This window comes from Prinia subflava, chromosome 6, assembly GCF_021018805.1.
Source record: "Prinia subflava isolate CZ2003 ecotype Zambia chromosome 6, Cam_Psub_1.2, whole genome shotgun sequence".
NCBI classification, from domain to species: domain Eukaryota; kingdom Metazoa; phylum Chordata; class Aves; order Passeriformes; family Cisticolidae; genus Prinia; species Prinia subflava.
The window spans coordinates 5,382,929-5,507,501 of NC_086252.1; the positions used below are offsets into that span (position 1 = coordinate 5,382,929).

At 54.8% G+C, this 124,573-nt stretch overlaps 5 protein-coding genes across 26 annotated transcripts; 3 read left to right on the forward strand and 2 right to left on the reverse strand.

The window, feature by feature from the left end:
• Window positions 1-501: 501 nt before the first annotated feature.
• On the reverse strand, window positions 502-56,498 carry PCBP3 (poly(rC) binding protein 3). Of its 21 annotated transcripts, none has more exons than XM_063399956.1 (18): window positions 54,969-55,135; window positions 51,827-51,917; window positions 45,730-45,803; window positions 44,479-44,589; window positions 40,117-40,207; window positions 28,176-28,247; window positions 27,874-27,897; window positions 27,055-27,087; window positions 26,411-26,527; window positions 25,774-25,905; window positions 25,383-25,511; window positions 23,077-23,151; window positions 20,602-20,643; window positions 16,552-16,630; window positions 15,474-15,533; window positions 12,279-12,331; window positions 9,445-9,614; window positions 502-889 (listed from the first exon to the last, which is right to left on the reverse strand). In XM_063399956.1, the coding sequence occupies exons 6-18, from the start codon at window positions 28,242-28,244 to the stop codon at window positions 844-846; spliced, it is 1,029 nt and encodes a 342-aa protein (XP_063256026.1). In that variant the 5' UTR covers window positions 28,245-28,247; window positions 40,117-40,207; window positions 44,479-44,589; window positions 45,730-45,803; window positions 51,827-51,917; window positions 54,969-55,135; the 3' UTR covers window positions 502-843. The 21 variants fall into 21 exon arrangements, with proteins under 21 accessions (XP_063256026.1, XP_063256024.1, XP_063256027.1 ...); XM_063399954.1 differs by having other exon boundaries at window positions 28,176-28,319; XM_063399957.1 differs by lacking the exons at window positions 40,117-40,207; window positions 54,969-55,135 and adding an exon at window positions 56,003-56,498 and having other exon boundaries at window positions 28,176-28,319.
• Window positions 56,499-56,655: 157 nt separating this feature from the next.
• SLC19A1 (solute carrier family 19 member 1) lies at window positions 56,656-62,274 on the forward strand. The gene is made up of 6 exons (XM_063399952.1): window positions 56,656-56,800; window positions 59,090-59,388; window positions 60,083-60,830; window positions 61,085-61,277; window positions 61,361-61,502; window positions 61,599-62,274. The coding sequence occupies exons 2-6, from the start codon at window positions 59,176-59,178 to the stop codon at window positions 61,785-61,787; spliced, it is 1,485 nt and encodes a 494-aa protein (XP_063256022.1). The 5' UTR covers window positions 56,656-56,800; window positions 59,090-59,175; the 3' UTR covers window positions 61,788-62,274.
• On the reverse strand, window positions 62,067-98,632 carry COL18A1 (collagen type XVIII alpha 1 chain). Of its 2 annotated transcripts, XM_063399951.1 has the most exons (43): window positions 98,479-98,632; window positions 97,977-98,044; window positions 75,155-75,699; window positions 72,451-72,531; window positions 72,299-72,358; window positions 71,990-72,128; window positions 71,788-71,891; window positions 71,673-71,699; window positions 71,410-71,580; window positions 71,295-71,321; window positions 71,142-71,204; window positions 70,966-71,052; window positions 70,773-70,826; window positions 70,546-70,695; window positions 70,377-70,439; window positions 70,164-70,208; window positions 69,117-69,257; window positions 68,973-69,035; window positions 68,834-68,860; window positions 68,696-68,740; window positions 68,513-68,575; window positions 68,125-68,160; window positions 67,964-68,053; window positions 67,796-67,825; window positions 67,660-67,686; window positions 67,437-67,499; window positions 67,220-67,294; window positions 67,091-67,126; window positions 66,920-66,973; window positions 66,642-66,707; window positions 66,416-66,487; window positions 66,189-66,222; window positions 65,996-66,058; window positions 65,863-65,906; window positions 65,648-65,770; window positions 65,409-65,553; window positions 65,203-65,276; window positions 64,996-65,124; window positions 64,781-64,816; window positions 64,201-64,461; window positions 63,920-64,117; window positions 63,524-63,639; window positions 62,067-63,442 (listed from the first exon to the last, which is right to left on the reverse strand). In XM_063399951.1, exons 1-43 carry the CDS (start codon window positions 98,487-98,489, stop codon window positions 63,229-63,231), a joined length of 4,020 nt encoding a protein of 1,339 aa, XP_063256021.1. In that variant the 5' UTR covers window positions 98,490-98,632; the 3' UTR covers window positions 62,067-63,228. The 2 variants fall into 2 exon arrangements, with proteins under 2 accessions (XP_063256021.1, XP_063256020.1); XM_063399950.1 differs by lacking the exons at window positions 97,977-98,044; window positions 98,479-98,632 and adding an exon at window positions 79,801-81,352.
• Window positions 98,633-103,584: 4,952 nt separating this feature from the next.
• On the forward strand, window positions 103,585-111,415 carry LOC134551871 (uncharacterized). The gene is made up of 6 exons (XM_063399853.1): window positions 103,585-109,513; window positions 109,696-109,844; window positions 110,105-110,252; window positions 110,498-110,685; window positions 110,778-110,915; window positions 111,199-111,415. The coding sequence occupies exons 1-6, from the start codon at window positions 109,409-109,411 to the stop codon at window positions 111,413-111,415; spliced, it is 945 nt and encodes a 314-aa protein (XP_063255923.1). The 5' UTR covers window positions 103,585-109,408.
• A 63-nt stretch (window positions 111,416-111,478) lies between these two features.
• LOC134551804 (maestro heat-like repeat family member 5) lies at window positions 111,479-114,538 on the forward strand. The gene is made up of 6 exons (XM_063399786.1): window positions 111,479-111,612; window positions 112,753-112,929; window positions 113,071-113,226; window positions 113,386-113,487; window positions 113,782-114,023; window positions 114,315-114,538. The coding sequence occupies exons 1-5, from the start codon at window positions 111,493-111,495 to the stop codon at window positions 114,019-114,021; spliced, it is 795 nt and encodes a 264-aa protein (XP_063255856.1). The 5' UTR covers window positions 111,479-111,492; the 3' UTR covers window positions 114,022-114,023; window positions 114,315-114,538.
• Window positions 114,539-124,573: the final 10,035 nt, after the last annotated feature.

A 124,573-nucleotide genomic window follows, 5' to 3' on the forward strand; every position in this document is an offset into this window, starting at 1 on the left:
GTGCTCCAAGGTCCAGCAGGAGTGGCAAGTGGCGGGCTGGTGGGGCGTGTTTGAGAGCTGCCATTGCAGGGGCTGGATGGGGAGCCTGTATCCCATCTGAAGCACTGGCAGCCCCTGGATTGCTAGGCTGCTCCCGCGGCCCGGCAGTGACTCACACTTGCTATAAACACGTCTCTCCATGGATAATGAATCCCGGTTGTCGCCGCCTTTCAGGAATGCTCTGGATTCTCTTTGCAGTGCTCCCCCTGCCCCGTTCCCCCTCCCTCCTGGCAGCCCTGCTCCCATGTGGGATCATTTCCTGATGCTGAGTGGAGCCAGGGCTCTGAGGCCCATTTTCCAAACCACGGTTTGCTTCATGGGCTGAGCTTCCCCATTAACCATTTGGGGGGCACTGAGGCTTTTGTGCTCCGGTGCCCTCAGCACCCCACCCCTCTCCCTGTGGGTGCCCCACCGCCCAAACCACAGCTCCTCAGCCCCATCCCACTCACCACGGAGGGCACCTCAAGCAACAATAGCTTTATTGCAATGACATGGATAAGCCACAAAATACATCGCAGAGTGGCGGAGGCGTGAGGGGCTACGAGGAAGCGCAGAGAGGGGCGGTGGGGAGCGCTGGCTCACAGTGGGTCCTGCTGCACGCTGGCTGCAAGCTGCTGTCCTCCTGAGAGCTGCTGCCCCAGCCCCCGAGCCCACCACTGCCCTGGCTGAGGGAGCAGGGGCTGGGCAACCGTGGGTGAGGGGTTTGGGCAGCGGCCCCAAGGGCGCCACAAAGAAGCGGGAGAAGCTCACGGGAAGCTGGCAGCATCTTCAGAGGGGGCTCAAGCATCAGCCACTGGCACCAGGTCAGGCGGTGAAGGTGTTTCTCCCGTGGAGGTCAGGGTCTGCAGAGCTGGGGGGCAAGCAAGGGAGACAGTCAGGGCTCAGCCAAGGCTCTGGTACTGGTGCCTCCTGGCCTCTCAGGCTATGCAAATGTGAGGCTGCTTCAACACCCCAAGCAATTCTCCAGCATGATGCTGAAATCACCCATATTGCAAAAAGCCAAGCTGGAGGTGCCCTGCCAACACAGAGCTCTGCTGCACCTAAACAAACCTCCTTTTTTTTTCCATGCGAGCTCACACCAAACACATCCAGCATGAGCTGGCCTGCAAGGTGAGCCCGAGTGATTGCCTGGCATGCTGCATTTGCCTCGTGGGCTCACATTCAGGCTGAGAGCGGCTTTTTGGGAGCTTCAGAGAAGCCACCTGAACACACTGAGGCTATTTCTGGGCTGAGGATCTGCCCTTTCTCTGCCCTACAAATGCATGGCTGCAGGGATAGTGACTGTGGAAAGCTGGTTCTGGCAGACCCCATCAGCAAGATTTGGGGGTGATGCGCAAGGGCACTGCTGTGCTAGGGGTGATGGGCAGCTGGAAGAGGAGCACTGGGAAAGGGCACACATCCCCCACAACCTCTGCTTAGCACTGCACTGCACCACCCTGTGCCTCTGGAAATCACATTTCAGCCCAAAATATGTGGAGGGGAGGTCTACCTGCACCAAGAATAAATTTTAGTCCGCAACTGAATATTTGTTTTAAGCATAGAGCTGGTGGTTTCTCTAGGTTTGCATTTTTAACTGGCTTTTTACTGACAGTTCCTCTGCAGTGCCCCTGTAAGAGATTCGCAAGCATGGCTGCATGCTTGGTAGCACAGAGCAGCATCCCTTGGGGAAACCACATCAGCAGCTGCAGCAGCAGCCTCAGGTTACATCACTGCAATGTCCTCCCACCAAAAAGCTCTCCGAACTGCTAATTGACTACTTTTGGGTGAGCACATCATGGCCTGCTCCTGTTTGCACTGGGAAATCCTGTTGGATATCTGTTGTGGTTTGAGCCCAAGCTGTGCACGCAATCCTGAGTTCAGGAGTGATGCTGCCCCGTCCCTCGGTGCTCTGTGTGCCTGGCCATGCTGCCAGCTGGCTGCTGGCCCATCATCACTGTGCCCATGCTTCCAGAGAGCATCTCACACCCCTGCCGTGCCCACATTCCCGTGGGGCATCCTGTGCCACCCAGTCCCATCGGACAAACACGACCTGGAGAAGCTCCTGAGCCAAGTGCTTGACATCCCATTTGATCCAGACACAAATGCTCTCAGACACAGGCTTTATCCAAGGACAAATAGTGACACTGCGTGCAGGGAACCAGGACACAGTGCTCCAAGTGTGCATCAAACATTCCAGTCCTCATGCACATCCCAGCCTATCTTTTCGGGATCAAAGCAGTTCCTTCTGGAAACAGCACGTGTGTCCTAAATCAGCCACAGGCCACGGTGGCCTCACACCCAAAGCCTCCTCCTGCTGCTCCATCCTCATCCCCATCTCCTGGCAGGTTTTGTTCCCCATGTGCAGAGTGGACTTGATCATCATTTCTGGGAAGAGACATCACTGCGGTTAAACTGCCTAAACACAAGTGTGGGAATCCAGAGCCAGTCTGGCTTTGCACTTGGCTGTATTTGGTCTGTGGGATGCTTTCAGAGCAATCTGGAGTCTCATCTTCCTCTTTGCAGGACAAGGGCGCTGGGGCAGAGTGGGAGTGGGGGCCGCACATCTGGAGTGGAGGGAGTTGCACATCTGGTACATTCAGTACTTCCAAAAAGTCACTGCCACGTTACCCTTTGGACAGGGGCCTGGGGCTCGCTGCACAGCAGATCAGGATCTGCAGCTGCATTCCTTTTGAAGGGAAAGCAAAAATATCCCTCTCAGCAGAGTCCCAGCTCTCGTAATATCCAGCATGGGAGCAGGGGTATTGCACAGAGATTGTGACCTTTTTGCAAGTCATTCCAGCAGCTCCTCCTGTCAGCCAGGGCTTAGAGCAGCCAGCTTGGGAATGCCTCCCTGGGGACCACAGGGATGGAGACCCCTGGGACCTCTCCAGCAAAACCTTGTCCTTCTGCCAGACAGAGTGGGCTCTGGCCGGCATAAGGGGGTGGCTTGTGCCACTCATGGCCAAGGAGATGCTGGCCACACATCCTTGCCCATGTGGGCTGGCTCCGTGAAGGTCCCAGCACTGACGGGACCATTCCTGCAGAGGGACACGGGGCCACCCACCCGCTCGCGATATATCCCTGCCCGTCACAGTGTCAGGGACACACACACAAGCCCACTTCCCTTCCAGCAGGGCGAGATGTCCTCTGCACGTATCGCAGCAGCGGCTGCAAGCACCGGACATCCCAGTGCCGCCCACATCCCAGCGCGGCTGTGGATGCATCCATGAAAAGCTGGGCGATGGGGACATCTAGTGACCAGCCGGAGGCGCCGGGGCTGGGTACCCCACCGGGCCGGGGCTGCAGCCAGGCAGGGCTGGGTGCGATCCCTTCTATCGCTGCGGCCAAGGAGAAAATGGGATTAAGCATTCATCCCTGCCACGCCACGCAGAGGTCCTCCAGAAACTCTACCTCTGCCCGCACCGGAGGCACGAAATTACCCATGCTAATGGAGCATAAACTGGGAATTAGCATAATCAAAAGTGACTAGCATGGATACAATAACAAACGCCGGAATAACAGAGAGTATGTTAAAGAGTCTCCCCGCTGAAAGTCACCTTCCCTTAGGGGAAATGGTCTATTTTTTTCAGCCTCATTTTGTACTGGATTTGCAAATACAGTCTAGGGGGGGGGGAAAGTACAAACCAATACTCCAAACAATTTTGGGAGCACTATAAGGATATGCAGGGAGAGTGGGGACTTTCAGCTGAGGCCAAGGAGCTGAGCACAGAACTCAACTAGCCCCTCTGATGGAGACCTTGACACTCCAGGGGCAGGGGGAGGCATTGGACCAATACTTTCCAGTCAAAGTCAAAATATCCCCCTAAATAACTCATCCCTAAAGAGTTTGATTGAGTTGGTTGTTTCCAGAAATGTCAAATCATTCTGGCTGGATAACATTGCATAGTTTTGAGAGAGAAAAGCAATGTATTAAAGCTATTCTGTTGATTAACCGAGATATTCACCTTGTACTGAATAATCACTCCAATATTAGAGATTTTTCCTGGTGGCATGGCTGTGGATGCATCATCACAGTATTTTTAAGTTCATGCAAAATTTAAAACCAAGACCTATCACAAATCAAAGCAAAACACTGAGGCTCCTTCCAAAGCAAATAGCAAATCTCCTTTTGAGTCATCCCAAAGAAATCAAAGCTGAGTTTGATACATTCCTTGTGATTTTGTTGTTATCCTTGGTGTGATCAACATGCTCCCAGGAGATGCTGCAATGGTTTCAACACTTCTCCAAACCTCACTCAAGCCCAGATGATGACGGATGAGCTGATTCCCACATAACACGGCAGTTTCATATTTTCTCTTTTTTTTCTTGTTAGATTTGCAAAATAACCTTGGCCATGTGACCCCCAAAGAAAAGTTGTGAAGTCAAAGAGAATGGCAGAAGGAGGGATGCTTTGGGTTGCCCTGTGCAGGATCAGGAACTGTACTCAATGATCCTTGTGGATCCCTTCCAGCTGAGGACATTCTGTGATTCCATGACTGTGCAGTGCTCCTGTGAGGTGACCCAGGTGACTGCTACTGCTTGGACTGTCCCTTGTTCCCCTGTGGCCACATCCAGCATTACCTGGAGCACTCCCATAAGCATAGATCCTTGAGGCAGCACAAGCCTTGACGTGGTCTTGGACACCTGTCTGATGCCAGAGCAATGTTCATATCCAGCCACTTCTCCCTCACCATCGGTTCCTGGGGTGGCTTTTCCACAGCCTGGCTGGGTGATGGCTGCCTGACAGCAGGCTGGGACTGGGATGGTACCCAGAGGGGTTGTTATCCATGAATTTGCTGGCGTGGCGATGGGTGCAGAGGTATTGCTGCAGTCTGCTCCCCCTCTACAGCAGCCTCTGAGCTTAGCTGCATCTGGCAGACCCAATCTGGCATTTGCTATTTTGGGCAGGACTGTCTCAGTGGAGGTGAGGAACAGCACAGGGAGCACATGCAGAGAGCAGAGGAATTCAGGGCAGCTGTGATCTGCGAGCACTGTGCAAAGCCATTTCCGTGTCCAGGACGCTGTCACACTCCCTGGCCTTCCCCAGGTGTCCGAATCCCACAGCCTGCTTGGCCTGGGATGGATTTCTCAGTCTCGGTCAACGTGATACTGCTGCTGCTGCTGTCTCCATCACTTTGTGAAGAAGCTCTCCTCATGCTCCAGCTTTCCTGCAGCCCCGTGGAGGAGCTGAGAACAGCAGGATGGGCTGGCTTCCTTTAGCACCATCCCTCTTCGAGGGGGCAGCACCCCAGGCTGCCATAAAGGGTGGTGGCAGTGGGATGTGGAGTTTTTGCCGTGGCTCACCTCCCAGGCCATCGGGGTGGTTATTTTCACTGGGTCTCACACACAGATAATTCATTCTTCCAACAGGAAAAACACTTTGTCTAAAGCAGAGTGAGGAACAGAAGATGAGGAATGCCCCTTGCCCACAGCTGACTCACCACCTCGGCAGGTGGTTTGTGCTTTGCTGGCCAGTTGGCCACTTGGAGGATGCCCTGTTTGGTGCCTGCCTCCCTCCATCCTCAGCATCAGCACAAATACACAGGGGAGGTGCCAGCAAAGGCTGCCAGCTCCATCTGAGCCCCTCAGCACTCCCCACAGCACCTGTGCTCCTCTGATGGGCAACCTGGGGATGCTCTTGAGCCTGTGTGGCTGCTGGGCTGCCCAAAAGGCACAGCTGAACCCAAAGTGCCAGGGAGAGCAGGGCAAGGGGTTGGAGACAGGCAGCAAAGCACCTTATGGAGGATCTGAGAGCACCTTCAACCACAGAAGTTTGGAATGCTCTGGACAGCTGAGCATGCCCAGGTTTTAGGTCAGCTGGGCAGAGCAAACCCTGATGCTCAGTGGCACCACCTCCACCTTCTGGGCTCCTGGGCTGTGCTCTCATCCCTACCAGCTAGCTGCTGGAGCCCACAGCCCCCTGCCCATCCTTGGCTCCACTGATGCAGTGGCATCACCTGGGATCCCTGACACAGCCTGTATGAATGCTGAGCAGGCAGTGCTGGAGAAAGGAGGAGAGGCCTAGCATCCTGGCAGGAGAACAGTGGGAAGCTGTCAGTGGTACCTGCTGGTACTGAGGGTCAAAGAGAGGAAAAGGCCAGGAAGTCTTGGAGCTCACCTGGAAAAACAATGTCTTTCCCATGTGGTACAGTGCAAAAATGTACTGTGTGGCTGCTTCAGCTGTCTGGGGACATGGTGTATCATGGTCCCCTCATTTGCAATCCGGGAAAAGGGACAGTCAGGAATTAACACATGGAAAACATACATTTCCCTGTTGGAGAGGCAGGAGAGAAGAGAAAAGCCTGGAAGCAGAAGGCAGGGCTGGGCAGAGAGGGTCTCAGGGAAGGGTGTGGGGCACAGACATGGCAGAAGCGTCCAGACAAGGGGGCAGTGAGAGATGATGGTTGTCACACCATAACTTATAAATTAATTTCAGGGAAAACCAAAGGATTGTGCAAGCCAAATACTCTCCCTTTGCAAAAAAAAAAAAAAAAAAAAAAAAAAAAAAAAAGAGAGAAAAAACCAGAAAGCATAGAATCACTCAGGAAGTGCATTGGTCATGGGGACCTTATCTAAAAAATGAAACAAAAAAATTATGATGATAAATAATGATGATAAATAATAATAATAATAACAATAATAGCAACAACAATAGAAGAGAAATCTTGCATACAACCCCCACCTTCCCTCCAAGCTAAAAAGGTGTGGAAGGATGCAGAGGGAAGGATGGGGAAGGCATTGTCAGGGCGACCCAGGAGAAGAACAGTCGGAGCCCATCGGTACCAGAGCTGCACAGACATTTATTGAACACAAACAATGACAAACACAGCTGGCTCACAGAGCTTCCTGAGCTATTATCCAAAGGTTTATCTTGTGGAGAATTGCCAAAAGAGTGCTTTCAAAGGCCCCTGGGGGTATGAATCCCATACACCTGAGTTCTTCCCACTTCCAGGGGCCATTAGTTAAAAAAAACAAGCATTTGTGTGTAAATGTGTGTGTGTGTGATTCCCTCAGTTTAGCAGGAAAAAGGGCTTGTCTGGACCATGCCATGTTCCAAGAGAGAAGCCTGCGGGTTGAACCCATGCTTGGCTTCTGCTTCCCAAATAACTTTGGGTCGGGTGAAAAGTATATCCTTACTCTGAGGGCAGGGGCGTGAGGTGGCAAAGGTGAGCCGGGACAAGCAAGGGGGAGCACCAGAGGAAGGAGGGTGAGGAAAGTTAAGTCATCTGAAGTACGCATAGCTCTGTGTGGCATCACATATGTCCATAGGCTACAGAAAGTATTGCCAATGTCAACTCAAACGTGTAGGTAGCTAAGCTAGACTGACACTAGAGACCCCGCCAGCTCCTGAAGTCTTGCTAGTGAGAGAAAAAAACCAACGCCCCCCTCCCCCCTCCCTCATCCCCAAAAAACAGATAAAGAATTAACACTGCAACGCTGAAAACAAGGACCATAACCAAAGAGTTTGGGAGCAGCCTCGGGAGCACAGAGTAAAGAGCTCGTAAAGAAATGTTCCAGTGTATGCATATGCGCGCGCATGTTTATATATATATGTATATTTTTGTTAGTAAAGAGTATCTGTGGAGGCAAAGGGAAGACGGTAAATGTCTGTACAGGCAGTACAGGCTGGGTGGAGTGCCGGTGGCTGGAGAGGGTCGGGTGGTGCGGAGTGGAGGATGGTGGGTGGAAATTAGAGTGCGCCCATTCCAGTGACCTCAGACGTCAGCCTAGAATAGACAGGGGCAGAGAGAGGGGTGGGAGGGAGACAAAAAACAAGTGCTTAATCACCGGAGCAGAAAAGAAAACGAAGACCCTGCGGGCAGCGCTCCTCCTCTTGCCCAGACCCCGCACAGACGGAGTGGGTGAGGCATCACTGGGTGGCCTGGGGGTCCTCCGTGGAGGGCAGAGGTGGGGCTGGAGCACACAGCCAGGGTAATGGCTGGCTGCCGTCCCCTCTCCTTGCTGCGGCCAGGTGGCGCCCTTTACTGCCACCGCGTCGTGGCAAGGGTGTCACCCACCAGAGTGGCTGGCAGGGGTCATCCCAGAGCACAACTTCTCTTCCAGCAGCATCCCTCCCACAGGGGACAGGCAGCTGTGCCAGCCCCCCTGGCTGCTTCGTTTAGCTCTGGTTTGGAAACGGTGGGAGAGCCCCATCCTGCTGCCCCACCAGGTGACCTCTGCATAGGGGGCAGCTCAGCCAGCCCTTCCCAGCAACTAAGAGCTGCTTCTTTTTCTTTTCTTTCTCTCTCCTGTCTCAGGGAGTGGGATTGACAAGGATCTGCGGGGAAGCCACTCAGCCATGCCGGCGGGTGGGGGCCTGGCCTCCTCCCTCACCTGAACAGGGGAGAGGTGCCAGGGGCATGGGCAGCAGGGTAGCAGGGTGGGATAGGATGGTGGGGGTCTGCTGCGGGTCGAGGCTCGGGTGGGTTAGGTGCAAGGAGGAGAAAGCACATACAGACCTCACCGGTGCTCCCAGCCCACACCCCAACAAGTGTCAGAGTTGCCACCAGCAGCCCCCCGTCCTCGGGGCCCTGCAAGCAGCCGCCCTCCTGTGTGCATCCGGGGCTGGCGGCGAGTTGGCACAGCATCACTCCTGCCTAGGTGGATGGGCCCGTTTGAGCTGCTCTGCCAGGCGGGTGCAAAGATACCAGGAAGGTCCTGCATGCCCTTAAACTTGCTCCCCCGAGTCCACAGATACAGGCAAACAGGTCTGAGTGAGCACCTTGGATACAGCCCACTGCCCGCATGGAGCAGGTCCCCAGCTCATCTCAGCAGCTATGCCTCCCCTGCACGCTCCCCTCGCAGGCGTTCACCAGTCCCAGCTCCCATTGCACGGGCTGCATCTCCCCCCAGCCAGTGCTGGGAACCCTTGGCCCCTGTGAAGTCCTGCAGTGCCAAGCTTTTCGTGATGAAAAGGAAGCAGTCAGGCCGTTCCCATGTCTTGCGTTTATTGGACTGATTGTTTTCACTGAATTGAGGAAAGCCTTTGGGAGGCCTAGAAGCATGTGGAAGAGGCAGTAAGTGATGCTGGGATCCCAGCAAGCAGGTCCCAAGTGATGCCTCCCTGCCACTGGCTCAGCTCCGTTCCTGTCCCCGTCCCCTGCCTTGTCCACAGGCAAAGACGGCAGCAACTTTGCCCACCCACGAGCAAAATCCTTGAGCGAGGGTGGCAGGAGGGCCGGTGCCCGCGCGACCTGGGGCCAGTCTGCCAGCAGCACGGCAGCTCCCGGCCCCCAGCCAAAATGCCAGCTGGGGGGAGATGTCCTGCTGGAGATGTCCCTGCTCAGAGGTCTCAGCAAGACACCATCCATCCCAGCTGGCCTTGGGAAGCCCCTGCTGGCCCATGGCACTGGGAGCACAAGTTGCTCCCAGCGCATGGTGGGCTGGGCCGTGGTGGGAGGCGTGGAGGTCGGCAGGGGGTCTCACCTGGCGTTGATGAGGTACTGCGCAAGGCTGATGTTTGCAGGGGTTCCTGTGATGGTAATTTGGCGCTCCGATGACCCTTCCGTGGCGTTGGCGATTTTGATCTGCGCTCCCGACATCTGCCGAATTTCATTGATTTTGGTCCCTTGGCGTCCGATTATGCAGCCTATTAGCTAGGAAAGAAAGCACGGAGGGAACATCTGAGAAGTGGCAGCTGTGGCAGTCACCGGTGGGATGCGAGCACACCTGGGACAAGAGTGACCTTAATGCTCACGAAAACAGGACAGGGACAGCCTGGGGTGAATCCTATCAGCACATGAGCACAGTCCTCCAAGGACAAGAGACCTGCCCTGCTCTGCTCCTTGTGGGGAAGAATCTCTGTTATCTGCACATGGTGCCCAGCACTTCAGAGGGCTTCATTCAGTAATAATAATTTTCATGGTTTAATGAATGGTCAATGTTCTGCAAGTACTTATCCCCTTGCCACCCAAAGGTGGTTTGGACACATTACTAGAAGGAAATAAGCCTGCTGCCTTCCCTGGGGGCAGGCCAACCCCAGGAGCCCCCTCATCAGCTGGTGCAGTGACCCCATCCCACATTTCTTCTATCCCACCAGGACACCCTCAGTTCCTCTGCTACTCCCTCCACCTCTTTTGGTGCAAGCCAGTGGCTTGCCAGTGGGCACAGGAGGGCACCATGCAGCTCTGGCACCCACAGAAAAGGTGGACCCTATGTAAAAATGCGTCCTTCATACTCTCGTGAAAAAATCAGAGCCAGCTGGAGGCTTGAATTTCCTCAACTGTTCATCCCTTGAGTTTCCTCAGTGGTCCTCAGTGGCTTGAATTTCTTCAGTGGTCTTTCCTCATTTGTGCATCTCCCTCAAAGCACCTCCAAAGGTTGGTAACACATGTGGGGATATCCAGCTTGACCAATACAGGCACGAAGTGCTCCGTGTGTCCTTTCTGGCCATTTGAGCTCTTTTCCAAGGGCATTTTATATAGATGGGATGTTCATCTTGGCAGCTGCTGCATTTCTGTACAGTACAAGTAGAGATGATTACTCCTCCAAATATTCCCTGATCCTTTGGTGAGACCATGGGGCTGCCATGGTGGTTTATCCCCTATGGACCTGAATATACACCGGAATGGTATCCACTGTCCCAGCGTCTGTGGGGAGATGTTCACCCCGTCCTGGTCTTCACAGCACAGAAATAACTCCAAGATGCTTCAGCAAATGAAAATCTGCTGGAGAGACCTGAGGAGCCAAACTATTTAGGCAGATGCTCAGCTACACCCAGGTTGAACAGGGTTCAAGTTTCTCCTGACAGTCAGTGGAGCAGCAAGATGGGTATCATCAGATTTCCTTCCACTACAGCAAAACTCCAAGCTACACCATTAAAACATGCCTGGTGACTCTTAAAGGAACCCAGACATGTCCTCTGCTTCCTGAGAGGGTGGCAGTGGGTGTTTAAAATCCTTTGAAACAACAGCGGGGAGAGCTAAGGAGGAGTCTTTTCAAGATGCAGATTATGACATCTAATGTCTCCCAGGTCTGGTGAGAGCTGGGTCTCTGGCAAGTGAATGCTCCAAGTGCTCCTGAGTTCCCAGAGGTCTCCTGGCACCCTTTCCTCCCATGTGAGTCCTTTTGCAAGGGGTCTCTTTATATTCCTGAAGATGACTTAATTGCTATGATCCTCCATGCTCAGCAGATGTGGCAGCTGGAACCTCAGGAGCGCCTGCAGAGCTCGCTGCAGCCTCCTGGAGAGAGCTCCCTGCTAGGTGGACACGAGCAGATCTGGCATCAGCTCCCACCGGCTCCCCTGCAGATCCCTCCCGTGGTGATTTGGCCCAGGGTGAAGCACGTCCAAGGGCTTCAGTCAGCAGGTGCTCACAGGCTCTTGCAGTGCCACGTCTCTCAGAGGACAGAGGTCTTGGCAGAGGTGCCCGGCAGCTGCAGCCGGGATAGCTGCCCTTCCCTGGCTCTGCCAGCTGCTGGTGAGCAGCAGGAAGAAGGAGCAACAGCTGCCAGAACCCCATCCAGAGACTCCTGATGAGAATGGGCTGAAGATGCTTGTCAGTGATGGAGATGGGAACAGAGACTGGATGTCATCCTTTCACTTGCCCTCATCCTGATTTGAGCACAGACTGTTTCTTAATCCACAGAAAGCAGTCCAGAAGCAAGTGAGGCTCATGGATCCAGGTGCTGGCTGTGCCGTGCTCTTCATCCCACCTCCTCCCCGCCCAGCATGGCTCCAGCTTCCTCCCAGTCAATATCCCAGTCCAGCATCCACGTTACCACAAAGCTTCCACCTATCAGACCCCACACTACTGCCAGCAGTACTGAGACACACTGTCCTTCAGACACTCATGTGGCACTTTGTGGCATCAGAAATGTCACTTACTTACCTCCTCCACCACCCCACTCAGTCACTACCCTTGAGCTGGAACATCATCTCACACCCGCCACAGCCTGATTAATCAATTAAGAGTTTAATCAGGGCTGGCACAGGACGTCTCTCCCTTTCCCAGTGCTATCAACTGGGCATGTTTCATGACCACTGAGTTCACTTGGAAAGGGAAATGGAGCATTAAGGATTGTACCTAGGGAAGCTACCAATGGGGTAAAGTCCAAAGTCCAACGGGTGCTTTGTGCTGCAGGCTGATCCCCAACAGACTGCACATGGATGAGGGAACATGGGGAAGGGGCATCTCTAAATATAATTAACAAAACCAAACGGCTGCAGCTTACACATAGATACATGTATGTATATATAAACATATATGTGTATACACATGTGCACACACGGACATGCCAAAGAAGCACTTGGATTTACTTACATCATTGGGAATGGTGAGTTCATGAGTACTGGCCGGGGGACTGGCATCCAAACCTGGGCAGATGCAAGAGAACATGGTTAGAGCTGGCAGAGACAACGCGATGGAGCTCCGCTGCTTTCCTGCAACACTGCCAAGGCTGTGTCCTGCTCCGGGCTGGGAGGGGAAGGGGATCACACACTCTGGGACAAGGAGGAGGAAGATGGTTGCTACCTGACTCTGCTGGAGCTGGGTGTCACCTTCCCTGCATCCCACGAGTGCCTCACTTCTCACCCTTCATCCTCCCACTGGGAACGGCTTCAGAGGAAGGTGCAAGGTTCCAGCATCAGCAGAGAGGTGGGTGAAACACCTTCCCACACAGCAGCAGAGTGCATGCTGGCTGGGACACCTACCAGCCCCACAGGAATGCTGTCCATGCACCCTCCAGCCCTCTCTGCATGCAGCTCTCTGAGCTGTTGGGGTGTAACAGCAGCTTGGTGCCCCAAAACCGGTGTCCCTGTGGGATCCGGTGGCACAAGTCCTCTGCAAGGTAAGCCCCACAGACCCTCCAGCTGAATTTTGAGCCAGACTGCTAAGACATGCAACCTAGCTGAACCCAGGACCAGCTGTCCCTCTTATCCCCAAGGGAAAGCAAGATGAACGGTATGGAGATTTAGATCCTGCTTCTCTCCAAAATTACACAGTGAGGAGCGAAGGCAGCGCTTCCTTTCATCCTCTCCTGGATCAGGGAGAGCTCTCTCCTCCATGGTGGGAATGTCTGGAGCCAGCAGGATACTCTGTGAGTGCAGCTCCAGAGGTAAGAGGACACCATGCCGTAGTGCTCCTAGGTCAAAGCCTGGCTCTCCCATTGTTTCCCATATTAAGTCACCTCAGTGCCGAAGCAGGGACATCCCATGTCAAATCTGCAAGAAAGAAGCTGTCTGGTGCCTGACAGGGATTTGCCGTAATTGGAAAAAAAAACCCCTTATCCTTATGATATAAACCACTGATGAAGGCTTGTAAGAGCAGAAGAGACTGCCAGATCTGTATCCATGGAAAGAGGGTGGTTAAGGAGGTGCAGAATGAAGAAGTGCAAGGAGACTGGAAGTGCAGGGCTCCTGCAAAACAAGACAGCAGTAGCACCCAATTCCTCACATATTTCCATGGAGGGCCTCAGACGAAGAGGAGCTCTGGGTATCTCTGATGTGCTCATGCTTGATCTTAGGATGTTAGGAAAGGAGGGTGAGGAGGCCCTGGCACCAGCTGTCCAGAGAAGCTGTGGCTGGTCCCATCCCTGGAAGTGTTCAGGGCCAGGGTAGATGGGATTTAGAGCAACCTGGTCTAGTGGAAGGTGTCCCTGCCCTTGGCAGGGGGGTGGAACAAGATGGGCTGTAAGGGCCCTTCCAACCCAAACCATTCCACGATTATGTGGCACTGTGATTTCATGAATGCAGCTTCCCAGATATATCTCACTGACATCTGCCTGCAGGAGGCTTCCTCACCAGATTTTTCACTTGGGAGCACAAAGAGGAGAGAAAATGCAGGGAATGAGGCTGCAAATCCTCCAACAGGCAGCCCTCTGCTGTCCTTCACCACTGCCAGGGATACTAATGCCAAAACCTGCACAAAACATCTCCTGGTCAGGTATTGCACCACAGGCAATGTTCAATGCTGACTTTGCAGCACACACTTCATCTGGACTGGCCTGTACACTGAGCCTCCTCACAGTCTGGGGCGAAATGGGCTGCACCTATCACAGACATGTCCCCCTGCTCCCTTGGCCATGTGTTACAAGGCTCAGCTTGGCAGCAGCCTGTGTGTGGCAGAAAATGTCTCCTGAAGGCAGAAGAGCACCAGTGAGGGCTATGAGCAGCACTGAGGCATCCAGGGATCTTAGGGAATATAAGCTAAGCTCCTCAGACTCATAGGCAGCATTCTCCATCCCACACTCAGATGACAGGGATGATACTGAAAGCCCTTGGGACACCTGGTGCCATGGTACTGCACCACCTCTTCATTACACAGCCTTTGAGGAATGGCCACATTCTTTCTCCATGATCTAGAGACTGTTTATTTCATCACTCCAGATCCTCCCTCTCTGATATGTACAAGCAGTCCTTGAGGCTGCAATGAGGGTCTCAGGGTAGGATTAATGCCTTGGGTGACTGCAAAGGGGGCATGCAGAAAACATGGCTGCACAGGCCAGTGTCATGATATCTGTATTTCTGCAGTCTTGTGCGGTCTATTTGCTCAGGCTATGCATGCTTTCATAGTTAGGTGCTGTCCCCAAACCTTTGAGGTATGCATGGGATGGCTGTGTGCCCCAGGTCTGGTGCATCCTGCCTGTGAGCCTCCAGGTCTTGGGATAGCTCCTCTATGCAATGGCAGGAAACAAAAGAAAAATCTCTTCCTCATATATGGATGAATGTGGGACATCTGACAGCAAAATTCCTCCAAAGCTGCAGCCACGCTTTGGCTCCTCAGGGCCCTGTCCCACTAAAATTCCAACTCACCCCAAATGGCTCGGAGATGGCTAGAGCTGCATGTCATGGCTGTTCCCACTGGCACTGTTCTGTTGTTTCTTAGCAAAGTTGATGCAAAATTAAATGCAGGAATAAGGGTGATGACTCTGTTATCTTCCCATTGTACAGACAGCCACTGAGGGAGACCTCATCACACCTGGGAAGGGGGACTTCCCATCTCTGCTGTCTGTGCCCAGGGACAGCACCTGAGGGAACAGCACGAAGCTGTGCCAGGGGAGAGCCAGGCTGGAGATCAGGAAAAGGTTCTTCCCCCAGGAGGTGCTGGGCACTGCCCAGGCTCCCCAGGGAATGGGCACGGCCCCGAGGCTTCCAGACCCCAAGGAGCATTTGAACAATGCTCTCAGGGATGCACAGGGTGAGACTGTTGGGGTGTCTGTGCAGGGCCAGGGGTTGGACTTTGATCCTTGTGGGTCCCTTCCAACTCAGGATATTCTGTGGTTCTATGGCACATATACACAAACGTCACAGAGCCAGGCAACAAAGCCCAGGCACTTTTCCTTTCACATGCTGCACCAAGGAGAAGGGTGCTGCCCGACCTCTCCCTACCCACCAAGACAACCTGCCGTCTTCTCCATGAGTACCACAATTTCTCTCGGAGCACAACAACAGAACTGTCCTATTTACGGAATATATTTCAACCAAAGCCTGCTTACTTCCCTCTAGCTTTGTGTTTTACCTGATGATTGGCCCATCAGATTTTGAGCTTCTTCGGAGGAATGTAAGGGCAGCTTTTCTCCTGAAGAGCAAAGAAGAAACAGGTTTAATGCTTTTGCCTTCGAGGAGATAAGCAATGTCACTTCATCTAGGAAGCTCAAAATATGATGAACATACTGTCAAAAAAGTAATTTCCAAGCGGTACTTTAAGTACCTCCATCCCCTGTGCTCTCTCTGCTTCCCAGCTCACCAGGAACATGCCGGCCTTGAGGATAAGGCTCGGGCCATGCCGGGGCCGGCTGTCCTCCCGTCAGCGCAGCCCCCTCGGGCCGCCACTCTTCCCCGTCCTGCCTGGCTCAGCACCGCGCCCCGAGGCAGCACCCCCAGCCGGCCGAGCCGCTCCCGCTGGCAGAGCGTGGGTGTCCCGCTGGAAACCGCGGGTGTCCCGCTGGGAGAGCGCGGATGTCCCGCTGGGAGAGCGCGGATGTCCCGCTGGGAGAGCGCGGATGTCCCATTGGGAGAGCGCGGATGTCCCGCTGGGAGAGCGCGGATGTCCCATTGGGAGAGCGCGGATGTCCCATTGGGAGAGAGCGGATGTCCCATTGGGAAAGCGCGGATGTCCCGCTGGGAAAGCGCGGATGTCCCGTTGGGAGAGCGCGGATGTCCCGTTGGGAGAGCGTGGATGTCCCATTGGGAGAGCGCGGATGTCCCGCGGGAAAGCGCGGATGTCCCGCTGGGAAAGCGCGGATGTCCCGCTGGGAGAGCGCGGATGTCCCGCTGGGAGAGCGCGGATGTCCCGCTGGGAGAGCGTGGATGTCCCACCAGAATCCGGAGCAGCGCGGGGCAGGGGATGCTGCCTCCTCCGTGGAGGGAGGGGGGGACAGTGCTCACGGCTTCTGCTGGAAAAGCCCAGGCTGAGAGCTGGCCCTTGAGCACCGTAACCCCCACAACATCTGTCAAGCCTCTCCTTAACCTCTCCCCGTGGATATTGCCACTTTTTCCTCACCCTGCTCATTTCCATTAAACAACAAGAGTTTAGAAAGAGAGAGAAACTCTACAGGTAAGAGAAGGATATCTTGAAAGGGCGTGTGGGTACGTACCAGGGAAAGCGGGGGTGGTCTGTCCAAGGGGAGTAAAGGGGGTTTGCTGCATAGCCAACTGGTGGAGCTTGGTCAACTGCTGAGGGGTAGGAGGGACATTAGAGCTAAGAAGGTTATTGTCATAGAGTACAACAAGTCACACCGAAAAGCAAGAACAAAATTATAACGGGGCGGGGGGGGAGGGGCAAGGAAAACAAATTGAAAAACAGAGAAAAAAACCAACCAAACAAACAAAAAAATCAAACCAGGAAGCCATGGTGAGACATGGCAAAAACATTAGGAGAAAGGACTTGGCCTGGGTACAGTGCAATAAAGCCCAAATCTTTGGCAGAAATGCTGGGTCAGAGTCTGAAGTACGATACCAGCAAGAAACCCATTCTTAGTGTCAGTTCAGCTTCTCTGCCTCGGCACAAGGCCAGCTGGTGGGCGTCACAGCCAGCACCCAGGGACCCTCTCTGTGCCACCAGAGCTGCATTGTCACTGCTTGTCCCTGCAGCACACATTCTTGTGCTGTGCCTCTGATGGGAAGTGCCTCTGGGACATGGATAAACTGCATTTCTAAATGCCAGCTTGTTAGGAATATGGGGAATTATGGGCTTCAGCCATGACCAGTAGGTATTTCAGATCCTTGTATCCTTTGTTGTGTCAGGGAGGTTTTGCTGCCCAGTCAGGAAGCAGTTTTATAGAGAGGTGTTTGTTTGGAATACATTTTGTGCTCAGTTTTACTGTTCAAAAAAACCAAAAAAACAAAAACCACCTAAACAAACCAAAAAACCAAAAAGACAGGAAAAGAAAAGAAAACAAACCAAACTGGGCTGAAGTCTGGCAGTGAGCAGGAGGGAGGCTCTTTATCACCTCCCACTTTCACAAGGTGTTCAGGGAGTTGTCAGCACAGCATCACCCCCCAAACTCAAACTGCTTGTTTTGCCCACCGTCTCTGGCAATGGGGAGACAGGAGTTATAGTTTCAATATTTTTGGGGGACAATAAGACTCAAACACCTCCTTGCTGCTGCAGCAGGGCTGGGGAGGGAGAGTGGGGAGGTCTGGCTGGCAGTGGTGAGGGGGAAATGCTGGAAAGAGCTGACCTGGGGGACTGCACACACTGAGGGAGACTGGAGGGAGGCAGCAGGAAGGGGTGAAACACCTGCAAATCCCTGGACAGGTATCCCTGGGGTCCCTGTCCTGCCTGAAGAGGCATGAGGACACACAACCTCTGCTGCCTCAAGGGAGAGCCCTCAACACTTCACAAAAAGAGGTGTCTGCACATCTCTGTGCTTATTTTGGCTGTCTTTGGCTTATTTTAGCCAAAGGTGTTATATGATGGGTTCCTGCCACAACACAGCTGTCTCCAGATAACACTGGGCATGCCACTGCTCCTCAGGGAGCAGGGACATCAGGATCCACTGCTTTTCAGCTTCAGAACTATCCTGTTTTCTGGAGCTGCACCCTGTTTCTAGAATTCCTTGTGACACCGGGTCCCATTGGCAGGACTCCAGATGAAACCTCTTTGCCCAGTGGCCTCCAGCCATGCCCTGGGACAGGGGTCCTGCTTCCCAAACGGTGCAGACCAAAATCCTTTCTAATACTGACCTAGTAGACCTTCCAGACATAGTTTAGATAGTGGTATTTATGCAGTCGCTGCAATCAGAGCAATGAATAAGCCTAGGAGAGAAGGTGGCTGCAGCCAGGTGTCACAGAAAAAGCTGCTACATCCATCTCTTCCAGCTCATCTTCCATGGTCAAGGGGAGGGATTGCCCCCCTCTGCTTTGGTGAGACTGTACCTGAGGTACTGCATCCAGCTCTGGGATCTCCAGCACAGGAAGGACATGGATCTGTTGGAGCGAGTCCAGAGGAGGTCACAGAGATGCTCTAAGGGGCTGAAAGGGCTCCAAGAGAGCTGGACAGGGACTTCGGACAAGGGCCTGGAGTGACAGGACAGGGGAGAATGGCTTCACACTGACAGAGGGCAGGGTTAGGCAGGATTCTGGGGAGAAATTCTTCCCTGGGAGGGTGGGGAGGCCCTGGCATAGGGTGCCCAGAAAAGCTGTGGCTGTCCCTGGATCCCTAGAAGTGTCCAAGGCCAGGCTGGACACTGGGGCTTGGAGCAGCCTGGGACAGTGGAAGGTGTCCCTGCCCATGGCACGGGTTTGGCGTGAAATGTGTTTTAAGAGCCCTTCCAACCCAACCCATTCTGTGACTCTATAATCTTGCAGCTTTTGGGAAGCCAGTCAGGTACACACCACGTCCCAAACAGCCAAAAACACCCAGGCAATGCTGAAGCCCCTCATGAGCCAAAGCTTCCTCTATCCTGGGGCATTTCTCCAGGGGACAAAATCAAGGCAGGAGCACGTGTTGGGCATTCAAAATTCTGCCCACTTTGCAAAAGGCAGCCACTAAACACAGACACCTAAAATGTGTTTAAATGCCCTAAAAGCACATTCTACACTGGATTCTGAACATTGTTTAAAATGACTGATCATTGAAAGAACATCCTGAGAGTAAGGATGAGAGAAAGTGAGCAGCCCCTCTACGAACAGCTTTATTCAGGAAATTTGCTGGGAGTGGGGCAGAGTGCAGCCAGCAAATGTATTTTAGTCCTGACAATCAGAGAAATATAGGAACAAGGAAAACACTAAGCTGTTGGCACCACTTGCAAAGAAAAACTGGGATAAAACTGCATTGATCTACACAGGTTATTGTGTTATAGTCTGCTAATGGAGCCAAAGCACAAAATACTTAACTATGAGTATTTCTTATCAACCATCACAGCAGGCTGTTCAGAGTACACACACATTGGTGTCACATGGAAAGCCAAAGCCTGGATTCCTCTAATTCCAGTGAAAATCAAGGATGAAAATCCAGCCTACAGCTCCCAAATGTTCTCACATGGGGCAGGCACTCATGGTATCAAACAGCCTTGCAACCTTCTCAACCACGGAAAAAGTAATTCCATAGTGTAGTACCCAATGCACTCACTGGAAAGGGGAACACTGAGCTGCATCAACCCCTTGCCATGGGTGGGATGGCTGGAGAAGGTTTTCCACCCACTGCCACACATCAGACCCCTGCTTCACAGCACAAGGGGCCCTCTGCAGTGGGACTCGATGGGTATTTTGTTCCCTTGGAAATACATTTAGAAAGTCCCTGCTTCTTCCAAGAGCCATGGCCACCTCAGAAGCTGAGCTTTGCTGCTTTCCTCAAAGAAATCCTTCTAACAGACTGATTTTCTATTTCTCTTGATAATTACAGGTGCACACATTCTGGCTGTTGATCCCTGCATGTCACTCCACAAAAGTGCTCCCTGACCTGCCACAGGCATTGGAGCCCAGGGGATCCCAGCATCAGCAAACCTCAGTCAGAGCAGCTCAGAGCAGCTCCTGTCTCTGCAGCCCAAGGTGAAGTGGGGGCTGTCCCCACACTGCCCTGCCACGGGTTACAGCCACCCACAGCAGTGAGACAGCCACCAAACCCAGGGTGACCACGTCTGGGAGCCCTCAGAGAGGTAAGATCCAGAAGTACACACCTTCCCCATCCCTCTGGGAGACACGGTGGGGGGTGTTTGTCCAATTTTCATGTCACCCAAAGGAGCACTTCCTCAGAATGGCACATTCCTGCCCAGGCTTCAAGCACAAGAGCCCCAAAGCTCTGGCTTCTTCCCACCCCACCAAGGCACTCAGCAGCTAAATATGCCTTTGGCTTACCAACATTTTAAAGACAAGGAGAAAAATAGAAGGGAAATTATTATTTTTTCTTTTTTTTTCTTGTTTTGACCATTTTGAGGCACAAAATGCATAGAGTATGATTTCTCTCAGGATGAAGGGATAGCACTGAATAATGCAAACAATTTAGCATCAGGCCAAGTCCTCAGAAGTAATAAAGTTTAGTGCTAACGGGTTAAAAGGCTACTTGAGGTATTACAGGTACTACATACAGCCAATTACTTTGAAAATACCCTATTAATATTATTGGCTAATATTAATATTATGTGAATTAACAGTAGCATGCAGGTGACAGAAAAGGGTACAAGAAAAATTAGGGTAAAACTCACATCCGGGTGTGGAATAGCGTATTGTCCCTGAATTGTATAGGCCTGTAAAGGAAAACAAAGATGTTAGCAGGGCTGGCAGGACATGGAGAGAGAACTCCATTCCTCTGCTGGGACCCCCTGTGCCACATTAAATTCCCTGGGGCACCAAATCCTTGGGGCAGGAGGGAGATGTTCTACCTCCCTTCCAACCTAGAGCATGCTGAGCTACCTGACTTCAAGGGCTCAGGCTCAGTTTGACTTTTTCAGAAGGAAAGAAACAGCTCTTTATAGGTGCCAGCATTGCATGGAGCAGGAATATCAGGCTTCAGCTGGTCTTTGCCGTACAAAAAACAAGGATCAGTGGCAGGAGGGTTGGAAGTGGGTGATGTTTAGTGCCCCTTCCAACCCAACCCATCCTGTGATTCTCTGACAATGAGAACTACCTGAGTAGCAGGTGCGCAGTGACATCACTGCCCAAGCGTGATCCCAAAATGCAAGCCAGCTCCGTGTGCCTCTCTGTATTTCCAGGTGCACGAGTACCAGTGGATGCTTTACATCCACCCAGTATATTCCAGTGCTCTGCTGGGGCATTGGAAAGGCATCGAGCCAAGGGCTGCCTGCACTGCGATGCCTTTCACCAGCTGTAATTGATAAATCCATGCAAGTATCTGCCAGGCAAATGGGTTTGTGCATTTTTCCCATCCTTTGTAGCAATCCTTTCTCCTTCTGTTTGTAAATAAGGTCAAAATAAGCACCAATATGGCTGAAGAGCCAGACACTAGGGAGCCCAATATTTAGGACTTAACCAGCTAGCAAAATGTATCTCATTGGTTGACACATTGTTCAGATGATTCTGAAGAGATGGAGAACACTTTGAAAAGGGAGAGTAAAGATTGCCAAGAGAAATGAAAGGAAAAAACCTTGGAACCTCCTGTGAATTTGCAGCACTGTTTGCAAAGAGCAAAGTGCTTTGTGTGAAGGAAAGCCCCAGTTATGGAGGAGGAAAAGGGAAAATGGCTGTCCCAGTGCCCACCAGCATCCCAGCACAACAGGGACACAACAGAGGCTGAAGAGTTGCCTGTCCTGGTGGTTTTATTTAGTCATTGGTTTTTGATTAGAAAAGTTGAGCCAGAAAGGTAATTAAGGGTAGGAAGGTATCTTTGACAGATGCAACTCAACTCTGACGTTGCCCATGGAGGGCTGGTCCCTTTGGCAGCTGCCATTGGTTGCTACCTCCCTCAGCCTGCTGAGGTTCATCCCACCCCAAACACTTGTCACCACTGTCACCAGCTGTCCTACGCCCACCGGCCCCGTGCCACCCCTTGGGCGGAGCCAAAGGGCTCCCAGCCTTGGGAAGAGCTCTCACTTCACAGACAGCTGCTTCTTCCCATGATGTTACTTCTGTCCAAGATACCAGCCATTCACAGCAGGAGAATTGCCACCTCCATCTCACTCTCCCTTTTGAAAAGATCAGTTCACCAGGCAGCTGGACTCAAAGCTCTTTTCCAGGACCGCTGCTCAGATGGAGTGACACACTCCTGATCCTGGCAATGACTAATTCAGCCTGTGCTCTGGGCTTTGCTCCTGGTCTTAGTTTGTCCTTCTATTATGGTTGGAGAGAAATGAAATAACCCGTGTGGAGCTGCTCTGGGTGGCATAAGCTGTGGTTTTGTGGTGCTGGCCCTACCTGGCTGCTGGAGCTCTTGGGAAGGTACATCCCCTGCTGGATACAATGCACCACAGCATGGTGGCATCTACAGGCAGGCCTTCGGTCACCAGGTGAGGTGAGGAAATGAGGTGGAGAAAGCAAAGGTGTAAGTTCCCTCTTTAGAAAAACAGCCTCAGTTGCTCTTGTTCTGTTCATTTTGGTTTTCAGAATAACTTCCACCTCACAAAGGAAAAACCACGCCAAAGCTCGCTGCTGGAAATAGCACATGGTGTCTGCAAGGCTGCAACGTCGCCGGGGAGTGACACTGTGCAGGCTCTGCCACAGGGGGAAGCAGCACCCCAAACCGGCCGAGCACCACGGAGGGGACACAGCTCCTCCATGGGGGCTGCCCTGAGCAGAGTAGTAGCTGGGCCAAACCCTTCCTACCTTGGATCAATTACAGCTACACAAAGGTATTTTTGATTGGGCTAGAGGTGACAGAGAATAGGGACAGCCTCTTGTCCAACAACGCTTTTCTAATCCTCTCCTTCTCAACCACTGACAAATACTGAACTTGGGTCTAGTGAAGCAAATTCCAGCCTTTCCTTTGTGTGACACCTTGACACAGAGATGCCACCCAGGCTGGCCCTTCCCTTCTCCTCATTGTCGAGCATCCATCACAGGAGCTAATCCAAGAGCTTTCAGTCCAGCTGCTGTGGCACACAACGGATGGGATGACACCATGCAAGTCAGAAGGCAAGAAACCTGAGTGCACTAACGGGCAGCGGCTGGTGCTGCAGTAAAAGGCTGAGGTTGGCAGTGGAGGCTGCAAGCGGGTCGGCTCTTACCTGACCACCTGCAAAAATGACAGGGGTGGAGGCGGGCTTTGGGCGGTAGGGAATGGTGGCACCTTTTGGTGGGGACTAGGAAAAGGGATAAGGAGAGGGAGAGAGAACATTAGAACAGCTTTCCTGAAACAGCGGTAAAAAGAGCGTTAGAGAGCACCTAACGGAGCACGGCCCCCGGGGCCGCCACGGCAACACCCGCACCAGGCAACACCGCGTTTCTGGACAGGAGCACACGGGGAAAGAGGGGGTTCACAGGCAACAAGGACAACCTGGGGCACGGGAGATCTCCTGCCAAGGCACAGGCCCCAAAACAGCCTCCTGGACCTCCGCTGCCTCCCTCAGCTTTGCTCTGCTCTGCGCAAACCACATCGCCTGCTCTAGGCTCCAGCAATCTTCCTCAGAACGCCCTGAGGAGAGTCTCAAGCAGCAAGATGGGGAGGTACAGCCCATACGAGTGACCTGGCACCATGCTCAAGCTCTTTGGTTGCCCTTGTCTTCCTCACTGCCGTAACAGGGTCACCTTCAGGTCTTGGCGCGGCCCATCACTGTCCAAGCTGGGACATGGGTGCTGTGAGGCAACTGTGGTCAGCTGAGAGGCATCCCTGCACATGACAGGGGGCTGGAATTAGATGGCCTTTAAGGTCCCTTCCAACCCATACCATTCTGTGATTGCATGATTCTGTGGTCTTGCTGCTCTCTGGCTGGTCCCTGGGCAGGTCTGAGCAGAACTGCAGTGACCGAGCCGCTGGTGGCTCACTCAGGTTCGCCCTCCTGGTTTTCTCCTGAACAACTTACAGGCCACAAGAAACATGGAGGTTCCTAGGGATCAGGAGAGATTTGCTTCTACCCAAAATTAACTCAGTGACTGCTATATAAGGACAGGCAATAGAAATTACACTATCTCATGGAAAGTTCTTTTTTTTCCTGTACATTCTTTGGATGACTTTCTTCTAGGCAAGCAGCATTATCTAAATCCTCCTGCTAAGCACCTGTCTGTGGGAAAGCTGATCAAAGCACACTCCATCATCCCAAACCTACTTGTTCTTTTATTGCATTACAAATCTTGGAGGGGACAAGCCAGGATTATCTGTTTAAGACTGAAAGGTGATATGGATCATCTCTGTGAGATATTAAAGTCAGGGCACTTTCCAGATTTCAGACTGCACAAACACTTGGGGGTTTTTCTCTTTCCCATGGCTGAGCTGTACAGAGGAGCAGCACATCTTGCTTTGTGAGAAAGACCTTTTAACACACCTGGCAAGCATCACCTCAGGCTCATCTCTGCTGCAGTCTGTGACCTGGAGTCATCAGGTGCCTAAAATTCCTTTGGTGGCAGAGTGCCACAGCCAGTAGGGATGGGTAATGTGGCTCCTGGCTATCCTTCCTGAGATGTGCAGCTGCCAAGCTGAAGATGCTTCCATTTGGCTTTGCTTCACCTTCACCAACCCTTGCCATCCCCATCTGAAGCTTTTCCAGTGAGAAACATGCTCCTTCCTGCTGTGAAAGGACCATGCAGCTAGGCAGAGGGACCTTACTTCAGTCCCTGCTTTGTCTGTCTCTGAGATGCACCAGCAGTGGACTGTGTCACCATCCTGTGTCCCAGGGACTTTCCCTCCTGGAGCTTCTCCCATCTGAGCTGGCACATGTGGGTGTGGGGCGTGTGGTTGAGGTCATCTCCAACAAGTGGTACAGTAGCATCTCTTCATGGCAGAGATCTTCCAGCTTTGCTTGTCAGCATTTATCCCAGAAAATGGCATCTTGGACATATATCCATGTGCCCTTCAGTCCCTGCTCTCCACCAGCCCTCCTCACTACCATTCCCACTGTGTCACACTGGAACACAGCCTTGTGCTCCCAGTTCCAGCTCCCCCAGTGCAAGGGATGGTCTGGCCTCCTCCTCCTCCTGATTGTGGTCCTTGTGAGGCAGAGATGAGATGCTTGGAGCAGTGGCTGCAGCCCCCACCTCCATCCCAGGACAACCTGGGTGCTGCTGGGACACCAGGCCAGGCTGTCCCAGCTTGCTGGCACAAGCCTCTGCCCTGAAGCCACACTCTGCTCTGACACAAATCACCTCCTTTGGGGCACCCAACCAGACAGGCTTCCAGTGTGGGACTCTAGAAACTATGGACAACGGTGAGGAAAAGACACGGGGTGTGTTTCCAGTGGAGGTACCAGGAAATGAGAGTGGTCCGACAACGCGTGGAGAAGGGGACAAGAGACACACGCTCCACAGCTCCCAGCGCTCTGGTGGGGCCAGCTGGGATTTTTTTCTGTATGTACTTTACCCCCTTTGTTACAGACTGTACCTCCAGCATCACCACACAGATCTGTTTGACACACTGGATAATTGCATCGGGTGTCCCCGAGATTGTCACCGCCCGCTCCGTGGAGTTGGGCAGCATGTCCCCCGCCACCTGGACCTGAGCACCTGTGGACTGGACAGAAAGAGAGAGGAAGGAGAAATCCCACAGCTGAACACCTTCAACCAGAGCCAGCTCCAGCTCTGATGCCACACGCCTCCCGAGGGCCCAGCACGTGGCACCTCATGGGATGCTGCTCCCACATCAGCCAGGCCAGCCCGGGAAGCAACATGATGCAGCACAGGGATCCCCTTTTCCAAGACAGCTCCCCCTTGGCCGTGGATCAGCTCCGAGGAACCACACTGAAGTGCCATTAATGAAATGGAGTCTGCCTTACCTCTCGGATTTCCTTGATCTTGGAGCCCCCCTTGCCGATGAGGGAGCCGCACTGACTTGCTGGCACCACCAGCCGCAGGGTCACTGGAGGTTTGCTGGTAGCAGTGCTGTTGCTCATGGAGTTGGTTATGTCCTTGGGAAGGAAAAGCACAGCACGTCAGCCCTTGGTACCTGACCACAACCACACTCAGTGATCAGCTGCCACATCCACACATTTTGTGGTCAGGTGACTAAAGTGTTCCCTCTTGAACACTTCCAGGGATGGTGACCACCACTGCCCTGGGCAGCCTGTTCCAAGGCTTGACCAACCTTCCAGTGAAGAAATTTTCCCTAATATCCAACCCAAACATGAGGTCTCTTCCTCTGGTCCTGTCACTTGTTACCTGGGAGAAGAGACCAACCCTTAAATGGCTACACTCTCCTGCCAAGCAGTTGTAGAGAGGGAGGAGGTCCCCTCTGAACCTCCTTTTCTCCAGGCTGAGGCCTCCAGCTCCCTTAGCGGCTCCCCATCAGATCTGTGCTCCAGACCCACCCTAGTTAGAGATGTGTGAAAGGTTCTGTGCTAAGGCCGTGTCCCAGTTAGGCAAATCCAACCAAGCACTGCTGTCCCCAGCCATGGGCCGGCTCACATTTCTCACCTCCTCAAATTTGTAGGCGATCATGGCAAAAGCCTTGAAGATGGCATCAGTGGGCCCAGTGATGGTCACAATCCGCTCAGGACAGTTCCCCTCTGAGATGTTGATCCTTGCCCCACTCTGGAAAGACAAGAGGAGTCCCGGAATAGCCACAGCCAAGCAATCACGTGAGGTCCTCTCTCAGCCTGATACCTGTGCCAGCCTCACAGCATTACATCCAATCTTCCAAAATCCCACCCTTCCTCTGCAGTGATTTCAGATCCCAACCCTCAGAAATGGTTTCCAAGGTTTCACTGCAAAGAAACCCATGGGACTGAGGCAAGACCAGCTCATGGGGTCATAGCCTGTGAAGAGTTTTGCTCACTGTTCTGACAACTCCCTGGGAGCTGCAGGCACAAAGACCCTGGACAAACTCAAAGCATCTTACAAGTGACTTAATTTCAATGTTTCATTGAATACTTGATGCCAGAAGATGTGATAGGAGTTTGAGTGTGAAGGGAGAAAACTGGTCCAGAGAGCTCTGGGGACAGCTGGCTTGCTTGTCCTGACCCTGGGAATTACTGCACATATCACACAGAGGAATGTGCACCTCTGGCCACTCTGCACTCCCTTTCTCCTACAAATCATGCACAGAGCAGCCTGCTCACCTCCTCACGCATCTTCTTCACAGTCTCTCCTTTCTGAAACAAGAGGGAAAGCCAAGCCATTACTGAAAATTCAAGACTTCTACCTTTAAAACAATCCTAGCCAAAATGCATGTCCCTAATACAAGGCAATGTGTAGCCAAAATCATGGGAGCTATTCTGCCTGGCCCTGAATACCCACATGATGGTCAGCTGAAGAGCTGAGCATGTAAATCATCATATATATATATATATATATACACACACAACTTCACAACTGTGAATCTTCCCCAGAGTTGGACATGCTGATGGAAAAAGAGGGCACAAGTCTACAAGGACAACGTGTTCATGCTGCAAATCTTTGCTGCCATAAACCTTTCTTCTACAACCACCCCAAAATTCCCTAATCCTGTATAGCCAGGACTTTCCAAACCACTGTGGAAGCACCAGAGCAAGTCAGGAAGCTTTTTTGCACAATGTAAATGGAGTCCTCTGGCCTCAGAGACAGGGGCTATAGAATTACTTAAAATATAATTTAAATGTTTGTATGTGACATTTTTAGTATTTCTTAATTAAGTTATTTGATGAAAACATCAGAGCAACATGACCATAAGCTCCCAGCCATCACCCAGTGAAAAAGCCAGGAACAGTCTGGTGGTTCATGGGTTTTTTAGGCCAATAGTCTTTGACCCCTCTGGGTCTCTCCTAATTTCTGGCTCACAAACGCAGCAACTAGCTCAGGCACCCCACACTTTTCAGGACATCACAGGGAGGAGGTGACTGCTGCATATACCACACCACAGGTGCAGGGAACAGCAACAAAGGTACATTAAAAGGCATTACCTTCCCAATGATGCTCCCAACTTCCTACACGGAGAAAAAGGCAAAAACAGAGGAACTGACATTAGAAAACGTTATGAGAATCCAGCCCAACCCCACAATGAAGTAAAGACCTGGTGGACACTGTCTCCAGCAGAGGGACAGGGTTGAGGGGCAGGAATGAAAGGGAGCAGGAACACCATGCCACCCTCCCCACTGGCAGGACAGCTATTCCTGAGGCTGGGACAGCTGGACAGAGCTGTGTGTGGGGCTGGGCAGGTGGGAGAGGCAGCTGTGAGGACACCCGTGCTGTGGGAGCCCCTTACCTTGCCATGCATCAGCAGCCGGATGGTGAGGGTGACGTTGAGGCCGCCTTCGGAGACCTTGGACTCCATTTCCTACCAGGGGACAGGAGATGTGCTTTAGCTGGGAGAGCAGCCCCAGCACAGGCAGCACCTTGGCTGGATCACCTGGGGACACAGTGGGGAAGGTTTTCTCTCAGAACAGGTCCCTCGGAATAGGACAGACCCCACAGAGCAGCCAAAAAACAACTCTGGACATCAGAGGGCATCAGAGGAGCAGCCTGGCCAAGGGCCGGTGGCTGCAGTGGGGCTTTAAAAGTTCCACAGCACCTATCTAGCAAACCGAAGTTCACCATTTCCAGCATAAAGAAAGCCACAAGGCACTTTTTCAGTGACCAGGAATTGTCTATCTGACCCCAGGAGCACTGAATGGGAAGGACAGAACTGGCATCCTGGTTGCCATACATCCTGACCTGAGAGCTCCCCAGCTGGGCAGACTGTGGACCACGCCACCTCCAGCCATTCATGTCACACATATTTAATGAAACCATGCTGTTTTCCTTATCCATTCTCTCTCTTTCTTCCTCTGCCCTCTTGAGGGGCCAAGAAATAAAAACCACAGAATGACAAAAAATCCTTAATTTTTCATTCCTGATGCCTCTTTAGGAGCATCTCTGCATGAGGACATGGCATGTGAAATGTCCCTGCAGCCCACTGCATGGGGAGAGCAGTCTCATCCCAGAGGGAGGTGCCTGCATCCTTCTACGTGCAATGTTGAGAGATACAGGGTGATTCTCCCTCATCTTATTTAATCCCTCAGTCTGTATCATATGGGAGATTTTTCATCCTGCTCACAAGCATCTGGCCCTTTGCTCAGAGAGAAACTTACGTGAGCAGAAAAAGCAGGACATAAACAAGTACTCAAGTACTGCTTTAATGCAAGTCGGGATGAATAAACAGCAGCAACGCACAGACTGTGGCTGGGAGATGGGTTTGATGCAAAACCTCTTCCCAGAGGTTATTATGAAACCCCAAATGGATAAACCCACGTGGTTTGCAGGGAGATAAAATTCCCTAAAGCTAAAGGACACTGGCTCACTGGGAATGAGGCTGCTTATGACCTACGTGCAAACGCAGGGCTTGAGGCTGCTGCATGTTACAAATGGAAAAAAAAAGGATGGAATCGTCACAAGAAGGATAAGAAATGAACTATGCTGAACACCAGAACAGGTTCACTGGCACAGGTTGCCCAGAGGTTGTAGACTCCCCATTCCTGACAGTGTCCAAGGCCAGGTTGGACTGGGCTTGGAGCAGCCTGGGATAGTGGAAGGTGTCCCTGCCCATGGCAGGTGGTGAAATGAGATGAGCTTTAGGGTCCCTTCCAACCCAAATCATGCTGCTATTCTCTGGTTCTATGTTAAGCCAAAAGGTGCTTTTAATGGTGGGGAGAAGGAGAATATTTCCAAGGAAAAAGATGATGACATTGGAGACTAAAGGAGTGGGAATGGGCTGAGAGATTGTAACAGAACAAGGCAAGATAAGGAATTTTTAAGACTGAGCCCACTGTAAGGTGAACAGTTAAGGAAAAGAGTAACTGGCTGTGTTGGTTAACCCCAGGCTGACTCCTGTGCATGCAAGGCAGTGCCAGAAAAGGTCAATAAACTGATAAGTGGAGGTCAGCATTTCCAGTGCTCACAATGTGCCAGGAGACAAACTCCTGCACTGGAGACATCAAAGAATCATGGAATGCTTTGGGTTGGAAGGGAACTTAAGATATTTACCATTCCATCCCTCTGCCATGGGCAGGGACTCTTTCCACTGTCCAAGGTGGCTCCAAGCCCCAGCGTCCAACCTGGCTTTGGACACTGCCAGGGATCCAGGGGCAGCCACAGCTTCTCTGGGCTCCCTGTGCCAGAATCTCCCCACCCTCACAGGGAGGAATTTCTTCCTAAAATCTCATCTAATCCTCCCTTCTTTCAGTCTAAAACCTTTACTCCTGGTCCTATGGCAGGGAGGGTGTTTGCCATCCCCAGCTCCACATCCCTCACAGAAGGAACCCTGCATCAGGCCGTTATGTAAATGCTTCCAATTGATTGAAAAAGTGGGTCATGTGTTAGCCAAATGCTCCTGGCTTTAAGATTTATCAGCATTATTAAATTAAACACGCTTCATGCTCCAGTGAGCGGGAAAGCTACATTGGCCTTTTCTTAATCATACTAGTGAAAGGTAGGTGTTTTATAGGGGGCTCATGAGCTCAATGGAAGGCAGGGCAACAATGGAGCTGAAGCATTTACTCTGGGTGCAGGCCTCCCCCAGCAGCCCTCATTCTTTATGGACAAAGGGCTGGGAAAAATTATCCCCCAAAACGCCATTTTGAGCATTTCAGAGCATTCCCTGCCGGGAGAGAGAACCATCTCGGCCCCTCCTCTTCACCATTGTGTTGTGCCTTGTTCACCACAGCTTTGAAATGGCTCCTTTGTCCACCCACTTGAAAGCCCTGAGGACACCATTACATCCAGCCCAATGGACAGAGTAGATACAGCGCCCAGCCCCAGCCCAGTGCAAAGCAGGTGCAGCCCCACAGAGGTCAAAGACATGGAATTAGGAGACAGAAATGTCAAGTTTGGCCCCAAAAGGGAAGTTGCACGGCGAGCCAAGCCAGGCTCTGCCAAGCACCATACCTGGGCAACCACAGGTGGAGGACTGGAGCATCCTCCTTCCATGTGTGGGGAACAGCCGAAAGTTTTTGCACCACAGCAGGGGGAGATCTGCCCCAAAGCTGGACAATGCCCTTCCAAAGGATGATCTTATTCCACAATAAATAGGTCTGTTAATTGCAGCTGCCTTTGGAAGAGTGCCTGGAGGAGTCATTGTCAGTTCTCAGAGCAATCTGGTTCTTCCTTGGTTCAAATATTCTAAATTCTGGGAAATTTCCTTAACATATCAGAAATCCCCTATATCTGAAAAAGCACCTCAGGAATTGGTGATCAAGGAAATGAAAGCCCAGAACAGCAGGAAGACTCCTCTTCCCCACATGCAAACATACGCACTCCAATTTTTCTCTTTTCCTATTTTTCAGGGGTCGGAGCAATTGCCTTGGCTGGCGCTCTTGTGTTTATGCTTGCTGATACCTCACAAATACCAACACATCCCTAAAATTCGAGTAATTCCCTTCCAATTAGGGGAAATCTGAACACTGTGTATTGAATTAATTTAATAACACGATCATCTCCCATACAGGAAGAGACGCATGAAGCAGAACAGGAGGAGGGAAATGGAGCTCTGGGCTGGACACTGGTCTCCAGCCCAGCTTCCATACACGAGCTGGAGAAGCGGATGCTGGGATCCAGGGAATCATGCCTCTGATATCCTATCAGGGATGCTATCCCTGATGCCAGGGGGCTCAGCGGAGCTTGAGCAGAGCCCAAATTCCTGCAGGGGCTAGGGGACATTGCTGGCTCTGTGTTAGCTGAAGTCAGCCCTTGTCCTCATTTTCCTCCTGCCACGCATTCCTAGGGCTCACTGGGTGCATGAGCCCCATGTGAGCAAGCCTTTGCTTCCTGGAGTTATTTTTTGGGGGTATGGCAATATTTTGTTCAAGCTATCCTAAAACAAACAAAGAAGACAACTCTGTGCAAAGATGCCCCAGTGGCATAACTCCCCCCCTGCCTGAAAGGTTTGGGTGGAAAGTTCACAGGCACCACCAAGCAAATGAAAAGGAGAAAGTCTCCATCACCCCCCACCCATCACAGGGCCTCCAGAATATCCCACTTTCTTGCAAGCATATCACAGAATCACAAAATGGTTTGGGTTGGAAGGGACCTTAATGCTCATCTCGTTCCATCCCCTGCCATGGGCAGGGGCACCTTCCACTCCCCCAGGTTGCTCCAAGTCCTGTCTAACCTGGCCTTGGACACTTCCAGGGGGAACCACAGCTTATCCTGGTCAGTGCAGGCTGATAAAATCCAATACCTCAGAGCTCTGCTGACCGAGAGCCCTTGATGACCTGTGCAGGTAAAGAGCAGGGTGGGCAGGGCCCCGATCTGTGCAATCCCTACTGTGGTACCTTCCTGAAGGACCACCCCCAAAACCCCACCCTGGAGAATCTCAGTTGCTCAGTGGTAATGGCACCCTGGAAAACATCCACCACACTTCCCAGGCTCTCTGGTGTTCCAGGAGCCTCACCAGCACGGGTGTTAGAGACAGCCACACACCCTCGGCATCGTCCAGCACACTGCCAGGATTTCCAACAGGGGTGGCAGAATTTAATGGCGGGAGTTAACATCTGGGACAGAACGTCCACCACTCAAGACAGCATATTCCCCTGCCTGGGAAGAAATGTTTAAACACCTCTGACCTCTCCATATCATCTCCACAAAACTCAGAGCAGGGTTTTCTGACCCTTGGAAAACAATGGATGTGTTAAAAGCAGAGAAAAGCCAGAGAGGCCAGGAAAGAGGATGTTTTTCTGACATTTTAGGCTTTCTAGCCTGTTTTCTCGTGGAGGGCTGCCTGTCCACCTGTGTAGGCAGGAGCTTTCTCCCCACTCATCTCCCGCTGACTTGATCCTGCCATTAAGACCTAATCCGATGATTTCCAGTCTGGTGTTTTAGTGGCTGGGAAGCTCGGCAATGCAGCCAGCTCGGGATTATGACGACGGCACAGTCTGACCAGGTCAAGATGGGGGTGGAAGGAGGAAAAAACAGGAAGAAATCCAAAGCCAAGCATTCCCTCAGACCACATGGAAATGCATCAGCCACCAGTGAGCTTCGGCTGTCAGGAGATGAAGCTGAGGGAGGGCAGTAGCACCATCTACATGAGAGACACCAAATGCCATTGGGAACAAAGCTGCAATTCCAGCTGCTGCCATTTTCCACAGCTGTAGTCATTTTGGATGACCTTTCTTCCTCTCTACTCTCCAGCTTCAGTGGAAATATTTTGAGTATCTCTAACCAAAAAGATGCCCTGTGCCCTCCTAGTTCATCAGTCACCAGGATGTTCCTGCCCCTCCCCTGCCTTTGATCATTCCAAGCAGCACAGGAGACAAATATCCTGCTCTGGCCCTCACAGAAAGCATCTCTGGAGGCTTCTTTCTCAGTCACCAGCTCCCATTTCCCTGCTAAGAATCATTTATTTTGGAAAAGACCTCTATGATCACCGAGTCCAACTGTTTCCCCAGCACTGTCAAAGTCAACCACTGAACCCTGTCCCCAAGTTCCACATCCACGTGTCTCATTAACAGTTTCAGGGATGGGGACTCAGCACTCCCCTGGACAGCCTGTGCCAGTGCCTGACCACCCTTTCCATGAAGAATTTTTTTTCTAATATCCAATCTAAACCTCCTGTGGCACATCCTGAGGCCATTTCCTCTTGTTCTGAACGTCTGCACTGATACGATTACACAGGACTCCAGCACAGTCACACTGCAGTGGGCTCAGGCACATCCTAGCCAAACACCTGCCCTCTCCTCCAGGAAATTCCCAGGTGATTTCCTGGTATACTCCTTGATCTGGTGAACTCCAGATAAACCCCAACTTACGGGCTCAGGCATCAGTCTCCACCAAACCAAGCTCAGTGCAGGGAGAACAACTTGTTTTGTTGTGGTGGCAGTGCCATTATCGCCTTCTTTTGTGTGAAGATCAGTGGATGAAACTGCAACCCTTCCCTGCCAGCCTCCCCAGGATGATGGTCTGGAATATCATTTCCCCCCCTGCAACTGGACAGCAGGATGAGAGTACCTATCTCTGTGCCCTGATACATACATGTGGGAGGCAAAACCTTGAGGTTTGTGTTAATTCAGGTACCTGAGAGATGTATCTGCAGAGATCTACAGCATGCAAAATTCCCATTCACCCACAGCAGCTGCTGCAGTGTTGCAAGCAGAGGTCAGACACAGACAAGTGAGGGAAATACAACGTAGTAGCAGCAGGATATTGGATGTCCTTAGGAAAGCCAGAAAATCTTGTTTGGGCTGGTTTCAGGGCTTTTTGATTGTGGGACCCTGAGCAAAAACAGTGGCTTGAACCTGTTTAACCACCACCTCAACAAGGTTATTAGAATTGCTAAGAATTATTAGAAGAATAATAGATCCTCATTTAATTGTTTAATTAAAATTTCGGAAGGTTGGGGTGAGCAGGGAGGGAATGGGAACATTGTACTGTAATTCAGCCACTTCCAAGCCACTCTGTTAGTTACTTCTGGAACAACTTGCCAATTAAAACAGTATTTTCAGTGAATGTCACACTGCGTAAGTGCATCAGAAACTTCCCCCTATGAGGGGATGAAAGCCAATGCTCTTTGCAGCTGGGTCCCCCACTACTCAGTGACCAGAAGCACCGTCAGATGCCTGTGAGCCTTTAGCAAGACCCCGATTGCCAAGGAAGTTACATTTCTTGGGATAAGGAACATGAGCTCTTTCCCCTTTGGTCTGCCAGCAGATTAAAGTATAGATAAAAATAACCCATTACAGATTTTCCTGAAATACCGGCTGTCCCTCCACACCCAAGCCATTATTTTGGAGAGGCAGGGAGCATCCACTGGAGCTGCTGCTGGTGCAGCGAGGAGCAGGCATCGGCTGGGTCTGGGCTGATGCCAGGTGCCCCAGCGGGCTGAGGGAGCAGAGCCAGCAGCACTGCACTGTCCCCCAGCCCAGCCCTGCCGCGGGGCTCGGCACTGCAGAGCGGGGCGGGTTCTGCTGCAGGAGCCGAGCCAGGGGAAAGAATCCCAAAGCTCCAGCGTCATCGCCTGGCACTGCAGGGACCAGGAGGGCGACTGCTTCAGTGCCACACTTCAACTCCACATCCCTGGCCGCGCCTGGGGGGCTCAGGGAGCACCACAAGCAGTGCTGCAGAGGCCGGCCGGACCGAGCCTGCTGGAGAGTGGAGTAAGTCTGGGGTGTGCAGGGAGAGGGGTGAAACCACTGAAAAACAGCTGGGAAATGCTCTAAAACCCCTCAAAACATCCATCAGGGACACTCCTGTTAAAATGCCAGGTGCCAACCCAGGTCGGAGAAGCTCTTGGTGAGCAGAGCAAGAAGACAAAATGAGCTTCGCAATGTGAAGAAAATAAGGTGGAATTTTGCAAGGCAAAGTACTGAACTAAATTGTGTGCAATTAAGCGCACAGGAACAGAAGAAATGCTCCTCATCCACCTGAAAGTTGCTGTGCGTGACAAGCTGACTTGCAGGATCAGCAGAAGGAAACCAGGAATGGTGAAATGGCTCTTCTAGGGAGGTCCAGGCAGCAGAGAGCAATCCCAGACCCCTGGGACCAGCACACACAGCCCCACATGGAAGGGCTGGAGGAACCAAGGCTCTGCAGCACAGAGGGGCAGAGGTGTGGGAAGGCCTTGAGTGAGGGGCTTAAGCTGCATTGAAGAAGATCCAGGAAAAGAGCCTCTCCACAGCCACGCCAAGCTGCCAGCTATCCTTTAAATCTTCCAAATATTCATGTATTGGCAAATAAAGCTCATCTCTGTTAAACAATCACACTTACAACCTTGGCACTGAGCCAAATGCACCCAGTTCAGGGTTTTTTCCTCCCAGCCAAAGGCCAAGGAATGGAAGCCAGGAGATGTCACCTTGCAGCAGGAGATGCCCCAGGGATGCTCTGCCAGGGCTGTGCATCAGCCCCAAAGGACCCATATCTTGCCCCAAAGGAGCCTGCACAGTTGGAAACACACCTCAAGTGATGAGACAGTCAAATATCAGCCCCCTAAGTGCCAGATTTGAGATGCCATTTTTCAGGGGAACCCAAAGGACTTCCCAGAAAGGATGCTCATGGCCACAGACCCATGCTGGATGCTCGCAAAGACGGAGGTTTGTGGACCTCCAGAGACAAGCAGCTTGTCTCCAGAATTCTGGAAGTGAGAGGCACAGCACTGCAAAAAGCTCCAGGCACATTCCCAGCATCCTTGCAGCTGAGGGGACAGCTGAGAGGAGAACACCTCCACGGACCTGGGAAAGCAGAAAGCGCCCATCTTCCACGGCATCCGCCAAAACAGATGAGGATGCAACCAGGAGCATCTCTCCACAGTGCCCAGCAGCAGCCATTCCACGACCTCCCTCCTTCCCCTCCTCCTCCAGAGCCTGCCAGCTGCCCTGGCTTTAATCCCATAGGCGGCATCATCTCAATAATTTCCTCCATTTTCAATCTACTTCCCTCCATTTTCAATCCACTGATCTGGGGGCAGTCCACAAATCCCTTCATCCTGAGAGCAAAGCAATCTACTGCTTCCTCTCATCCCATCTCCATTTCTCTACTCCCTGGAAACAGGGATGAGGTTTGGAGCATGTGGGTTGCCCTGGAGGGGCCTGTCCAGGCACTGCTGGACAGAAACATGGGAGGCTGGGGCTACTCTCATTAATGCCAAACAATTTCTCAAAGCACCTGGGGCAGGTCCTAGACCCTCCTAATCCAGGCATGGGGGAACAGGTCTTCCCACTCCCCTCAGTTGCCATGCTGGGGACGTAAGGGACAGATGAGGTGCAGAACAGAAAACACGTGGGGATCAAGCAAAGGTGATGGGGTGAGTCACAACCACCCTGGTCCCATCAATCCCGGTTGGATCCAGTGCACAATCCCAAAACAATGACTTTTACCCTGGCTGTAGATCCTCTTTGGGAATGGGAGACTGATCAGAGACATGGGAAGGGAGACTCTTGTCTCTGCCTGCCCTGGAGAAGCGACCCAGCACCCTGAGGGGATCGCTCAGGATGCAGACTAACCCCGTCCCTCCCTTGCCAAGCCCCCACTGGTGTGAGGCTGGAGGTGTGTGGGGGATCCCACACCGATGGCCACCACAGGGCTGTGCCCCCCCTGACACTGTCCCCAGCCGAAAGGAAGGGGCTGCAGGCTGGTGTGACACAGGGCTGTGTGGTTGCCCCGTCCTCATCCCGCGCGGTGCCAGCTCTCCCCACTCCGGCTGGCGAGGAGGAGGACGGGGCCCTTGGCATCCGGGGGTGGATCGCCAGCGCGCCGCGCTCAGACCCTGACAGCAGGCTCCAAAACTGTCACTCCTGATCTGTTTTCACTTCAGCTAAACCTCAGCCCCGATTACAATCAAGGAGAGCTGCCTCTCCTCTCCCCTTCTCCCTGTGGTAGGTCCTCTGTAACCTCAGGTCTCAACACTGAGCCAAACCCCAGCCGGGGAATGGATGAACTGGGAACTGGGGCTGCCAGAGACAGGGTCATGACTGTCCCTGTCCCCAAACCTGGCCCTGACAGCGAGGGCACAGCCACCGCAGTGGTTGCATCCCTGCAGGGCTGTGGGTCTCTCTCAAAATCTGTGGGGGATCCGCCACCGGTATCACCGATACTACAACCTGCCTCTGCCATGGGTGGCATCCAGCTCCAAAGCTGCATCCATGGAGTGGACGGGGTTTGGTGGCAGCAGGGTGAACCCACTGCCTGCTGCCAGCTCCCTTAGCAACCTCCAAATTAAATAAATAAATTATACCAGATCCGTGTGCGTGTGCATGCGATCGCAGCACCGGGATGGATGTGTTCAACGGGAAGCTGGGAAAAAGCTCAGTGGATGCAGACAGCCCTTGCTGACTGGAGGAGCCTTCCAGTTCCCTTTCCAGCTCAGCTGGCCATAAAGCAGCCGCAGAGAACCATCAGACTCACATCATGGGGGCTGTGAGCCACCCTCATGCTGCAGGACTGGGGGGCTGGAGGGCAGAGGTGCCACCCTGTGGGTTTGGGGACTATCCCCCGCTCTCCAAAGGCACACACAGTCAGGAGCCAGGGCTCCCAGTGCTCTGTCACCACTGGGATCGAGGTCATCCCAGTGTGCCTGGCGTGTCCTCCCCCCACCCCGCCAGCAAGAGACGTGCCGCCGGCAAGGTGCCCTCTCCGCCTGCTCCGCAGCAAACACCCATTTTCCAAGAGGGGGCCTGGAAAGAACAATTGATCCCCTGGGAAAAGCAATCCTGGGACCACCAAAGCAGCATGGCTGGCTAGTACCCGGGGGAGTATCCCTGAAGTTAGCGGGTGAGCAGGTCCACCCCAAAAGGGAGCCGGCCACCACAGAGGGATTTGCTCCATCCACCAGCAATCCCGACAGCATTCCTCTTCCCTCATCCCACGCTACATTCCCACAGCTTCTCCAATGCCATTCTGAAGGCATTCAAATAATGTTGGAGGCACTTATGAAGAGATTTTTCCCTCCGCCTTGACCAGTAGCCTTTTGTCCCCAACTCAAAATGAACATTTTCCTTTGGAGGAATAAACGTCCTCTTAATTCAGCAAGACTAAAAGAACATTTCCTGCAGTTATTTCCCAAGAAGAAAAATTTGCTTTTGTGTCTGAGAATGCTGAAAATATTTATATAAATGAATCTTTAAAAGAAAGGGGGAAGTCTCAGATTAAGAGCTTTGGAAATATTACCGAGCTATTCTGGAATTCTGTATCAAGAGCAAAACCCCAGCTATTAGAAAAGAATGCCTGGTTGGGATTTTTTTGAGTTTTTTTGTTGCTGTTGTTTGGTTTTTTGGGGGGTTTTTCGTCTGTTTGTTTGTCTGCTTTTTTAAATTCAGGGTTAGGTTTCTGTATCAAAATGCAGCCCAGCATCTGCCCTTGCATCTGTCAAAACAAAGGTCAATCATTTTACGGAAACTTAAACAGAATGTCCTTGAGCCACTGTTTCTGTTTTATTTTTAAGCTGAATGTGATTTCCAATTAATAAAATCAGTTTTTTTAAGATGGTTCACATTCAAATTACATTATCCCAGAAACCTCAAATTATGAGAAAAACGTATCTGAGAATATTTTTCCCTTAGAGTACGGAGATGATAATTTGGGGTTGATTTCAACAGCTTTTAAGTCCTCTACAACATTGGCCACTAATATTTCACTTTTCTACTTATAAAGTGATGATGAAACCAAGAAAAATGCAACAGAAACATGATGGTATCAGGAAGAATTTTGACACCATGAGGAAAATGGTATCTGAGGGCAAACAGAAAACAATGCGAGCATCATAATGAAAGGGAATCCTCTCTTCAAATCAAATTTCCCCAGCAAAAGGAAAAAAAAATTAATGGAAATAGGATAGAATTAAAAAAAAGAATATTTATAGCATTAAAAATTAATGGATATGGAATTAAATTAGAAGTATTTTTTAAAAAAATACTGGAGCTAGAATGGAATTCAAAATAAAAATATTAAAAATTTGGAAATCTACTGGAACTAAAAACCAGAAGTACTTAAAACCTAACAAAACAACAGAAGGTAAAAATCAAATTAATCAAGGTTGGGGGTTTTATTATGTTGCCACACTAAGACATGATTAACATCCCTGTTATTTTAATGTCCATTTCTTGGAGGCAATTCCGTTTGTGCCATTCCCACCCAAATGCACACACAAATGACACCGTCCAAGCCTGAGCTGCAAATCACGGAATTTAGGAACAGCTGGATATTCTGGTCAAGGAAGAGATAGATGCTTCCCTACCCAGAGAGACAATCTTTGGCACTGGCTGCCGGGCATAGGTAAATGGAATTTAACTAAAATAAAGCACACACTTCAAGAGTGACGATTTTGCAAAACAAATCTGCAGGAAGATTTGTCCAATTTAACTTGCATAAAATATTATTTTTGCAAATTTTTTTGCAAATTCTGTTTTTTTGCAAAAACAAAACCAAAAAAATATTTGGCAAAATAATTTCCCAACAATATTTTGGGAATTTCTCCCAGGAGAGACCTGAGGAGCAGCCACTAACTTAAGGGAATCCCGTTGCTTGCGTGCCGATCTCTCCCATAATCTAGCCTCACACTGCCATAGACTTAAATTTCCTCCACAAGAGATTCCCTTAAAACTCTTCCTAAGCATTCAAAGCTCTTCCAACCCACACCGGATTGTGGGACCTGGCTCATTCCAGGATTCTTCCCTGACTTACACTCGTGTGAAAAGTTGCCCGCGGCGGGTGGTCTTCCACCAAGACAATCTTTGAAATCCCCTTACCTTTCCCAAAGAGCCGCTTTCGTGCCGCTTTGGCGGGAGCGGGATCCAGACAGATGGCCAGTCTTTTCACGTTTGGAAAGGATGAAAAATGCTACAGGGGGGGAAAAAAATCCCAGTGATTTTTTTTTTTCTTATTCTGCTGTTCGGCGCAGAAGGGCTCCCAACCTCATTGGCCCTGGGAGATCCACCACGTGGCACGGGATGAAGAGCACGTGACCTATTTTCTCCCAGATCCCTGGGTTTGCTGGAAAGAGGGATGCACCCACTGCTGATGTTCTCGTCATTTCATGGGCTTTGATTTATTTATTTATTTTTATTATTTTTTTAAAAGGCCACTGAGCAAATCTGGATGCCCTGAGGCAATGAGGGCGAACCAGCCAACGCTTCCAACATGAAGGAGAAAGGATCTCAGCATGAGATGAGCTCCACTGTGCTGCCCGTGTGCAGGGGGAAATTTGGGCATGTTTTAAAGGGTGCCTGCCTATCCAGTGTGGGGCCAGAGCCTGCGTGAGGGACAGGAGGGCTGTGCTAATCCTCCCATCTCACAGGCAGTGGCACAGTGGGAAGGACCAGGCTGAAGCCCTGCCTGCATGTCTCAGAGTTCAGCTGGCTCTGTGCGGAAAGGGGATATGCTACAACTGCTCCATTACCCACACCAGATGATCTTGCACCCCAATGTTGCTCCTGACCCCTCCTCAGCTGTTCCCATCCTCTGCTGTCCTCCTGGCTGATGCGCCAAACAACTGCTCCAAGAGATGACAATCTCCTCCTCTGGAGGCTGCTGGAACAGCTTTCTGGGAAGCTGGACTAGGAGCAGTGGAGGGAGCATGGCACACTCCAGGCAGGCACCACCAGCCCACGGCCACACCAAGCCCAAAGGGTCTTTCAGTGTCCCCCCACAGACACTCACCCAGCCCAAAATGCAGCACAATTCTGGGGATCCCAAAAAGGTCCCTGAGACCCTGTGGAGCAAAGAAGGCCAAGCCACTGCTGCCAGTATCTGATTTTGACTGGTGCTGGGGGTGTCCCATTGTCCCAGCTCTGAGCCACCACATCTCAGCTGGCCATGGTCCACAGGCCAAGCACCTCCTGTCCTTCCCTCGGCAGCCAGGATAGGCACCAGCCCTTTGGTGTCCAGACATTCAGTGTGGGGAAGGAAAAAGGAATTTCTGGAGCCCCCAGACATCCCCATGTTTTGTCCATCAACGCTCAAGCCCATTGGTCCCATCAGTCAGAAGCTGCATTTTTCTGGCAACCAAAGTCTCCACCTGGCTGTGCCAAGCCTCGGCTGTGCCATCTCTCCATGCCGGGGATACATCTGCTCACCTGAAAGCTCTGGCCAAATCTACTTTGGGCATCTGCCCTTGAATGTCAGTTCTGCAAAGCAGCTGTCCCCAGCCACTCTATCACCCAAGGGCTCAAGCCCTTCTTATCCAGGGGTGGCACCTAAGGCTCCTTGGAGGACAGCTGAGCTTGGTGAAGCAGCCATGGCCACCTCCAGCCCTTCCTGGTATCATCACCATGTCCCAAATGCTGGTTCTTTCTTGCAGATGTTCTGCCTCCACAACTCTGCACAGGGATGGGAAGCATGAGGAGCACAGCCCCTAATTCCAGATTCTTCCCAAGGCCAGACTGTCTCACCACGCTGTTCCCAAAATCACAAGTACAGCCATAAAAGGCCCCAAACAGTGTAGAAAAGTGCCGAGTTTCACCCAAATCTTCTCTGGCTCAGAGGGTCACGCTCCAGCCAGGTCATGGGGCACTCAATTCCAACAAGTACACAATGAGGGAGAAACTTTCCACACTAAAATTTTCAAATGCAAACTATGGACACAGCCCAAAGCACCCAGCTCGCTGCTTACGCCTCCCATGTTTTCTGATGGCCAAGGAGAAGAAACCTGAGCACTCTGGGACTGTGGAAGACATCTCTGCCGACGGCGGGGGGTCGGAGCAAGATGAGCTTTAAGGTCCCTTCTAACCCAAAGCATTCCATGATTCTGTGATTCCACAAACCGCCGCCCCACCTTTCAGCCCCCTCCTCCTTCCCCAGCAAAGCTAAAGCTGGCTTCCCAGTAATCTTCCCAATAATTATATAATAGAGAGGCAGGCGGATAAATCATTTCAGGCTGCTGTGCTGATAGAAAGCAAGCTGGATTAAAAGATCTGAACAAGCAATACTTAGATTAAAATGGTTTGTTATTTTCAGCTGCAGGAAAAAAATCTGTTGCTGAAGTACAGAAGACACGAAGCAAAGGCACATCATCTTCTTTCCCCCCAAAACCCAACCTTTTTACACATTAGCTGAGACAAGTTCTAAGTTTCTAACCTCAAAGCAGGTTTTGCTTCCCAATAGGTAAAAAAATACATTTTACTAGTTCATATGACATTTTAGCTAAAGACTAAGAGCCCTTCAAGTTGCATTTTGCCCACGTGAAGCCATCAGAGCTCTTAAATCAGGAGAATCCACGCACGGCTCGGCAGATAACATCACTGCCTATGAGAAACGCTCCTGGCACAATAGGAACCAACCCCTTTGCCTTGTCCCATGCCTCCCCACACCCCTGAGCTGATGGCAGGCGGATGCCAGGCTTACCGGCAGTGCAGAGGTGGCAGAGGCAGCTGGGAGAAGCCCATCACACAGCTCTCTACAGGAACCTATATGTTGTCCCCCTGGCCCCCAGCAAGGTCAGCGGCCCGGGGTGCTGCGCTCTGACTGATGGCTTTGGAAAGGCGTGAAGGGGAGGCAGGAACAAAAGGGGGAGAGAAGGAGCTGGTGCTGGGGGACGAGCTCTCCGCAGGGCATGGCACTCATCAGCCCATTTTGGATCAATAGGTGAGCTCCGCTCATTCACCTTCAAGTTCAGATTGAGCAGAAGGGTCAAACTGGAAAATGGTTTGACACTGGCAGACATGTCCCCATTGCCAGCCTGCAGCCTCGTGTCACAGCTGTTTGCCTTGCTGGAATGGAGAATTCCCACCCCACAGCATCTCCTAAATCAGCATTCCCACCTGAGCACATTGCTAACCCCGTAGAATCTCCATCCTCAAGCATCAGCAGTGACCACTCATCCCATCACCTGGATGGGAGATGGAACAGCATTTTTTCCAGTGTACAGTCCCAGAATACCCTGAGTTGGAAGGAATCCACAAGGATCACTGAGTCCAATTCCTGACCCTGCAGAGGACAATGCCCAGAATCCCACCTTGTGCGCTTCCAGGGGTCTGTCCCAGCTGTAGTTTTTCTATAAAAACGTCACAGTACCACACACACAGGATCAGCCTTGAGTTCCAAGGCTGGAATCCCACAGCCTTGGGAGAGACAGGCACCAGGCTCCTCTCACTCCTACGGATGTGGGAGAGGGGCTGGGACACAGACCTGAGAGAAGGGATGGGATAGTGGACAGGCAGCATGGGAAGGCAGAAAAATCATGTCAGAGACCTTCCCAGAGTGATATGGGAGCTATGAGATGTTGTGATGTTCACCCAAATTTATCTGCAGGAAAGTGTTTTCACTAAAGCCAGAGAATAAAAACACAGTTGCTGGACAGGTGATGACAGAAACCTCAGACCAGACATAACCAGCACCCACCACATCACCAGAAACCATGGATAAACCTCCTCACAGCTTCTCTGGCAAGTTCTATCCTTGCTGCACCTTACTGAGTCACCTGCAGCTCCTCTGGGAAACCTCCATCCCCCTATCCAAAACACACCCTCGTGTTGCAGGTGCAGGCTCTGCTCTGGTTGGTCTCTCCCAACATTTTCTGTGCAGAAAACAGGGATAAATGACACTTGTAAAAGGAATGGGAGAAAAGAGAAATGGGTTTGTCAGTCACTACAACATTTCTGCTTTATGGAGCTATCTTCCCCCTCGGAGATGTGCATCCTCCTTTCCACTAATGGAAAATGTTGTCCCGCCATCCATTCGTGCCAGTCAATGCCTGGGACAACACGATGGCCTGGGGCCACTCCGGATCTATTTTAGTCACAAAAGCAGAGTGGCTGATGAAAATCATCCTGTCTCCGCACTTCCCAGCTGAGATCTTTTGCTGGTTTTAATGGAATGGCCAGCGTGGCGGAAAGCAGGCAGTGAGGGCGGAGGCAGTGGCATGGGAGACCTGCAGGGATGCAGGAGAGAGGAGGTGAAAACACCTCCCTGCAGGTGTTTCACAGCCTAAGGGACCTGCAAAGAGCCCTCCTCCCAGGACTGGCCCAGAGAAGGGGTGGCTGCCCCATCCCTGGAAGTGTTCTAGGCCAGGTTGGGTGGGGACTGTGGAAGGCGTCCCCGTGGAACAAGATGAGCTTTAAGACTGCTTCCAATCCAAACCATTCCAGGACTGTATGACTCGGGAATGACCTTACCTTACTCTACAGGATGGCTTGGAGCTCCAGAGTGATTCCTGGGAGGGTCTGGCTGCATCAGAAAAGGGCATGCTGAGCACAGGGGGGAGCCCAGCAGTCCACGGCACGAGCCTGCAGACCAGGACACGGCAGAGATTAAGGCATGGCACAGAGGAAAGACCAAAGCTGCTTAATGTGAACTTCAGAGAGAAATGAAACACAAGCTGGGTTGAGGGTCAGGGGACAATGATCAAGAACATCATCTCCAGGTTGTGTTTGGGGTAGGCAATCAGAACTTATATTTTTCTCTACATTGCAAACAGGTTTGGGCAAACTCAGCATCCGCCAACCATGGGAAATCATCCTGTGGAGGAGGGGATCCCTGGGATGCCAGAGAGACTCTGTGGGGGCAGTGCTCCTCTGTGGTCACCTGCCTATGCTGATGCCCAGCTGTGGAGCCAGGGGCCTGTTTCCTGCAGAACTCTAACAGTGGTGGAAAGAATCCAGCACGTTTCAGCGCCATGGGTGCCGGGTGCCAGCTGGATTTTTGCTGCTGCTCCCAATAAGTTAACTGGGGCATGCACTATCCGTCAATACAATCAATGGCGTAGCCTCAGCCACTAACAAACCAAGTGCCAGAGGGCAGGAAAATCTCTCCACTGCCCAAAATATTCCCTGGGCAGCAGGGTGGGTGAGCTCCAGACTCCTTGCTTGGACTTGGTGCTGCTCTTAGTGTGCTAGGGCACCTTGTGTGTTAACAGGGAAAACCTTCCTCTTCTTGGTGACTCAGCAACCTCCGTGCCCATCCCTGGTGAGCTGGGCACTGCCCTGCCGTGGGAGGGAGCCTGTCAGAGGCAGGGAAGCCCTCAGGACCTCCTGAGGTCAGTCTTCAGTCCCGCTGATGCTCACAGCAGCATCAGCACTAAGGTCAGAGAGGGTTGCCCAGGGCTTTATTCCTTTGAGGGCTGAAAACCTCCACGGGTGGAGCATACACAGCCTCTCTCAGCAACCAGCTGTCCTCAGAAATTATGTTTTTTCTCTCAATAGCTCTTTCCATGTCCTCCAAGGCAGTGGCTACATCCCCAGCTGGTGTCACCTGCAAGCAGCACAGGTCCCAGGATGGACTCTGAGGGACTTCCCTGCACTGCACTCAGCCTGCACAAGTCAGATACATTCTAAACCCCAGTAACTGCTGCAATCGCAACATTCAGTCCTACAGGCTCTGCCCAAAGCTAAAACTGGAAAGAATGGAAACCCCAAACTGTGACTCACCGTTGGAGGACCTGCAGGACAGGTTGGGGATCCCGTGGAGCTAATGGTCAGCAGTGAAGAAGGCAGGGAAGGATCTGGAAGACAGCACATCTCAGCACCCTGAGGGAGCCCAGGCAGCCCCCCACACACAAGGAACAGGGAAGCCCAGGGACAAGTCAGAGGAGCCCTTGGTAATTGTTTTTTTCCAATCAGTACCAATTGCTGGTCACTGATTCCAGGATTGATAGTAAGAAGGGAAAATCCTCATCACGGCATCAGTCTCATCAACATACCCACAAAAAGCAAGCTCAGGCAAGCATTTAGGGATGCTGGAAGGACAAGGGATTGCAAGGAAACCCAAATTCTTCTTCCCAGAGCCAGTGTGAGCACAAATCATCAACCCACACCCCACAGATTCACGGGGGATGAGACTTGCACTCATCTTCCAGGTCCTAGGTTTGAGTTTATCCCAAAGCAAGGCTTAGCATCCAGGGAACAGAGCATTAAGGAATTTGTTAGCAGTTTTCTTAATAAAAAACGGGTCCATCTCTCAGCAGCTCTGCTCCTTGTTATGTCCCACCCCTTCCACCACAAAGCTGCAGGTGAGATCCTAGCCATGACCTCGTGCTCCTGTGGCAGGCACCAGTGCACACCCAGGAGGTGTTCTCTGCCATCAGGGTGCAGGTCACCTCCAAGTACAGCCATGCCTGTGTGTCCCACAGGGCTGGTGCTGTGCTGGGACAACCTCAGCTCCAGCACAGGTAAGAGTGAACCTCAAGCAAACCAAAAGCAGCCTCCAGGCAGAAACCTCAGTACTGCAAAGGACATCTTGGCTGCTTTAAGCACCCTCTGACAGCTCCAGTGGGGCTGTCTCCAGAAGATTCTGCTGGGCACAGCATCCAGTACTTGCCGCATCACACCACAGTGGCTCCTTCCTCATCACTGACCAGTTCAAGGCACTCACGAATTGTCTTAAAAGGCATCATGAGATGGACAAGCAACATTTGGGCTGCTGGGGAACTATCACCTTTGCCATCATCTCCCAAATCCTCTCTTCAGCATGCCCAAAGCCCCTGCATCTCATGGCTGCCCCAACAGTACAAACAAAGGAGTCAATAATTTTTTTTTTCCTGGTTGTTCTCTCCAGTGAAGCATGCACTGGTGCCAGGAGAGGCACCAGTAAGCTTCTCCCACCAAAAGCTTTCCAGCTCCTGATGCATGGCAGTGGAGAGCACGGCTCCATCCCTGCATGGCCAGCTTGCCTGCTAGCTCTCATGGACTACGTCCCATCAGGAAATTTGGTCAGGAATGTTCACAAGGATCACTCAGGACGCTGAAGGAGTCATTTCTGAACAGCAGGGTGCCAAGACCTCAGCAAAATCCCACCTATTGTTCCCACATAAAAGCACCTCAGAATGCAACGAATTCCAGTGCACTGATGTGGCCAATCCCAAAAATCAGCCCCTGGAGACTACAGCATATCACTGTCCTTAACTCATCCCAGTGAGGCCACAGGCACCCAGGAGCTGGGCAGCACACACAGCTTGATGGCTTCACCTGTACTGGAGCCCTTGGCCACCTCATTCCAGGGGGCTCAAACTTTAGTCTGCAATGGGAATGGAGGAAACACAAAGACTTGGACAAACCTGGTCCAAAGAGGAGGCATGAACAGGATGCCAAGGGGAAGGAGCTGAGGGTGGCTCCCTGCTCATGCCCAGCCTCTGAGGTGAGCTCGTGTTGCTTCCATGCGGGAGCAGTTCCCATGCCTGGTCCCACAGGGTTTTGAAAACTCCCTGCTTTTGCTCAGGCAGCATAAGATGCCCTATCCTACCATCCCAAATACCACATCCCCTACTCCATACCACTCCCCTTTCCCAAAAATACCAAAGCCTGCTGCGACACCCACCCTGCCTCTCCTGCAAAGTCAGGACTTCAGCTTCCCCTCACTGGTGAGTCCCTGGCTGTTTGTGACCGTCAGGAACCTTCCTTGGGATGTTTGGGACTGTGAGTCCAAGCTCTTCAGAGAGCCTGATGCCTGAGCCTCTGGCTTTGCTGTGACCCTCCGGGGAAAATTCAAGGTCTATTGGAAGACATGCTGTGCAGTGTTGAGGGAGGGATGGGATGGGGATGGGAATGGCTGGGATGGGATGACATGGGATGGTATGGGGATGAGACAGGATAGGATGGAATGAGACCGATGGGATGGGGCAGGATGGAATGGGGATGGGATGGAATGGGATGAGATGGAATGGGGATGGGATGGGGATGTTCTCCCACCAAATCCTGATCTATAGTACACCCCACAGACAGGAATGTCAGTGAGATGGCTCCACCTGCATTGCCCCCCAGGCTGCCAGCCCCCTTTGTGCTGGAGGGAATTCCCTCCACTGGGGATGCAGCAGACCCCGCATTGCTGGGATCCGCTTTGTTCTGCGGTTCTGGGCCCCGCCGCTCCCCACGCAGGGGGAGAAGGATCCTCCCCTGACCTGTGTTCTCATCATCCGCCAGCCCGGGTGTTCCACGCAGACAGAGGCAATGATTTTAATGTCCCAGTGAACAGGCTGTCGGCATGCATCAGCCTCAAAGGGCAGCCTTCCGAGCTGCCTTCTCCTCCCAGGCGCTGCCTGGGCGAGGAAAACCAATTCCAGCTCTGTGCGCGCACAACACACACACACCGTGTCACCAGTGCCTGTGATTTTCCAGCCTTTTAACTAAAAATCCTTGCAAACCCTGCTCGTGAGGAGGGGGAGGCAGCGAGGCCGGGGTGGGGGTCGCAGGGGAGGCGCCGCTGGGCTGGCAGAGGGGCAGCCCCATGGGCAGAGCCGGTGATGTGATGGGACCCGAGCGCTGTGGAGCCATCAGAAGCCCGGGCAGGGATGAGCTGAGAAAAGCCATGAGCAGAGCTGACATCTGCCCCCTGGGCAGGTACCTAATGAGCGGAGACATTGTCCATTTGTGGAGAAGAGGGAAAGTTGAGAGATTTCCGAGCTGACACCTGGCAGCCTCCGTCGGTGTTCCTGACCAAACAGCCGGGCAAGGAGAACAGCAGTGGGGGGCTAGAGCCGGTCACCCCCGGGCGCTGCAGGGGTGGGTGAGCTGCATGGCTGCGGGGCTGACACCTCAGCAGCTCATCCACACTGCCCAAATCTCCCGTTGGTGATTTTCTGCCACCTTAGAAGAGAAACTGGTGCTTTCTGGAAGCTGGAGGGGGGGGATCTGGAAGCTGGGGCAGGGTCCCATGTGGCCCCATACCCCAGGAAAAGGCAGCAGCAGGGCAGGGAGCACGTTCCTGGGTCCAGCCACACACCAGACCTGCTCTAGGCTGGGATCTGGGCACGGGCAAAGGCTCCTTGTGTCCCTTGGTCTCCACATCCCAGGAGCAGGGTGGCACTCAGCAATGCTCCAGCCCCCAGTGTCACCCAGCAGCCTCCCCGCGCTTCCACAAACCTAGTTCTGTCAGATCCCATAAATCCAGCCTACCTAAGCCCACTTGTCACAAGCTCTTTCCTAACTCACCCTACCTCCAGCCTCTTCCCTGCCCACCACCTTCCACTGATGATGAGACAGAAGTGATGGAGCAGGAGAAGGGAGAGCCCTGCATCGCCCCTATCAACTCCCAGTTTCCCTTCAGGAAAACCTGGCTGTAAAAGTACTTGTGAGCCAGCAAACACCCCCACGCTCCCCCAGATCCCACAGGGAGATGCTCTTCTCCCCACCTGCCTGCCTGCTTTCCCAAAGACCAAGTGGATTTACAGGAAAATCGTCTCCCTGCAACTATCCTGGCTGAAAGGGGAGATCCTGGAGCATCCTCAAGGCTTTCTGCCAGCCTAAAAAGCAGCTTAAAAATACTGACATTACTTCACATGGTTGTCACCAGCTCCATCAACAGTCTTAGATCTGAACTCCATTACAAACATGACTTTCACCTGCCTGGCTCCAGGGATTTTTGCTCCTTTCCAACAAATATAGCCAGGAATGCCCAAAATAGGGCTGCAGCCCTTTTCCTGGGATGCCTGGGAGTGCAAACAGCAGCTGGGCTCAGGCTGCTCCTCTGTGGCACCCGCTGACCTGCTGGGCTCAAGCAGATGGAGCAGCCACAAATCCTCCCCGTAAGCCTGGGAAGGGACTAATCTCCCAGAGGACAAATGGGTCGGCAAGCGGGGGAAGCTCAACATCCCACCTTTTCCTCCCTCCTCTGGCAAACCCAGCAGCACCCAGCACATCCAGAGGGATCACAGCACCCCCAAGGGCAGAGGCAGCACCAGGAGTTTGGGTACCTGGTGGAGATCTGGTTTGGGGACAAGCAGAAATTTAGGTCACAGCTAGCTAAGCCTTCCATGCCCTCTGCAGGGAGACATGGCAGCTGGCGTCTCTGTGGGGAAAATCCACAGCTCTAAAAACTTCCAAAATGCTCCCTAGCCACAAAGGATTGAGGCTTCTTCAAGACTGAGAGGTCCTTGGTGAGTGTCAGAAGCTGCAGGAGCAGCCACTGGGATGAGGTGGATTACCCACAGTGGAGTCCCTGGTCCTTCCTCACGGTTGGAGGAGTATTAGGTGCACTGCAGGGGGTTAGTCCAGGTCCAAAGGATGGGATCTGGAGAGCCAAACACGCTCTCTCCAAAACATAGACATCCCCAGAAGGATTGAGAATGATAACGTGCTGATGTCAAAGCCCCACAGCAGATCCTACCATGGACATCACCCCCAGCCACACTCACCCCATGTCCTTCAGAAAGGTGTTTCTGCCCCAAAGACCCCAAACCAGAAGTCAGCCCAAGGACACACAGCCCAGTCCTGCTCCCAGAGACATCCACAAGCAGCTAACCTCTTCAACTCGTTTTCCTTCTGCTCCAGAGGCCATGGAAAGTGAGAAGGTCAGCAAATTTCGTGCCACCCTTCATTCTTCTGGGTTGTGTTTTCTCATCTTCTCCTCCCTTCTTTCTTGCATCCCCTCTTCCTTTGCCTAAGGGCTGGAAAACTCCTCCTGTGTGCTCGCAGGGGACAAATGTCTCACCAGATATTGTCAGCCCTACTCAGAAAACTCTGAGGCAGGAGAGCTGATGAGGACAGGCACAAGAGCACTCAAAAATGCTTGGAAGGAAGAGGCTGTAGCCCAAGGAGAGGATGGAAAAGGTACAGGCTGGGATGTGTGACATCTGGGTTTGGATGGCACCCTGCACCTTGGATGGAGGATCATGGATGGCCAGCAGAGCCCAGGACAAGGTGTGACACTCTCCAGTGTGGCACAGCATCAGTGCCACCTCTCTGGGTGCCACTGCACATCCCAAGGAATGACCTGGGACAGAGGCTGAGCCATCAATGTGTCTCTGGGGACCACAGGCACTCGAGCTATGCAGTCAAAACAGGCAATTTCAAGTCCCTCACTAATCTATCCTCCTGCCCTGGAGGGGAGATTTGGGGAAAACCCCAAAATATCCCTGAGGGAACCCCAGAAAAACGCGTTTTCCAGGTGGGGAAACTGAATCACAAAGGAAACCACCATGGGCAGGCTCACCTACCCCATGGTGCCACACTGTCCCAGGGAAGGGCTTAATTCCCCAGATACCCTGGGCTCACGTCATCATGCCCTGCCTTCATGTTATCAGTCCAATAAAAGCCTTTAAACAGGGAATTGTTTCCATATTTTAAGGAAAGCTTAGAGGCACAGAGCAAGTGAGCATCTCTGGAGGTCTCTGGCCCAGTTCCCGCCCCGAGCAGGGTCACTCCAGAGATGGATTAGGCTGCCTGGCAAGAAATTACTCCACCCTGAAACCTCAAAACTTTTTCCAAGCCCTCCATTTTCTGCCTGCATCAAGGAGATGTTCCCTGGCTGCCCTCACCCACTGCTATCACCAAAAGGCCTCATTTTTATCCTTTTCAGAGCACAACGGGCAGCAGGGATCTCACCACAGATCATCACCTGGATAAAAGGGGACTGCTCCATGGTGGTGTCCACAGTGATGACATTCCCATGCCTGTGGTTGTGACCCCATGCCCACAGCAGCCTGGAATGGCCACCAGCCTGCGTGACCTGTGCCAGGTGGGAACATGTCACCATCACCCCAAGGGTCCCCTGGACAGCCCCAGGCCTGTGGGGGGGTCATTCCCACCTCCTCACCTCTGGACTGGGTTGCAGGTGCAGCACCACATGGAGGCACATCTGGCAATGCTGGGAGGATGGAGCTGCAGCTGGATGATTGGCTCCTTCCCTAAGGAATAAAGGGATGAGAATCAGTTATGGAGCAAAAGTATCCCCCAAACAATGTGTCCCCCACTGCAGGTCCCCGTCCTGGGGCACCCATGAAAGTGTTTGAACCCATGCCAGAGATGTCACCACTACAATTCCCTTAGGACAAGCAAGTCCTAGATGCAGCTTTTCCCAGCCCAGCTGACCAGAGTCCTCTAAGGCATAATCAGAGGCCTCTGGGGCACTTGGATTTTCAGGAAATCATCACCTTGTGCTGGGAAAGAAGGAACAAGAGGGTTTGCTCCTTGGTGGCAGGGATGCATGAGTCATCCTCCAGCCTGATGCCCTTGAAACAGAGCCAAAAAAGCTTTTACCCAAAGTAGCCAGCAATAGGATACCAGAACTGGAGCTTCAGGATTAACCCTTTCCTGGCAGAAGCTGGCTGGCTGCCCTCCCATGCAGATCCTTTCTCCTCCTCTGCTCAGTGCTGGATCTCAGTGCTGGATTTTCCCACTGTGTGCACCAACCAAGTTGCTGGACAAGGTGCCAACACTGCCCTAGCAAGGGCAGAGAGGGGGACATGCCATGAGACCCCAGTGATGGGCTGCTGGCTGCCAGACCAAACGGGGTTGGAAACGCAGGCCCCCCCAAGTGGGGAACAGCATTTCTCTTCCACATATCCTGACACAAAGTTTGCCCAGCAAACAGAACAATGTTTGCAATCCACCAAAGGGAAAACACAACTCAAAAAAATAAGGTGGAAATTTTAAAGTTCTTTATTGTGCTGTTTAGGGGGGAAGGCTCTTGATCCCATACTCTTGAGTCCTTGTTTCATTTAGGAACCCACCAACCATCTGTAGCTCCAATGAGATCCTCATTGTTTCATGTGCCAAGACTTGATGGGCTCTCCCCAAAACAGAGAGAACTAGCCTGCTGGAGAATCCCATCCCTCCTTGACAGAAAACAGCCCCTTGGGGACAGGCAGGGATTTCTGTGTTAAAAGGAGGTTTTCCTCCTGCAGGCAGGCAGAGAGGTGCCATCACCCAGATTTCCTGCCAACCAGATGACACTGGACCTACTCCTGCAGCGTGGAAAGATGGGAGCTTCAAACCATGGCTGTGGCAATGTGCACGAGCATCACTGAGCTGGGACAGGGCAAGAAAACAGAAGATGATGCTCCTTGCCTGAGGCTGGGAGTGAAGGGTCCACCCAGGAGTGGCTACAGCACTGCAGCCTTGCCATACCCCAAAACCTTGCTGGCCTTGCTGAGCCTCAAAACAAACCCAGCCTCTCCTGGGGCAATCAAAAAGAGAAGGGAAAGGTGCTGGGGGTTATACTGGTACCCACTAACCTGGGCTGGAGCCTCCTGCCACAGCCCCATGGATCCAAGCATCACTCAACCCACTCCAGCAGTCTGGCAGCATTTTGGTATCTGCATGGACCTGCCCAGGGCATTTAGAGTGAGCTCAGACAGGGATTTCCCTCTTACATCCTCCCACAGGCCACTACAGAAATGCTCCTTGAAAGCATGGATTAGGTCATGGAGATTTTGAGTGGCATCTTCACCTTCTGCAGGGTTTTCTATCCCCAGTTTGCTTCCTTACAGTCTGCAGCAGGGGCTGCTGAACTTCCCCTCCACCCTGGGATATCCCTGTGCCCCTGCCAGCCCACCCCAGACCCTGGGGTGTCCTGTACAGTGTTCTGTATCCCCTACCAGGACCACCTGCTCCCTTGTATTGCATCCCTCAGGATGCACCAATGCTCTCTGCTCTCCAAAGCATGGGGCAGCAGGCCTGGAAAGCCTGGAACACCTGCCCTGTCCCAAGGCAGTGGGCATTCCCGCAGACCCCCAGCACAGGGGCACCACAGCCCCAAGCTGCCCATGTGCCCTGGCTGCCTGCAGCACTGGGGGGATCCCTGCAGCAGCTCCTGGGTGGCCATGCAGCACCCGCCTGGGGTGGGGATGCTCTGCAGCACAGCGCATGCTGGAGGATGCTGCACTGGCCAGGATGCTGCACAAATGTGCCTCTCCAGGATGGGTCTCACCCAGACCCTCGGAGGACCTGCTGAACGGAGGTGGGCAATAAATGCTGCCCCAAGAGCCAGAGCTGAATAAACTGACCCCTCCCAAGCCCGCTCCACGTGATGAGAGATGGTGGCTCCAGTGGGGAGCACAGGGCACCCACTGCTCCCTTAGGCACATGCTGAAGAACTAGCTCAGTGACTGAGTGGGTGGCACTCCTGCCTGTGGCAGGGGGTTAAAATTAGATGGTCTCTAAGGTCCCTTCCAACCCAAAACGTTCTGTGATTCTATGAGGATTCTGATTTCAGAGGAAGGACAGAAAAGTCCAGCCGGGGGAAATGGGCTCCCAGGAGATATCTATCCAGCTACAGGGGAAGTTTGGAAGCCCTTTTTCTCCCCCCCAGCACTGATGCTGAGGCTGCATTTGAACCACTTGGTGACCACCACACCTGGAGCACAGGCTCATAAGCGACCACCAACCTGACATTCGTGAGACCCCATGGGTGCTGGCACCCAAAAACCAGCAGCCAGGGCTCAGAAACACACTGTGGGACCCCTCGGGATGTTCCCACCCAAAAACATGCAGCATCCCCGCCGTCACCCATCTCCATGCACACTTCTCTCTGCAGTGACGGGGAGAGGGGGGGTCGCAAAGCCCCCCCTGAAGACCCCCACTTATCCCCAGGCGGGGACAGCACTTTGGGATTGCTTCGCAGAGCCCGGGAGCCTCCCAAGGCTGGGAGCCAGCGACAGAAAACTCCCAGCAGCCTCGCAGAGCCGCCCAGGCGGAAAGGTGGCAGCACACGGGGGCACCTCCTGAGCACAGGGGGTACCCGGGGACAGGGGCGGTGGGTGCACGCCCTCCGCTCCCGGAGTGATGCCGCACCGGGAGCCGCCTCGCCCCGACGTCGCCGCCACCGCACCCATCCGCGTCCCCGCAAGGGACCCTCCATCCCCGCTCCAGGAGCCGCGGTGCCGCTGCGGGACCGGGAGCGCTGTCCCGGGCCCCCCACGCACACAACACACTCCCCAGAGACGGCAAAGCCCTACCTGTGTCCGGACGGACGGAGGGACGGACGGACGGACGGCTGGGGCAGGGCGGGGGAGCGGCAGGGCTGACTCAGGGGCGGTGGCAGCCGGAGCCGAGCGGGAGCGCCCGGCACTGCCCACCACCCCCCCGGCTCTGCCCAGCCCCACGACTTCCTGCCCCTGCCCCGTCCCTTCCCGTCCCAGACCCAGTCCCTGCCGCTGTTCCTGTCTCTTAACCTGCTCCTCCCCTGACCCAACTCCTCCTCTAGCCCCTGCTCCTGCCTCAGCCCCTCCACTGCCCTCTCTCTCATACAGCTCTCTACCTGCTCCTCTCCTCCCTTAACTCCTGCTTTCCCCCTGCTCAGTCCCTACTCCTGCCCCCGCCCCTTCACTGCCCTCGCCCTGCTACAGCCCCTGCTCCTGCCCCTAAACCAGCTCTGCCCCTACCCAGTCCCTGCCGCTGCCCTGTGCTGGGGCAGTCCCAGTGACACTGCCCCGGTGACACTGCCCAGGGTGACACTGCCCAGGGTGACACTGCTCAGGGTGACACTGCCCAGGGTGACTCTGCTCCAGGGTGCTGGCATTGCTCGGGTGCCCAGTATCGCACGGACCCACACCCTGCCGAGCTCCTGCACCCAGACCCGGTTGTGTTTAAGGGCAAGTCCTAACCCTGCCCCCATCCTGGCCATCAGGGATGGACAGACAGACCCCACCTCCCCGCGGGAGGGGCAGGGTGGGAACGGGGAGCTGGCGGACACATCTGCTGTAGTCCGGCCACCCTCCCCAGGACCACCTGGGGGGCTCAGTACAGCTGGAAGCCTCTGGGTGAGAATAGCCAGGGCTGCCTGGACTTTTCAGGCTGGCTTGGGTGGGGCGGGTGTGTGTGACAGTCCCCGGACGTCTGGAATCCTGCTGCCGCACTTCCAGGCGGGAACAGATAAATATTTCAGCGGAATGGCCGAGCCCTGTCAGCTTGCATTTGCTTCTGGCAGGGTGAGTGCTGAGAAAGGGGGAGGAAAGGCGTGGAGAGAAGATGCGCTCGGAAGATGCGTCACCTCCCGGGAGATGGGGCACCAGCTCCGGGGCTCCATTCTCGGAGGCTCCACTTCCTCAAGGGATGCTTGTCTCTTCCCTCCGGGAGAAGTGCTCGGCCGTGCTTCAGCCCCTGCTGGTCCTGACGCCGGACTCACCCCACAAGCAGCTCTCGGGGGCTGCCAGGCTGGGCGGGGGGGGTGAGAAGTTTCGGGAGCTCTGCTTGGAGCACAGCGGGGCAACTGTTCGAGACCCTCTGGGATGCGGCACAGCGCAGACTGGAACAAATCCACCCCCAGGCAACAGACTGGGCGCAGAAATAAATCCAAGCAGCCATGGGTATCGTACATCAGCGCAGGGAGCCAAGGCGGAGGCAGCATCCCCCACGGCCCGCAGCCCAGAGGCCACGGCAGATGGTCGAGGAGCCGAGCCTGGCGGAGGGCAGTGGAAAGAGCGGTCCTTCACGCCCTGCCGATGCTTTCGGAGGGGGATTTGTCCCGGTATGGAACACACAGGTGCTGCCGCAGTTCTGTCCCGGGTGGCCAGGCTGTTCCTGTTGTTCCTCCTCCTCCCTTTCCTCCCGCCCGCGGCACTGTGGGGTTTGTAGTCCCCGCGCCGCCCCGCACGTGGGGCTCGACTACATTTCCCGAGGTACCTTCACATCCTCCTCCTCCTGCTCCTCCTCCTGCTGCTGCTCCTGCTGCTGCTGCTGCTGCTGCTGCCGCTGTCCCGGCTCGCCGCGGTCGGGCTCGGGCGGCAGCGGGGAGCCCGGGATCCCCGCCTTGCCCCGGCCAGCTGCGCCCATGCCCGCCGCCCACCAGGTACGGAGTGCGGGATGCGAGTGTCGCCAGGGCGGTGGCGTGCCCGGCGGGCTCCCTGGGATGCCGGCAGCGTTGTTTCCCCCGGGTGCTGGGGATGTGTGCCAGGTCGAGTGTTGTTTCCCCCCGCCCCTGTTTCAGGGTGAGCAGGTGCCGCGTCCCCCCCAACACCCTCCTCTGCCAAGTGCACCGCGCACTGCCCCGCCTTGGTGCTGAGCTGTGGGAGGCAGAGAAGTGCCCGAGGGTATATTTTCAGGAGCTTCCCAGCCCTTGTTTTAGGAAAGGTGCCCCAGGGACTCGCGCTCCCCATTCGGCGTGGCAGCTCCTCACAAAACACATGGTGCCTTGGCAGTGTCACGGTGACACTTGTATGTCATCGACAGGCGGCTGGGGAGAGAGCATCCCCCCGACCTCTGGACCACGGTAGCCGTGGCTCTGCGGGGAGCTGAGCCTGAGCTCGGCCACCCGTGTCACCCGGGCTGACAGTGGTGTGTGTTGTGACAGTGATCCATGTCAAGGTCACAGCCCGATAACCCGGTGATAAACAGGTTCACACGGTGATAACGGACCCATTCTGCTCCCTCTCCCTCTTTCTCTCTTCTTCCTCTCTATCTACATTCTACTCCCTGGCTTGCACTAGGAATGAAGGAGCATTCCCTGGGACTCGTGCCCTCGAGCAGAGCAGCTCCATGGATGTTCTGGACAAGGGGAGTTGGGTGCAACCAGATGGGTTCTGGCCTGGAGTCCCTTTGTGTGTCGGGACACACATGCTGGGAGTTAGGAGCCAGTGCTCCTGGGAACGGAGCAGTGTCTTGGAGCTGCATCCTGGATTTAGTGTGGATGGTTTCCTGTGGGCCAGGGATGCTTGTGTGCGTCCCTCCTGGATGGACATGGCAGGAAATGGGGAGCAGAGGGTGGCAAACATCCCATAGGGGTCGTGGTGCACATGATGGCAAGCAGCTGTTGCAGGTGATATCCACAGCCCAGCTTGGGGACAAGAAGGCGACAGGGCAGAGTCCAGGCACTTGTAGCTGGCAGTGGCCCCAACATGGTGCTGGGGTCAGTGTTTGGTGGGGGATAGCCCTTGCCCCTTGCCCTTCCCACCACAGCAGGGGGGCCAGTGCTCCAGACAGTGCTGGACAGGCTTGCTGGGTGGTGATTGAGCGAGTCCCCAGGGATCTGTTAAGGAGGTGGGGGCTGTTTGTCCAGCTGTGAGCTCTGGCACACGAGGGTTTTGGTGATAGTCAGGTACCAGTGCTGAAATCCCATGGGAATGCTGCTGGAGCAGTGGGTCCTTGCTGGGGCAAATGGGCATTCGGCTTCCTGTAGGTTTAGGCACCACCAGCTTTCCTCTGCCACAACCAGTGTTGGCTTGTGTCCCCATTTGTCCTGTGTTATCCAGCAGTAGGGGGGGATTATCCTCCCATTTCACCATGCAGGATTCAGTGGGACACAGACTAGGACCATGAACTTACCTTTTAAAGACTGTGATTAGTTGTTCTGCAGTTATCAGGGTAATCAGGTTTCTAGACCTTGTTCTGGTGGCGTGTATTGGCATACGTGGAATTTTATGGCATGAAAAGTCACCTTGGTGACTTCTTATGGGCGTGGGGAGTACTGGGAGGACACCCAGTCCAGGCCTTCTCCTGTCTCTGCCCTCATCCCATGACCCTTAATCAGGTCTCCTGGCACTGCCAGCTTTCCTGCAGCCAAACCTCAGGATCTGAGCTTTTAATCCCCCTCTGGACCGTGAACCTCGTGGCACTTTGCATTCTCTCCAGGCTTGGACATTGTGTCCCACCGGGAAGAGCCAAGGGGCAGCCGCTTGCCTGTGGCTCAGCTGAGGTCCTGTTAACCACCCAGCTACTGAGTAACACGGGCGACCCCGTGCCCGCTGTGCACATTAACTCATTTCCACTGCCAGCACATTCCTATGCCATCCCCTCCGGAGCATCCCTGGTGCAGGGTGCCTGCATCCCTCTGCCTCTGCAGCTCAGAGGGAAGTGTTGCTCCAGGAAGCGGCAAAACCCCGCTGAGTCTTAAAGGGGAGGGGAAGGAGGTGATGGGAGCTGAGGATGCCCCACTGTGGATCCAGATGCTCCGTGCATCCAGGCTCCGGATGCACGTGATGTATGAATGCCGCCCGACATGACCCCCCTGCTCCTGCACAGCGAGACGCATGGCTGCTTTTCTTCTTCCCAGAACATCTCCTGGGGAGAAGGTAGTGGTATTTATTTGCCTTGCGATTCTGGAGGAATTTTGAGCCCGTGCCAAATGCTGCTTTTTCCACAGAAACTGCAGCGCCCTGGTTTTCCATGCGTCCAAGAGCGTCTGCAGACAGAGAGGGGCTGTGTGGTACAGCAGAGCCTGTGTAGCTGATGGTTCCCGGGATAATGCCGCTGTCCTGCTGCAGAGCCGTGCCCAAGAATGATGGTGCCAAAAAGCCGGCATCAGAGACGGTACCAGACCAGCGCTGGAAGCTACAAGTTTTCTACCTCTGCTTCTATGGCTTCATGACACAGATCCGGCCCGGGGAAAGCTTCATCACCCCCTATCTGCTGGGGGCCGACAAGAACTTCACAAAGGCAGAGGTGAGCTGTGGGCACCTGGTCCCCCACCCTGGTGTCTCCCTTTGTGGATGGTGGCCACAGTCAGCATCCCGAGGCTGCTCTGAGCATCCCTCCCTGCTTGTGGGGTGCACAGGGGTGTCATGTCCTGGGCATGGTGGTATGTGGTGACTTGTGGTGGTGCTTTCTGGGCAGGGGAGATGGTGTGGTGTGGGGCCCTGTCTCACTTGGCTCTGAGGTCACCCTGTCCCCAAGGCTCAACTTGCCCTGACATAAAACCTTGAGCTCAGGCTGGCAACTGATTTTGGGAGCAGTGTGTGACCCCTGCCCACCTTTGCAGCCTTGGGCTGCTCCCTGCTGTGGTCTGGGAGAAGCCATGCCCCACCCCACTGGGGAGACTTTTCCATGATGGCACGGTGCACTGCCAGGCCACTGGCAACGACGGGGTTAGACGAGGTGGGGCCACAAAGTCACTGTCTCCCAACCAACGGATGCTGGCCCCGATCCCAGGCAGCCGCTGCGCCTGTGGGAACGCTGCATTCCCGGCATGGGAAGGGGCTGGGCTCAGCCAGACCCCTGCTGAGCATGCTGCTGATCGCATTCCTCCCCGAGGAGCTGCTGCCATGGGGGTTCAGCAGCTGGTGCCCACACAGTCTGCAGGTTGGGGGTGTCCCCGGGGATGTGCCCAGCGCTCATCCCCTCCTTGTGCTCATGGCAGGTGACCAACGTGATCACGCCAGTGCTGTCCTACTCCTACATGGCTGTGCTGGTGCCCATCTTCCTGCTGACAGACTACCTGCGCTACAAGCCAGTGCTGGTGCTGCAGAGCCTGAGCCACATCTCCATCTGGCTGCTGCTGGTGCTGGGCACCTCTGTCCTGGCCATGCAGCTGATGGAGTTCTTCTATGGCATCACCATGGCCGCCCGCATCGCCTACTCCTCCTACATCTTCTCCCTGGTTGCCCCGTCCCGCTACCAGCGGATGGCCAGTTATTCCCGCTCTGCTGTGCTCCTGGGGGTCTTCACTAGCTCTGTGTTGGGCCAGCTCTGCGTCACCTTAGGCGGCGTCCCCTTCTCCACCCTCAACTACGTCTCCTTGGGCTTCGTCAGCTTTGGCCTCATCCTCACCCTCTTCCTCGAGCGGCCACGGCGCAGCCTCTTCTTCAACCGGCCCAGGGCAGCCGGTGATGCCACTGTCCCCACCGAGCTGGACAGGATGGCCGGGGGGGACAGCAGTGAGGGGACACGGGGCTGGCGGGACATGGTGCTGTGCCGTATGCTGCGGGAGCTGGGAGCTCTGGCCAGGCAGCCCCAGCTCCGCCTCTGGTCCCTGTGGTGGGTCTTCAACTCGGCTGGGTACTACCTGATGCTGTACTACGCACACATCCTCTGGAATGAGATCTCTCCCACCACAGACAACCGCCGGGTGTACAATGGAGGCGTAGATGCTGCCTCCACACTGCTGGGTAACTCGCTTGGGATGGGGACACTGGGGGTGTGAGGGGACATTCACATCCTGCTGCCTCCTGCGGGAATAGCCGGGGATATCAGAGAGGCAGGGAGTCACTGCTGTCCTGCTGCACCCCTTAGGAGTGGTAGTCCTTACGGAATTTTTGGTGGTTTGGCATTGGGTATGATGTGATGGTCACTGGGCTGGGTCCCAGCCTAGGTAGGGCAGGGGATCCTTGAGGTGCTCACAGCATCCTTCATCCCTCCCCAGGAGCCATCGCCTCCTTCGCTGCTGGCTACGTGAAGATCCGCTGGACGCTGTGGTCAGAGCTGGTGATTGGAGTGGTGACAGCATTCCAGGCGGGATTGCTCCTGCTCATGAACTCCACCACCAACATCTGGCTGTGCTATGCTGCCTACATCCTCTTCCGTGGCTCCCACCAGTTCCTAGTGCCCATTGCCATGTGCGTGCTGCTCCTGGGGACCCGCTCCCACCCTGGCGGCCGGGTTGATGCCAGGGGTTCACCAGAGCTCCTGTTTTTCCCAGTTTCCAGATTGCTACCTCCCTCTCCAAAGAGCTCTGTGCTCTGGTCTTCGGTGTCAACACCTTCTTTGCCACCGTGCTGAAGACCATCATCACCATCATCGTGGCTGACAAGAGGGGCTTGGGCTTATCTGTGCATCCCCAGGTAGGGATGGGGAGACACCTAGGATGGAGGTCCCTGAAGGGTGCGGGATGAAGGGAGGGCTCCAAGTGCTGTTCTCCCCTCTCTCCTCTTTTGCAGTTTTATGTATATTTTGGCTACTTCACACTGCTGGCCGTGGTCTACCTGCTGGCGGCCATCGGAGTGGCTGTCCAGCACAGCCACGTGAGGCAGCCGGTGGAGCTGGCCCTGGCCAAGGAGCTGTGCCAGCCCCCAGCGGAGATTCCAGCGCAGGAGAAAAGCCCGGAGACAGGCACCACGCGAGCCTGAGCGCTGGCACCACTACACTGTGGCCAGCTCTCGGCTCCTGAAGTGAGCATCGTCATCGTCACTATGTGCTTGGTGTCCTGTCCCACTGCTGGTCCTGTTCTGTCGAGGATGTAACCCTTGGGACACGTTTTCTGCCCCGTGAGGACAGGGCTGTGCCCCTTCCCTGTCCCCACACACGGAGCGGGGGCAGGATTGCCATGGTGTCGCTGCTGTGTGCCATGCAGGGGTATGGAAAGGGACCCCATCCCGCTGCATCCCCATCACGGCATGGAGCCAGGCTACAAGAGGATGTTTCTTTATTCAGTGCCTTTAGAAAATGGTTTATAGGACACAACCAATGACAAAAAAATAATATAAAGATCCACAGGCTTTAAATTGCATTAATTACACAAAATACAGTAGACTGTAAGAAATAGAGACTGTGTGACTCGCACAGCTTTTATGGTAATAATTTCCATACAATAACAAAAAAAAAAGCTAATTACAAGTTTCTCTTTTTTGTTGTCTTTTTTTTTTTTTGGTTTTTTTTTTTTAGCACCTTGGATTTGCCCACACCAATTACGACCAGCTTTGCTGCACCTTCACTGTTCGAGCCCAGCAAAGGTGGCATGGGGAGGGGGGATGGCAGTGCCTGCCCTTGGTACCACACACGCTCTACACACACACATACAGAGAAACACGTGCCAAGGGCACAGCTGGCCACGCCTCAGGGCCACCCTGTCACCCCAGTACCTGTGCTGGGCTGGCTGTGGCTGTAACTGGGCTGTGGGGGCACAGCTGGAGGTCCCCAGGGTGCATGGAAGGGATGGGGAAGACTGGACCCCCACCAGAGCTCTGTTGGCTAGAAGGTGGAGATGAGGATGATGGTCCTTAACCTGGGGAGGATGGAGACCATCTGGGAGAGACCCAGCATCACCACAGGGATACTGTCACTGAAGGACAGTCCTTGAGTGGCTGCTGGGGTCTTGGCTGGGGAAGACCCCATGGCTTCAGCAGCAGGGATTTGTGTCCAACCCCAAGCTCCTGGTGAGGACAGCACAGGGCTGGGGGGCTGGTGAGAGAGGCCCCACAGGGTTTTTGTGGGGAACAGCCTACATGGCAGCACTGAAATCTCCCTGCCAAGCATCCTCCTACCCAGCCACCCCAAAAAGAGCATCTGAGCAGGGAGGGGAACAAGCTGAAGTGGTTAAATATTAGGAGTTAGAAGAGGAGGAGGAAGGCCACCAGCCTATGGCTGCCCTGCCCCGGGTGGGACCTGAGCCCCTGCCGACCCAGGGCAGGGGCCATGGCAATACTCTTTGGCTTCAGGTCTGTGGGAGGAAACCCTGCGGGGCGAGAGCGGGCGTGTGGAGGGGGCTGAGGGGCCCAGGGGTGCCGGGGTGCAGGCTGGCCCAACCCTCCCTGGGGACATGGGGGTACCCAGGGGGCGCCAGGGCAGGTGTCACTTTTTGGTGGCGGTCATGAAGCTGTTCTCGATGCAGAGGACAATGAAGGTGTGCTGGCAGCTGCTGGCTTCCTGCTCCAGCAGTTTTCCAGAGGCCAGGGAGGAAGCCTGGCCGGTGACCGCACGTTCCTCTGTCCGCCACGTCTCGCAGTAGCTCTCGGGCAGGCGCCGGCCCTTGGCATCCGAGCCGTGCCAGACACTCTTCTGTGGCCTGGAAGGGTGAAAGGTGGGGGCTGCTGCTGCCCTGCCATGCTCCAGACCCCATTTCCCCATGGCTCAGTCCTGCACTCACCATCCTGCATCCCGCAGGACATCCCGTCCGTCGAAGGAGAGGATGCGGGCGCCGGCTCGCAGCGGGGCTCCGCTACCCGTGAAGAGGGCTTCCCAGTTATTGAAGAGCACTTCATCCTGGTGGGAAGGGTGGGAAAATGGAGGACGAGGGGGTTTAGCCCTGCCTGCACCCCAAGAGCATGCCAGAAGCTCCAAGCCCCAGCAGCCTCTAGGAAGGGGATGCTTCATGAGGGATGGGGGCTTTGCTATGCTCTGCATCCCAGACCTTGGTGGTGCTGGGTTAACAGCTGGACTCGATAGTCTTAAAGAGACCTTTTCCAAGCGTAATGACTCTGTGGTCCTATTCTATGATCCCCTGGAGCATAGAGTGTCAGGAAGGAGACGGGGACACACCTACCCGGAGGTTGACGATGGGGACGGCGGCGCGGTCAGCCCTGCGCACGATGCTGTAGAGATCCTGCAGGCGTGAGGACAGGAAGGCGCGGAAGGTGCCGGCCAGCCCGACCTGCCGGGCTTGCTGGAAGCACTGGAAATCGGCGCCCCGGATGCCGCGCATGCCGCCGCTCAGCGGGGTGTTCAGGGCCACCAGGTGAAGCTGCCAAGAGGGGACATAGGGACTTGAGGGACACGTTTTTGGCCACCACCATCAGCTCTCCTCGGCCAGCATGTGGCACTCACGGCAGGCTGGAAGTCCTGATGCACGTGGGCGGCCACAGGGGCAGGGTCTGGCCGGCGGTGGATGTAGTACCCATTGATGAGCTCCTGCTGGTGGTGCAGCAGGGGCTGCTCGGGCAGGCGGTGCTGGTTGGCCACCACCTCGTCCCCACGCCAGGGACGGGCGGTGGCCGGGGGAACGTGGTTGCGGAGCGGGTGCAGGGGCCCACGGGGCTGGGAGCCGGCATAGTGGAGGGTGGGCGGCTTGTCGTACACCTCGTTGTCCTGGGGAGGGGGACAAGGCATAAGGGGGGGGGCGTGGTGCCCCAGGTGGGGATGGAGATGGAGAATGCTGGGGATGGATGGATGAAGATGGGCATGGAGATGGTTGGGACTGGATGGAGATGGGAACAGGGATGGAGATGGTTAGGCATGGGGATTGATATGGTTGGGGATGAATGGAGAAGGGGATAAAGATGATTGTTGATGGATAGAGATAGTTTTGCATGGAGATGCTTGAGGGTGGATGGGGATAGATGAGGATAGGGATGGTATTGGGAAGGAGGATAGGGATGAGGATGTGCACAGGGAACAGAAGACTCACCAGAGCCGAACTGGGGATCAGGTTGTGCTCCTCCAGCTGCAAGGGCATGGCACATCAGATCCCAGCTGTCCCCCTCTCCTCTTCCTCGCGCACGGGCGGGGGGACCCCAAGCATCACCAAGAGTCCCCATCAAGCCCCCGGGGCGGTGCTGCCCGCGCTCCCCTCGAGCTGGGCAGTGCAGCCCTGGCCGGGTGCCCCTCCGGCCCCCCACTCACCAGCACCCTGCGGAAGCCCCCGCGCAGGCGGACGTAGAGCTCCTGCCGGTTGGTCAGGAAGACGAGGCTGCCCTCGGGCAGCTCATGCGCAGCACTCAGCATCGCCTGGTATGTGGGCACAGCCCGAAGCTGCGGGCACAGCCCAGGGCAGGGTCAGGGATCGGCTGCCTGCACTACAGGCAACCCCTGCCCAGAGCCCCAGCTCACCCCCAAGGACATCTCGCTAGTGCCTGGTGGTCCGGGGGGTCCTGGTGGTCCTGGGGGTCCAGGGATGCTGACGGCTGTGGGGGAAGGAGGGTGAGATGGAGAGACGTGCAGCATGGGGAGGAATGCAGAGCTGCAAGGAGGGATGCGTGGGATACACGCAGGGATGCTGCGGGTGCAGGGAGGGATGCAGTAGAGCAGGTACTCACCTTGTCTGTGGGGACCTGGGAAGGAGGGTGGCCCAGGCGGACCAGGAGGGCCCGGGGGCCCCTGTCGCCCCTCATATCCCATACCAGGGGGACCCTGAGGTCCTGGAGGCCCTGGTGGCCCAACAATACTGTCCCCCTTGGGACCCTAGGCAGTGTGAGAGAACATCTGTTGGAGCAAAGCCCCCAGGGATGCCACCCTCACTATTTCCCCTTCACTCCCTACCCCATGAGGTACTCACCGGCAGCCCGGGGTATCCCTGGGGCCCTGGAGGCCCTGGAAGTCCAGAGACTCCAGGACCATAGAGTGGGATGCTGCCCGGCTCACCCTTCTCACCCTTGGGACCTGCATCCCCCTTGTCACCCTGTGGGATGGCACAGCCTTAAAGTGAGCAGCTCACACACTGGGTACGCCAAACCATGCTGGGTGCCGGCTCCCAGTGTGCAAAGGGCTTACCCGCAGGCTAGTACTGAAGTGACTCGTGTCGTAGGGGAACTGGCCTGTGGAGAGAGGGAGAGGAGGGGAGAGGAGCCGGGATGGGCACGAGCCAGTCCCTGCCTGCCTCTGCCAGCAGGGACCAGTCACCTACCTGGGGGTCCTGGGGGTCCCGTGTCACCTTTCTCTCCCTTTTGTCCTGGGAACTGATGGAAACCTGAGGGCAGCAGCAGAGATGCCATCTCAGAGCTGCAGCTTGAAGGGAGGGAGGGGGCTTCCCCCCAGCTCCGCTTTGCCAAGGTTCACCAAACTGCCCAGAGGGGGCTGGGAGAGGGACACCCCCTTACCAGGGAATGCCGGATGGCTGGAGTCGCTGAAGGTCTGTGGAGATGCAAAGGAAGTGGCTGCAGAGACAGCAGTATCCTCGGGAACCCCCCCTAATGCTGGTGACAGTCCCACATGCCAGCCCCAGCCAGGATGTCACTAGAGCATCGTCACTGCCCTCCAGGCAGGCAGGGAACACTGGGGGCCCAGTCACCTGCACGTCCATAGTGGTGACTGTGGTGATACTCACATTGCCATTGTTGTAGACTATGCTGCCAGGTGGTCCAGGGGGCCCAGGGGGTCCTGGGGGCCCTGGGGGACCCTGTGGGGGTGTGAGAAGATTTGTCAAGGTCCTGCACAGCTGACAGTCCCCACCATGGAGGGGGACAACCAGCCCCTGAGAGAAGGAGACATGCCCTTTGCCTAAGAGACTGGGGTCCTCGGGGAGACCCGTGGGTTGTCACAGCAGTGCTCACCCGCAAGCCCAGCACATCCGCAGGGTCACCCTTCTCGCCCTTCAGCCCGTTCATGCCGGGACGTCCCTGCAGATGAGCAGCACAATGAGCCTCATCCCCATCCCCCTGCCAGCCCCTGGTGTCACATCTGGTGCTCCAGAGTCACCTCTGACACCCCGGCACTGTCCCACCCCTCAGGGACACAGCAGGGTGTGGGGCTCAGAGGGTGCAGGACGTGCAAACAGGGAGGGGGACTCGGTGGAGCTGATGGACACAAACAAACCGGGAGCAGGTCTTACGGGTCTGCCTGGAAAGCCGATCTCTCCCTTCATCCCTGCTCGTCCTGGGGGACCCTGGAAGGGAGAGAAGATGAGGGTGAGGGTTCTCAGTACGGGGGCACCCCCTCTGCCTAGGATCATTCCCATCCCTCCCCGTGGGACACAAGGAGGAGGATGGTGATGGTGACTCACCGATGGTCCCATCGGGCCCCGCAGCCCTGGCTCCCCCTGCAAACAATGGAGAGGGAAAGGGCATCACCACTGGCACCACCTGGCACCTGTCCCATGGGGATGTGCCCCCTATTCCTGCCAGGAACCCACCTTTTCTCCTTTCACCTTGGCAGTGACCACGGTCCCATCAGGGCTGATGATGACACCAGGCTCCCCCTTCTCCCCCTGCAAGAGAAGAGGAGATGGGAGGGGACATGGAGGGATCAGGCTCCCTCCTGTAACAGGGCTGGTGTCACCTGGTGGCCAGGTAGAATAGGGGCCAGGAATGTGACCACCCCATGGGATGCAGGTGGCCTGGAGCAGTTACCTTCAACCCTGGAGCACCCTGGGGTCCAGTTGATCCCTGGTCACCTTTTGGTCCCACCGGACCCTGCAGGAAGGACACAGAGCCCACATCATTCCCAACCCACGAAAGGCAGGCCCCAAACCCTCCCTCCATCACCACCACTCTGTAGCAAAGCACAGCAGGACAGGCGACCACAGCTGTCACCAGGGCCACCCTGTGGTCCCCAGATGTGTCACCAACTCACCGGAAAGCCAGCGTGGCCTGGTCTGCCCTGCAGAGAGAAGCAGAAATGCTCCTAAGAGCAAACACCCTCTTTCCAAAAACAGGGTGCCCTCCTGGCACTGCTGAGGAGTAGGCACAGGTGGCAGGAGGGCACCTACCTCTGGACCAGGAAAAGCCACCAAGGACTTCTGCAAAAAGAGACAAAATGAGGTTTTTCCCCCTGAGTTTGGATCTGAAGGTCAGAGCTGCTGGCGAGATCTCCCTTCTGATGGCTGCTGGAATACCCCTTCCCCTGCCCTGTGCAGAAGCCAGGTGCCATCACTTACATCTTCACTGGAAACAGTGATGACCTGTCCAGGGGGACCCGGTGGGCCAGGGGGGCCTGGCAGCCCCACTCCATCTCGGCCTTGCTCTCCCTGGAAGAACATAAGGCATCAGCCCAGGGCCACCCATGGCTGGTCCCCATCCCCAGCCTGGTGGCACCTACCTTCTCACCGGTGCTACCTTTGTCACCTTTGGGTCCCTGGAAAGAGGAGCAGGAGGGAGTGAGCACCACATGGAGACAGACTCTGGCTCACAAGTGCTGACCCCCTCCCACCTCTGGCTCAAAAAAATCCTTCCAGCAACCCCACCTCTGCCTCCAGCTCCAGACAACAAGCCAGGCTGTGATGATTTTGGGTGGAGGTGCTGGCCACTGAGGTGGCAAGGTGCAGGGGACGGGATCCTAAAGAGTGTGGGCACCCCTGGCACACAGTGAGCCAGGTCCCACCGCAGGGAGGGGGAGTTTTGGCTGCTGGGGGATGGAGCTGCTGCAATAAAGGGTGCCCTGCCTGGAGTGGGGTGGTCTTCTGGAGCTGGGGGGCTGAGGCTCCTACCTGTGGCCCAGGGAAGCCCTCCAGGCCAGGGCGGCCATCAACGCCAGGCATGCCAGCATCTCCCTGCAGGGGGAGGGGGAAAGGGCAGGATGCAGACCCAGGTCAGGGAGCACAGGAGTCCTGCCCACTGCCCTGCACACCCAGGTGCTGGCACAAAGCCATCCCAATCTCCAGGGTTCCTACCTTTGGTCCCGGCAAGCCAGGCTGTCCAGGTCTGCCAACCTCTCCCTGCAAGGAAAGAGGTGTCAGAGGCATCCCTACAGGCTACTGACAGGCATCCTGCATGGATGGAGCCAGGAGCATGTTGGAAGGGTTCCTCACCTTCACCCCTGGCAGTCCTGGCACGCCCTGAAAGCAACAAGGGGGCCATGAGCACTGGACGATGGCAGGGGACACAATGGCAGGGAATACCCCTGGGAGCCCAGGATGGAGAAGGGGGAGAGGGCAGGAATGGCCCTACCTGTGGACCTTCAGGTCCAGGTGGTCCAGGGGTGAATGACAGCCCCGAGCCCTCCATGTCACCCTAAATGCAGGGAGAAGGGGCTGAGCTGTGTCTGTCCCCAGCTCCAGCTCATCCCACCCCATCAGTGCAGTGACCACTCACAAATCCAGCCTCGTAGCCTGGCCCCGGTGGTCCTGGGGGGCCAGGGGGTCCTGGCTGCCCTTGAGGTCCGATGGGCCCGGGAAGGCCTGCTAGGCCCATTTCTCCTGGGGGTCCTGCTGGTCCTGTTTCTCCTTTGCTGCCCTGCAAAGGGGACAAGAAGGGGACAGATGGATGGTGGCAGTGGCTGCTGCCTGGAGCCTGCAGGCAGGAGGCAGAGCATCCCCTCCCAAATCCCCTCTGGGAGAGGACATAAATGCTGATCCTGATGCTTCCCTGTCTAGGGGCTTTGTGGTAGGAGGCATTGCCCAGCTCAGGCACCCTACATCCCACCAGCTCCCCATGTAATGTCACCAGTGGCCACCAGAGGCTCGTCTAAAATCATGAATGGGAATGTTTCTGCACGTGTGGCTGGCTCCAGCGCTGCAGCAGAGCTCAATGCCTAAAGGAATGCTCCCAGGCATTCCTGGGATTGCAATGGGTCTGGAAGCAACAGGATTGGACCTCACACCCGCTGCCACCCTATCTGCTGCAGAAGTGCAGAAAGTTAGAAGTAAGGTTAAGAAACTTAGTTTTGAGGTTTTTGCCCCCAGCTCAGGCTGCAGTGGATGGTCAGACCAAGGGGCAGCATCCCAGCGCTAAGGGGCTCCCAGCAAGCCTTTATTTCCACCCTTGGGGGTGCAGGGTGGAAAGATGCTGGAACAAACAGGCAGGAGAGAATGATGCACAGAAGATGGGGTGTTTTCCAGTTGGGTGTGGGCAGCCCCCAAGCAAGCTCTCCTCTGTCTTGAAACACCCAACTTGGTTTTCCTGCCCACTTCCTGATGTGGCAGTGCCTGGAGCAAAGCCAAGGCAGGGTGGTAGGAGCCCGGTGAGCATCCTTTGTAGGGTCAGCAGCTCTGTGCAGCTTTGAGCTGTGGCACTGATCTGGGAGGAACACGAAGAGCAGTGTCCCCCTCCCCATTCCTGCATAAGATGGCTCCCCCAGGCAAAATTCCTGCCTCCAGTCTGCACTGGAGAACCCAAAAAATTCCACCCCAGGCACAGTACCTTGGGTCCTGGTAGGCCAGGGAGGCCAAAGTCACCCGCATCACCCTGGGAAGGAGGAGGAGGGAGAAGAGGGTGTGAGGAAGCTGCCCAACTCCAGGCAGAAGCAGAATGCTGCTCCCCAGCCCAGGAACTGGGGCCTCCCAGAGATGTGCCAAGGGTGCCAGGTGCCCTGTGGGACAGCTGTGACATGCTCATGGGACAGGGGACACTCACCCGCTCTCCTTTGGGCCCTGGCTGCCCAGCCTCCCCGTCTCTTCCTGGAGGACCCTGAGGACCCTGTAAGATCCCAGGAGTTGGTTCCAGCACAGGAAAGCCCTGCAGGGCTAGTGGGCACTGAGCCCCCCACCTGGGATGGGTCCCCTTGGCCACCCCACAGACCTACCGGTGGCCCTGGGGGCCCAGGGATCCCGTCCCTGCCTGGCAGCCCCGGAGGTCCTGGTAGGTCCGTGTGGTTCATCCCAAACCGTCCTGGCTCCCCTGGCAAACCGGGCACACCAGGTGGCCCTGGGGGTCCAGGTGGCCCTCGTGGACCCTAGAAGAGATGTGGGAGGCCATGGCTGAGGGTGTCCCCACTCCCATCTGGTAGGACAGGCACTCACCCCCACTCACCCGCAGACTCTCCAGGTCACCGCCAAAGCCAGAGCCCTCCATGTCGATGAAGGTCTGGAGGAGAAGCATGAGGGGGACGTCAGGGCACCCAGTGGCACTGGGGCTCGCCCAGGGGCTGGTGGCAGCACTCCGCACCTCTGCGGCTTGAGGGACCCCCCATCCCTCAAATCCCTGTGTCCCAGGGAACACCCACCAGCTTGTCGTTCTTGGAGGAGGGTCCCGGCGGTCCTGGAGGGCCAGGAGGTCCAGGGGGTCCCCTCGGCCCCATGCCTGGGTCACCCTGGCACAGAGGAGAGAGCACGATTTGGGGGATCAGCCAAGCTGGGGGTGAGATGAAGGGGGGTTCTGCCCCCCAACACCGGCACTCACCTTCTCCCCCTTCAGGCCCGGCTCCCCCGGCATCCCGGGGAACCCCGGGGGCCCCATTTCACCCTGCAAAGGGGAGCAGCGGGGGCTCAGCAGGTGGCAAGGCAAGGGGGTGGCTGTCCCCCATCACCCTGCCACCCCCTCCACCCCACTTACGGGTTTGCCATCCTCACCAGGATCTCCCTAGGGATGACAGAGAGGGGACAGGTCAGTCTGCAGGCGAGTAGGATGAGGGGACAGGGGACACCCTGTGCGGGGGGATTTGACTCACAGGCTCACCGTCCCTGCCAGGGAATCCGTCCTTCCCTGGTGGCCCTGGGGGGCCAGTGACCTGCTCCACCACTGAGGCATCAGCATGCCGAGAGAGGGTCCCAGGGGGTCCAGGGTCACCTGGTTCTCCTTTTTGGCCCTTAGAGCCAGGGTAGCCAAATCCAGCACTGCCCTGGGGAGGGGAGGGAGACAGACAGGGATGGGTGGCAGGTCCCTGAGTAGGCAGGGATGTAGCTCTGTGGCAGCTCCCCCAGCAATGCTCACCTTGATGCCCAGGTCTCCTTTCTCCCCCTGGGGATCAGAAACAGAAAGAAGTGTGTGTCGAAACACAGACATGTCACTGGCACCCTCGAGCCCCCGAGGACCAGCTCTCACCCACCTTCTGCCCCTTGACACTGCCTGGCCCTACGATGCCACCAGTCCCTGAGTCACCTTTCAAGCCACGTTCCCCCTTCTCTCCCTTTTCGCCCTTCCAGCCGGTGCCTGTGGAAAAGGAAAAGCACACAGCCGTGGCTGGGGAGAGCCCCACCACCATGTCCCCACTGGTGTGCCTTGGGGAAGGGGAAAGCTGCTGGAATTACCTCCTGTGGAGACCTGCAGCGTCTCCTCCGCCCTGGTCCTCTCAGCTTGCTGCGGGGACCCCCCACCACTCCTCGGGCCACTGCCCCCTGCCACGGGGGGGGAGGTCACAGGCACAGCATCCACCAGCCCTGGGACACCCTGCGCCAACAACGAGGGATTGTTCACCTCCCAGTGCCTTCCCGTAAGGGACAGGTGTTGGGACACCATCAAGCATTGCATGACCTCAGCCATGCAGGGCACTCAGCCCTTCTCATCACTAGAATTTTGGGGTCTTGCCCTGAGTGCAACACCTGCGGGCAGCAACTCACCTCGACCTTGCCCGAGGGCTGCTGTCCACCTTCCATCCCGCTGCCAAAATCCCCAGAGACCTGTGTTTGCCCGTGGAGAAGGCATGAGGGCTGAGCAGGGAGCACGGTGGGGGCAGCCCTGAACCCGCCCCAGACGTGCTGCCAGTGCTCACCTCTGCATCATCCTCCTCTTCCTCGCACTGGCGCTCGGCCGCCCGTGGGTCCCCTCGGAGCTTCAAATCTGCAATCACGCCCTGCAAGGAGACCACGGACAGGTGGGGACACAGACAAGCCACCCTGCTGTGACGTGACCTGCCATGCCTCTCAGCCATCACATCCTCCAGTGGGAGGAAAAGCATGGATGAGATCTGCTGTCAACACTGTGAGCAGCTGGAAGAGGTGGCCACCCAACTGGGGGCATTTGCTTGTGAGATATTATATATATTTTTTTTAAAATTATATATAAACGATATAATATTTATTATATACCTTAATCTACTTATAATTCATTCATCTTATGTCACAGCCAGCCTGGCTGAACTGCAACTGCCCCTGATCTTTGCTTTCCTAAGCCCATTGCGTTTCCTTGCCCAGACATGGTGCGCTGTGCTTTCAGGCCAGCCCAAATATTATTTTAGGTGTCTTGCCCAAAGAAGAGACACCAAGGGAGAGGTATCTCCTTTCTCTGAGCTCGCTTCCCAGCGTGGTCCCCTGCTCCTCCCCACTGGGATCAGACAGATGGGCAGCATCCCAGCTTGGCAGACTCCCATACCAACAGCATCCCTGTGTCCCTGTTCCCACCCAGCAGGGAGGATCCAGGCTGGGCTCTGGGATATGCTGGGTGACCCCGCTTGCAGTGGGATCTGTGGGGTTCAGGCTGGTACCCACACACCCTCTCCTGCTGAGGCCGGGATGCTACAGGGCTTTGCCTGGAGGCAGCATCCTTAGGGATTTGTGGTGGTTTCTTGTATAAACAAGTGGCCTGGATGCACGCAGTGCTTGCAAAACACAAATAAATAATAAGAAAGTGCAGCTTATCCCAGGAAATACAACACGTGGGCTGCAGAACCTGCCAGCTGTCCTCGTGTGGGGCAGGGCAGTCGGCTGTGGCCAGAGAGCCCTCGGGAGAGGAAAACCAAAGCACACAGGCAAAAGATCCCTGTGAAAGCTCTACTGGGTGTCTGGCCACTACCTCTGCTCAGCCCATGTGGTGCAAGCTCTGGCACATGGCTTGCCAAGCCACGCTGGTGGTGCTGGGGAGGGGCTGCAAGGTTGAAACCTGGGGCTTTCCAGAGGCATGGGAAACAAGCCAGTTCCAAGCCCTGAAGCGAGGCAGTCCCACGAGGGATGGTGATAGGGGTCCTTTGCAGGGTCCTTGCTCTGATAAATAGAGCAGCAGCACCACAGATCTTACAGTCTTTCCATAGAATCATGGAATCATTAAGGCTGGAAATGCCCTCTAGGACCATCGAGTCCAACCATTAACAAAGCGCTGCCGGGTCCCCCACTAAACCTTGTCCCCAGGTGCCACATCCAGCTGCAAACAAACCCTCTTGCCAGATCCCAGCTGAGACCCCATTTGCCTCCTTGAGAACTGCTGTCCCAGGGGCTTCTTCATCACCCACAGGCTTTGTCCCTCTAGGTTTCTTGTCACAGCCACAAAGGCGACTCAGGAAGGAGCAGAGGCGCCAGGACACTCCTCCAGCTGCCTCCCAACAAGTTCATCCTGAGGCTTGACCCGGGGCCAGGCTTTAATCCACTTGATGCCCCGTTAGTTCCAGATAACGCGTGGCAGGGCTGGACAGTGATGGAAACACCACGAGGCAGTCAGATGCTGCTCCCTTCTCATCCAGCCAAGGCCTCCTTCCCTCCATGGCCAGTTATTCCCCATGGGAAAACTGGGGGCGGGCAGTGGATTGGGGGTTGGCAAGCCTGGGACCATCACCTGCTGAAAGGGTCTGCTCTGCTCCAGGCTGCTGCTGCGCCTTCCATATGGTGCCAAACCCCTCCAGCTGGGGAGAGGAGCTACTCCACAGCCATGACCTGGCCCTTCCAGCACGTTCAAGAGCAAAGAAATTGCTCTTCAAGAGCAAAGAGTTGCTCTTCAAGGGACCAACCCGAATCCCAGTGCAAACCAGTTTGTAGCCCATCAATGATTAACCCCTTCCTGGGGGAGTTTTCCCTGCCCAAAGCCATTCTAGGGGGAATGTGGCAGTACAATCAGGATGATGTTAAAGCTCAGAAACGTGCTTTGCAGACCTCCACAGGGAAAACATAGCTCCCCTCAGCAGAGCCCCTGTTGCTGGGCAAATCCTGCTTGGCCCAGGATAAACCTGAACATTCCTCTCCTCAACTGCAGGGGATTTCCATGTCAGCTGCACATTTTCCCCACACTTTCCACAACACTTATCTGGAACACGAGTCCTGCTCAAAGCACGGACTGAGCTATCACATCCTTTCTCACTCTCCAAAGCCTTCCTGGAGATACCGCCCAACATCAGCCAGCAAAGATATGCTCCAGCCCAAGCATTTTTTCCATGTAAGAGACATTTTCCCAGCCAAACCAGCTTCTCCACCAAAGAAGCTGGGTATTTTTAGGAATGGGGAGATCTGAAGAGGCTCCATGTATTTGCTGGGAAAAGGCAATGGTGGGAGCTGCATGGAAACCCCACGTCCTCCTGCCAGCCCAGCTTGAGAGCTTTGCCTTGGTCAGCCCCAAGACAATAAATCAGTGGCACCTCAAGCCTCCTTCCCCTCCATCTAAGGTGTCCCCTTCCCCAGGGACACATATGGAGCTGGTTGTCTCCTGGGCATGGGTGGTGTCACATTCTCTCCAGGTTTCTGTGAGACACTCCTTGGGGTGACCTGAGCTCTTACCTGGTATTTATCTGGGTCAGCCCCTCCAGCCTGAGCAACGAAGAGCCCAGAGCCCTCTTCCAGCTCCATCTCGTCCGGGGAGCGCTCGAAGCGGACGCGCTCGTGCTCCTCACAGTCCAGGTAGAGGATGACTTCCTCCTCCTCCACGCTGATGGCGAAGCGCGTCCACTGGTTGACCAGGGTGGGCACGGTGAAGGTGGCAGCTGGGTAGGAGCTGCGCGAGCCCGGCTCCGTGTAGTAGAAGATGATCTGCTGCTGGCCCGCCCGCAGCTCTGAGAGCTTGACGCCCACGTAGATGATGCTCTGCGAGGAGTCTGTGACGGCAAAGAGCACGCCGGCCCGGGGCGTGGTGGGCTGGATGTGGAACAGCAGCGAGAAGTCCCGGTAGAAAGGGCTCGGCAGGTGGTACCGGGCCACCTGGCCTGTGTTGGCGTTGGGGCCGAAGACGTAGCCAGGGTTGTTGTCGGGGCCATAAATTCTGTGGATCTCCTCCGTTGGTGGGTCCCCGATCAGCTCCAGCAGGCTGACCTCGGCACTCAGGTTCTCTACAGGGAGGAAGGACAGGGGATGGTCTCAGCCAGGGAAAGGTGGTCACTCAGCAAGGACACCCCTGCCTGTGCCTCCCAAACACACTGCTGTTCAGCGGCTCCCTTCACTCACCCACCCCAACATTTGTGCACCGGCCAAGGCAGTGACCTTGAGCCACTCCCACCACATCACTGGGATGCATCTCCCAATACAACCCCCATTCCCAGCTGCTGGCCCTCCAACCACAGCTGAGACATCACGGAATCATGGCATGACTTGGGTGTGAAGGGACTTTAAAGACCATCTCATTCCAAGCCCCCTGCCATGATCAAGGACACACTCCACTAGACCAGGTTGCTCAGATTCCCTGAGATGGGATAAAGCTAAAGGGGTCTTGCCCGTGGTAGGGATATGCTGCTGGATCATCAGGATGCTGAGCCACCATGGAGCCCCAGGGAACTGTGTTGCATCCGTACTCATTCCAGGATCACAGTGACCCCTCGCGTCATCCTGGGACAAAATCCTACGGTCACCCCAGCTGGGAATAAATCACAGCCATCCCCTCATAACACCCTGGGAACGCAGCTCAAGCCAGCTCAGCTTCCCAGATGCTCTCAATTTGGAGGTCGACTCATTTCCCAACTCCTGTTGAGAATTAGGGAATTGGGGAAGTTCTGCTGGAGACCTCTCTCCTAGCCGGCGCAGCTGAACATCTGGTCAGGGCGAGCCAGCGCTGTGTCCGCCAGCTCCCGTTGTTCTGGCAGCCAGCACATCCTCGTCGCCCACACACCGGGCGCTGGATTCCTCCTCTCCTATGTCAACCGCTCGGGGCCGGTGCCAGCTCCAAAGGAGAGGCTTTTTAACCTCTCCTTTCCTGGGAGGGAGGAAACCCAACCACCCTGGCTGGGGGATCTGCACTGAGAACGGACACTCAGTGCTGCATTTCGGCCCCATCCCGTGCCAGGAGCAGGAGCTGACACAGTTCAGTTCCATCCCTGATTTTCACGTGAGCAATGGGGTGTGGGGTGGAATCAGAGGTGTATCATGAGGTATCCTGGGCTGAACCCAGGAGGATCAGCCAGGAACCTCCACCCAGCTCTGGAGCCAGGCATTGTCCTCCAGAGCTCTTAGGGAAAAAAAAGAAGTAAAGAAAATAAAAAGAAGGAATCAGCCCAGTCTTGCCCAGCCCAAAAGGAAAACACATCTCTTGGGATGGTGATGAAAACCTGGGTGCCTCTTCCAAAGCCTGGGGGACATGGAGCATTCCCAGGCTCCCCTGTTGCCAAGCCCCAATGCCAGCGCCAGCCTCATGACAGGGACTCAGCAGTGAGGACATAAGAAGTGCCATAAACTAAAGGTGGAGGCAAATTTTTGCTCTGCCAGAGCCAGGCGCACAAATCCCCTGTAACCCTGGTTCTGAAACTGCTCCAGCTGTCCAACTGTCCACCCTCAGTCCCTATCAAACTTGGCACCCCAAAAATGAGCACCTGGCTGGGAGAAAATCTCCTTCCCAGTCTTTCACCAGTTCTAGCCCCTTCATCTGCCCTGTACTGGGATCAGGCTTCCCCATGGGACATTCCCAGTCTGCTTAGAGGAGAACCTCTGGATCTGGGAGTCCAGCAGCCTTTCACTCCCAGATGTGCACAGCCTTACACCAAAACTGGTAGGGTGAGAGAATGGGGCTCCCCCAGACTCAGCCTGCCACCCAGCCTTGAATCATCCTGTGCTCAGCACCTCACAAGCTTGTTCCAAACTGCAAATGCCAGGATGCAGGATGCAGGGATTGCGTTTATCTGGGGTTGGAGGAAGTCAAATCCACAGCAGCTTTAAGGAAAAAGGAAACCAGAGCTTCCTCCTGGGGGTCCAAATGGGTGTAAGAGCCAGTGCTGCAATTCCTGCAGACAAGTCATTGTGTCCCCACCAGGGCTCAGGATGATGGGAACACACTGAAAGAGGCCTTTGTTAGCAGGGCAATTTGCAACCATTCTCCCCTTGGAGCTGCAGCTGGCTCTGGGAGTCTCCCTCCTCCTCAAACATGCCACTCACCCCCAAGTCCAGGGTGGAAGCTGGGTGCTAGCACTTCCCAAAGCAAATGGACTTTTTTCCTGTGTGACAGAGGCTGGATGGGGACTGGGGAGCAGAGGGGTAAGGGGAGAGCCCTTCAAATGTCTGCTCCCCTACAAAAGCCAAGTACCCCTTCTCATCATCAGAGCTTTCAGGCCACGCCTGCTTTTTCCAAAGCGTATCCAGAGCCCAAATACTGCAGCCCATCATCCCTGGGGCAAACTGGCAGCACCCACCACAGAACATGGAGAGATGAAGGGGGTCGCAGTGGGTTTGGTGTTGGCATGGGATGGCTGTGGGCACGCCTCTGGACACAGTGACTCTGCCATTGGAAATATCCCCAGGATGCTCCAAGACATGTTCCCACTCTGCCATGACTTTGCTGGCTGGTCTGAGCCCTGGCTGCCAGCATGGGATTCAGGTGACCTCAGCACACAGCACATCAAGTCACCCCATGGGGTGCACCACAGCCCCCACATTTCCCACTCATTCCCAACACTGCCCAACCAAGCAACCACAGTGCAGTCCCAGATGGGAAAGCACCTCCTCTGCAAGCATCCCCACGATCCCAGTGCATCCCCCCATGAACAGAGCCTCTTTGACACCGAGGGGACCCTGTGTGTGACCCTGGTTTGCCTTGGCATCTCCCAGCCATCCCCCAAGGGCGCAGGGGTCTGCAGGGGAACACAGCCTCATTCAGAGGCTTTGGCAGGCGGGGAGCAGCGGGGGAGCTCCAGCTTTCATCCCAACTGCATTTCTCCAAGCACGAGTCACCCCCCGCTGCCGTCTCTCACCCCCCTGCCCTGTCTGGGTCCCTGGAAGGTCACAGGCATGGAATGGTGAAGCTGGGGTGAAGTAACCTCTCCCACTTCTCCAAGCAGCGGGGATCAAACATTAGCCGCCATCGGGTGAATCATTAACCCCAAAGGGCTGCTCTGGGAGAGGGGAGTGTGTGGGCATGGCTGAGGGTCACCTTGAAACCCGCTCGCCACCATGGTGCTGTGGCTGGGTGCTCATGGGGTCTTGCCCTGTTCCTGTGGGGAGCTGCCAGCTCTCCAAGTGCTCTGATCCCAGCTAGGATGGACACCCCAAAGCCCCGTGGCACCTGGAAACTGGCCCTGAATGCTAGCATGATGCACTTGGGGAGCATCCCCTGTGCTGGCCACAGCGATTCACCGGGAGCGATGTTCAGCCTTGTGGCGGGAGCCAAAACCTGCTGGTTCTGTCTGGAAAAACCAAGGCTGGATGGAAAGCGATTTTGGATTCAGCAGCATTCCGTGGGCACAAGGCAGAAGCACCCCCCAGCGCCTGGGGGAGTCTGGGCAGGGCAGACACGACACAGGAAGGTTGCCCAGCCACATTACCTGCAGAGGCATTAATAAAGACACAAGAAACCCCGCCGTCCTCCTCAGGGAGAGCATCACAAGGCAGAGGCAGGCGCCCACCGGCCAAGTGAGTCCAACACAGGTCTCTGACGGCCTCGCAGAAGCCTTGGCATGGTGGGGGTGTTACAGGGACCGAGGGGCTACAGCCGGGGAGCAGCAGCAAGCAGAGGAACCACTCCAGGTAGCGATGGCACCGCGACTCAAGCAGACCCTCCCACTCATGCAAAGCCACCCGAATTTCCTCCTCCCTGCTGTGCCGGAGGTAATTTGGCAATCGGACATGGCTGGTGCCCAGTATTCTGCAGAAGGGCAGGTGGGTCGGGATGGGCTGGCAATGGCCAGCCACTGGCATCAGTTCTGGAAAGAAGGATGTGAGCCCCGCGCTGCCACTCCCATAGAGCTGCATGGTAGCGGTTAGTAAATTGAACTCCAGAGGGATGGAGCTAGCAGCAGCAGGAGGATCCACACCCTTATCCACCCTCTGGTCTGGCCAAGGCGGGCTCTGGCTCCCATTCCTGCTGGCCAGAGCCAGCCCCAGGTGGTTGGTGCCATGCCATAGGTTCGGTGATGCTCCGTGGAGGTGATGGGGAGGTGGTGCCGAGGGGCTCTCGAATGGTACCGTCTGCTCGGGGGTACTGTCACCTGGTGAGAAAGGAAAAGGGGCACTACCTGGCTGGGGACCCGCTGGTCTCTGCAACGACACCTGTGTCTCCATTGCTGTAGGAGTTTCCGTCCCCAGGAACTCTGGGTTCTTGGTGGTCACTGTCCTCAGGAGTGGTGGGTTCTCAGAGTTCCCCAGGAGCTCTGGGTTCTTGGTGGTCACTGCCCTCAGGAGCCGTGTGTCCTTGGTGTTCCTCATTGCCAGGAGCTGCAGATTCTCAGCGGTCCCCATGCCCAGGAGCTGTGGGTCTTTGGTGGTCCCCATCCCTAGGAGCTGTGGGTCCTCAGTGGTCCCTGTCCCCAGGAGCTGTGAGTCCTCAGTGGTCCATGTCCTCAGGAGCTGTGGGTCCTCAGTGTGCCCTGTCACCAGGAGCTCCAGGTCTGTGGTACTCATCATCCCGAGGAGCTGTGGGTCCTCAGTGGTGCCCAACCCCAGCAGCTGCAGGTCCTCAGTAGTTCCTGACCCCAGGATCTGTGGGTTTTCAGTGGTCCCTGACCCCAGCAGCTGCAGGTCCTCAGTAGTTCTTGTCCCCAAGAGCTGTGGATCCTTGGAGGTCACTGACCCCAGGAACTGGGGGTCTTTGGTGGTCCTCATCCTCAGGAGCTGCAGGTGCTCAGTGGTCCCTGTCCCCAGGAGCTGAGGGTCCTCGGTGGTCCCTGGCCACAAGCGCTGGGGGTCCTTAGAGGTCTCTAACCACAGGAGCTGAAGGTCCCTGGTGTTCCCTGACCCCGGGAGCTGAGGGTCCTCAGTATCCCCCGACCCCAAAAGCTGTGGGTCCTTGTGGGTCTCTGCCCCCAGAAGTTGGGGGTCCTCGGTGTTCCCCAGCCCCAGGAGCTGCAGGTCCTTGTGGGTCTCTGTCCCCAGGAGCTGGGGGTCATCGGTGGAGCTGCTGGTCGCCTGCTGTCCCAGGGCAGGTGACACGCTGTGGGGAGGAGCGATGCTTGGCCATGCCGTGCTCTCCAGCAGCCCTGTGGCATTCCTATCCCACTGCTCCGTGGTTTTGGCTGCAGTTCCCTCACCCACAGGTGCTGCTGTAGCAGGATCTGGCTCCTGCCTCCGTGGAGTGGTGACATTCCCCGCCACCTCGCCACCCCACCTCTCTGGGGACGCGCTGGGAGCCGGAGCTGCCTCTGAGGTTGGCGGGTCCGACGGCAGGATTCCCTCGCTGGGTGCTGCTGGGCTTCCTGTGGTCTTGGTGCTGTCCCAAACCCAGTCCAGGAGCTGTGTTTCAGAGCAGGAGAAGCAGCAAGCCAGGAGGAGGAGAAACCCCAAGCGAGGTGGGGCCATTGGAAAAGCGAAAACGAGCTCCGCTGCTCCCGAGAGCAGAGCGGAGAGGCTGGAGGAAGGAAAGCAGGGAAGAAGCAGGAGTTCTGCCCCGGCCAGGCTCCCGGAGCACTCACATCGCTCTCTCCTCTCCAGCTCCGGCACTCGACCCTTCAAAGCGAGCGGAGCAGGGGAGGAGTGGCCGCGCCGCCGGCCCTGCCAAGCCCTCCTCTCCGCAGCGCCAGCCTCCCGCTGCCGGCACGGCCCCTCGGGACCCCGACGCCTGTCTGGGGACCAACCTGAGCCCCCCAAAACCTCCGGGAGACAAGCCAGCCTTCAGACGCACCCTACTGCCTGTCCCGGCAGCTGCTGCCGGATGTTTAACTCCTTCCTGTCCAGAAAATCCAAAATCCTCTCTCTCCTGCTCGGTGGCTCTGGTTAAATCACCAGCATCCAGAGCTGTACGTGGTGGGGTCGTGCATGGACATGGTCCTCATGGATGCCCAGCTTTGGTGGGACACCCCACTTTAGGCCTCGGGAAAAGGTTATAATCTCAGAGCAAAACTGAGTAAGGAGGGAAACAAATCCCAGAAAACATTTCCAATATTTCCACCGGCCGCAAACACAACACGTTCCCAAAGCCAAGTGTTTAAATCTGCTTTTCCAGCTTGGTTACAGGGCCAGGACCCCCCAGGTGCTGTCGTAGGATGGCCAGGGGGCACTGCAGCTTTCCTGCTCCCCCCAAGCATCACACGCCAGCAACACCTCAAAGCCAGGTCAGAGCAATCACAAGTTTCCCAATCACAAGTCTTCCAGGAGCCCAGGATGAAAATCTCCCCTGGGCAGGGCTGGCACTCTTCCACACCCCAAAAATTTAAATTGTTCATTGCCTTGGCTTAAAAATGTTATCCCCAAAATCCACTTATCCAGCTCTGATGACAGTGCCCCTCATTCCTAGGGATGGCCAAGCAGAGATGAAGCATTCCCAGGGCCTGCACTGCCATGGTGACAGCAGGCAAGTCACCTCCATGGCTCAAGAAGTGTCCCTGAGACAGGGTTTTGATGGGGAGGAGACAATTTCGGCTCCCCTTGGCCGTGTGACCAGAAAAGTCACAGTGTGCCGTAACATGGTTCTGCAGAGTGAAGATCTCCACATGCCAGAGCTGATACTCCAGTTTAAAAATGTTCAGGAAAATCACCGCGACAAATGCTCAGATGTCCATTTTGCTTTATGCAACATTTCCCACACTACTTTTGAAGCGAAACGGGCAAATTTTCCCCTGAAAATGGGAGCTGGCTGCTGCTGCCATGACCGATGCTGTTAGGGGTGCCTGTGGGTGGAACAGCCCCCTCCAATCTGCACAGGACACGGGATTGTCCGGGTGGCAGAGCTTCCATACGGCCCCTCCCAGAGCTGCCATCAGCCTGGGGAAGGAGCCAGGTGTCTGCCAACCTTCTCTGGCTTGTCCTGACGGGCTCGGCTGCCCTGGGGCCGGGGTGCGGTGGCACTGTGCAGTGCAGGACTCCTTGGCACGTCCCAGAGGGATAGCAGTGACTGCTGCTTCCATTCACACCAGTGGGATGGAAAACCTTGGTGCTCCCACAGCCTCCCCCACTCAGATCTGTGCAGCTCCTAGGGTGGGGATCATCACATGCCCCCATGAGCTGCCTGGTCCTTGCCAGGAGGATTTGGGTTCCCTGCTGGGGTACCCCAAGCGTGTGCAGACAGGATGCCCAGCCAGAGAAATTCCCACTTCTCCCTTCTGCTGGGATTAGGCAGCTCATGACAGCAGAGTGGAGCAGCAGTCCCGTGGGACACCCTCGTTAAGCCAATGATCTTCATTTCACTGCACACATCCTCGCTGGCAGCTCCCCGGGAACGAGATAGGGCTGGAGCATCACCAAAAAAAGGGATTTCCAAATTTTCCAAAGGGATTTCCAAATTTTCCTACCTGAGGGTAGGCTGGTGGCACAGGGGGCACCAGAGCATCTTGGCCCAGTGCAACAAGCTCTGCCACTGACCAAGCAGCCAGGCAAATACTGGGAAGGCACCAGCTGGTAAAATATTTTGGAGAAGTATTCCCCCAGGGAGAAGCTATGGCAGCTGGCTGGCTGGCAGAGCAGGGAAAACCCCTTGTTTTAGCCTCTTCCAGCCTAAAGGCCCCAAAAAGCACTTTGCACACCCCATGAGATGCTGCTGCCAGCTTACCATAACCTTGGACTTCTTGAAAAGCAAATCTGGACCCTCATCCTGGTCCCAATTCCCTCCCAAAGACTTTGGCTGCATCTTCCCAAAACTGTCTGGCATCTGGTGCTGCAGCATGGTTCCTCAGGAAAAGGGGGATTGGATTGCCCTAAGAAGGCACTGAGGGCTCAGTCCTGGGCCAGAAGAATAGAGAGGGGGGGAAAGGAAAAGGAAAAACAGAGGAAAAACTAGAGTTTGGGGAGAAGAGTGAAGATGGGAAGAAAAAAGATTGGGGGGAAAGAGTGGGGAGAAGAGAAAGGGGAAAATGAGACAGGAGGGAAAGGAGAAAAGAGAAAAAAGGAGATTGGGGAAGTCAAGAAAACAGTGGGAAGTGGAGGAAAGGGGGTGGGGGAAGTGGAAGAAGTGGAGAACGAGAGGAGGAAAGGCAAAAGAAGGAGAGAGAAAAGAGGGGAGAAAGGATAAAAGAGAGGAAAAAAGCGGGGGAAAAGAACAAAGAAAGTAACAGAAAAAAGAGAAGAGGGGGAAGAGAAGGAGGACAAGAGGGGAGGACAAGGCAAGAGGGGGAAGGGGAAGAGAAAGGGAAAAAGAGATGGAAGAAAAAAGACAAAAGGAGAGGAAAAAAGGAGAAGAAAGGAAACTGAAAAGAGAAAACGGGGGTAAAAAGAGGGGGAGGAAGGGAAGAGGGAAAAAAAGAGGAAAAAATATATAAAAAGTAAGAAAAAAGAGCCTGTCATTCAAACCTGCAGCCTTTCATCCGTGGTCAAAGCACACCGATTTTTTTCTGCGGGGTTGCTCTCCCTGCAGGATTTTGGGGGAGAACAGGGAGCCTGCCCCAGCCCAGCTCAGCAATTCCTCCTGCACAGCCGAAGGATTCCCCAGCAAGAGCCGGGCGATGGACGGACAGGCAGAGGGACGGATGGACGGACAGCAGAGGGAGCCTCAGGCTGAGCAGAGCGCGGACGCTTCCTCAGGAGACCCCACTTTTGTGGACCCAGCCTTGAGATCACAGAGCTCCGGGAGAACGGGTGCGCACAGCCCTCCTGGAACCACTAAGGAAAGGAAGGGAAGGAGGGAGAGAGGGAAGGAGGGAGAGAGGGAAGGAGGGAGAGAGGGAAGGAGGGAGAGAGGGAAGGAGGGAGAGAGGGAGGAAGGAAGGGAGGGAGAAAGGGAGAGAGGAAGGGAGGAAGAGAGGGAGGAAGGAAGGCAGAGAGGAAGGCACGGAAGGAAAGTGCAGAAGGAAGGCAGGAAGGCAGGCAGGCAGGCAGGAAGGAAGGAAGGAAGGAAGGAAGGAAGGAAGGAAGGAAGGAAGGAAGGAAGGAAGGAAGGAAGGAAGGAAGGAAGGAAGGAAGGAAGGAAACTGACATCAGCACAGACAGAGAGCCAGAGGCGGGAGCACTTTTGGACTGAGCAGAAAAATTCAGGGACTGTCAGTAGCAGATGGTATCTATAAATCCTATTGACATTTGGGATTCTAATCCCCATCTAAAAGCCCCAAACAGCAGTTGAAAGGCCCTCCTGGAGACTCAGGCGGAGGATGTTGCCACATCTGAGCTGCTGATCTCCCCTGCTGAGACAGTCCCCAGAGAGAGGCAGGGGCACGCAGTCCATGGGTGGGCGCAGAGCCAGGGAGACGGGGAGGTGGGAGACAAATATGCACGGGAACCGAGCTGGCGGGAGTTGAAAGCAGCCAGCACAGCCCCAAAAATGACACAAGTGCCACTCTGCCAGGCTCTGCCTCCGGGACAGTGTTTCCCCCCTGCCTCTGGCTGTGAAACACCACAGAGCCCCCCGAAACCACAGCGTTCCTAAACATTTACTCATGCAGAGCCAGAAACATCCTCCTGGCAAATTCCTCGATAAGATAAACCATGAAAATGTCACAACTGCCTGGGGGAGCCATCAAATAGCCCCAGGAGGGAAAGAAGGGCAGCCATATCCAAACCCCTGTCATCATCTGCATCCTCCTCCTGCTCCTGAACTGAGCACAGCCCAGAGGTGCTGGTGTCCCACTCTGCCCCATCCACATGGACAAGGGGACTAGGCAGCAGACAACTGGGTCTGGAGTGATTTTGGCCATCCCGTGAGGTTTCCTGGGGAGAATGGATGGGGGAGAGGGACCATCAATATTTGGGCACAGCCAAACCCAAGAGAGGTGTATAAAATACAAGATGAGCTTGGAGTGAGCTGTAGCCCCCAGTCCCCCCGCATCCTCCCTCCACCGGAGCCATGTCTCTGCTTCCAATCACTCACCTCCCCCCTGGGCAAACTGACAGCCCGGAGATAAGGCAGGGAAGGCAAGGCGAGGGAAGGAATGCGACCCCCTTGATCATCCTTCTCCACGTTAATAAATCACCTTGCAGAGTAATTGCTCCCTGGACAGGGGAAGACTCCACTCCTCACCCCCCACCAAGGTTCTGGCTCAGCCGGTGAGCCCCAAATTTCAATCGAGTTCCTGGCATTCCTGCCTCAGCATGAAGCCGAGGGGCTCCAGCAGCATCAAGGGGCTCCCGCAGCACTGTGATCACCCTTGGGACACGCAGTTAGTGGAGGGGGGTTGGTTGCTGTCTCCCTGAGGGACAGGGAGGAAGTGCATTCCCATTTCCAGGTACTTCTTTCCTGGGGATTCAGGGAGATCAGTGCACCTGGCACCCCAGCTAGCATTGTGGACAGATGCTGTGTAGCAGGATGAGGGGAGATGAGGGATGGGATGGAGGGTTTATGATCAGACTTGATGACATCCCAACTGGAAAATCAGAGGAGGACAAGGCACCCAGGTGGGGTACATGTCCCCAGAGCTCAAGCAAAACTTTCCAAGCCAACGATGGGACAAGCCAGGATTTTAACCTCCAATGTGATGGAGCAAAGCACTGTTTGCAGGTATCCCCACACTAACTTTGAAGCCTACACAACAAAAACTGGAAGTTGCCCATCCCCAGCTGTTTTCCAAGACTTCAGAAGTGAAGAAAATACCAACACAGCTCAAAAATCCCAATTCACCAAACAAAATACAGAAGAGCTACCAAGTGATGTCGTACCTGAAGCTACAACGGAGCCTTGTCACAGCCTCCACGCCATGGAACAGCATCCATCCTGCACCCACGCCAGCCAGGGGTGCTGGGTGCCAGCTGGTACACACTGCTGCAGGAGGCAACTGCCACAGCTCGTGGATGCTTTTCAGAGCCTTGCCATGGATTTTCAGGGGGGAAAACCAGCCGGCAGGTCATTAACCTCGCCCTCAGCGCAGCGTGCAGCAAATAGAATCCAAGCTCATGCGCTTACTGTGGGGCCAGGTGGTGAGGAACATTATTTTCTTGGGGAATGGACAGGAAAAAGGAGATCCAGGAGGGGGGCTTGTTTTGGGATTTCAGCTGCAATCTCCAGCTAGTCCACCCAGCCTGGCTCTTGTCAGCACTGCCCTCCTGCAGTGCAGGGGACTTTGTTTGGCTTGGAAGCCCCTGGCTGTGCTCGTAATAAGACTCCGTGTCTGCTCCGTGGTCCTTCCACCTCTTTGCACTCCTCAGACAATAGTTCGCCTGTGCTGCTGGCTTTGGCAGCATTTCCAAAGTTTTGGCTCCTTCCAAAGTTTCCTCTGCACCAGGCAGCCGACCTTGGCCATCACGCTTTGCTGTCACATCCCACTGCACCCTGTCCTGGGCTGTCTGCAGGGCACTGCGGTCCACGCCGGACCTTGTGGGCCCCAAACTGGGGACATGATGGGGAGGGATGCCTGGCAGGCCCTTTGGGGGTGGATGCTGGGGTCATGAACAACCTGGATGAGGGGCCACTGGAACAGGGAAAGCATCACCAAGGCCCTGAACCCACCCGGCTGCGCCTGTCCCAACGCCACAGTGGGAAATCAGTCAACTGAATGCCTTGAAATCAAGTTGAGTGATGACAACCTGACATCAGCCAAGGCTAAAATGCCTCTCTCCCTACCATGTCTCCACAAGTATTTAAGCAGGAAAACTTAGATCTTTTGAGGAAGTCCAAAAAGCCTTGGAGATGGATAGTAAAGGGGTTAAACAGGCGGGTGATCCTTTGCTTCTCCACACAAGTGCTGGGGAAAGCCAGCAGGAGTTGGATGAGGCCACAACCTCATCATCCCTTTCCAACCAATAACCAGAGCCAGTATTTGACTAATAATTCCCCTTTTCTACAAGTCACTTGGTTTTAAAGCAAAATACAACATCAATAAACAGCTTTAATGTGCTCAAGTTCACCACCTGTAACAGGACAGGTGCCAAGAACAAGGAGGGGTGTAAATTGTGTTCCTGCTTGTGTGAAGATGGAGATTCCAGATCAGGTTTGCCCCCTCCTGAGCACAGGGATGATGCTGCAGCCAGGCACCATCCCAGGCTTCAGCATCTCAAAGCAAAGCTTCCCAGCCCATGGGCACAACGCAATGGGCCAAGGGCATCCCGGCAGCACAGAGCCAGCGAGATGGGTACCCACAAGCTGTTTCCTGGGATGATAAGGGGTTAAAAAAAAAACCCCAAACCACACAAAAAAGCCCAGCAGGCATGCCTGAAGGGGAGGATTAGAGAGAATAGGGCCATTTCTCAGCAAAGACTATGGCAACGTAAATAGAAAAGTAACATTACGCTCAAGACAGGGGCCCTTTCCCTTTGCTCCTGCCCTACAATGCCACTATTGTTTTGCTGACAACTGGTAATTATCCCAAGCTGCACACACTGGTATTCCCACCCCTTAACCGGGAGGGATTTTGCAGCCGCCGACCCTCTGACACCAGCAAAAATTCACATACCAGAGGGTTCAAAGGGGGGGCGGGCTGGGAAGGCTGGGCAGCCTTGTGGGGATGTCATTCACAGGGTCCCCGAGGGCTGGGGCTAGGAAGGGACCGCTGGAGATTGGCAAATCCAAGCCCTGGTAAAGCAGGTTCACCTACAGCTGGCTGTGCAGGACCATGCCCAGGTGGGGTTTGAGCACTGCCAGAGAAGGAGACCTCAGAGCCCCTTCCAGAGCTTAAAGGAGCTCCAGGAGAGCTGGAGAAGGACTTGAGACTAGGGGTGGAGGGACAGGACACAGGGAATGGCTTCCCACTGCCAGAGGGCAGGGATGGATGGGATATTGGGAAGGAATTGCTCCCTGTGAGGGTGAGGAGGCCCTGGCACAGGGTGCCCAGAGAAGCTGTGGCTGTCCCTGGATCCCTGGAAATGTCCAAAGCTGGGCTGGATGGGACTTGGAGCCACCTGGGATAGTGGAAGGTGCCCCTGCGTAGCAGGGGATGGGCTTTAAGGTCCCTTCCAACCCAAACCTGAGATTCTGGGCTTTCAGATGGTTTTGCTCCTGATGGCCATGCTTTTGGTTCAGGGTGCCCCAAAAATCAGGGGTTCTTTTCCCCCATTGCCACCCAAGATGAAAAAATGTTCACTTCTCAAACACCCAAGTCTAAGCAGTGAATCCTTTCTGGAAACAAAACAAAAACCACAAACAAACAAACCCACAAAGCAACCAAATAACAACAAAAAAGCAACACAAAAAAACCAACCACCCCCCCCCCCCCCCAAATCTGATGGAAGCAGAGTTTCCCTCCCCTGATTAAAAGTTCTGGGGAGCTGGGACCCCCAGGATAAGACCCTGCAGTCTGCTGCTGTCCTACTGCTAGAGGATGGGGATGAGTCAAATCCATAATTTTTCATTTATGGGATGGAGTCAGAGTCTCAACATTCCCTGCCTAATAGGAGTTCATCCTGGTGCCAGCCCCAGCTCTGATAAGGTGATAAAAAAACTCTGGAAACTGCCTCAAGATGGATTAAAACATTCCCATGGCCAAAATGCAGATTTTTTTTTTCTACTTTTGCAGGCTGGTGCAGGAGCCAGAAAGCCCAGAAAAGGTGCAAAAAGAGCCTTTTTTTTTCAAGCAGCATAGCCAAGGTCAGAACAAGGCAGAGGACACACACAGCCTCCAAAGGACCTAGCTATGAGCACCAGTTCCTCTGGCATCTACTTATATATTGCTATTTTATTTTCTTCTGCATTTCAATAACATGATCACAGAAGTTTCTTCCTAACGGGAGTGCTGGAAACCAGTTTTTCCTGCAGCAAAGCCAATTCCACAAATGCTAGCAGTGACCTGTAAAGTGAAAAAAAAAATCCCCATAAATTAGCAGAGCAACATCGCAACATCTTCCTTTCCTAGCAGCAGCGTCATTTGTCACTCACTGGGCTGGGATTTTATTTATTGTTGTTTTAAGCACCCAGGAGAAAAGAAAACTCTTCTAAAACCCCACTTAACCCGCTCCAGCTGCAGGGGAAAAAAAAATCCCGTGTAGGCAGGAGCTGTGCTCCAGGACACTGGGCAAGCTGCAGCCTGTCTCCAGAGCACCCAGCTGGGATTTGAGGGAATGAACCCCCCCTTCTCGCAGGCGTGCAGCCTCGCCAGCTCCTCATTAAAGCGTGTGGCCGCTTGCAGGGCGCAGAGCCGGAGCGCAGAGGCTCCAGCAGCTCGGAGAGAGCCCTGCCCCACGACCAACACCCTGCTTTGGAGGATGCTGGAGCCTGCAGCAGCTCCTGGGGCTGCACTGGGAGCCAGCTCCTGGCTCCTCTGCATTGCAGCAGCAAGGATTCGACCCAGACTTTGCTCTTCAAAGCCCCTTTGGCTCCTTTGCAACCCGCACTTGGGGACATCAGAGCTCAGCGGGATGGGGGTTAGCAAAGGTTGCACGGCTTGTGAGAGAAACCCTGGCTGGCCATTCCACAAGGAAAGAAGGCAGGAGAATGCCCGGAAAGGGGCCGCTGGGAAAGCAGAGGAAAGGCTGCAAAAAATTGAAATTGGACAGCGTTATCAGGCAGCTGTGCCACGGATGTGGGGGGCTCCAGAGGCACGGCACCCGCTGGGAACCACCCATCGGATGTTTGGGTGCTGAGCTCTGGCACCAGCTGCACGTGGGCAGGAAGGCTCCACCAGTAACACCTGGAGGCAAACTGGGGCCATCAGGTGATTGAGCAGCAGTGAGATAAAAAGATTAAACAGCTGAATGAAGGAAAGGGGAAATATTTTTGCTCCCGACCCAAACAGATGCATTTTTACTGGTGTTGCAGCCACCGAGGCTGACCCCCAGGCCAGAGGGATGTCAGGGCTTAACAGCCACGCTTGCAGAGCTGAAACAGAGGGAGGGATGTCCTGGGAAAGCCAGGTGCTGGGATATAGTGGGAGACCAGAGCACTGGGAGGCAAGGGATGTTCTGGGAGGGAGATCAGAGCACTGGGATCAGGGAATGCACTGGGATACCCATTTCCACTGTAAGAGTCAGATTTACAGCAACATAGGTTGTCCCACAGCGCTGGTCTGGAGCATCCCACTCCAGTGTGATCACAAAACCAGGCCTGGTGTCCTTCTTGGGACAGAAGGGCTTCACCAATGGCTCGCCCACCCCTGGAGTGGATCAGACATCCACAAGCCTGTTGTACCAGCAGTATCCTCAATTCCCCTGCCGCTGGGCTGATGTTTGGCACCAGGAGGCGTTGGCAGAGGCCGGGGCAGGCGCAGGGAGCAGGGCCGGAGCCCAGCCCACCCCTGAGGCTGCCCGGCCATGCGGAGCGACACATCCGGAGCAGCGCCCGGGATGGAGCGGGATCCAGGCGATGTCCGCCCCGGAGTGCGGGTTAATCCCGTTGCTAGGACACCCACGGGAGAAGAAATACAACACTTGTCGGATTAGAGTCTAGACGGGCTGACCTTTCCCTCTGCTGCTGAGGTGGAACCAGCGAAAATCAGGCCTCGTTGGCTAAAAGGAGGGATTTTGTCGCTGTTTAGGCGTTTGGTTTTGTTTCAGATGGGAGCCAAGGAGGGAGGGACATCACTGTCTCTGAAAGAGTCATTTCACTACCTGCCACCGAGAGGGATGTGCAGGAGACAGCCCGGGGCTTGCAACCTGCTGCCAAGCTCGGGCTTTGCCCAGCAACTCGGCTGACAAAAGAGCCTTTCATGAGAGGGGACTATGTCAACTCCGCAATTAGCAGGGGAAAAGAAAAAAGAGCCGAAGGAAGATTATTACCTCCAGCGGTTGCCTCTGGGGGCCCCTCTGCAGTGGCTTCCTTAACTCTTTCGGCTGAGCCCAAGGAGAAGGTGGGAAAGAGCCATCAGTGTCAGCATCAGCCAGGGGCTGGCTGGAGCCGGGCTGGCATCCCTTGAAGGATGCCATGAGGATTCCCATCCCCCTGGCACCCAGAGGGAGCCAGGCCCACCACTTCATTGCATCTTGGCTGGGAGGGAACTGTCTGATATCTCCCTCCAGCCCAGCACTGGGAGAATCCTGCTGGGATTAGATCTGACCAAGAGCCCACTGCATACCACACACAGGCGTGGGGGATGCCAGGACCCCCACACACTCTCCACCATCATGGCCTGACAACACCATCTCCCCACCAAAAAGAGGTGCCAGAGCAGCTGCAGAAGTAACAACTGGTTAATCCAGTCCTGAAGTCTGAGCTACCTGGGATAGTGGAAGGTGACCCTGCCAGTGTCAGGGGGTGGAATGAGATGGGCTTTGAGGTCCCTTCCAAGCCAAACCACTTAAAGAATCTACAGTAAAAGCCAAAAATCACAGGTGTGCTGCTGCCACACGCCTCCCTCCATCCACAGTGCCAGGAGCTGGGACTTTCTCTCACTCCCTGATATCTGAGGGGACTTAATGCCACCTGGAATCATTGCAGGTTTCTGCTCCATCTGTTCCCACCCATCAGTGCCCCCTGAGCCTCAGCTCTCAGCAGGACAGGGCACTTCTCCCGTTTTGGAACCCAGCTGGGGAAATGTCAGCATCACTGATAGGGTCACACGAGGTGTCCAGGGGCTCCATGTCACCCACATGTCCTGTGTACCCAGGATAAGGGTCCTGGCCCCTCTGGAAAGCATTTTGGGACCCCATGGGAAGGACTAAGCTGTACAGATGCCTTCCCGCCAAACCACAAGTGAGCACCACAGGCTTATCTGGGGGTTATCAAAAAGTTGCTGTTTATCCAAAAGTCAACAATGTCCAACTCAATTAAATTACAGACTAGTGAGGAGGGTAGAAAAGAATAAATAGGTTTGATTACCATGTTTCCCAGAGGGAAGGCAGGTGGCTAACTTAATTATACGCTCAGAGATAGTATCAAGGACCATTGGGCTGTCGGGAGATTTATGCCAGTTGTGACAGCAGGAAGAGCATGGGGATGGTGATGCTGGGTTCCAGGTGCCCCAGCTACTATTCCTACCCTGGGCTGTTTGAGCCTCCCACAGCCTGGGGACAGGGTCAGAGGAACAGCCAGATCCTGCAGTCCCCAGGGGAGGAGGAAACCAGCCGACTGAGCTTGGGAATAAAATAAAACTACAATAAAATCCACTAATGACCAATTTCCATCTCAGAAAAGGGCTGGGAGACGATGCCAAAAAAAAAAGCAATAAAAATTCCACAAAAGCAACCTTTTTAAGACACGGGATGTTCTGGACCAGATGTTTCTTGCTGAGGAAGCCCCAGTGCTGGGGTCACTGCCGGTCAGAGGCACGAGCACAGCAAGCTTCTGGAGCCCCAACCCTCGAGGAGCCCCAGCCCACAGCCCAGGGGATGTCAGTGTCCTGCTCCATCCCAGCAGTCCTCAGGAGGTCAAAGCCACACACCTTTGGCCAGTGGGAACCACCCTTCACCCCCAAAGGGCTGATGAACTGCACTCACACTGGAGGGTGTGGAGGTTCTTTGCCCTTGAGCCTGCTCCAACTCTCCCTCTGTCTCTCCCAGTAGCTCCAAATCCATATTAAGGCAATGCCAGAGCCCCTGCTGGCTGTACAAATTTCCAAACCATTTTCTAACCTCTGTTTAGCTCCTTGTGCTTCAATGGTATCTCTGGCAAGGAGCGCCCCAGGCTGACCAAGCCTGACACTAAAAGCCACACACACTGCTACCACATGCCTTCCTCTGCCCACAAAGTCAGGGACTTGTTCCCAGTCCCCGGGATTTAAGGGAATTTAGCACCAGCTGAAAGCATTGCAGGTTTCCCCTGCACCACCTCCCACCCATCAGCAGGACAGGGCACATCCTCCCGAGGGCAGCAGCACAGCTGCTCCTCAAATATTGCTACCCAAAGGATGAGGGATGTGGCTGGAGGACAGGAGAGCCAGGGAGAGCACCCCCACAGCTGGCAGAGAGGAAATTAGGATTAGGGTGAGGTGGAGCCCACATGGAACCTCACACAGTGGTTTGGGTGGGAAGGGACCTTAAAGCCCATGCACTGTCCCAGGTTGCTGCAAGCCCTGTCCAACCCAGCCTTGAACATTTCCAGGAATGAGGCAGCCACAGCTTCTCTCATCAGCCTGTACCAGTGCCACGACACCTTCAGAGGGAAGAATTTCTTCCTAACATCCAAGACACTGCCTCCAGGCTGCAAACTCAGTCAGAGAGATGCAGCACGCTCTTGGAAAGGATTCCTCTCCAATGCTTTTCCAAATGTCTTCAGAGACACCAGAAGAATTGTTAGAATGTTTTATTAATCCCAAACCTCTGGGCTGCTGATATACATCGATACTTAATCCCAGACGTCTCCTTCAGCACTTTGAACTCTCAACTGAAATGCCAGAATTAATTCTTTTCTTGGTAACTATGAAGAGTTTGGGAAAAAAGACAGTGCACTTGCTGAGATTGTCATTCCAGGGCTTAGAGTATCATCCCTAGCAGTCACAACAGGCCAGAGTGGTGCAGGAGAGATGCGGTGTCCCTGTCACATAATATGGGGTGGGTTGGAAGGGACACTAAACCTCTCCTTGTTCCAGCCCCCGCCATGGGCAGGGACACTTTGCACTATCTCAGGTTGCTCCAAGCCCATCCAACCTAGCCTGGAACACTTCCAGGGATCCAGGGACAGCCACAGCTTCTCTGGGCACCCTGGACCAGGGCCTCACTGGGAAGAATTCCTTCCCAGTATCCCATCCAACCTTCCCCTCTATCAGTGTGAAGCCATTTACCCTTGTCCTGTCACTCCAGGCTCATGTAAAAAGTCCCTCTCCCGCTTTTTTATCAGAGGATGCAGCCTTGGATGAGCCCTTGCCCCCCGCTCCTGCCTCCTTATAAAGAAGCAGTGACATTCCCCCCTCAAGAGCAAAGTCAGTTTCCCAGCAGAACAGTTTTTTCTGCTCAGGGATTTTTTTAAGCCAGGCGATGACGCTTGAAGCAGGATTGCAAAATGTTTTCTCCAAGGGCTTGGATTTGCTGTTTAACAGCACCCAAGTTTTGTCACCATAAACACTGGAAGAGGTTAGTCCAGCTGCAGGCCAAAATAAATAGGGAGCAGTGTCACTGAGAGGCTGCTCTTCAGAGCAAAAAACCCTGCTTCTCCAGATCATGGGAGTGTATGGGCAGGATTTTCTAGCGGCCACAGGCAAGAGCAACTCAGCTCTCCATCCCTCCAGGGACATGCAGCAGTGGGGAGGGAGCTCCTGGGTGCTTACAGCCACACTGGGCCAGCAGACACCACATGGAAACCTAAAATCAAGGCAAGAGCTCTGGGAGAATTGATGCTGTGGATGGACCAACTTCCAGTAGAGAGCTGGAGAAGTAATGGCAAAATTAGGATTAGGGCTTGAAAATGTCGTGTGTTTCAATGGAAGCAAACTCCTGCCAGGGAGCACAGCCACTCTGCAGGAATACTCTCATTTTAAACCTAATTTCCAGCCCCAAAGCACCATCCAAGCACAGCCACTTCATCTCTGCTGCAGCCTCCTTGGGACAGGCAGGAGGGATGGGATCCACCTGCTGGGTGATGGACCAGGAGCCCCGAGGTGCTGCAGGGAGATGCCCGCAGCCTCGGCTCTGTCCAGCTGTTGGCAGTCCAGGGCAGCTCCTCCTCCCCAGCAGCTCCCACGGCACAGAAAAGGTTTTGCAAACAGCAGTCCTGGGAGCTGATAAGGAGGTGGAGGAGCCTGAGAAGATTTTGGAGCACAGCATCCTCCCCAATTCTTCCAGCCCCTGCTGGGAACCTCGGCAGTCAAAGGATGCTGTCAGAGCTGAGAGGTGCTAACCCTGCCAGAGCCGAGCCCGTGATGCTGGCTGCTGCCCACAGCCAATTCTCTCATGTCTTTTGAAGAAATTCCTAAAATAATGGTAGGAAAGCCCTGATCCACATGTCAAACCCCCTCAGCTGCTGATGCGAGAGCAGTTGTGTCAGAAGCTGTAAACTGCTTTGCACAGCACTGTGTGCTTGTGAGGAATCCCAGCCAGCAGGACCCACGGCCCACTGGGGATGGAAATGATCAGGAACGAGCCTCTCCACCTGCAGCTCCAGCACCTGCTATTCATAACAGCAAGAAGAAGCAGCTTGAATTCCCAGGTACTGCCTGCACCATCAGCAGCAGCACAGCAGAGGGCTGGAGCTGCTTTGGGGCCTCCTCCCAGTCCCAAACTGATGCACAGAAATTCAGTGTGAGAGAAGACAACAGAAATGTGGAAGCATTACAGTTAGAAAAGACCTCCAAGGCCATCAGGTCCAACCACTAACGCAGCACAGCCAGTCCCACCATTAAACCATGTCCCCAGAGAGAGCCACATCTACACATTTTTCAAACACTTCCAGGGATGGTAATTCCATCCCTTCCCTGGCCAGTCTGTTCCAATGCTTGGTGCTTCTATCACCAGACTGGGGTGGCCTGGCCAGCTGATCACCCCTATCCAGGGACCTGGCACAGCATAGCCCCCCTGGGAATGGGGATTTCCCCAGTGTCTGACCCAGCCCATGCTTGGGATCACTCATAGCCCAACTTGTGATTCCCCCCATGCTCTCCAGACCAGACCCATGGCAGTATCCCCACGCTATTCCTCATGGCTACATGCCCTTCCCGAGGAATCCCAGAGATACAGTGATAAGAGGCCAGCCCAGTTTGGGGCAGCTAAGCCCCCAGATTTGCAAGGTAGGCAGATAAACAGAAAGGTTATCTCCATGCCAGGACAGCCTTCGGAGCAAACATTCCCCAGGAGCCACCACAAAAGCAGGCTTGCAGAACAGGCCCTGCAGTCCTTGGACATTGAACCAAGGAAAGGGGGAGAAGAAAAAAAGAAAAGAAGGAAAAAAAACCACACCAGCCCACTGAATTCCTTTAAAACCCGATCCGCAGCCTGCCTTTGGGAGACAGCCAAGTCAGCTGGGTGAGACGGGCACCTCCCTGCCAGTGGCGACCGGCGCCGGTCGCACTCCCCCGGCAGCCATCCCCTCTGCACGCCCTGGGAGACCTCCTGGGCCCCCCCAGCGTGGATGCTCAAAGCTGAGGGATGCACCTGCAGCTCAGCAAAGGGTCCTGGCCAGCCCTGAGTGCCCAACGCTGCTGATGGAGAGAGGATAGGAAGGGCACAGATAACCCTGAGTACCCACTATTAATGCAGCGCCCAGCCCTCCAGCTCGGTTCAGCCACGCTGGACAGTCTCCAGGGACCTAAAATAGCCAGTTCAGGATTTCACATGGGAATGATGTTCCCGTCTATGCAGATCTCCAAGGGGAGCTTTGTTCCCGCGGTCCCTGGGGAAGCACCCACGTCACGGGAACCAGCATCATAAATGCAGCCTGGGGCACTTGGAGAGCTTCTCCCAGTGTTCCCAGATGTGCTCTGGGAGTGCTGGGCATCCCCGCTGCCCCAGCCGGCCTCTTTGTCTCCACAGCTGACCCCTCTGCCCACGGAGAAGTGCCAGAGCTGTTCCTAGATGACAAAAACCCTCGCTCCATTAAATTATCCACGAATTTCACGGCCCACTTCCAGCTCATCTGTACCTGGGGATGCCACTAACAGAAACATCGTGCCCAGCCTGTGACAGCAGAGAGGGACACGAGTGATGCTTCACACCACGCTGGTACAAGCCAAAGACAGCCAGACCGCTTCCTCAAGAGAAAGTCTACTCTGTCCTGGTTTTTGGATTGTCACTTGCAGCTCAGCTGCTTTGGCAGTCGGGGTTCCTGGGAACCAAATTGGGGCTCCCTGTGTCAGCCGTGGCTGTTCCCGCCTCTGGGCACTGGGCACGCATCCAGAGACTCGCTGCAAGGGGAGGAGGTCTTTCACCCCGCCTGGCAGCCGGCAGGAAGCTACCCTGGCGGGGAGGTAAAGTTCACCAGAAACACAGGCAGTGGGAGAACTGGCTCGTGTGCCTCGTGGGGAAAGAAGGGCTGGAGAGCTGAGTCAGCACTGAATTCCCCTCTCCCAGTGCATCAGCAGCTTGAGAAGTGAGATGTTACAGGGAGCCCCGAAGGCAGGGAAAAGCCCAGAAGGGTGTGGGAGGTGTTGCATCCCCAGGGCACACGCTGGAGGCTCCCGACCACTCACAGCACTTCCAAGAATATTGCAGCCACGGGGAGGACTCGTGGAGAAACCGCTAACACGCCGAGCACGGGCTCGCTGGGGCAACGCCATCCCGCCTGTCCCACAGCCAGCACGGACTTGACAGGTCCTCCCAGGGAACTGCAGCCAGGGATTTCCTCAGCATCCCTGGCTGCTGATGGGATAGAGCAGACGGGACCCCCCGGGCTCGGTAGCCACGAGTGTTGTGGCCATTGAAGGGATCACCCTCAACTTCGGGAATCAGGACTGGGCGCAGCATTTGGCCCAAGGGGAGGCTCCAGCCTCCATTCCTGCTGAGCAGAGCCTCCCAGGGGATGGGGCTTCAGGACAGGGAGGAGGTATGGGACCCTGGGCACGGCGGCAGGCACTCCCCTCCCCGGCATCCCACAGCATCCCCTGCACGTTACCCGGTTCCTGGGAAGCGGCGGGGACCAGCAGGACAAAGAGCCCGAGCAGCAGCCGCGGCGGGGGGCACCTGCGGGAAGGGGAAAGAGAGGTCACCCCCCCTCCTGCGGAGTGCGGGGCTCCCCCGACCCCCAGCCCCATCCCGAGGTCGTTCCGCGGTCGCAGCGGGGACCCACGGCCCCGGAGGCTCCAGGGTCCCGGTACCCCCCAGCCCTCGTGTCCCGGGGCACCGGGCTTCCGGCGCCACCCCTGCCCCCCACCCCGGCGGCTTCCCGGTCCTGGTGCCGGGCTTCCCCGGTGTCCCCGCGGTACCGGCGCCCCTGGGGTCCCGCTACGATTACACCGAGGACCCTTCGCCTCCAGGGTCCTTGTCCTCCCTCCCTCGTCCTGTGCCACGGTCCCGCCTTTCCACGGCGGCTCCGTGTTTCCCGCACTACCTGTGTTCCCCCCTCCCATCCCCGGCGGCTCCAGGGGCCCGGCGCTCCCCACAGCCCCGGCGCTCACCCCGTGCGCATGGTGCCCGCTCGGTGCCGGCAGCGCGGCTCGGCTCGGCTCGGCTCGGCTCGGCTCGGCTCGGCTCGGCTCGGCTCGGCTCGGCTCGGCTCGGCTCGGCTCGGCTCGGCTCGGCTCGGCGCGCCTCGGAGCGGCTCGGCTCGGAGCGGCTCGGCTCGGCTCAGATCGGCTCGGCTCGGCTTGGCTCGGCTCGGAGCGGCGGGATCGGCACGGTCCGAGGGGCGGGGAGGGGAGGGGCGGCAGGGCCGGCCCGCCCCGAGCGGGTGAGCCGGGGCCGGGGCTCAGCCCGCCCCCAGCCCCCGAGGCCGGGGCTCGCACGGCTTCGTTCTCCTGCAGCCGGGCGGGGGTCGGGGACACTCCCCGGAGATTGGTGAGCGGGAGAGGCACAGCTCTGCTCTCCGAGGAGCATCCCTCCCAAGGAACATCCCACCCCGAGTAGCATCCCGCCTCTGCCCGGGGCGCCGGGGTCGCACCCTCACCCCCAAGGGGCACCCACAGCCCTCAGGACCTGCCCTGGCACCTCCTGCTCCGCCAAGCCCTGGGCTTCGGCTCGCAGGCCAGGTCTGGTCTTGACGAGGGAATGAATCAGCGAGCTGAGCTCATTCCCTCTCCTAGCACTTATACGAGCCCCGGGGTACGGAGCAGGGCTGGGCGCTCCTTTCCTGGCCCTTCGCTCGCCCTGATTGTGTGCTTGGGGCTCGGGAACTCCGCGATCCTGCCTCCTTCATCATGCCCTGAAGGCAGCGCAGCCCGGCAGGGTGTGGAGCCGCAGGGTTCCCGGACACGCCCGGGGCAGCTCTGCCTGCGGGCTGCAATGCCAGAGCCAGGGCAGCAGTGCCCCGCACCTCACCCTGCCTGGGCCGCGAAAGGGGTTAAACCTGGGGCTGCTGCCACTTTCACTCCTCCACACACCCCAGCTTTCATCTTCCTCCAGCCCCAGGATTATCCCAGCGGGATAATCCCCACAAAACCTGCTGCCACACCTTGCTTTGTCTTCCGTAGCATTTTAGTGCCCGGCGGCAGCAAAAAAGCTTCTGAAATCCAAGCCCTGGAAGCTTCCAGGGGATGTAGAAGTGATTCACTAATGATGGCAGAGGCGTGTTTAGTCTAAGACAGGGTTTGGATCTAGCAGGATAAACCATGACATCCAGCTGCTCGGCTCTGCGCTCGCACAGGGGCACGCTAGCGCTCTCCGAATTTTAGCTGTAAATCTTTCAACGGTGCCAAAGGCAGGCAGCCCCTCAGCACAACCCCGGTCTGAGGGCCATGAATACACACCGAAGCTGCCTCTTGTTTGGCTGCAGAATGTTTTCACGTGGTCAGGACTCTTAAATTTATGCTTTCCCAGCTGGATGCTGAGTGATTTACCAGCCCTTTCTTCTCCCGCAGCTGGATTCCTTCCCTCAAGGTAAAGGTTGGAGTACCTGAGCTGCACAAAAGGCAACACGTGGCAGCCCTGAATCACCGGGATGCCCTTCCGTAAAAGGGATTTTGGAGGGGTGGATGGGTTGCAGGGCCAGCACTGCGTGAAGCAAGGGGGAGGAGAGTCCTGGGGCAAGGATGGTACTTGGAAAAAAAAAACTCCTTGAAAATGGAGAAGGATCCTGCCTGATAGCAGAGGACTGCTCAAAGTGACCTGGCTTTATATGGGCTGGATCAGGGTGGGTGGATAAGTGCTCCAGTGCTGTGGGAGAGAGCCTGTGGGCAGCTCTGGGAAGGCTGCTTCGGCTCCATGGGGGAATTCTGGCCCTTCCAGTTTTACCAGCACTGCCGGGGCCGGGAGGTGCAAACACCCAGGGCTACACTGACCACCTGCCCAGACCTTCCCACACACGGAGAGCAGTGATGTTATCGCTGCTGCAGGTGAACATGGAGCTGGATTACATCCCACACTTCCTCCTCACTGCACCTCAGGACTCTGCCTGACCTGACTGCACTTGTTTGAGTGCATCACCTTCTGCCGCCCTCCTGTCTCGCCTGCATCTCAGCCCTGGTGCTGTCCCCACTGCCAAAGCAGGGCTGTGGTTCCCCCTCCAGCAGAACTCCGTGCAAAGCCTGCCTGACACCAGGGCAGTTTCCCATCATAAAACCTCCTCCTGCTGAGCTTTAAAGTCCGAGAGCCATGGAGGACAGATAATGAGGCTCATCTTTTCCCAAGCAAACAAACACTGTCCGCTGTGGGAGGGGGGACACCCACGCTGCCAGTGGAGGCAGCTCTTTCGAAAGACGACCAAATAGAAACCAGCGGTGCTCTGATGGTGGCTCTGCAGCTCGCGGCCCAGACTTCCCGAGCCCCAGCCAAAAAGGCTCTCCTACCCCGCAGGCTCTCAGCTCCAGCAAAGCTCTGGCATTTTTCATCGCTGCGTGGCTCCTCCAGTGTCCCGCTGTCCCCCCACCCCTGCGCCTGGCTCCCACCTGTGTCCCGCGGCTGGTGGTCCCACGCTGCTGGGTGGCCCCGGGCAGGGGCACCCCGGTGTGGGGACAGAGGGGCTGCCCCAGCTCCCAGCACACAGCCCCCGCCAGCTCAGCGGCCGCGACAGCACGGCCGCCAAAAAATGTCACCCTGGCAACCCTGCGGGACACTGGCCTGTTTTCCCTCCTTCGGGCAGAGAGGAGGGGTTGGAAACTCCGTCTGCTGTGGCCCAGCCGCGTCCCTGGCAGTGGCTCCAGGGCTGGCACACATGGCCAGGGCCCATGTCCCCCTCCCGGGGCCGGCGCTGGGAGGGGCGGTGTGTCCCCAGGCGCTGGCTGCCCGAGGAGCCGTGACCCGGGAGCCGTGGGAGCGCCCGGGGTGCCAGCGGGCACCGCGAGCTGTCACCAGGGCCCCAGAACGTGCCCTGTGCCTTCGGAGGCTGCTCTGCCCTGCTTAGTCCTGCTGCCACCACGCCAAAGGAGGTGGGGAGCACTGGGGGACACAGGAATCTTGTTGGGGAGAGGCAGAGGACAATATTTGGCGAGTGTCCCTGCAGAAAAACAAAGGCTGAAGCAGGCAGAGGGAGCTGAAAACTACCGACAGACAAGGCTGGCCAATCTGGGCCAATCTCCAAGGGGAGGCTGTGGCTGATGCTGCCACTTTGATGTGCCATTTGTCCCTGTTAAAGCCACCTCCTCCCGGGGCAGCCTCCAGGTGTGAGTGCTCGGGACCACTGGCAGCAGCTGGTTTTGCATCTTGCTGCCACATCTGTTGCTCAGACTCAGAGGTCTGTGTCTGCTGATGGCCCAGGGCCTGCCAGGATGTCCTGAGGAGAGGGCAGCATCATGCCCTGCCTTCAGCTGACACCTCTGGCATGGATGTGGCGAGGGCTGACATGAAAACCATCCCTCCTTTTCAGAGGTGAAGCACACACAGCCTCAAAGGTGGGCATTTGGGAAGGACTCAGGCAGCATAGGCAGGGAGTGGGAACAATTGGAAATCCAGATAATCCCTCAGTGAGGAAAGCTGTCAGGCACAAGGGCTTGGCTGAATCCGGAGCTCCTTACCTGCCCATGTAGGCGGGGGATGAGCTCAGCCAGGCCGGGCTGCTGGGGCCAGGAGTGGGGCAGCACCACGCCTGGCCCCGGCAGCCAGAGCTGGTGGATGTTTTAGCAAGGGGCTGCAGAGGGCACGAGGTGTTCCAGGGCCGGCTGGAGACCTCGCTGGCAGCAGAAACGCTGTGGGATCTGGAGCCCACCCGCACCCCATCCATGGGTGCAAAGACAATGGGAGAGGACAGCACAGATTGCTGAGGGTCAGCAGGGAGGTGAGTGTGGCCGGGGAACCACCATACCATCACCTCCTGGCACAGCAGGGGCATGACAGGTTCCAGGTGGCACAGCCCACAGCCCTGAGCCCTACACATAGAGCTGCTGGGCAGGGACCCCAGCCCTGGCCACATCCCGCAGCTGCTGCTGTGGAGAGATCCCATCTGGCAGAATCCTGACGTGACAGAGCTGGCCTGGCGTGTTCCCAAGCTGGACACTGTCAATGAAATTGCCGAGAGAGAAGGGCAAGTGAGAGCTCTGCAGAGCCAGCAGAGACACAGCCACTCGATCAGCAGAGGGACAGCTGGGAGCTCACCCCTACGCACAGTGACCTCCTCCCTGGGGAAGGGTAAGGGGGACCAAAGGAGGGACGCTCCCTTCTTTTCCCAGAACTGGGAAGCCCCGTGCGGTGTCGGGAGGGACAGAGCCAGCCCCAGCTCTCCGGTTCACACGCACCTTTCCTGCCCTCTGCCCGCACCCCTGGGCAGTGCCTACTCCCTCCCACACAGCCCTCCCGGCGGACAGGACACCTGGGATGTCCGGGCAGCCCCCGCTCCCTCCCGACTTTCTCCGTGACTCATCCACTCCAGAGGAAAACCAATACTTCAGCACACATCAGAGAAAGGAGCGGGAGAAGCATTCCATGGGAAAGGGGACGCGGCGGATGCCTCTCGCATGCCTCATCCCAGCGGCTCGCCCTCGGGTCCCTGCCTCTCTGCTGGCTGTGGGAAATGGCACTTGTTTCCCTTCCCGCTCTGCAGCCACGGGCCAGCACTGCAAGAGGAGGGCAGAGCTCTGCAGCCACCTCAGACCTCGGGGGATCCTTGGACCTCAGGTGCGGGGTGCGGGTTTGTTCCCCCAAAGCTTCCGAGAGGGATCCATTGGAGAGGATGGAGAGACCACTCCTTTCCCCCATCCCACTGCACATCCTGTCCAAAAGCCCCATCCCACTGCAGGGCAGGGGCTCGCTGGGAACAAGAGCTGTTCCTCACCTCTGCCAAACTCATGAAGGTTGGGAGAGCTCCCAAAACCTTCTGTGGTGCCTGAATTGCTCATGCAAGGGAGGAGTCCTTCTCCTCCCACACTAGAACACCCCGGCTGCCAGCTCCAGCCTCTCCATATCCCTCCTATGGCCAGCTGGGGCTATCCACAGCCTCCAAGTCCTGGCTGGGATGGGTATGCCAGGATCTCCCTCCTTTCCATGCACTGTGCCCCTGCCACCTTCCTGTTTCCCCCCCTAAGTGCAGTTCAGTTCAATTCAGTTCAATTCAGTTCAATTCAATTCAATTCAATTCAATTCAATTCAATTCAATTCAAATCATCACCAACTGCCTTCCCTGCTGGATGTGAGCCGGGGCCAGCAGCCACAAAGCAAGGAAACTCATCTGGATTTCTGCTTCCCCTCAGCAGCCCTTCCAGACTGTTCCGGGACCACTTGAAAAGCAGTTCATTTTTAACTGGAGAAAAAGAACATCCTCCTCCTCCTTCCTGCATTGTCAGACAGGTGCTTGCTCAAGGGAGAGCTTTGAAATCCAGCCAGGCAAGACAAAGAGCTCCAGCAAGAAATAACGAGGCTGAGCCCAGGCTGTCACTTGGGGGATGGTCCTGAAAGCATCCCTGTCACCTTGGCAGGCACAGGCTGACAGTGGCTGTCTCTGGCCTCACGGGGAGCTGGATGTGGAACAGGACGCAGGCTGCAGTGCAGGGTGGTGGCTGCATGAGGGAGCAGCACTGCCCTGGAGATGCTGTGGGTGGTGGAACACACCTGGGCTTTCCCTGTGTGCAGGTAACACGGAGGAAACAGACCCAAAATGGAAGATCCTGGCATGTTCCCGCTGGTTCCTTGGGGATTGTCCTAGCACCCTCAAGGCTGTCACCTCTTCTCTCCCAGGTGGCACTTGGCATCTCCTCTGCAGAGGAATGGTCAATTTTGACTCATCTGGGGAAAAAAAAAAAAAAAGATAAAAAAAGAAATCGATGTCCTTTCCTCCAGCAAGACTCAAAATAGGAGCTGTTTCCTCCCTGGGAAAAGGAAATCCCCAGCTCCCCACTGAGGACTGGACTGATCCAGGATTCTCAGCAGCTGGATACCCCAAGGTTCTGCCCCAGTTCCCTGTGCCAGGATGCACAGGCTCCCTTCTGGGGAGGGGAGATGGTCCCAAGGAAGGATTACTCCTGTAATCCACGCTTGAGGATCCTTGTAATCCCCTAGGACAGGACCCGACCATGGTCCTGCTGACCAGCAGTGTCCCCATCCTGGTGTTTTCCACTTCCAAACTATCTAGGACACTTACCTTGTCTGTCCAGGATAACCACACCAGGATTTCTATTCCAATTTAAGAGACTTTCCCACTTCGAGGGAAAAAAATTGGTGGAAGTGTGAATGCCCCCAGGGGAAAGCCCTGTCACTTTGTCCATCCCATCCCTGTGCACCCTTCTCACCTCCCAGTCCTTGCAGAAGACTGGCTGAGCTGGTTTGAGCACATTTAGCAGGACAAGCCTCCAGCTTGCTCCTAGTCATCTTGCTTCCATATTTATATCTGACTTGATGTATTTTTCACTTCCCTGTTCTTCTGGGAGACCTTCTACTCCTCAGCATCACTTTTCTTTGTACTCCCCCTTCTTTCCCTTCAGCTGTGTGAGGGCTTTGCAGGATTGCCCTGTTTGCTCTTTGCTCCATGTTTTACTCAGACTCCTTTTTTTTTTTTTTTTTTGTCTAGGATTGGCCTGGTTGTTTGTGTTTGTTTTGGGGGGTTTTTTTACACATTTCCTCATTTTCAGAGCAGATCCAGAGTAGCAGCTTTTCCTGGTGGTTCTCAGACTGTTTCAGGGGGAATGGCACCGTGTACTGCATTCAGAAGTTTTATCCTTATGTCTTAACCCCCGACACTTCAATCCAGTCTGCAAGTTGAAGTGTCCCCTTATTACAGTCTCCCCTAAAATCCACTGGTTTAGGTGTCTGGTGTTGATGTGGGAGCACATTTAGGTTTGCCCTTGCTCTGTTGTCCATGCAAAGGAACATGGAGTAATGGAATCACAGAATTCCAGAATGGTTTGGGTTGGAAGGGACACTTAAACACCATCTCATGGGCAGGGGCATCTTTCACTAGACCAGGTTGCTCAGAGTCCTGTCCATCCTGACCTTGAATGTTCCCAGGGATGAAGCATCCACCACCTCCCTGGGCAAGCTGTGCCAGGGTTCCACCATCCTCATCCTAAAAAAATGCTGCCTTATATCTAATCTAAATCAACACTCTTTTAGTCACGCACTGGCTGCTCTCCTGGCACTGCAGGAGGTCGAATCTGCCTCCCATATTTATTGCAGTTACGCTGTTTGTTCCCCTGCTGGCATTTCCAGAAGTGAATGTGAGGTGTATGTCCCACCTCACTCCCACCATACCCTCCCCCCAGCCACCTGCTGCTGGTTTAAACCCCCTTTGATACTGAGGTGATCAGTGGGTGTCCTTTGCATCCCAAGATGTGCTCCGAGTCAAACCATAGCTAAATGCCCCCTCCCTGATCCACTGTCCCATTGCCACCCTGAGATTCCAGTTCTCCAGGTGTCCCCTGGGTCTCATCCCTGGGAATGGTGGGGCTTTCCTGGGCACCACTGTCTGGATGTAGCTGCCTGGTCATCTCTGATGCTCACATGGCGTGGCCACAGCAGCCTCTGTGCTGTAGTTGGGTCATCTCTCTGGAGGTGTGTGAAGCCAGGGAGCATCAGGACATCCTCACGGGCTCCCTTATGGCACACAAAGCCACTGTCCCCAGGCATCGCTTCCCCCAGAGAGCCTGACCTACTGCCTAACCCCGGTGATGAGCAAACTGCCATTTTCTCCCAGCACTTACAAGCTACCTTTGGCTCGTCTTCAGTCTTCACTTGCTCAGCAAACGCCCCCAAACAGGTCAGCACTTTCTTCACAGCAAAGCTATGCAAGGAATTTCTCTCCTAAGGCAGCTGGACCCTTTCCAAAGGAGGAGAGCTGCCAAATTCCCACCCCCCAGTTTTCGGCAGCAAAACAAGGTGCAAATTTGCCCCCTGGAGGCTTTCTGTTCGCTTCCACTTCTGCTTTTGATGTCTGCTGGAGGTGGGAAGGGGCCCTCTCCACTCCTCTACCATGCCAGGGTTGAGTGTCCCAGGGAAAGGGCTGGTTCTGTCCCAGAGAGAACTTGAGGTGTCAGAGCTCTCCCCAGATGCAGCAGGTAGAAGACACAGATGTGGTTTTGCAGCTCCCTGTGCTCCCCTCACAATGCCTTGCTGGGCCATGGGCACCTCTCTGCTCCTGACATACTTCACAGGGCTTGGGCAGTTGCCTCCTGTGATTTATTTTTTTTTCATCTCCAATTGCTTCTCCATACTTCCTGTTGTATATGAGCATGGCTGTTGCTACAGGAAGGGGGCTGCTGATCTGGGCTGCGAATTCACAATTTTTCTGCCTTCCACTCTCCCTCCCCAAGGCCTCTGCAGAAGGTGCGGCTTCCCCAGCAGGCCCTGCCTGGCCCCCAGCCCCAGGCAGAAATTAGCTTTCTGGCACATCACCCCAGCAGCACAGCTGGATGTTCATCTGCTTCATTTCTCTGGCTACAATTCATGGGCAGGAAAGTTGGGGCTTTTCTCTGCTGCCCATCCACTGGGAAGGGCAAAGAGCATCTCCAGGGCATGAGACCCTTCTGTGAACATTTATATTACAAGTACCAAGGACTCCTGAAAGCCAAGCACCCAGGAGAGCATGAGTGAGTCAGCTCTGGGCATCCAATGACCCTTTCCAAAGCTCAGTGACCCAGGTGCTCCTGGGATTTCACAGAAGTGAAGGTACCAAGCATTGGAGGTACTCTGAGCTCTGGCAGAACCTCTTTGCAAACAGTGCCGAGCTCTTCCTCCTTTCCTGAACCAGCAGGTCACCCCCCAAAAAATCCATAAAGTCCTGTCCACACAGGAAAAGGTTGCAGGGAGCTGGGCACCACCACCATGCAGCCCCCCTCAGCCCCCATGACAAGGAGCAGCCCCAAGCAGAGCTGTGCCCTCGAGGCACTCATTGCTCCCCTCTCAAACCTTGGGCCACCCCAAGTGCTGAGTCTCTGAGGGCACTGAGGGGTCTCCTGGCCTCACCTGGGGTCCCCTCCCGCACATCCCTCAGTCACAGCCCCAGGCACCTGAGCTCAGCCTGGCTGAGCTCTGGGAGGGTGTGTTTATTGATGCCTCCGTGTCCAGATGGACCTTGCACCTGTGCAACAGAGCTTATCTCACCTGCTGCTTTCTGGTTGCACCCCACACTGCTGTGGTAGAGGCTTGCTCCCTGTCTCCCAAAGGATACTGATAGAAAGAACTCCAACACCTCCTAGAGCACTTTCACTGGCACCCTGTCTATTTTCTGCCAGAGACCCTGCCCAGCTGGCTGCACCCTCCCCGGGGAGGAGGTCGACTGAGGACTCTGGCCTCTTCTTCATCGTATGTGCCACCCACGGCACTGCAGTGGGATACCGGATCCTGGGAATTGTCCTCATCCATCCTTCGGTGGGATTGCCCTGCCCTCTGCCGATCTTCCCACACATGGGCAGGACACAGACGGCAGTTCCTGGCTGGGAAAATGTTTGTGGCCATTTCTAGGGACGAGCTTCCCAGGGATGCTCACACAGACAACCACGTTTGCACAGTCTGGAGTCAGGACTGGATCCAGAGGATGGCCCGCCTGTTTGAAAGGCAGCCTAAGCTGTAAAATAGGAGATTTTCCCAGCGGAACACGGCGAGATCATTACCCTGCTGCTCATGCACTAAGTGAGCTGCACCTGTAGTGTCGTCAGTGCTCACCCGGAGCCAGCACTGAGGCACACTGGGAAGTGCCCGTTTGTGATTTAAAAGGAGGAGAAAAAAATAGTAAAACTGTCTGTGAATTTTAATAAGACTGAAAATCCAGGGTCTGTTCCTGGAGAGGCAGTGGCCATGAACATGAGTTTGTTGATGGAGAGATCATGTTCATCCAAAGGAATGTGGATTGTGGGGATGTGTTGTTTGAGGATGGCCCTGCACAGACACTCCAGCAATCCCACCCTGTGTCTGAGAGTGCTGTCCAAACACTGCTGGAGCTCTGGCAGCCTTCGGGCTATGTCCATTCCCTGGGGAGCCTGTTCAGTGCCCCAGGGGGAAGAACCTTTTCCTGATCTCCAGCCTCGACCTCCCCTGGCACAGCTCCAGGCATTCACTTGGATGTTGTTGCTAGTCACAGAGAGTTGTCCCTCCACTGCACCTCATGAGGAGAGGATGCAGACCTGTTGAGGCCTCCCCTCAGTCTCCTCCTTCAGGTTTTTTTGGTGTTTTCTTTGGGTGGTGTTTTGTGGTTTTTTGGGGTTTTCTTTTTTTGTTGTTGTTGTTGTGGGGGTTTTGTTTGTTTGTTTGTTTTTGGTTTTTTGGGGGGGTTGTTTGTTTGTTTGTTTTTTGGTTTGTTTTTGTTTTTGTATCCCAAAGGGTCAGACTGCAACCTCCACATAGGCTTCTCATCCTACAGGAGAAAGAGACAAAGAGATATATCAATCAAAAATAAGGGCAAACAAGCAGGTAATCAACACTACACCTGTCTAGGTCATAGGCACACCACCAAGATGGGTTGGCTTGTGGGCAACCTCAGTGGCAGTGGATCCTTTTCATTGCTTGCTGCAAGATCATCACCCTTTGGAATCTGCTAAGGCAGAACACTCTGATTTTGGGGTTCCCAAATGCTCCCCAATGGTTATGGAGGGTAAGAACTGTCTGTGCCAGTCATGCGTCCCAGCGGGGTCAGGAGATATCAGCGTGTCTTTTATTCCTGTTGAGCTCTTTCACAGCTGCCCCACAGCACGGCAGCTTGGCTGGGCTGGGGGAGGCCCCAGGGCACTTGGCACTGTGTGCAGGGGCCCTTTTTGATGGTGGGCACAGTGGGAAGGGATGTGGCCCTGTGTCACAGGGCCCTTTGTGACGCATCACAAGGTGCTGGCCACTGTGTGGCCACAACGTCCAGAGGAAGCAATGGGACAGGGTGGTGCTACACGGAGGTCCTGTGCAGCCACCTTGTTCCTTGCTGTCCCCAGGCTTCAATTGTTTTTTTTTCCCATGTGCCCTTAGGGACAGATCTCAGTGGGAGAAGGGAGAGACCTTGCAGCATGGCCTGGAGAAGGAGGATGCAAACCCTGACATCACACTGACCACATGGCCAACACTGACACTACACCCACTCAGAGCATTACAAACATGAAGGCTTCTGCTCCCAACCTGGATTCTTTTGGGGAGAGAGTTGTTTCCCACTCAAATGAAGTAAGCAGCCTGTGACCAGGGCTGGATCACCCCAGGAATTGTGTGGCTCCTCAATCTGGCTCCACTGGGCCCCCTCAGCCTTTGAAGCCATTAGAGTGTGGTAGGAAGGGAAGCACTTCTCAGAGGAAGCTGGGGAAGTTGCTGTTCTGGCAGCTCTCCAGCTCTCCCCGTGCCTCCTCCAGGTGCCAGATTTTGTGAGGAACATGCACCAGAGGCTTGTATCCAATGCCCCTCCAGATAATAGGATGTTAATGGACATCCTGAGGCTGACTGAGGCACACCCCACTGACGTTGCGGTCACCCTCCTCCGCTGTGCCCCATCATGTGACAGGTACTGGAGCCACCTTCCTTGTGGCCTTTAGGGCCCATCACCCTGTACACACAGTCTAGTGGGGTCTGACAGACAGGTGGAGAGTTCCAGGAGCCACCAAGCCCTGTTTCCCAGCCCTGGCATGTCAGCCTCCCAGCCTGCTGCCAATGCTCCCTCCCTGCCCCTCAGGGCACCAGGGCTCTGTCACCTGGGCCCCCACAGCTGCCCAGGTCATGGTGCTGTGGCTGAGACCCCCCTGATACAGAGCTCTGGTCTCACAGAGCTGCTACAATCATGTGGAGGAACATAGCCTCATCAGGAACAGTACTGGACAAGGTGCTGCCAACACTGCTCTGTGTGCTGGAGGACTGGCCACTGCACAGAGTGGACACTTCAGATGGGGACAAAACGAGAGTCTTTGCCCTGGCTGTGAGTTACTGGGACTGGCCTCTGCTCACCCCGGGGCTGCCTCTCCAGCAGCTCTCCACCCTCCTTCCCCCACTGCATCTCCCTGCCTCAGGGGCTGGGATGAAACCTGGCCTAGGGGCAGCTCCAGGGGCACCAGGCCCGGTGCTCCCCCTGTGTCTCCCCTGGCCTCTCCCTGCCACGCTGGGGCCCTGCCACACAGACACAAGGACACTGAGCGCTGTCTCGGGATGCTTTGCCCTTTGCAGGCAACCAGGGTGGTTTGGGAGATTCTCCGCCTGCCCTGGTGCCCAGCACCATTTATGGAATATTCCCCCCGCCTCCTTGTGGCTCTGCTCTTCCAAGTTTTTGTCAGCACTTTGGATAGGCCAGAGGAGGTCAATACCTTCTGGAAGGAATGCCAGGAGCAACTCAGCCTTCCCACCAGCATAAACAGGTGCTCCATACCATTTCTCCCATGTCCCCAGGGCAGGAGCCAGTGTTCCCAGCATGACCTGGGGACATGGACTGGCTTTGCTCTGCACACAGGTTTGCAGTGCAGACTGTGAGGGCGCTGTTCCACCATCTGCGGTGCCTGGATTTACTGGTGGCAATGGAACACAAGCATGGCTGGGACACGCTGCTCTGTGCACACACCCACCATTATGCTGTGGGTCTCCTGGCCAGGTGAGACCCCCTTCTCCCCACTGCCTCTGGCATTTGTGCCCTGTGCCCAAAGTGCCCCACACCCTGACCCCGTGGTTGTGGGCCAGAGGGTTTTGTTAATGAGGGACAGCCAAGGAGACACAAAAAGGCTGGGAGAGGAGGGTGCACAAGAGCAGCTGCCTCCCAAAGGGCCCAGCTCCCCTTGCAGGATGGTGGTGGGGAAAGACCAGACCTCTGTGAGTCAGTCCTGGGAGAGGTTTGCCCTTGCTGGCTCAGGGTCTTGGTGCCTTTTTCTGCCTTCCAGGGAGATGCGCAATACCTTGAGCCCCTTGTGTTCCTGCATTGCACTCCGTCTGCTGGGGTTGCTCAGCTCACAGAAGCCACGCTGGGATCTGCCTGCCCTGGCGTTCCTTGTGGAGGTGAGCCTGAAGGCCAGCACTGCCTCGCTGAGCTGCCTCCCAGCTCTCTGCCTTCTGCTGCCTGGCACGGTGCCCGTGCCCTCTGCTGCTGCCTGGGCCTAGCCCTATGCGGGTCTGGGCTCCTGCTGGCAGGGACCCTGTCACTGCCCTGTGCCTTTCAGGTCCTCGAGTGCCATGAGATGAGAGCATGGAGTGACAGTGCCCTGGAGATCATTTCAAGGTGCCTGCAGAGCAAATCGAGGGAAAAGTGTCGCTTGGCACTCAGAGGCCTCGTGGTTCTCAGCAAAGATCCCTCAGTGGTGAGAAGGGGGCAGCGGCTGAAGCCGTGTGGGCAGCGTGGGGCTGGGGAACGCAGTCTCTTGGGCTGGGCTGGGCTTGGGGTGCTGAGGCTGCTGCTCCCAGCTCTCCTGCCTTCTGCTTCAGCTGCCCGAGTGCTCTGGGACAGGCCTTTGGCCGCTGGGCTCAGGATGGGGTTGCAGTGCCAGAGTGGCATTGGTGGTGCAACCACCATTCATGAAGGATTTGGACACAGCACTTGAAGAAATACTAAATAAGTTTGTTGATGATACTACGCTGGGAGGTGCTGTTGACTCCTTCATGTGCAGAGGCCCTGCAGAGACAGATTTGAGGGCTGAGCAATCACCAACCATACGAAGTTCAACAAGGGCAGGTGCCAGACACTGCACCTGGCATGGGCAGCCTGGCTATGTGTCTAGAGCAAGGAATGAGAGACGTGAAAGTTGTGCTGTGGAAAGGGACCCATAGGGATTCTGTGATGGCAAGTAGGAGTCAACAGTGCCCTGGCAGCCAGGAGGGATGTCTGGGATGCATCAGGCACAGCATCACCAGCTGGGCAAGGGATGGGAATGTCCTGCTCTACTCTGGGCTGGCATGGCCTCTCCTCAAATGCTATGTGCAATATTCGGCACCATAATGTAAAAAACTTATGAAACTATTAGAGATTGTCCAAAGGAGGATATGAAAATAGTAAAGGATATAGAAGAGAAGCCATCGAAGGAGTGGCTGAGGGCACTTGACTTGTTCCATCTGAAGAAGACTGAGGGGAGACCTCATGATCTGCAGCTTCCTTGCAAGGGAAGTGGAAAGGCAGCTCCAATCTCTGCTTTCTGGTGACCAGTGACAGTATTCAAGGGAACAGCTGAAGAGGTGTCAGGAGATGTTTAGGTTGGATATTAGACAGAGGTTCTTCCCCTGGAGGGTACTGGGGCACTGACCAGGCTCCCCAGGGAATGGTAACTGAGGAGCCCCAAGGCTGCCAGAGCTCAAGAAGTGTTTGGACAACGCTTTCAGGCACAGGCTGGGATTGTTGGGTGTCTGTACAAGGTCAGGGGTTGGACTGGATGATCCTTGGGAGCCCCTTCTAACTCAGGATATGCCATGATTCATGGTTTCACAGTGCAGCATTGTGTCTCCCACAGGCCGAAGGTATGCGGAGTCTGACACAGAGCCTCATCGGCCTACTGCAGGATGCAGATGGAGAGGGGGTTGCATTGATCCTCTCTGTATTCCTGAATGAGCTCCAGGACAGAGCCACCCTAATATCCAGTCCCACTGCCCTGCAGCTGGCTGAGGTGCTCCAGCCACTCTTTGACCATGTAAGGCTCTGTGTCCCCAGCCACGGCCAATGGGTGCTGCCCAGACACTTGGTGCAGGATTTTCACTGTGGATTTCCACACTTGTGCCCAGGTAGGCCTGGAGAAACCATTACTGGTTCTTTCTCACTTCCTTTCCAACAGGACAATGGCCATGTCGAGCTGCTCTCCATTTGCCTCTTCCGAGAGGTGATGGAGCTGGTAATGGACAAGGGAAAAAAGCCCCTGAAAACACACATACACCAGAGCCTGCTTCCACTGTTCTTCCACTGCCACAATGAGAACCAGTGTGTGGCAGAGGTGAGGACTCAGGGGCTGCTGGTGTTCACCCGGGAGGGGGCTCAGCTGCTTTCTGCTCTGGTGCTTCACAGGATGCAGCCTCGTCCAGGTGCTGGCACAGGGATGGGGGTCCTGTGACCTGGGCTGTGGGGCCACCTCCATGTCTCTGCTGCTTGCCAGGCCTCTCGGACAACACTGCTTTGTGCAGCCAAGTTCCTGAAGAAGAGGCATCTGAAGCAGCTGGTGAAGAAGGAGCAACCATGGAGGTTCAGCGAGTGCCTGGTAAGGACGGCCTGGAAGCACCAGTCTCAGCCGGGAGAAGCCCCCTGAGCATGGTGCTCACTGTGGGGGGGCTGGCAGCTGTGGCCCCCGCCCAGGAGGAGCCCCGGCACAGCGGGGCTGCGGGGCGGCTGCCCGGACAGCAGCCGGCCCTCTGCCCCCTCCAGAGCCCGCCAACAGCGGCTGCTGGCCGGGCCTCAGGGCTGTGCGGGCAGGGGAGGCCGGAAGTGGGCACAGGGAGAGCCCGGCCGAGGGGCTGAGCCCGCGCCAACTCTTCCCTCCTGCCGCTCTCTGCAGCTGTCAGAGGACAGGAGCCGAGCGGCCGAGCACCTGCGCCGGGCACTGCCGTACCTGCAGAACGCACAGGAGCCCCTGCGAGCGGCGGCCATCAGGTTCCTGGGTGAGCCACGAGCCCGGGCTCCCTCCCTGTTCTGCCACAGCAGGATCTGGGCCAGGGTACATGACAGGCTCTGTGTTCCCAGGGGTCGCCAGGCGCCAGATGAGGAGGCAGCGGGAACACCTCCAGCTCATCTGTGAGGGTGAGCGAGGGCAGTGGGTGTCAGCAGGGCTGACCAGGGAAGCTGCAAGGCCTGGCCCGACTGCAGAGGGCTCTGCTCCCTGTGCGGACGAGGTGTGGTGTGGGTAGAGCACACAGAGATTTCAGGGACATGTGAGAACTTCGTGGCCAGCAGCTTTGGGCTGATCCCGTTGGTGCCTGCTCCCTCCTGGCCATGGCAAGAAGAGTGGGCTGGGATGGCCCTGGCAGGTGCCTCTCCTTGGGTCCCCGCAGCTCCAGGATCTGAGCATGGCTCTGTTGCCCTCTGTTTCAGCCCTTCAGGACCTGACTGATGACATCAGCCCCGCCATCTCAAGCTTGGCACTTCAAACCCTGCAACTCTTAAGAGCTGCACAGAGAGCTCCATATTCTCCAGGTTTCAGAAGGTGTAAGACTACTTGCAGAAGGGGGGCGGGTAGGAAGCCTCTTTTCTGTAAGTCCATGAACGACTAATCCCAGGAGCTCCATTTGCTCAGGAAACCTGAGCCTGTATAGAAGACCTCATCTCAGCACAGAAATAAGAAATAGCTGTTGTCATGCATACAGGTCCAACATCTTTCTTTTGCTGCTTAGGGTGTGCAGGGCAGAGGGGAAGAGGGGGAAAAGGGTGCTTGGCAGCAAGCTGCCCAGGCATGCAGTCTTGCAGGGAAAATGGCCACAAACCCCTCGGTCTTTGGCGGTTGTGCTGAAGCCTTTGTACTGCCGACAGGGCGGGTGGGCAGGGGCTGGAGCTGTGGGGATCCCTGTGACACCGGTGCCTGGAGATGGCCACAAGCCCTGTGCCAGCCGGGAACGGCCATCTGTGTCCTCCTGCCCGTGTGCTGCTGGCTGGATTGCTGAGGGCTCCGAGGTGCCTCTTGATGGGGCTTGTCTGGAGCTCCTGTGGGGCTGCACCGTTGCTGCCGGGCAGGTTGGCCACGCTGGGGTAGACTCTGAAGGGACAGGGCAGTGGGAGGCTGTGAAGGGATGAGGGGCTGCAGAGACCCTGACAGGACAAGGCAGTGGGAAGGCACCAGGGGGATGTGTGAGGGAGTGGGTGGCAGGAGGCTCCAAGGCAACAGGAGGTCCCTGAAGGGCTGGGCTGCTGGGAAGCCCTGAGGAATTGCATGTCAGAGGCCATAAGTAGTCCCCAGGCAGCCACCTTGTTCCTGCCACCTGGCTGCTCTGGCGTTTCCCCAAAGCATCTCCCAGGCCTGCGGCAGAGGCCTTCCAGGCAGGGACACCACCACACCAGGAGGGTGGGGACTCCCCTGAGGTGCCCAGGCTGGAATGAGTGGGGACAGGGAGGGCAGGGGGACACTGCCAGGGCACAGCCACTGGGTGCTGCCAAGAATGGCGCACTGGGCAGAGGCAGGGCTGGCAACCAGCCTGGACCCTGGCAGCTGCACAGGCCACAGTGCTGTGACCGAGGCTCCCCTGGTACAGAGCTCTGAGCCCGCCGAGCTGCTGCCACCATGGCGAGGGCAGCGACATCTCCTCCAGCAGGACTACACAGTCACTGCTGTCCAAGTGGCTCTGGAGCCCACAGAAACAGCATCAGAGTGTGCACAGGAACAGCAGCACGTGCGCAACACCGGCACCTGCACAACAAGCCATCTGTACCAGCCAGGATGCCAAATGGATTTGCAAAAGGCTTCAGCAGATTTGACCACAATGCCTTTCTCTTGTTCCGCCATCCTGAAATAAGGAGGCAGAAGAGCCGTTTTCACTTTTGGAGCCATTACTGAAATTAATTTCCAGCTGTCTTAGACACTTTAGAACGGACCCTTCTGCCAGACACGACACACTTGGTGAATTGCAGGCATATCTCAGCTGTAGCTGGAGTGAATGGCCTGCGGGAGATGGAAGCAGACATTTTGCCTATACTTGGTTTCCTGCGACAGTGCTTAGAGTGCTCTGCTCTCACGTCAAATCAGAGGGAGATGCCATGATTGATTCCCTTTTTTCCAAGAGGGCCATGTACTGTCTTCTCTTATATTCACTTTTTAAGGTTCTCCTCAGCTACAGATATAAGGAAGACACAGAAGTTTGGAAAAGGCCACCTAGTCTTTACAGTGTGCCTTCAAGAGAAGGGAGAAGGGCTTCATACAGCTTGGAGCTGTCCTTCACCTCTCTGTCCTGGTGTTATCAGGCTCTTTCTCTTTTCAGTAATTAATAGCAACAGTCATAAGGGTCATGCAAGAATAACTGAGGAAACCCATATGAGCACATAGGACCATACACAAACAGCAGCTCCAGGGAGCACCTTTTACTGCCCAGTGTGACTCGCCAGGTGAGTGCAGCATTTTCCACCAATGGTGCCAGCTTTCCAAAGCAACTGGTGGCTCTGGGTGGCTTTACTCTTGGCTGCCCCACTTGGAAAGCTTTTCAAGGGTGTATTTTTGGAAAAGAAGAAGCAGCTTCTCCAGTGAAATGACTTGGGTTGAACATCCAAACTCACAGGTTCCTCCTTGTTCCCTGTGGGAAAGATCAGCTCATACCTCATCTTACCTCACAATCCTCCCTCCTCACCTAAAGTTTCCAGTCAGGGAGCTGCTAATCCCAAAACTGCTGTCAAGGAGTCTCTCCTCATCCCCGTCAGGGCGCTGAGGGCACTACTAAACCTTGGTGGCCCTGACCAGTCCCTCCACTCTGACCTCTACTCAGCCCCAGCTACTGAAGCTCAGCCCTGGATCTCCAGTGATTGAGCCATGTGGTGGGAATGCCGAGCTCTAGCTCAGCCAAGTGAACATGGCTGGAGGTGACTTTTCTAAATACTTGCTAAGCTTTCCTTCACCCTCTTTTCTTCCTCTGCTGTTGCTCTGGGAAGCATTGGAAGAGCCTTTGTAGAGGCTCTTCCAAAGCAACATTAGGGAGGACTTAGCTATTTCCACACAGAGGGGTAGGTGCTATCAAATCAATTAATAACCCCCCACAGTTAAGGTGATGCCTTTGGTGAGATTTTGTCTTGGGTTATGTAACAAAAAAACCAGTGTATTCTATTTCATCTGTTGAAACCAGTTGGGGACATGGGGTTTTTTTTCCTTTATCTCTTATAACTCCAGGGGGGAGGGGGGCGGATGCCTTCTGATAACAGACCAGCTGTTAAACCAGGTGGGGCAGTGTTTCTTATCTCTTCCACCACTGTCCACCCTCGGGGGATATCTTCTGTTAATGGGCCATCAAGGCTCACCAGTGACATCACACATTACATCATCCACTGTGAGATGCTCCACCCAGTGGGGGGGAGCCAACCATTCCTACCAAGATAAAAACTGAGATGTAGCAACACCAAGCATCCACTTTTCCACTGGATTCTCAGAGGAAGGCTGGACCCATCTCACTGCTACTACAGGATCATCTCTACTCCAACAGAACCGCATCTGTCATCATCTCTGTTCCAACAGAACCACATCTGTCACTCCAGGAGGATTTATCTGGACTGCTTCCAACACCCTGGCCGACAGGGTGTCAGGTCATATTCCTGACTCCGTCAGAGTTTTCTAAGACTTTTGTTTGTTTGCTTGGTTGCCTTTTTTTTTTTTTTTTTAATCACTGCATTTGCATTTTTTTAATATTCCTGGTAAAGGACTGTTAACTTCTATTCCCATATTTTTTTCCTGAAAGCTCCTAATTGCAAAATTTTAATAATCTGGAGGGAGGAGTTTTTACGTTCTCCATTCCAAGGGAAACTCCATTTTTTCCCTGACAGATATCTGTCTTTCCAAACCAAGACAGATTTTCAGGCCAAGCCACATGTGTGGTATTTAACCCTGGAGAGATGACTACATTCCCAGAGAAACTGCAGCTCCCTCTTGGGGCTGAGGGAGCTTTGCCTCAGGGGAACAGCTCATGGGGAAAAAAACAGTCAGTATCAAACTCTGGTGCCACTCTCTTAGGCCCCTGCACATATTTAATGGAGTATGAGAGATTATGTGGGTATACCATGGGCACCCCCTGCCTCCTGCCTCCACTGGAACACAGGAGAGTGACCTTCCTGTAGGCACCAACATGTTGACACCCCAACTCCAGAAAGCCAGAGAGCTCTGCCAGTCTCTGCTATAAATCCCTGGGACTCAGGTCTGCCTGCTAAGGTGGAACGATGCATTCCTGGGGATTTCAAACACATCTAGTACAAAATTAACTCTAGGAAACAGTACAAGGGAATTGCAGGAAGAGTTTTGGGACCTTATGTGAGGTGGGAGAAAAAAGGACTTTGACTGCATCTTAGGAAAATGCCATGTTTAGGACACAGGATTTAGAAGATATTATAAATAAATACCTAATTCTGCATAGAAACCCAAACCAGCTTCCTTTGCAATACAAAGCACATTTTAAATGAGTATTTCAACCAAAATGATTGTTGAATGATTTCCATTTTTCCTGGAAACAACAAACACTTGAACACTGATTGCATTTGAAACACAGTTTCCTCTCCACTCGTGTTTTTTAAAGGAACATGTTGGCTAGCTCTGCCAGTCCTGTGTATAATACACACATCTTCCAAACACAGCGAGTTAAGTGTTGGCTGCAAATCAGAATTTTTCCCTGCTAAAGGGACCTCAGAAACATGGAATGGTTGGGGTTGGAACAGACCTTAGAGATCATCTGAGATAATGCAAACACAGAGACAGAATGCACCTGCCACCCCCAGAAATGCTTTTTTTGTTGTTGTTCAAATGCACCAAAACTCTTCATTCCCATGAAATCCAAGCAGCTTTCCCAAGTGACAGAGGGCAGGTTTGGATCAGGTATTAGGAAGAGATTCTTTGCTGCAAGGGTGGCGAGGCACATCCATCTCCCTCACACACCTCACAGGGAAATGTCTGGCGTTGCTGCTGTGAAGGTCGCCATGTGTCAGGACACACAGTGACAAAACCCACACAAGCAGAACAACCAACCTGCTCTCAAGGTTATCCACAAACCCCAGAGTCTGGAATAGCCTCTGGAAGTGGCTTGCCCAGGGTTTACTGCAGGCAGGAAACCTGCAGTAAACCTGCCCGTGTCACAGCTCATTAGCTGGGTGCCTTCCAGAGAGAAGGCTGCTCCAAACTGCTGTGCTGCTCTCTGTGATTCCAGCTGAAGCCTGTGGGTCGCTGCTTCTAAGCACACAGGGGCCAGGATGGAGGGGAAGCTTGTGGGACCCTTACTGGGTCTGGGCATACTCAGCCGCTGTGGGAAACAGCAGGGATTTTAGGGACTGAAATCTCAGTGTGGCCAAAGCAAACACACAATAAAGCATAATATGATAGTTAGGTTTTCACTGATGAAAGATCATCACAGGACCTGGACTCCCAGGGAGTGGGAAGAGCTGTCCTTTTACAAAAATCCCACTGTCTTGCCCAGAACTGTGAGCAGTTTGTTACAAGGGGCTGGTGCCACAGGGAGAAACTGAGGGCTTTTGATGTTGAATGAAACCCTCAGTTCCCTCTGGACACTCCTTGAAGATAAGGAGCAGCAGAATGGCTGTGCTTGTTACAGGGCCTGCACCAAGTGACACAGGATGGCAGTAGAATCACAGAATCAAGGAATTACTGAGGTTGGAAAAACCCTCTGAGGTCCTTGAGCACAACCACTCCTCCAGCACTGCCAAGCTAAACTGTGTCCACAAAGAGTACCATGGCCATTCCAGGTTGCCCACCACCCACTTGACAGGGAATGATCTTCTCTTCTCACACTCCAATTAACTTCTGAGTACTCAGCAGGATTCATGGTTTCTCAAAATTCAGAAGGATGCTTTTTGTCATTAAGGATATGCTTTGGAGTCATTAAATTTGAAGTTCAGAAGGACATATGTGGTCCTCATAGTTGTGATGTTATCTCATGCATATCCCATGGAGCACAAAAACATGTACACCCAAGGAGTTCTAAGGCCTCCATCTTGCTTTTTTTCCCCAGCCACTTTCAGATAGGCTCTGGGGAAAAAAATCCTTTATTCTTTAAAATATCTCCTTTTCCCATTTAAAAATTTGGCTTTGATGTCCAGTAAGGTTTTGTAGTTCTGAGCACTTTGCCTTCTACCTAAGTAAAGTCCCTTCCCTTCAAAAAGAAGATCAATTTAATTCCAAAGCAGTCAGCCCTCCCCTTTGACCCAAAAACCACAAATGGACTTGGCATAGTTTCTTTTTCTGTCTCCAAAAATGCTCAGGGTTTGGTTTCCCAGTATTTCCATGCAGCCAAGTGAGCTGTTAGCACCTGGGGAGCTGATCCTGGAGCAGCACAGCTGAGTCCCAGCAACTGTCCCAATGCACTGGGAAATGCCCCCAACCCTGATGATCAGGACAACCAGGAGGAAGAGCAGAGCCAAGAGGATACCCAATGCCTCTGGAAGAGTGTCCACAATTCACCACACTGAGCCTCTTTCTCAGGGCAGGCAAATCTCCTCCTGCAGGGATCCCACAGGCACTTGGGTTCCCCAACCCCATCCCAGTGGAGAGAACACCCTGGAAGCCAGACAGGATGTAGCCACCTTCTCTGTGTTTTGCCCTTTTGCAAATTGGCTTGCTCTGTGCCCTCTGCTCTGCTTAATTGATCCTCTGCCCATCTCCAGCAAAAAATTGTTCCTCTGTCTCATTCATAATGTGCTCCAAATAAAGTGTGTTTCTGCCTGAGTGAATGCCCTTTGGGGGTACTTTAAATTGTCACAGTACATAAGGCTTTCCCTGAAATCTGCATTTTTACAGTGCTCACTCTCCACAATGGCCCCTGGAGCCACACTTAATCTATTTCAAGGCATTTGGAGACTTCTTAAAACAACCTGGCCAGGAAAGCAAAGCTTGCTTTAAACAGAGGCCTTTCCATCCTCCCTTTCCCCCAAACCAGCTGGGTTTTGCTTTTCCAGCCTGAAAACAAAGAAGCAAACCAAACCCCAAAGAGTCTGTTGATTTAGCTCCGAGAACCCAACAAAGCAAAGCACTGTCCAGTTGAAACTGGGCAAGGGTGCAAATCCTTGTGGGTATGAAGACCAAAAGCAGCTGCAGCTGATTCAACCCAGCCTTGCTGCTTGAGGAGCATTGCTGAGCTTATCTGGGAGGTTGAAGCCATCCAGAGCAAGTAGCCAGTGTGTCCAGGAGATATGATCCTTGTAACTTACTCCAGACCAAAGGAAGGTACAGAAATACTGCTGGAGGAGCTGGAGGAGTCCTGCTGATGAACAGGGAGGAGCTCAGATTTGAGCTTCTCTACAGCCTTCTCATGTATTTCCAGGACACAGGCCCAAACCAAGCAGCTCCCAAGAGAGAGCTCCCAGGTTTGTATGGGATGGTTCTAGGGAGCAAGGAACTCCTCAGCAGAGGGAGGCATGGACCCAAATGCTCCAGATTCTTTAAATCTGAGTATTATGGGGGGGTGAAATCCCCAAACCAAACAACCAAGCCCAAGGTTTAAAGCCCCTTCCCTGGAGCCCCATAATGGACAGCAAGGGACAAAAAGGGAGCAGTGTAAAGGTCTTTTCCCTCGATTAATGCTGGCAGGTTCTCACTACGTGGTCTCGCCTTGCTTAGAGACAGCAAAGGCAGATTTGGAGCCTGGGCTTGGCAGGATATTGCAAAAGCTGGGATCAGAACTGCATCCCAGCTGGAGACTAAAATAACTATGAGATTACCTCCACGGGAGCTCAGCCAGCATGGATAACGCTCGGCCTGTTCCTCTCCCTGCTTGCCACACCTTTGTCTGGCCCCCTCCTCAATGTTACTTCAAAGCTTCCTTCGCTGCAGGAACTTCAGTCCTGCTGAGGAGAAGAAAGCTGAGCTTCCCCTGTCTTACAGGGGCTGGTCTGCAGGCAGCCCCCAAAGGCCCCCTCCATGCCAGGCTGCCCAGTTCAATCCACCTTTGAGCTCCTCCACTTTGTGTGCAGAACTCCTATTGCTTGTTTGTCTGATCCTTCCCTGCCAAGCTCTGCTCTCTGCAGAGTAATTGCAGCTATTGACAATGCAGAGGGCCAAGGTGCAAATGGGTTTTCTCCTCTCTTGAGAGCTCCCTTCCCCTTGTGTGGCCAGGCCACCATCAGCCTCAGATGGGATTTTTAATATTGAATATATTTCAAACCCAAGCCAAGGGGGTTTCTGGCGTGAAACATCCTGTGAGGGGGTAGCAAGCTCAGAGGTGCAAGCTGTTCTTGGGCAAGCTTAGAAAAGACATTTCCTTCTCTGGAGAGCCAAACCCAGCAGAGATGGCTGCAACAGATGGGGCTGGAACGCAGCAACAGTACAGAGCACTGTGCAAGGTAGATGTGACACTTGGTCCACCTGTTCAGCTTGGAAATCTTCCTGGATGCATTTGAGGGTTTAGCAACCACTAGAGGTTTTAGCAGCCACAGCTGGCCAGGAAAAGGGGAATTAAGGACTGGGAAGGATGGCGAAATTTAAAGCAGAGATGGGACACCATGACACCAAACAGCCCTGGAACACTCCTTTGCTCAGTGGAAAGACATGTGGGAGACATCAGCAATGTAATAACAATGGTACATCTGTTAGCAAGGGCAGGAGTCCTCACAGATGCGAGCAACAGCCCCCGTGTCAGGAGAAGGGGCAGGGATATGTCAGCAGAAGGTAAGGAATATAGAATGTAAACATTTCTAAACCCATCAAAGAAACTGAACTAAGTTTCAGTGTAAAATAATTAAATGGGAGCTAAAAACATTTCTTTTAGAGCCCTCCAGTGCCTAAAAGGGCTCCAAGAGACCTGGAGAGGGACTTTGGACAAGGGCCTGGAGTTACAGGACAAGGGGGAACGGCTTCACACTACCAGAGGGCAGGGCTGGATGGGATATTGGGAAGGAATCCTCCCTGTGAGGGTGGGGAGGCCTTGGCACAGGGTGCCCAGAGAAGCTGTGGCTGCCCCTGGATCCCTGGAAGTGTCCAAGGCCAGGCTGGACACTGGGGCTTGGAGCACCCTGGGATGTGGAAGGTGTCCCTGCCCATGGCAGGGGGCAGAGCAGGATGAGCTTTAAGGTTCCAGCCTAAACCATTCTGTGATTCTGAGATTTCACATTAGATTTGAGGTTATTTTTTTGAGGCACACATGTTTATCAAATAATACAGAATGTTTTGACCCATTCATATCAAACTCTCCTAGATCCAGAAAATGATGATGACGATATCTGATTATGATGGTAACACCACCAACAGTGCCATTATTCCAAAGTACCTGCTAGCCACGTGCTGGTCCTTCACCCCAGGATGATGGTTGATGGGCTCCATCATTCTTTAGATCTTTCCAGGCAGGCTTGGACAGTCTTTGGGCCTATCAAAAAGATACACAAATATATTTTTTTGGGCAGATGACTGCTATTTAAAGTCCATTGTACTTGAAAACCATGGGCACAGCAGGCTGTGTAGATGGCTGGCCACTCAACTCTGCAGTGGGAGTTCCAATAGTGATGTTTTGAAGTGCCCCCTATTAAGAGACTTTATAATTTGTCCAAATTGGTTTTTTAAAAATTATTTTAAGCGAGGTGAAACGTGTCCTAGCTGTTCTTCAGGAACACACTGATTAACTCTATACCTGCTGTCCCAGGTATCCCCAGCCAGGCTGCAGCACCATTCCATGGCTCTCCTTTGGCCCACAGCAGGAGCTCAGCACGGCTCTGGCACTGAGCAGCAGTCAGCAAACAGGACATGGGCTGGGTGTGAACAAACACCACCTCCCCATGAGCTCCTTCATCTGTATTTAATTCAGGAGCCATCACAGCGTGTTCTGCTCTACTGCCCACGGCTCCTGCCCCCATCTATAATGGATGGTGCATGAAGGTTGTGTGGGCAAACACCAGGCTGAGCTTCTAGAGAAATATTTATCTTGCTCTCTGCTGCCCTGGGGCCCAGGGAGACATCCTGGCCTCTGTGATGCCAGCTGGGGACTGGTGCTTTCATCCTCACGGATGCAGCCTCTCAGACATCACCTCCTCCAGCTGCCTTGAGACAGAGCCCCCTTTTACTGCAGGCTGTGTCTCACAGGTCCTTGTTCTGGCTAGCATTTGGGAAAACATTGGGCAGGAAGGGAAAGGGAAAAGAGGCAAACAGTGCCCCCTGCTCTCCTCCTCCTGCCCCTCCATCGTTGCAAGGAGCACCACAGCTCTTCCTGCCCTTTCCCGTAAGGAGCTGAGGCTGCAGTTGTGCAAATATCCCCAAACCCAAGCACACAATGGGATTCGTGGAGCTGTGCAGGGCCAGGACATCAGTGATCCTTCCAACTCAGGATATTCTGTGGTTCTGTATCTCTCCAAACTCTTTCCTCATACCTTCCTTTCCTCAACCAGCTCTCGAGGATCAATGTGGCCCATGGGACCGTGCTCTCTCCAGATGTGCAAACCAGAACACAACAGCACAGCTGCCCAATTCTCCTTTTTTACCACCACGGCTCAGGGCAGGCTGCAGATGCTGCAGTGATGAACAGAGGCATCTCTCTTGCTGCAGCAGGAAGTTTTTTCTCCACCCAGGCTCTCTGGGCCAGCCTGGTGTGTCAAGAATCAGCACAACAAGGCCCAGGGGAGGACACGCAGGAGCTGGCGTGAGGGTGGGCATGAATTATGGATGTGCTGGCCTGCTTTGGGAGCAG

Coding starts and splice junctions, on each gene's coding strand:
- COL18A1 (XM_063399950.1), bottom strand. CDS start 81,079: ATGGCCCCACCTCGCTTGGGGTTTCTCCTCCTCCTGGCTTGCTGCTTC. Junction 70,209..70,376: donor CAGGGCCCAAAGGAGAGCGG/GTGAGTGTCCCC, acceptor CCTCCTTCCCAG/GGTGATGCGGGTGACTTTGG. Junction 66,488..66,641: donor CGGATGTGCTGGGCTTGCGG/GTGAGCACTGCT, acceptor ACACCCCCACAG/GGTCCCCCAGGGCCCCCAGG.
- SLC19A1 (XM_063399952.1), top strand. CDS start 59,176: ATGGTTCCCGGGATAATGCCGCTGTCCTGCTGCAGAGCCGTGCCCAAG. Junction 59,389..60,082: donor AGAACTTCACAAAGGCAGAG/GTGAGCTGTGGG, acceptor TGCTCATGGCAG/GTGACCAACGTGATCACGCC. Junction 61,278..61,360: donor TTCCTAGTGCCCATTGCCAT/GTGCGTGCTGCT, acceptor TGTTTTTCCCAG/TTTCCAGATTGCTACCTCCC.
- LOC134551871 (XM_063399853.1), top strand. CDS start 109,409: ATGGCCAACACTGACACTACACCCACTCAGAGCATTACAAACATGAAG. Junction 109,514..109,695: donor TTGTTTCCCACTCAAATGAA/GTAAGCAGCCTG, acceptor TGCCTCCTCCAG/GTGCCAGATTTTGTGAGGAA. Junction 110,253..110,497: donor CGAGAGTCTTTGCCCTGGCT/GTGAGTTACTGG, acceptor TGCCCTTTGCAG/GCAACCAGGGTGGTTTGGGA.
- PCBP3 (XM_063399957.1), bottom strand. CDS start 28,244: ATGGAGTCCAAGGTCTCCGAAGGCGGCCTCAACGTCACCCTCACCATC. Junction 20,644..23,076: donor TCATTTTTGCAGGTGGTCAG/GTAAGAGCCGAC, acceptor TTTCCTTTACAG/GCCTATACAATTCAGGGACA. Junction 12,332..15,473: donor TCTGATGGGCCAATCATCAG/GTAAAACACAAA, acceptor GCATCTGCCCAG/GTTTGGATGCCAGTCCCCCG.
- LOC134551804 (XM_063399786.1), top strand. CDS start 111,493: ATGAGAGCATGGAGTGACAGTGCCCTGGAGATCATTTCAAGGTGCCTG. Junction 112,930..113,070: donor TCCAGCCACTCTTTGACCAT/GTAAGGCTCTGT, acceptor CCTTTCCAACAG/GACAATGGCCATGTCGAGCT. Junction 113,227..113,385: donor AGAACCAGTGTGTGGCAGAG/GTGAGGACTCAG, acceptor GCTGCTTGCCAG/GCCTCTCGGACAACACTGCT.